Source organism: Oncorhynchus masou, chromosome 30 (genome assembly GCF_036934945.1).
Source record: "Oncorhynchus masou masou isolate Uvic2021 chromosome 30, UVic_Omas_1.1, whole genome shotgun sequence".
In the NCBI taxonomy this organism is placed as follows: Eukaryota; Metazoa; Chordata; class Actinopteri; order Salmoniformes; family Salmonidae; genus Oncorhynchus; species Oncorhynchus masou.
In genome coordinates this window covers 23208201-23352379 of record NC_088241.1, presented here as the reverse complement: position 1 = coordinate 23352379, position 144179 = coordinate 23208201, and the positions used below count along the sequence as shown (strand labels likewise).

Sequence of the window (144179 nt, the reverse complement as noted above, 5' to 3'; positions counted from 1 at the left end):
CATTAAAGTGTATTGTGTTTAGATTGATAAGGAATGTTTTTATTTAATCAATTTTAGAATAAGGCTGTAATGTAACAAAATGTCGAAAAAGTCAAGGGATCTGAATACTTTCCGAACGCATTCTATATACAAAAGTATTTGGACACCCCTTCAAATTAGTGGATTCCACTATATCAGCCACACCAGTCGCTGACAGGTGTATAAAATCGAGCAGTCACCCATGCAATCTCCATAAACAAACAATGGCAGTAGAATGGCCTTACTGAAGAGCTCAGTGACTTTCAAAGTGGCACTGTCATAGGATGCCACCTTTCCAACAAGTCAGTTCGTCAAATTTCTGCCCTGCAAAAGCTGCTCCGGTCAAGTGTAAGTGCTGTTATTGTGAAGTGGAAATGTCTAGGAGCAACAACAGTTCAGCTGTGAAGTGGTAGGCCACACATGCACAAAAAAAAGTACCGCCGAGTGCTGAAGATTGTAGCGCGTAAAAATCATCTGTCCTCGGTTGCAACACTCACTACCAAGTTCTAAACTGCCTCTGGAAGCAATGTCAGCACAAGAACTGTTTGTCGGGAGCTTCATGAATTTGGATTCCATGGCCAAGCAGCGGCACACAAGCATAAGATCAACATGCGCAATGTCAAGCGTCGGCTGGAGTTGTGTGAAGCTCTCCGCCAGCTGGACTCCGGAGCACTGGAAACGAGTTCTCTGGAGTGATGAATCACGCTTCACCAAATGGCAGTCCAACGGACAAATCTGGGTTTGGCGGATGCTAGGAGAACGCTACCTGCCCCAATGTATAGTGCCAAATGTAAAGTTTGGTGAAGGAGGAATAATGGTTTGGGGCTGTTTTTCATGTTTTGGTCTAGGCCGCAAAGCTCCAGTGAAGGGAAATCTTAAAGCTACAGCATACAATGACATTCTAGATAATTCTGTGCTTCCAACTTTGTGGCAACAGTTTGGGGAAGGCCCTTTTCTGTTTCAACATGACAATGCCCCCATGCACAAAGCGAGATCAATACAGAAATGGTTTGTCGAGATCAGTGTGGAAGAATTTGACTGGCCTGCAAAGAGCCCTGACGCCTTTAGGATGAATTGGAACGCCGTCTGCGAGACAAGCCTAATCACCCAAAATCAGTGCCCGACCTCACTAATGCTCTTGTGGGTGAATGGAAGCAAGTCCCCACAGTAATGTTCCAACATCTAGTGGAAAGCCTTCACAGAAAAGTGGAGGCAGTTATAGCAGCAAAGGGGGGACCAACTCCATATTAATGACCATGATTTTGGAATGAGATGTTCGACGAGCAGGTGTCCACATACTTTTGGTAATGTAATGTATGTCAGTCAGCTGGCTATCTGCCGGCAGAGACTTCTATTGCAGTAACTTTGAATGGCTCTTGTTAGTACTACTTAGCCTGCTATAAGGATGAAGTAAGAAGCTAACGTTGAATGGAGCCTACCCAACAGGAGCAAAAAATACACTACTAAGTTCTCATAATAACGTTGCTTTACAGAGAGTAGGCTACTGAGACAGACAGTGATGTGGCGCTCAGTGGTGAGGTTGAGTCAGGCTGTAATGCACACAGGAAGAAGCAGAGAGAGTGGTTAGTACGGTTGTTCCCAAACTTGGGGTCGGGCCCCATGTAGAGTCCCCTGAGAAAATCTGTACTAATCTTCTCAAACAAGTTAGGAACTGAAAAAAAACAAGATGTTTCAATATGAACATCTCCACATGGTCTATCTTCCCTCATAGGCCTAGACATACATTAGAATGCAATCAAAATGCCAACAATACAGTTTTAAATATGTAATACTTTTTCCTTCGTCGCTGATGCTACGTGTCAGTGTAAATTCTTATATTTTTCCCATTTTAGGGGGGAAAAGGTTTAGGTTTTTTGTATCGTTTTTTTTTATGTTAGCGGGTAGATCAGCTTTAATGTTACAGATAGACTGTGACTTCTATCAATATAATTGTCTGAATCATTTCCCATCCCCCACATACAGTGCATTCGGAAAGTATTCAGGCACATTCACTTTTTCCACATTTTGTTACGTTCCAGCATTATTCTAAAATGTATTTCAATTATCTTTTTTTCCTCATTAATCTACACACAATACCCCATAATGACAAAGCGAAAACTGTTTTTGTTTTTGTTTTTTTGTGTGCAAATTTCTAACATTTGAAAACAGAAATACCCCCCTAACCCTACCACCCCTCCCCTAACCGGAGTAAACTAATGGACAACAATACTTAAGCTTCCACTTCCAGTTTATACATACTACATACATTTCACAGACAGTATATTTTACATCAGTTATCTTTTGTTTGTTTTTAGTCCCAGCCTTCAGCACCCCTCGACCCCTCCCATCTCTGAAGACCATCCACTTTTGATTTCTAGCTGCCATATATTTTTACACTGTGCTGTGATGTTTCATAACAGTTATGAACCTTTCTATTCTCATATTTTCCACAGATTATACATTAAAGATAATCACCTTTGCTAAGAATATTATTATGTTATTGATCGATTGTCTATGACTCATCAAATCACCAAGCAGTGCTATTTGCAGAGTTAGCTCTCGGTAAATGTTGGATTTGTGTTTTTTGTATATCGACTTAGGTGACTGAACCTACAGCAGCCAAGGTGATAATGGCTGGGTTTCATTTATTTGTTTTTTTTCTGTTCTCCAAATAGCATTTGAACATTTTAAATTGTATAGAAAATGCAGTCAATGAGCTTCAACTTTCAAAAAGGACCTCACTAAAACTCAAACTCTAGTTACAGCCGTGCGTGCTGTCTCTATAGAAATAGGACATTCATAGCCAGACAAATAGGTCACTTTATTTGCAGCATTGCACCAGTGCCCCACTTTTTGCTTGCATTTTGTTTTCATTTTATCCGGTTCTGAATGATAATTATTATTATTTTTTCATCACAAATATCCTGCTTTATGAAAGTATGTTTTGGAATATGGGGGCTGGAGAAATAGGAAGTAAATTACTTTTCACAGAGACCCTTATTGACTTTAGTGACAATATTTCTAAATCTGCTTGGGGGAGATGACGGCAGTGTATATGCACTTATTACACCACCTCAGGCTTTCCTCTCTCCTTTGTGTGGACCTGAAATATTTTTTGATTGGCAGGTCACAGTAGGCTACTTTTCTGTCCCTCGAAGGTAGTTGGACCACTCCTACATGTCTTAATTAATGCAAAGTACACAAACCTATTACTGAGTAACGACTCATGGGTAATATCTTAGATTTACAGTATGACCACAGAGACATTTTAACAAATGTTGAAACATACTGTGTCAACTGAGTTGTGATACTGCAACAAGGCAAGAAGACAGTCACAGACGGATGCGTTTTAAACAGTCACTTTAAAACATGCAATGAGGTACCAATTCATAAATGCTATTAAGAAAAGAACACATGGGCCACAGACTGATCTGGGTCCCAAAATCAGACAGCATCATCTAACATCTAAATGCTTCAGAACCTAACAATCATGCTCTCATGCTCAGCATTTCCCTCGTAACAGGTTTCAAACAGATTGTGCAAATAATTATTTGCTTGATGATGCTCAGAAACCAGCAAGGTAATGTTTCTGCCCTGTATGGGGTGGACTGTGTCGTGGTATAAAAGAGTACAAGAATAAGGGCAGAGTGCTTACCTTGTGTGGATGCTTTTCTGTCAGTTCTGTGGTGGTGTAGGAAGAAGACAGACCAAACTGATGACCTCAGCTACAGCGCCACTGAGTTCCATCTAACTCCACTCCCCAGAACCAGTCGGAGAGAGAGAGAGAGAGAGAGCCAGAGAGAGAGAGAGCCAGAGAGAGAGAGAGCCAGAGAGCGAGAGAGAGAGACAGACAGAGACTGATGTCTGACCATTTGCAGTCCCTGAAGTACTAACATGTTCACGCTTTCTGCGTTTTGGGCTCATTGTAATGGCTGGAATGGAATCAATGGAACAGTATCAAACATATGGAAAACACACGTTTGATTCCATTCTATTTATTCCATACCAGCCCGTCCTCCTATAGCTCCTCCCACCAGCCTCTACTGGCGCACAGAGATATTGGCATAAGTGTCTGCACAAATGTTGAAACATACTGTGCCAATTAAGTTGTGACACTGCAACAAGGCAATAAAACTTTCACAGACCCATACATTATAAACAGTCACTTTAAAACATGCAACGAGGTACCAATTCATAAATGCTATTTAAAAAATAACACATGGGTCACAGACTAAAAATCAGACAGCATCATTCTAACCCCCATATACAGTGCATTCGGAAAGTTTTCAGACCCCTTGACTTTTTCCACATTTTGTTATGTTACAGCCTTATTCTAAAATTGATTAAATAGTTTTTTCCCTCGCTAATCTATACACAATACCCCACAATGACAAAGCAAAAATAGGTTTTTAGACATTTTTGCAAATGTATTAAAAGTGAAATATCACATTTGCATAAGTACTCAGTACTTTGTTGAAGCACATTCGGCAGTGATTAGAGCCTCGAATCGTCTTGGGTATAACACTAAACGCTTGGCACATCTGTATTTGGGGAGTTTCTCCCATTCTTCTCTGCAGATCCTCTCAAGCTCATTGGGTGGGGAGCGTCACTGCACAGCTATTTTCAGGTCTCTCCAGAGATGTTTGATCGGTTTCAAGTCCGGGTTCTGGCTGGGCCACTCAAGGACATTCAGAGACTTGTCCCGAAGCCACTCCTGTGTTGTCTTGTCTGTGTGCTTAGGGAAGGTGAACCTTCACCCCAGTATCTTATCTTTTACCAGATCTAATGTATTACATTCTCCTACATTAATTTCACATTTCCACAAACTTCAAAGTGTTTCCTTTCCAAAGGTATCAAGAATTTGCATATCCTTGCTTCAAATCTATAGGCAGTTCGATTTGGGTATGTCATTTTAGGCGAAAATTTAAGGAAAAAAAAGGGGTCCGATCCCGGTAACTCTATATGGTTGGGAAAGGACTCATCATAGTCGAAAATAATAATGGCAAGTGTGGATTATTTTCTGTCAGTTCTGCTGTGTTGTAGGAGGAAGATGGACCAAACTGATGACAGCTACATCAGCCACAGCAGCGCCAGTGAGTTCCACCTATCTCCACTCCCCAGAACCAGTCAGTGCGTGAGTGAGAGTGAGACACTGGTCTACCATGAGAATATACTGAAACTGCTTGGGGAAGGATGAAGTTAAAAAAAGAAAGGGAAGCCATACATTTATGTCACCTGAGTGAGACTATACATTTAGGAGCTGGGCATTACATTTTGCTATCCAGATTTACATTTACAAATTCTACAGGTTCTGAAGTCGTACAGGTGATGATTAAAGGTCATAAGAGATTATTTATTTCAGTGAGGGCCATCACTCTGTAATGTTCTAAATAATGTCCTAACACATATAATACTCATGAATGGAGAGGTTGGCTAATCCCCATCTCTACAACCTCACCTTTCCATTTCTCCAATATATTTATATTATTCATTTCCCCAATATGCAGTAAAAGAGACCGTTAACATGTCCATGCTTTCTGCCTTTTGTCAATTCCATTTGCACATTAATAGTTCAAATTGTGCATTGGGAGGAGACAGAGCACTCACTGTGAGAGTGGGCTGTGTTTCAGGGTGTGTGAAGAAACGAGGTTAAAGAACAAAAAAGACCGAGACTGTGACCTCTGGCTACCCATAAACCAGCCAATAGTGATGCAGAAATGGCCTGTTAAGTGCAATGAAATACTGTGTTTACTCCACAGGAGTTGATAATGATAACCTTTTCACTGATTCTAAAGTACTGCAGCCTTTATTCAGTATGGTACCATTGTTTTTTATACAACTGAGAGCTCAAAACCCCAATTGAATATGATCTGTTCTTTATTCTCTTCCCTTGTGGCATGATTGTGTCAAGATTCCCCTCATTGTGAAATAGTTGTATTTCCTGCATATTGCTCAATACAGAAATTATTTTCACAGTGACACCGAGTTTTTGCTATGACAACCTCATCTAAAGTATGGCCATGCACGATGAGACAACCAGGATGTAATGTTGTTTTTAAGCAAGAGAGGGCGACAATAAGAACCAGTGAGTGAAGAAAAACTATATCTGCAAAAACTACTATACCTATTGGAGTAACTCAAGAATGGTAAAAGTTTGTAGAGGAACTGAGCAGAAGTTTGTTGCGTAGAAATAATAAATTAGAGAAATCCCACAGGGACGAAAATTACAATACTTTATTAGACAATCTAAATTAAGAAACTGTCATTTAGGACATATTAGATAAAAAAATATGTTAATATATTCTAATCAGGTTATAAGAACTAATTTACCCATAGGCAATCTGAAGTAAATTCATGTTTAACTATTTTTTAGCTTTACAACACACATAGAAGAATCTTATACAATATATTGAACACATTTGGACTGAAAAAGATGGCCTGGTCCGGCATTGACCCATTCACTAGAGTCGACCATGTCTGATGTAAAGGCAGTATACTATCCTCCTCTCCACTGCCCTGTATACTATCATGTCTGATATAAAGGCAGTATACTATCCTCCTCTCCACTGCCCTGTATACTATCATGTCTGATGTAAAGGCAGTATACTATCCTCCTCTCCACTGCCCTGTATACTATCATGTCTGATGTAAAGGCAGTATACTATCCTCCTCTCCACTGCCCTGTATACTATCATGTCTGATGTAAAGCAGTATACTATCCTCCTCTCCACTGCCCTGTATACTATCATGTCTGATGTAAAGGCAGTATACTATCCTCCTTTCCACTGCCCTGTATACTATCATGTCTGATGTAAAGGCAGTATACTATCCTCCTCTCCACTGCCCTGTATACTATTTACATTTACATCATGTCTGATGTAAAGGCAGTATACTATCCTCCTTTCCACTGCCCTGTATACTATCATGTCTGATGTAAAGGCAGTATACTATCCTCCTTTCCACTGCCCTGTATACTATCATGTCTGATGTAAAGGCAGTATACTATCCTCCTCTCCACTGCCCTGTATACTATTTACATTTACATCATGTCTGATGTAAAGGCAGTATACTATCCTCCTTTCCACTGCCCTGTATACTATCATGTCTGATGTAAAGGCAGTATACTATCCTCCTCTCCACTGCCCTGTATACTATCATGTCTGATGTAAAGGCAGTATACTATCCTCCTCTCCACTGCCCTGTATACTATCATGTCTGATGTAAAGGCAGTATACTATCCTCCTCTCCAGGTGACCTGACCAATTTGGCTGGGCAGAGGGAGGAAATCTGATTACAAGCAGGCAGCTAGGCTCCTCCACTTTGTCATTTCTGGCATTGTCTCAACAGGTGCACAAGCTCAGCATTTGGCACCTACTATACCTTTTATGGTTATTTATTGAATGATTTTAAATGTTATACAATAAGCGAAATAAACAGTCACACAACCCAGAACCAAATACAAAAATATATCTTCTCCTTATACATTCAATGAGAAAGAGCTTCAGGGCAGGTTTCCTATTTTTATGGCCATAATGTTGAGTGCTGTCTCCTCGAGATCACATTTCCTTCCCATCTCCCACCGCTTCACTTAAACAGAGACAAAAAGGCACTGATATGACCCCTCACTTAGTGTAGTCTGACTGTGTCCTATTCCCTCCTTTCAGATGAATGGAACAAAGTCAAAGTCATTGTATTACAGTTGGTAATTTGCTTACAACAGATTACCTAATGTAAAACGCAATTGCAACAGCCTGTTGGCTTTCCTTTCAGCTCTTTGCATGCATCACTAAACAATACATTTGTAGTCATCATGAATTCTACACAAACACACCCAACCTCTTGCCCAAAATAGGGTGAGTGTGAGAGGGTTAGCCTGTGTTCCCATGTCAGGAGAATGTGACAACGTGGGTTATGTGACATCCTGTGTGTACCTCCTCTATACTCCTGTGTGACCTAGAAGGGCCACCCAATGACCTAAATACCATTACATAGCTTCTGGCCTGAGGAAGCCCAACCCTTGCAAGGAGTTGTCACGGGGTTGTGTAGTACACACTGGGTACTCACTCAAGGTGTACGGCTTGATAGACGGGCAAAATGTTGCAACAACCCTCTTTTACAGTGAGAGACACAGATGAGTGTTAGACGTTGGCGAGCACAGTTGGAATGCATCCCTTGTAACCGTTATACAATTGTTTTGTCCCGTAGACTTGGACCTGCTATAAATATTTAACATGTAAACCCGGCCTTCAAAATCTAGAACAGTAGGTTCTATAATAAGTCACAGACTCACAGTGTATACTGTCATCGGTGTACTATTACCACAGATTATAAACATGCTCTGATGTAAAACATGGAAGCTGAAATCAGACATTGGCGAGACATATTTATTGTCCTCCTAGAGGTCTGGTCTGAGGTGCTGCTCTCGTCTCTGAAAACAGAAGATATCCTCCTATAATTGTATAAAATGAGGGCAGATCTCCTTACGTGTCCTGAAATAAACCGTCACTGTCAGACGGCTTGGAGAGAGCTCCATGGCAATGGTAAATGCAATTACTTCAAACGAACCAGACACGGTGTACGAATGGACAGTCCATTATCAGAGAGGATGCAGCACATTTACACCTAGTGGTATGATAGCAGGAAACGGTTTATAAATTCGGTCTAGGTGGTTTCTAGTGTAGTATGTTAGGACTTGCACTATTGTTGTTTTAAGTTCCCACCCAAGTTAACATTAGGTAACATTTGCAATGGTAAAATTAGGTCAGGTTTAGGGGCATGACATTTGAGTGTCTTATCAAACAACAGAGACATGAAACACAGACACTGAGTGAGAAAATACTGTTAATAACAGACCTACATCTTGACAGTGGCTGACTATAGTGCGCCAAAACTAAAAAATCCTAAACTCAGCAAAAAAAGAAACGTCCTCTCAATGTCAACTGTGTTTATTTTCAGCAAACTTGTGTAAATATTTGTATGAACATAAGATTCAACAACTGAGACATAAAATGAACAAGTTCCACAGACATGTGACTAACAGAAATTGAATGGTCAAAATCAAAGGTAAAAGTCAGTATCTGGTGTGGCCATCAGCTGCATTAAGTACTGTGCAGTGCATCTCCTCCTCATGGACTGCACCAGATTTGCCAGTTCTTGCTGTGAGATGTTACCCCACTCTTCACCAAGGCACCTGCAAGTTCCCGGACATTTCTGGGGGAAATGGCCCTAGCCCTCACCCTCCGATCCAACAGGTCCCAGACATGCTCAAAGGGATTGAGATCTGGGCTCTTCGCTGGTCATGGCAGAACACTGACATTCCTGTCTTGCAGGAAATCATGCACAGAACGAGCAGTATGGCTGGTGGCATTGTCATGCTGGAGGGTCATGTCAGGATGAGCCTGCAGGAAGGGTACCACATGAGGGAAGAGGATGTCTTCCTTGTAACACACAGCGTTGAGATTGCCTGCAATGACAACAAGCTCAGTCCAATGATGCTGTGACACACTGCCCCAGACCATGAAGGACCCTCCTCCTCCAAATCAATCCCGCTCCAGAGTACAGGCCTCGGTGTGATGCTCATTCCTTCGACGATAAACGTGAATCCGACCATCCCCCCTGGTGAGACAAAACCGTGACTTGTCAGTGAAGAGCACTTTTTGCCAGTCCTGTCTGGTCCAGCAACAGTTGTGCCCATAGGTGACGTTGTTGCCGGTGATGTCTGGTGAGGACCTGCCTTACAACAGGCCTACAAGCCCTCAGTCCAGCATCCCTCAGCCTATTGCGGACAGTCTGAGCACTGATGGAGGGATTGTGAATTCCTGGTGTAACTCGGGCAGTTGTTGCTGCCATTCTGTACCTGTCCCGCAGGTGTGATGTTCAGATGTACCGATCCTGTGCAGGTGTTGTTACGCGTGGTCTGCCAATGCAATGATGATCAGCTGTCCGTCCTGTCTCCCTGTAGCTCTGTCTTAGGCGTCTCACAGTACGGATATTGCAATTTATTACCCTGGCCACATCTGCAGTCCTCATGCCTCCTTGCAGCATGCCTAAGGCACGTTCATGCAGATGAGCAGGAACCCTGGGCATTTTTCTTTTGGTGTTTTTCAGAGTCAGTAGAAAGGCGTCTTTAGTGTCCTAAGTTTTCATAACTGTGACCTTAATTACCTACCGTCTATAATCTGTTCGTGTCTTAACGACAGTTCCACAGGTGCATGTTCATTACATTTTTATGGTTCATTGAACACGCATGGGAAACAGTGTTTAAACCGTTTACAATGAAGATCTGTGAAGTTATTTGGATTTTTACGAATTATCTTTGAAAGACCGGGTTCTGAAAAAGGGATCTTTCTTTTTTTGCTACGTTTATCTACATATGGGCCACCAGTGATCCAGTTAGGTGTGGGATTTATTGAGAGCGCAAGGTTATGTAACGCAATCAAGTAAAAGGTCTTTCACTTTGTGATCTATGGTCAATAATCCTGAACCCTAAATACACCACAAAAACATATAAAGGGAATAAGCTATAGGGACCTTATTACCATCTTGAGCAAATACCTGAGAAATATCTACAGCACACGATTTATTCATATAACGACACTGGCTGGAGAGGCCTGCTATGCACATACAATAAACTAAATACTCTCTAATGAACCCAGTGAGTAGGATGAAAAATGTATTTTTCACTCCCCCAAAAAATCTATTTAAAAAAAATGTAATCTTTTATTTAACTGGGCAAGTCAGTTAAGAACAAGTTCTTATTTACAATGACGGTCTACCCTGGCCAACATTGGGCCAATTGTGCGCCGCCTTATGGGAATCCCAATCACAGTCGGATGTGATACAGCCTGGATACGAACCAGGGACTGTAGTGATGCCTCTTGCACTGAGATGCAGTGCCTTAGACCGCTGTGCCACTCAGGAGAATTTACAGCCCTGGGTTAGGAATAGAGGCCCATTTAGCCATGCACTGTAAATGTGTGAGTTGTTGATTGTAACACGTAACAGCTGTCCAAACTACAGCCTTCCCTTTCTCCCCCAACCACCCGTGGAGTGAATTACCCCGCAGGCAGAAGGAACCAAGCCAGCAATCAAGAAGCCCAGACTGGCGACTCTCTTTGACCTGAGAGAGAAACTAATGGCCAAAACAATGTGTACGTGGTGATGGCCAATCAGGCTCCGTCCCCAATCATAGTTTCATGGGTGGGTAAGGAATGGACACCCTTCGTGCTGTTCTCAAGATTGACCCCAATTTCAACAACTCGGCCTGCAGGTTTTGATCTATGTATTGTTACACAGCGTGAAACCTGAGGATTTGGGAGGGGAGAGGGGGATGGTGATACGTGGGCCCTTTGTTAGCAAGTAACCGCCGATAGTCATTTGCCCAGACTTGAGAAAGCCTGTTGCAGCTGCTCTCTTCCTTTCACATGAATCACCACCCACCGCTACAGGAAATCCGGTTAAATGTTGTTTATTTTTTTTAAATACGAGAAACCATGTTAAATCCGTAATAAAAAATAAATACAAGCCACTATAAATATCTTAAGATTTACTGTTATATTCAGAAATAGACTATGTACAAATCATGGCTGCTAATGAGTTGGTTTTGTGATGACATCTGAGATTACATAATACTTTTTCAAATCAAATCAAATTAGTCATATGCGCCAAATAGAACAGGTGCCGACCTTAGAGTGAAATGCTTACTTACGAGCCCCTAACCAACAATGCAGTTGGATAAGGATAAGAATAAGAAATAAAAGTAATTAAAGAGCAGCAGTAAAATAACAATAGCGAGACTATATACAGGGGGGTACCGGTACAGAGTCAATGTGTGGGGGCACAGGTTAGTTGAGGTAATATGTACATGAAGGTAGAGTTATTAAAGTGACTATGCATAGATTATAACAACAGAGAGTAGCAGCGGTGTAAAAGAGCGGGGCAATGCAAATAGTCTGGGTAGCCATTTGATTAGGTGTTCAGGAGTCTTACGGCTTGGGGGTAGAAGTTTTTTAGATGCCTCTTGGACCTATACTTAGAATACGTGGATTACTACAAATACCTAGATGTCTGGCTAGACTGTAAACTCTCCTTCCAGACTCACATTAAGCATCTCCAATCAAAAATTAAATCTAGAATCGGATTCCTTCACTCATGCTGCCAAACATACCCTTGTAAAACTGACCATCCTACCGATCCTTGACTTCAGCGGTGTCATCTATAAAATAGCCTCCAACACTCTACTCAGCAAACTGGATGTAGTCTATCACAGTGCCATCCGTTTTGCCACCAAAGCCCCATACACTACTCACCACTGCGACCTATATGCTCTCGTTGGCTGGCCCTCGCTTTATACTCGTCGCCGAACCCACTGGCTACAGGTTATCTACAAGTCTCTGCTAGATAAAGCCCCGCCCTATCTCAGCTCGCTGGTCACCATAGCAGCAACCACTCGTAGCACGCGCTCCAGCAGGTATATCTCACTGGTCACCCCCAAAGCCAATTCCTCCTGTGGTCGTCTTTCCTTCCAGTTCTCTGCTTCCCATGACTGGAACGAACTGACAAAAATCACTGAAGCTGGAGATTCCCATCTCCCTCACTATCTTTAAGAACCAGCTGTCAGAGTAGCTCACAGATCACTGCACCTGTTCATAGCCTATCTGTATACAGCCCATCTATTTACCTCATCCCCATACTGTATTTATTTATTTTGCTCCTTTTGCACCACAGTATCTCTACTTGCGCATCCATCTTTTGCACATCTACCATTCCAGTGTTTAATTGCCATATTGCAAATGAAAACTTGTTTTCAACTAGCTTACCTGGTTAAATAAAGGTGGAAAATAAATAAATACTTGAGTAGGTTTTGTCGTGCCCTCTTCACGACTGTCTTGGTGTGCTTGGACCATGTTAGTTTGTTGGTGATGTGGACACCAAGGAACCTGAAGCTCTCAACCTGCTCCACTGCAGCCCCGTTAATAAGAATGGGGGGGGGGGGGGGGGGTCTCCCGGGTGGCTGTGCCATCAGAGACTCTGGGTTCGCGCCCAGTCTCTGTCGTAACCGGCCGCGACCGGGAGGTCCGTGGGGCGACGCACAATTGGCCTAGCGTCGTCCGGGTTAGGGAGGGCTTGGTCGGTAGGGATGTCCTTGTTTCATCGCGCACCAGCGACTCCTGTGGCGGGACGGGCGCAGTGCGCGCTAACCAAGGTTGCCAGGTACACGGTGTTTCCTCCGGCACATTGGTGCGGCTGGCTTCCGGGTTGGATGTGCGCTGTGTTAAGAAGCAGTGTGGCTGGTTGGGTTGTGTATCGGAGGACGCATGACTTTCAACCTTCGTCTCTCCCGAGCCCGTACGGGAGTTGTAGCGATGAGACAAGATAGTAGCTACTACAACAATTGGATACCACGAAATTGGGGAGAAAAAGGGGTAAAAATTCAACAACAAAAAAAACAAAAAAAAAGAATGGGGGTATGTTCTGTCCTCTTTTTCCTGTAGTCCACAATCATCTCCTTTGTCTTGATCACGTTAAGGGAGAGGCTGTTGTCCTGGCACCACACGACCAGGTTTCTGACCTGGCACAACACGCCGTGCAGTCATGAGTGAACAGGGAGTACAGGAATTGGACTGAGCACGGACCCCTGAGGGGCCCCTGTGTTGAGGATCATCATGGGGGATGTGTTTTTACTTACCCTTAACACCTGGGGGCGGCCCATCAGGAAGTCCAGGATCCAGTTGCAGAGGGAGGTGTTTCGTCCCAGGGTCTTTAGCTTTGTGATGAGCTTTGAGGGCACTATGGTGTTGAACGCTGAGCTGTTGTCAATGAATAGCATTCTCACAGGTGTTCCTTTTGTCCAGGTGGGAAAGGGCAGTGTGGAGTGCAAAAGAGATTGCATCATCTGTGGATCAGTTGGGACGGTATGCAATTTGGAGTGGGTCTAGGGTTTCTGGGATAATGGTGTTGATGTGAGCCACGACCAGCCTTTCAAAGCACTTCATGGCTACAGATGTGAGTGCTACGGGTTGGTAGTCATTTAGGCAGGTGTGGGAACAGGCATATGAGGGAACAGGCCCTATGAGGTCTGCTTAAAAATATTGGTATTACAGACTCGGACAGGGAGAGGTTGAAAATATGAGTGAAGACACTTGCCAGTTGGCCAGCGCATGCTCGCAGTACACGTCCTGGTAATCAGTCTGGCCCTGCGTCCTTGTAAATAATGCCCTGTTTACTCACATCGGCTGCAGAGAGTGTGGTCAGTCTTCCGGAAACAGTTGGTGCTCTCATGCATGTTTCAGTGTTATTTGCCTCGAAGCAACCATAGAAGTAGTTTAGCTGTCTGATAGGCTTGTGTCACTGGGCAGCTCTCGGCTGTGCTTCCCTTTGTAGTCTGTAATGGTTTGCAAGCCCTACCACATCCGACGAGAGTCAGAGCCGGTGTCATACAATTCGATCTTAGTCCTGTGTTGAAGCTTTGCCTGTTTGATGGAGGGCATAGCGGATTTCTTATAAGCTTCCGTGTTAGAGTCCTGCTCCCTGAAAGCGCAGCTCTACCCTTGAGCTCAGTTAAACTAAACTACTGAACTATTGAGTCGCCAATCATATCATAATCTCAGCAGGAATTGATCTCTGACAGATTTTTATTTCACAAACTAGGTTTCCATCCAATTGACAACAGATTGTCATACAAATATTCTAAAAAAAAACATATAAACAAAATGCAGATTTTCCCACGAGTTCTATTTCCATCAGATGGACTTGTTGTTGTTGATAAAAGGCTGTGCGTGATGACCTGGTACACATAAAAAATTATTTTGCTGTTCAATTCCCACTTTACTGATGGTTTTGTCACAACACATTTCCCGTTGTATAGCGAATGTGCCCACTCTGGTCGTGGCACGTGCAATCTAGCCAACAGCTAGCATAAAACGGTTGGAAACCTGGTTAGTGTAATTACTCGAATCATGAAATATTTTGTCAATCGTTTATTCGGAACCCCAGTATTAGCTTTTGCCGACACAGCAGCTATTGAATGTCAAGTTTGAAGGACAAATGTCGATTAGTTTACTTTGATTTGAATTTAAAGGGTGGGTTTCTTTGTTTTTACCAGTTCTTCATGGAAATAACCTCAACAAAGGAAGCTTAGGGCGGGAGGTTTGTCTTTTGACGTCAACAGTCTGGCAACAGACATGAATGCCTGTGTATCGCCTCTCCGATTGGTCCTTCCGTCACATAGCTGTTGTGATTGGCGAGAGCTCAGCTAGCGCAGTTACATATACCTGCTCGAGCTTCCATTTTGTTGCAAATCAGACAGTCGAGAGGGAATATAAGTATACATATCCTTTACACCGTGTAAACTCCACACATTTCTAGATTCTCCATCCAGAGAGTTCAGACTTCAATAAAAAAAATCTCTGACAAACGGCTTTTACCAACCAAGCCTGAGGAAGTCGGTAAGAGCCGGTGTTGTGTTTAGCTAAATTGGTTAAGTTCATTTAGCTAGAATGTGTGACGCCATACATATGAGTGGTGTTCTTTGTTTTGTTGCCAGATTTGTGACCTAGATGGATCGCTATTTACAATGATGATAATAACCCTGAATACATAACTTTAGTATAGTAATGTTAACAAGCACACATTACTGTTAATCTATGCGTATTTAAAAAAAAATGTATGCAGCTAACGTTCACCAAGCTAGCTGACGAAGACGTTGGCATTCTTCGAAGCCAGTGAAAGAGGATTATTAGCTGTTTGTGGTGGCTTTACATAGCTAAACATGGACGTTAGTTAACTACCTGCTTTATTTTCCAGTATTCCAACGAATGTCCATTATTTTACTACAGTACCAGTTTAAATGAATTTTACCTGCCAGTTGCTACTTGTAGAATGTAGTTAGCTCACTGGCTAACATTATTAGTTGGCTTTGTGACGATGCATGTTTGGCACACGAAAGCTGGCCCCATTCTCAGTTTGTAACATCAACAGTTTACACAATTGGCTTGTTATCGAACGCTGCGCGAGCAGTATCGTGCTATTTTACCCGAATTATTAATATAAAAATATTTTATTGTTTAGCTCGCCGCCTTGGAGCATTTTCGTGCGCTGAAGTGAATTGATGTTCTACTCGGCTTCACGGGAAAACGACGCTCATTGGCACATGACAACTCCAGTTCTTGCTGGACCTAAAAGTGCAGCGAGAAGTAGATCGAAGACTACTTCGAGGACCTGGAGCCCAATTGGAAAGGAGAAATTAAGGAAACATCTCTGCACATTCAACTTTCTAACAACAAAGAGGTAGGCAATGGATGCGACACTGTTTTCCCAGTTGGGTGGGGGAAGGGCTGAGTTTTTGCACGTAGCCAATTGAGCTCTTTGAAGTAGATTCAGGTATGCACATTTGTTCCAGAAGTTCTGTTACCTCTATTTTGCCCGTCTTAAATATAAATCAAGTATATATATTTTAGACCTGATTGTTAAAATGGGGTTTGTCAACCGGGGACAATTGTCATTTTTTTTTTTTTTTTGGGCAGCAAGTAACAGTAGCCTAGCATTAAGAGTGTTGGGCCAGTAATTGAAAGGTCGCTGGTTCGAATCCCAGAGCTGACAATGTGGAACATCTGTATGCCCTTGAGCAAAGCACTTGTAAGTTCTGGATAAGCGTTTCTGCAAAATGACTAAATTGTAAATGTTACAAATGAATTGCTACACGTTTTTAACTTTGATTTTCTCCTTCAGGTGACACACTGTGTGAAAAGTACAGTATGGGAGGTGGAGAGAGGTACAACATTCCAGTGTCCCACCCAGAGCGCCCATTGCCCAAGAAGAACCATCAGTTGGGCCGGGCCAAGCAGAGAGTTGTCCGCGATCAGAATGGAATGACAACAGTAGCATCCTCAGGGGCTGCGGGAGGTCCTCACCAACATGGCCACCGCAAGGGAGCAGCCTACCCCTGGTTTCCAGACGCGCGGCTGGCCGCGTCGGCTGAGAAGAAAAATGCTTCTGTCTGTTTTGCCAACACCTATGATCAGAATTGGGAGGGCGCTGTGTCCCACCTGAACACACTTCTGGCTGCCCAGTGTGGTGGCCCGAGCTATGCAGGGGCCAAGTTCAGCGAGCCACCCTCCCCCAGCGTGCTACCCAAGCCCCCCAGCCACTGGGTCCCCATGGGTACCCGTGACAGCAGGGAGATGATGGCCTTCCAGCTGAAGAGCCTCCTCAAGGTGCATGCCTAGAGATGGACTCCCATGACCTGGTCTTTCAAAGCCAACGTGTGAACGAATGCCCCTCTGAAGACTCCTGCCTGCCTAGAATGCCCCAGCGTTGTAATACACTTTTAGCTATTTTAGATTTGAGGTCTTCGCAGGGTGGGAGGCATTTTGCTGGAAAATCTCTGCAAATGTTTGGCACCCTTTTTTGTTGAGAAACCACAGATATTACAGCGCTGCAGCCTTGTCGGTGGGGGAGAATGTTCTCATTGGAGTCTGTTTCTGTCACTAACGATGAACTGGATATCCGTCGTGCTCTGTTCTTTTTTGTTTTGTTGTTTTTTTGTTGGCCGTTATAGCAAGTCTGTGGGCTTCTCTTCCCAAACGGTAGGGTTGGATATTAGTATACACATGTTCATGCGGTCTCATTTACAGTCCATTTCTGTGGACAGGTAATTCTTACTTTGGCACGTTAAGTTCTGTTTAAGGATTTCACCTCTGATAACCTGGTGCTGCCTGAAGCACAATCTACAATAGTAGCATTTCTTTTTAGTTTGACTTATTATTTTCCATCTTGGTTTTGGGGGATGTAAAAGCCACTGTTCTGCAGGGAAACCAGAGCTATCTTTCAGGCGAGAATCAGCTGTAGTTGTGAGTACAGGTCACAAGAATAACCTCAAACTGAAGTGTAGAGGCCATGGCACACAGGCCTTGGACGTTCAACTCCTGTACTTTTTTATTGCGCTGTGCGCACTGCACTATGGCAGTTGTGCTGGTCCAAGGCCTGCAGCTCTATCCTACAATTATTTTGTCTATTTGTGATGTAGTTAATCAATGAGTCAGTTTTGTCTTAACCAAAGCAATGTCTTTTGCTGTGATTTTTTTATTAATTTTGTTTTCTCTCGCCATCTCTCCCTTGTATGTCTGACGTGGTTACCAGTGCCATATCAACCACGTTGGCTTGAGTGGCGCAGGGAATTGGTCCTCTGGGTCACTTTTTCAATGCAATCAGTACTGCTATTAGCCACTTTCAAACTATCTCCTTCCCTACTGAAACCCCACCCAGTAAACAATGCGGAAGAGGGCCAGATTCAACAGGGATGTGGGACTGTAAGTTTCGCAACCTTGATCTCCTGTGTCATGGCCCTGTTTGCTGTGTGGCAGTTTCTTACGAGGAAGTGCAAAGTTGAGAGAAGTGCGTAACGTGGCACAGAGGACGTTAGGCGCAAGGCCAGTGTGGATCTGTTTACATTTAAAGTATCCAGCAGCAATCTCCAGATACTCACTGCCTCCTGCACCCTATTCTTGCACTGCAATCAAAATTGTTTTCAGAAGTTACAGGCTGAGAGGCCCTTTTTATTGGTGGGTGGTTAATTGACTATCTCCCTCTAGGTTCTAATTTGAGGGGAGGCAGTCTTTTATTTTCTTTGCAGAATGGGAACTGTAATGGCCATCTTAGAGACGACAAAACAGAGCTCACGAGCTTGAAATAAGTTAAAGAGCCATGTAAATAATGAAATGTATAAAAAATACTTGTAGCATATGTACATTTAGCAGGGTGTTTTTAAACCTGCTTGATAAAGTATTTTTAGTAATAACACTGAATGTATAAGTCATGCTAAGGACATGTCTTGACTTCAAATACTGAATATTTTTGTAAAAAAAGAAATCTGCCTATAGCATTTGTCAATACCCCTGCACTGTGTAATTATTGCCAGTAATCTTGCACATGTTTTTTTATTTTGTATTATGCACAGTGTAGGGTAAAAATGCAGTGTGCAAAAAAACTTAACTTACATTTGACCTTTTGAGTTGACTTCGATATGTATGAATTGTTAAATTATTTTCGTTTCCAGGTGTGCTACAGCCTGAAGACAGCCAGTGGGGGCTGGTTTCCCAGACAGATTAACCCCAAACCTGGATTAAAACAACTATTTCAATGGATAGTCTCCATTGAATTTTTTTATTTTTATCCAGGACTACTTATGATTTGTCTGGAAAATGTGCCCTGAATTGAGTTTATCAACTTGATTGTGCCTACATTTTAACCCAACATTGCAAACTTTTGTTGAACCAACATGGACTTATATTTTTTGATTAGGTAATGTTATTCATTGACCAAAAATGTATATCTAAAAACCACCTTCAATTATCTGCTGTTCTTCTGCTAGAAGATAATTGAATTTGGCCCTATGTTATTGTGAAACTGTTTTTCAACTGCTTTTGTTTTGATATCTGTGTTTTTAATGCATTGCTGTTTATTTTTAAAACAAAGATGTCCTGTTGGTTTCTGCTAATGATTCATACATGTATAAGGCTCTTCATCCTAAATTTGAAACTGAAGGGTTTCTCAACTAATTGACTTTTAATTTGTCCCATTTGTTTACTGTCACCAATGAATATGAAATTATGCCACATGTCCAGACTTGATTTGAATTTGACACAAAAAAACCTCAAGCACTGCTTTAATTGGTCTAATCAAAGTAACCCCCCAAAAAATAAAATCCCTTCCCTTTCCCCCTACTTTGTGTCTGTCCTTTCCTGAATGTGCTCATTATTCCAAACCATTTCCCACATTTAGTACAGCTTACTGTATTTATTTGAAAGTTACGCATGGTTATATTGATGATTACACATTCTCATAGAATATTCATATCCTCATTAAGTGAAGGTAACTGTAGCACTCCTGTCATCGTGAAGTGCTTTCAGGCTAGTTAAGGATCACGTCACCCTATACCCACTACAATTTGCATACCGCCCCAATGGATTCATCTGGACAAGAGGAACACCTATGTAAGAATGTTTTTTTTTTTTTTATGTAATTTTTTACTACAGCTCAACCTTCAATGCCATGGTACCCTCCAAGCTCATCATTAAGCTCTGGTTCTGCACCCCACCCTGTGCAACTGGGTCCTGGACTTCCTGATGGGCTATCCCCAGGTGGTGACAGTATGCAACAACACCCTCACTACGCTGATCCTCAACACAGGCCCCAGTGGGGTGCCTGCTCAGCCCCTTCCTGTACTTCCTGTTTACCAATGACTGCGTGGCCTTGCAACTCTGACACTAGTGGTAGGCCTGATTATCACCAATGACTAGACAGCCTACATGGGGGAAGTGAGGGCCCTGGCAGAGTGGTGCCAGGAGCTGATCATGGACAGCAGAGGGAACACGTTCACATCGAGGGTGCAGTGGAGAAGGTGAAAAGCTTCCAAGTTCCTGTCACATCACTGACAAATCTGAAATGGTCCACACAGACTTGAGGTGAAGGTGCAACAGCATCCTGTCGGGCTGTATCACAGATCATGGACAGCAGAGGGAACACGCTCACATCGAGGGTGCAGTGGAGAAGGTGAAAAGCTTCCAAGTTCCTGTCACATCACTGACAAATCTGAAATGGTCCACACAGACTTGAGGTGAAGGTGCAACAGCATCCTGTCGGGCTGTATCACAGATCATGGACAGCAGAGGGAACACGCTCACATCGAGGGTGCAGTGGAGAAGGTGAAAAGCTTCCAAGTTCCTGTCACATCACTGACAAATCTGAAATGGTCCACACAGACTTGAGGTGAAGGTGCAACAGCATCCTGTCGGGCTGTATCACGGCCTGGTACAGCAACTGCACCGTCCGCAACTGCAGGGCTCTCCAGAGGGTGGTGCAGTCTGCTCAACGCCTCACTGGGGGCACACTGCCCTCCAGGACATCTGCAGCACCCGGTGTCACAGGAAGGCCAAGAAAATCATCAAAGACCTCAGCCACCCGAGCCATGGCCTGTTCACCCGCTATCATCCAGGAGGCGAGGTCAATACAGGTGCATCAAAACTATGACCAAGAGACTCTACCATAAAGGCCTGATTGGTGGAGTGCTGCAGAGATAGTTGTCCTTCTTCACAAAGGAACTTGTGTCAGTGTGACCATTGGGTTGTTGGTCACCTCTAAGACCAAGGCCCTTCTCCAACGATTGCTCAGTTTGGCCGGGCAGCCAGCTCCTGGGAAGAGTCTTGGTGGTTCCAAACTTCTTCCATTTAAGAATGATGCAGGCCACTGTGTTCTTGGGGACCTTCAATGCTGCAGAAATGTTTTGGTACCCTTCCCCAGATCTGTGCCTCGACACAATGTTGTCTCGGGGCTCTACGGACAATTCCTTCGACCTCATAGCTTGGTTTTTCTCTGACATGCTCTGTCAACTGTAGGACCATATATAGACAGGTGTGTGGCTTTCCAAATCATGTCCAATCAATTGAATTTACCACAGGCGGGCTCCAACTTGTAGAAACAGCTCAAGGATGACCAATGAAAACAGGATGCACCTGAGCTCAATTTCGAGTCTAATAGCAAAGGGTCTGAATACTTACGTAAATAAGGTATTTCTAAAAACCTGTTTTCACTTTGTCATTATGGTGTATTGTGTATAGATTGATGAGGATTGGTTATTTATTTAATCCAATTTAGAATAAGGCTGTAACATGAAAAGAAAAGTCAAAGGGTATGAATACTTTCCGAATGCACTGTACACACACACAGTACCAGTCAGAAGTTTGGACACCTACTCATTCAAGGGTTTTTCATTCTCCAGTTTTACTATTATCTACATTGTAGAATAATAGTGAAGACATCAAAACTATGAAATAACACATGAAATCATGTAGTAACCAAACAAGTGTAAAACAAATAAAAAATACATTTGAGATTCTTCAAAGTAGCCACCCTTTGCCTTGACGGCTTTGCAGTAACTAGGTGTCCATCCAATTGGCGAAATATTTTCATGCGAATATTCTAGAATCGGCATACAGCAAATATTCGCATAATTTCCCACCAGTAGTATGTTTCCACCAAATGGACTTGTTCCGTATAAAATCAGTGCTCAGACCTAGTGCACACAAAATATACTTTTCACTTCAATTTTCATGCACCGAATACACATCTAAAGTTCAAGGTGTTCCCATTGTATTTTCAACTCAACTGATAGTTTTGTCACAAAAACTGTTGCGTTAAATAGCAAATGTGCCTACACTTGGCTTGGTTTGCAGATACAGCGGGAGTTGCCTGGTCTACTTGAGTTTACGGATGAGAGCGAGAATAATGTTATCTGTCAAACTGCAGTCAAGTACCGATCATGTCCACAGAATGAGACCCTCGATATTTATTGGAAAGTAGCAACAACCTTCACCATCCTGTGAAGTATATAATTTATTTTAATCTGTAGCCTAATAAACTGCATGGTTTCCCCAAGTCATAATGAGAGGACCACACAACCATATCATCACGTGATTCCAAATGTACTTCAATCGGAGTTATTTAAAAAAAATAATAATACGCCGCCCGTCGTTTAGAAAATTACAATGAAACTATACTCGCATAAAAACTGGATGGAAACGTGGTTGACAAGTCATTTTCCATCAATATACAAATAGCCTTTGCACTTGCCTGTCTGTATAGCGGTGGTTGTCAGGGCCTTATTACTGACCAGGGGGAGCACGACCCATATTATTATTTTCGGTGGCAGGCGGGAAAGACCCCAAAAGCATAAGTCATTGCAAAATGTGTAGAAAAGCTGGTGATTTGCTTTAAAAATACATTTTCTCTGTCTCGTGGAAAAATGTGTAGAATAGCACTGGTAGTCATTCCGTAGCCAAAAAAAAATGCAAATGAGTTGTACTTTTGACGGGCCGACGGTGTTTCGGGGGAGTTGGAATATGCAAAAAAACACATTTCCAATTTACACATGGCAATTAATATAGACTTGTACATGTGTGAAATAGGATTAACCAACATCCATTCTAATTTGGTGTCCGTTCTCCACGGATCAGTCTGTCCTCGACCTAAATAATCAGTAACAATTTAACATAGATAGTGTTTTAGACGTCCCAGACAAACAATTAGTGGTGGTCCTGGACTATCAATCATTTGGAATGATATTTATATTGTTTATCGAAACCAGCAAGGCCTTTTAAAATCGGGTTATTCTTCACGATTTATGTAAAAAAAAAAAAAAGCATACGACTGTTCCTGCAGGCACAAAACCCTCAGACTTTCTCCTAGCAGCCTGCTGATGGGCCATCAACTGGATGTGATTTCCCATTGTATTCAAACTGGTTACGTAGGTGTACGCTAGAACATTCACACCTGGCACCAAAAGGCAATCCGCAAGCAGTTGTCTGGACTTCACAGAGCTGTGTAAGTGAAAAGGTTAATGTTCGCTCAGTTGCAAATTTGCCATGTATTTAAACAAACCGATAAATGGAAAACTGATAATGGTGCCCATCACTAGTAACAATATTCTCAGTAAATACACAATATATAGAGAAGTATGTGGACACCCCTTCAAATGAGTGGATTTGGCCATTTAAGCCACACCAGTGGTTAACAGGTGTATAAAAATCTAGTACACATCCATGCTATCTCCATACACAAACATTGGCAGTAAATTTGCCTTACTGGAAAGCTCAGTGACTTTCAATGTGGCACCATCATAGGATTCCACCTCGTCAAATTTCTGCCCTGCTCGACCTGCCCCGGGCCACTGTAAGTGCTGTTATTGTGAAGTGGAAACGTCTAGGTGTGCTGAAGCATGTAAAAATCTGTCCCCGGTTCCAATATCTCTGGAAGCAACCACAGCACAAAAACTGTTTGTTGGGAGCATCATTAAATGGGTTTCCATGGCCGAGCAGCCGCACACAAGCCTAAGATCACCATGCACAATGCAAAGTATCTGCAGGCCAGTCAAATTCTTCCACACCGATCTCGACAAACCGTTTCTGTATGGATCTCGCTTTGTGCCTGGGGTATTGTCATGCTGAAACAAGAAGGGGCCTTCCCCAAACTGTTGCCACAGAATCATCTAGAATGTCATTGTATGCTGTAGCGTTAATCTTTCCCTTCACTGGAGTTAAGGGGGCCTAGCCGGAACCATTTATTCCTCCTCCACCAAACCTTACAGTTGGCATTATACATTCGGGCAGTTAGCATCTCCTGGCATCCGACAAACCCAGATTTGTCCGTCAGACTGCCAGATGGTGAAGTGAATGTGTTTCCACTGCTCCAGAGTCCAATGGTGGCGAGCTTTACACCACTTCAGCAGATACTTTGCATTGTGCATGGTGATCTTAGGCTTGTGTGCGGCTGCTCGGCCATGGAAACCCATTTAATGATGCTCCCAACAAACAGTTTTTGTGCTGTGGTTGCTTCCAGAGATATTGGAATCGCCCAAAATCACTAATGCACATAGCTGAACGGAAGTCCCCGCAGCAATCCTCCAAAATCCAGTGGAAAGTCTTCTCTGAAGAGTGGAGGCTGTTATTAGCAGCAGGGGGGGTGATCAACTCCATATTAATGACCATGATTTTGGAATGAGATGTTCAACGAGCAGATGGCCACACACTTTTGTTCATGTAGTGTATAGCACACAAAAACATTACCAATAGGGTACATTTTTAAACTTTACTGGTAAGAAGTCAGATATAGAAAGAATTAAACCTATCCAACAATACTCACTGGCCCGTTTATTAGGTACACCACCCAGCTCACTAAAAAAATAGATCGCTCCTACAAACCGTGAGTAACATAACCGTGGCTTGCTGTATAAAGCATGCAAACAGGCATCGAGAAATTCAGTTATTGTTAAATTGAACGTTAGGATGGACAAAACGAGTAACCTAAGCGACGCAGAACAGCATCTCAGAACGCACAACTTGTTGATGCTCGTCACTAATGGGCTATTACAGCACACAACCACACCGGGTTACACTCCTATAAGTTAAAAACAAGTAGAAGCAGCTCCAGTGGGCAGACGATCACCAACACTGGACAACTGAGTGGAAAAACAACACCTGGAACATGACAGCGAGTTCATTTTACTTAGAGCATCTTTGGAATGAGATCAAACAGGCTGTTCACAGCATGAATGTATGCGTGTTGTCTCCAATCTGTGAGATACCATTGCACTAGCATGGTCCAACATCCCTGTGGAACATGCCTGACACCTTGCAGAATGGTCCTGACTGTTCTGGGGGGGGGGGGTGTAACGAGACACTGGACAGTTTGTTAGGGATAGGTGTACCTAACAAACTGTCCGGTGTCTCGTACCTTCAGAGAACGACATCTTTGTACAACTCAGATGATTAACAAAAGTTAAAACGTAACATTTTTATTCCACAAAAAGAAAACACTGCTGCTCGATTTGAACACAAAATAACAATTGATATCAAATAAAAAAATGCAGGAGATTTTAGCAACATCAAACCTACAAAAATAATAGCAGTTAACTTGATGGCCAGATATCACTGCAAACTCCAGATTTAACTTTAACTCTTCTGTAGCCAGAGGTTAATACCCATTAGCCCAAAACTGTACCTTTGCATTTCATAGTTGACCAATTCTTATGTGCTGAACTTAAATCCATTGGGTTCTCAATTAATAGAATTAAACTGATATGAATGTAAATTAAAAACAGACAATGTTTTTCAGAGGTGAATGAAACTGAACTAACATAAAAAAGTACTATCCATCTGTAGGGACAACTAGCTCTCCTGTTGTATGGCATCAGCCCAGATATATCATAATAACTCAACTAATGAACCGAGGTGGGGTGTGGAATAACCACTCCCTAGATACCATATTCATATGTTGTAGTGTTGAACAAAAATATCTTACAGCTACAGAATAACAGGGTTTGAGGGTGGTGGGGTCCTAGGATCTGGAGCGAGATCGGGACACAGATCTGGAGTAGGAGCGTCGACAGGCCTGTTTCTGGGAGCCAGAAGAGGGGTGGAAGTCCTTGACGGGGCTGGGGGATTTGGACTGAGACTTTGTGTCTTTGGGCCTGGATCTGGGAGGAGAGGGGGAGCGGGATGCAGAGCGGTTACGAGACGGGGGTGCATGGTGCATCCTGTGGTGTTCACGTGGAGGGCCTCTGTACCTGTAGAAAAAAGGATGGCATATGAACAGAACAATCAGTCAACACACTAATGAATACACGGACTTGACAACTGTGTAGTGTTTTGAAACCACATAGGAGTCGTGTGTGTGTGTGTGTGTATATATATATTATAATATCTACCTGTCATTTTCATGGCTTCTGCTTCTCCTGTGCCTGCCATTTGATCGAGAGCTGTAGAGAGAAAAGTGAAAGTAAGAACCAGTCTGTATACAAAGGCATTTCGGTCTGCAATTGGGAGGATTACTTGACAAGCGAAACAGTGGTTTAGTTTCAGTGTCACCGAGGAACTCACTCTCTAGGGCTCTCTGACCTCCGAGGACGACGGTCGCAGGAAGGGCTACGCGACCGGCGCCTTTCGTAGCTGCGACTGCGAGAGCGTCTGCGTCGGCCATCACCGCGTTCGTAGTCGTCGTAGCGGGAGAAGGAGCTGCTGCGGGACCCTCTGCGAGGAGAGCTCTCCTTAGTCTTCATCTGGTTGGGGGCTGGAGGGACAAGTCATTAAAATGAAATACTGGGCACAAGGATAGTTGAGCAAGAAGGGTTTAAAAAAATTATTTGGCATGCAGGTTGGCAATGATTTCACTAGTCAGAGACCCGAGTCATGATATTACCAATAAAAGTGAAGCTGTAAGCCTAGTTAGACTTTCCTACTTAGATTCTTGGGTAAACTGTTGACGGTGAAACTGATTGAATTGATTGGTAGGTAGTAAATAGTGCATTCATACAGGGCACCTAAATAAAACCCATTCTTACTTTTTCGGTCACCCTGTGCAAACTGGATCTCGATCTGTCGACCACACACCCACTTGTGGTCCAGGTTGTGGAGGGCATCCTCTGCATCTCGCACGTCCTCAAATGTGCTACAGACTGTTAGGGCTCTTTACTTTTACTTGTGGAAATGGGAAGACGTATGCACACAAACAACTACGAAAGTATTTTTAAAAAGAGGCTGGAAGCTTCAAATTGGTAAGTCAATTGTGTGCCAACATGGAATAATAGTAAGATGAAATAATAAAAACATGAAGCTGAAACGTCTGTTCAAATTTCGGGAGGAAACGAGAACAAAGGCCACACAAATGCAACATTGAAATCGTAATTCAGCAAACTTGCTTACAATTAAAATTATAATTGTCTTGCCCTTTTGTACAGAGAACACACAGAGCAAAATATTTGGAGGTGAAGAGCAAGGGTTCTATTTGGTAGGATACAAAACATTAAGCTTGTTACCTTTAAGCTTCAGCTTGACCTTTATGCTCTTTAACTGCTCGGCAGAAGAACTTGAGATTTCCGGCTTGTCTTCGCCCAATACATCCTTTAATTTTCCTCTCTTTGGTAGTCAAACAGCTGCCTTTCGTGCCCTCTTTTCTCCTCCTTGTATCTTCATGCTTTAACTTTGCTCTTTGTGTTCTTCTCCCACTATTTCCTGTCGCCTGAAATCATTATGGTCCCTTTGGCTTGAAACTACTCTACACCAGTCTTTACATTCTTTGTTGGGGTTTCTCCAGAACTGTACGTCTTTAACATTTCTAGGGTAACAGAAGCAATTTTAGTTAGGAGAGATGTTGATTTGTCTCATGTACACATTTTGTATTGCGTTTAACAACATTCAATGTTCCCCTCCCATAAACCAGTATAACCTACTCTTTATGACAAATATACAATAAATATATAATAACAGCAGGCGAACTCAAGACGTGCGACAGTCAATACCCCACGTGTGAATAATAACAATAATGCACCGAATGAAAGACATGTTCATTAATACATTACATGAGTATAAAGGATATTGAATGTAAGCAAATCCTCTTGGTCGCCGTGTAGAGAAGTCAAGTGGAATGTAGACATCTACAATAGGCCCATAACGACCAAATTCGCGGCGTAGTTCCTCTGGCCTAAAGTGTTGCGAAATGACAGGACATTTAACCTAATGGCCAGCGAAGTACAACCTTTTTGGGCTAATATTAAACCAGTGTGATTCAAAGTTCAAACCTGCAACTGTGGCTAACAACCTTCGGATTCAACTAAATTGGCTTAATACTTACCATAGAAATGGAGGTATAAAATGTGAGATTGGACAAGAGATATTTCATGCATTGCAAGCCAGGTAGATGGTAGCCTGAGTGCCAGTCTGTTTGTGCCATCATGCCAACTCCTGTCACTTATTGTCATGTTTGGCATACATGCTAGTTAAGCCCAGGTACTGGTTCAGCCAGTTCCATGATATGGAGTTGGCAAAAGGCAAGAAACAGTCAACCAGTGGTGTAAAGTACTTACGTAAAAATAATTTAAAGTACCACTTAAGTACTTTTTGGAGGCATCTGTACTTTAATTTCATATTTTTTTGACGACTTTCACTTCACTACATTCCTGAAGAAAATAATGTACTTTTTACTCCATACATTTTCCCTGACACCCAAAAGTACTCGTTTAATTTTGAATGCTAATCAGGACAGGAAAATGTCTAATTCGCGGACCTAAAGAGAAAATCCCTGGTCATCTGCATCGGATCTGGTGGACTCACTAAACATAAATGCTTTGTTTGTAAATTATGCCTGAGAGTTGGAGTGTGCCCCTTGCTAACAGTAAATACAATTTAATAAACAAGAACATCGCGTCCTCTGGTTTCCTTAATATAAATATATTTTACCTTTGATACTTATAGTATATTGAAAACCAAATGCTTTTTAAACTCAAGTAGGATTATACTGGGTGACTTTTACGTGAGCCATTTTCTATTAAGGTATCTTGACTTTTACTCTAGTGTGACAATTGGGTACTTTTTCCACCACTGCTGGCAACCTGGCAGGTAGAAAGATGGCCAGCATAATTAAGTTATTCACAGTTGGTTTAAACAACTCTCCTGTTTTTGTGCAAACCATTCTATTTGGTGCAAACTCATGTGCAGCCGAGCAGACATGCTAACGTTAGCTTTGATACAAAGCGTAGCGAGCTAACGTTTTCAGGTAACCAGCTTAGCTATCCAACTAACGTTAACGTTTCCCATCATACAAACATAAAAACAACTAGCAACCGACAACACTTACCTACACGTTTTCATTGTAAATGAGAGTTAAAAATGAGTAAACACAGTTTAGCCACCTAGCTAACGTTGCTCGCTAGCATACGTTAGCTAGCGTTAGCTAGCTACCGTACTACCTCGCACGTCCGAATGATTCAATCATAGATACCTGGATTCGTCGGAGATGTTTCTAATGAAGAGTGATGGGTTAGGGGGCCTCATGTACCTAGCCATTGTAAAATATTGTTGTTACGGTTGAAATTTCTGATATAATACCAGTAAATTATATGACTTGTCCTAGCTGTAGCAAAAAGCAGCGAGGTGGTCTCATCTATCCGCGAACAGAGGCCAGCGCGCAGGCTCAGATACCATTATTTTAGCCCTGCCCACCAGGGGTGGACTGGCCATCTGGCAATTTGGGCAAGGGCTATTTAGATGTTAAATGATGAGTAACCACGGCCGGCCAGCTAATTATGTACGATTAGGGGGCCATTGAGGAGTGCAGCATTTTCTGAGCTAAACTGACCAAGACGCACCTCCAACACACACATAAAACCTCACATAAACCTCGTAAATTCAATCTGGAGTGCCAGAGGCGCTCAGAGTGTGCTCTGGGCATTTGTAAATTCAAAGTACTGAGAGTCAGATTGTCCATTAATAAATTTAGAGCATTTCACTCTGAGGCACACCTTGATCCAAGCGTTCTGACCACTCACCCTGTTTTTGCTTTGTCATTATGGGGTATTGTGTGTAGATTGATAAGTGGAAAAAAACTATTTAATCAATTTTAGAATAAGGCTGTAACGCAAAAAAATGTGAAAAAGTCAAGCGGTCTGAATACTTTCCGAATACACTGCATATGAAAGTTCCTGAAGTTTCCAAAACCATATCGCTAGGGAGAGCGTCAATAGTTAATGTATCCAGTTGTCCTCCATACCATCAACTGAGAACCCAAGACTGGCACCGGCTGTAGATCCCCCTTGGGCACCCTTGGGTTCTCGAGAGCTAGGGTCACCGCTGAAATTATTTATATAAAAAATATCCAGGAGTTTTTTTTAATAAAAATTGAGTTTTGCATGTTTGGTGTAGGCCTAGTTTTAGAAAGTTGTGTGGAAGGGTCTCGAGCACTGAGGTAAATATGAACTGGAGACAGTCGACCATGTTGGAACGTTGTTTTCAACGTATTCTACTCACATTCGCATACTCCGTTTCGGGGTCGCTGCAATCTGCTTTACAGAGTCAGTAACACCTTCTCAGTGCACACTGGAGCAAGCGCGAGCATCAACAATGCCATCACGTCATCCAGAAGCATGGCAGACATTGGATGAATATTAAAATGTTCATATCTTCAGCTGTGAGTGATGGAACGAATCAGCTTTGAAGACAATTACTGAAAAAATCCAATAGATATTTTTTGGCACAAAAGTGATAGGTTTTCACTAGATAACACAGCCAAAACAAGTCAAAATTGGCTATATCGTAAAAATTTATGAAAACAAAAATATGCTTTTGAGGGACAAGATTAGGGTTAGGTTTAAAATTAGATTTTAAGAAGAGAAAATGTAGAAATAGGTGTTGTTTTTTGTCTTTGTGACTGTTAACTAGTGATGGCCCCTGGTATCCAGTGGCCTGGGGAGGTATGCAGCAGGGGCAGATGGACTAGAAATCGACCCTAGCATTTCTAACGCACTGTACAATTTATTTCCTTGAAGCCACCAGACCATTTTATTTAGCATTCTACAAACTATTCTGATCTTGCGAGAGCTTACGGTCTGTTCCGCTATACGGATATCCGTGTAGTGAAACAGAATGTAAGCTCGCAAGATCAGGATGACTCATATGGCACTACCTAATATTAGCCAAATAATGCAACTTCAACAGGCAATAAAAAAATATAAAAAATTGACCAGTCCTTGTTATGTGTGTACAAGGGCACATTGTTGCCATCTGTTGGTAAATGTTCATTACTGCAACACCAGTGTTTTACCAGTGTGTTTGAGATATACACCCTGATGTATTCCAATGTGCTGAACATAACTGGTTACTCGCAGGGCTGGTGATTGCCGTTCTGTCGCTCTAAGTGAGACCAAAAAATGGATGAAAAGTATTTTCCACATGTTTAAAATATTTTTTTCCCAGGACTTTGAAAAGGCATCTTTTCCGGATGTTGAAAAATAGGTACTGTATGTGATAAGCCTACCATTTGCTAAACACTAAAAGGCTGAAACGTAACAAAATGTGGATTGGTGGATACATCTTGTTATTTGAAGAATTTTAAAAATATTGATGTCAACTGCCTGTATGCAATGGAGAGTGAGATGCTATGTTAGCCTCAAATTTCGAGATGGTAGTTTTTCCTCAAAGTTGCCAGGATGTCACGTGCAACACACATCAGTAAACTCATAACAACCTAAGGATTACGAAACTTCTATTAGATCAAATAAGCCTCAATACAATTAATGTTCATCTTGACTAAATTTGACACTTTTTGATTGCTTCCCATGAGTATTTTTCTCCACTCGTAACACACACACACACACACACACACACACACACACACACACACACACACACACACACACACACACACACACACACACACACACACACACACACACACACACACACACACACACACACACATACCCACTTAGAAAATCTTGTTTTTGAAAGAAAAGCACATTTTTTGTCCATTAAGATAACATCAAATTGATCAGAAATACAGTGTAGACATTGTTAATGTTGTAAATGACTTGTAGCTGGAAACAGATTTTTTATTAAATATCTACATTAGGCGTAGAGGCCCATTATCAGCAACCAGCAATCACTCCTGTGTTCCAATGGCGCGCTGTGTTAGCTAATCCAAGTTTATCATTTTAAAAGGCTAATTGATCATTAGAAAACTCTTTTGCAATTATGTTAGCACAGCTGTAAACTGTAGTGCTGATTAAAAGAAGCCCTAGGACCATGCCTCAGGACTACCTGGCATGATGACTCCTTGCTGTCCCCAGTCCACCTGGCCGTGCTGCTGCTCCATTTTCAACTGTTCTGCCTGCGGCTATGGAATCCTGACCTGTTCACTGGACGTGCTACCTGTCCCAGACCTATTATTTGACCATGCTGGTCATTTATGAACATTTGAACATCTTGGCCAGGTTATGTTATAATCTTCACCCGGCACAGCCAGAAGAGGACTGGCCACCCCTCATAGCCTGTTTCCTCTCTAGGTTTCTTCCTAGGCTTTAGCCTTCCTAGGGAGTTTTTCCTAGCCAACGTGCTTCAACACCTGCATTGCTTGCTGTTTGGGGTTTTAGGCTGGGTTTCTGTACAGCACTTTGAGATATCAGCTGATGTACGAAGGGCTATTTAAATACATTTGATTTGATTACAGTGTCTAGTTTGAGAAACAGACACTTCACAAGTCCTCAACTGGCAGCTTCATTAAATAGTACCCGCAACACACAAGTCTCAAGGTTAACAGTGAAGAGGCGACTCCGGGAAAGCTGGGGCCAAGCTTCCTGCCATCCAGGACCTATATAATAGGCGGTGTCAGAGGAAAGCCCAAAAAATGCCAAGTCAGACTGTTTTTTTCTGCTACCGCATGGCAAGCAGTACCAGAGCACCAAGTCTAGAACCAAAATGCCCCTTAACAGATTCTACCCCCAAGCCATAAGCCTGCTGAACAATTAATCAAATGGCCCCTTGACTATTGACATTGACACCCCCCATTGGTTTTGTACACTGCTGCTACTTGCTGTTTATCATCTATGCATAGTCACTTCACTCCTACCTACATGTACAAATTACCTCGACTAACCTGTACCGCCGCACATAGATTCGGTACCGGTACCCCCTGTATATAGCCTCATTTTTTTTTTTACTTTAGTTTATTTGTTAAATATCTGAACTCTTTCTTGAACTGCACTGCTGGGGATCGGTGTCCCGTCCATGGGACGGTTGAGCTAACATAGGCTATTGCGATTCGCATGAGGTTATAAGTAACAAGAAAATTTCCCAGGACATAGACACATCTGATATTGTCAGAAAGCTTAAAAACTTGTTGAGGATAGGGGGCAGTATTTTCACTTTGGATGAATTGCGTGCCCATAGTGAACTGTATCAAACTCTGTCCTAGATTGCTAATATATGCATATTATTATTAATATTGGATAGAAAACACTCTGAAGTTTCTAAAACTGTTAGAATTATGTCTGTGAGTATAACAGAACTCATAGGGCACCATGGAGCATGGAGGTGGTGGTATGGGGGTGCGCTGCTGGTGACATTGTCAGTGATTTATTTAGAATTCAAGGCACACTTAACCAGCAAGGCTACCACAGCATTTGGAAGCAATACGCTATCCCATCTGGTGTGCGCTTAGTGGGACTATCATTTGTTTTTCCAACAGAACAATGACTCAAAACACATCTTCAGGTTGTGTAAGTGATATTTGACCAAGGATCAGCTGACCTCAACCCACTTGAGATGCCTTCGTATGAGTTGGACTGCAAAGTGAAGGAAAAGCAGCCAACAAGTGCTCAGCATACGTGGGAACTCCTTCAAGACTGTTGGAAAAGCAGTCCAGGTGAAGCTGGTTGAGAGAATGCTGATAGTGTGCAAAGCTGTCGTCAAGGCAAAGGATGGCTACTTTGAAGAAACTCAAAAAAAAATAAAGAAAAACCCTTGAATGAGTAGGTGTGTCAACTTTTGACTGGTACTGTAGGGTTGGTTGGTGTTGCATTTTTCTGTTTGTATCAATATGTAACATTATACACTACCGCACAATAGGTGGCGGCATGCACAAACAAAATGTGTGAATGCCATGATACTGAAGTATCTTGTGTAGGCCTAGCGAGCCTATCTGTGCATGTGATGGTGTGTGTGTGTCTTCAAACCAAACCATAAAAAAATATGGAAATCAATTGTTTAAAAATGTCACAGGTTTCATTCATTTCATTTGTACCATTTCACAACTTGCCTGGTTGTTTCAGTTAGGTGTGCCTATGCAAAGTCACTCAAAGGTGGTACTGAAACCCAACTGTCTGATGGGTTTTGAAAATGTGATATCTTTCACTACCTTGGTTGTTAGTGAAAGTTGGACTTTAAAAGCCCCATCTAAGTAGTCATTTCAAATGTGTAAGCATTCACATCTCCCCTTCATTGTCTGTCGTCTTGAATTGAATGAGTGCACACATTCATTTGAATCAGAATACAGATTTTATTTTAGTCATGTACATGTTCTGTCAAGTATTTGATTGTGGATACTCCACCCCTTCCTTTCTTTGGAAGGTTTTTCATTTTGTGATAAGTGTGCACCCTAAATGTTTGTACATTTATTTTAAACATTGTTTAAAATGGTTCAGTGGTCTGTTTAACTGGAATGACTTGTTTAAAAATGTGTGGTTTCTAAAGTGGGGAACAAAATAATAATTTTCATGCACTTTTATGATTTTGGGTAGGCAAAAGCTCTGCGCATTCTATAATATACTGTATAATATGGGATTTTGCATAGAATAAAAATCATGTCTGTCTCAGTGCAGTTGAACTCGGTGACCTTCATGACTTCAATGTTGTGCAAATGAAATGCTACAGACTGAGTTCTATAACTACTGAATGGTTACACCTTTTATTCTACATTTGATTTTTCAGTCCAATACCAGGCTGAGAATATTTGGCCAATAACTCGGTTTACTTGTATTCTCCTGTTAATGTTTGTTGGCCTTCAGCACACCTGAAGCTGCATTTAGACATCTAGCCCAATTCTGATTTTTTTCTTCTTCTCTAATTGGTCTTTTAACCAATCAGATCAGCTCTGAAAAAGATCTGATGTGATTGGGCTAAAGATCAATTAGTGCACCACACTCATTCCACAGAAGGCCAAGTGTTTGCAGGTTTTCGCTCCTCCTGTACCTGATTGATGAATTAAGGTCACTTATTAGATAGGAACTCCCTTACCTGGTTGTCTAAATCAAATCAAATCAAATTGTATTGGTCCCATACACATGGTTAGCAGATATTAATGTGAGTTTAGCTAAATGCTTGTGCTTCTAGTACCGACCATGCAGTAATATTTAAATTACAAGTAATCTAACAATATTACAACAACTACCTTATACACACAAGTGTAAAGGAATTAATAAGAATATGTACATATAAATATATGGATGAGCGATGGCCGAACGGCATAGCCAAGATGCAGTAGATGGTATAGAGTACATTATATACATATGAGATGAGTAATGTAGGTTATATAAACATTATATAAAGTGGCATTGTTTAAAATGACTAGTGACACATTTATTACATCCCATTTTTTTATTATTAAAAAGTGGCTAGAGATTTGAGGCCATCTCGTCGTTGTTGGTACTCAAGCCTACCACTGTTATGTCGGCTGCAAACTTGATGATTGAGTTGGAGGCGTGCATGGCCAGACAGTCATGGGTGAACAGGGAGTACAGGAGAGGGCTGAGAACGCACCCTTGTTGGGCCCCAGTGTTGAGGATAAGCGGGTTGGAGATGTTGTTTTACTCTCACCACCTGGGGGCGTCCCGTCAGAAAGTCCAGGACACAGTTGCACAGGGCATGGTCGAGACCCAGGGTCTTGAGCTTAATGACGAGTTTGGAGGGTACTATGGTGTTAAATGCTGAGCTGTTGTTGATGAACAGCATTCTTACATAGGTATTCCTCTTGTCCAGATGGGTTAGGGCAGTGTGCATCTGTGGACCTATTGGGGTGGTAAGCAAATTGGAGTGGGTCTAGGGTGTCAGTTAGGGTGGAGGTGATATGATCCTTGACTAGTCTCTCAAAGCACTTCATGATGACGGAAGTGAGTGCTACGGGTCTTAATTGAAAGGAAGAAAACAAAAACCAGCAGACACTAGGCCCTCCATGGAATGAGTTGGACACCCCTGTATTAGTGAGAAAAATATCAGAATTGGGCTGCCTGTCTAAACGCATCCTGAGGTCTCTTGTCTAGCTGGAGGGTCCATTCGGAACGCCATCAACCGGGCAACAAGGACCACAACCTTGACCAGACCACTTGGGTCAGCCGGGTAGGTCCACTTTAAAGACAGGGTTTGAGAATATGTGTCTCTGGCGCCGATGCGTTACGGGATGACCATCACCACATGCATCGCAGCCTGGGTGTGTCACTCCCCACACCGGAACACCAATGTAGGGCCACTTTCCTTACATTGATTCTGTTGCAAATAACTTTGTCTGTTGCAAAATGTTTTGCAGCAGAAACCATTTACTCCAAACAGAAGACGTTTTGCAAGGACAACAAGAGTATGTATTGGACAAATTTAGGGAGGTCCATCCCCATTTCATTCTGTTTGCTCTGTTTGCATCCTTTTGGTTCTTAAAACGGTAAGAGTTTCCATTGAAAGACATAATTAATACACCCCAGTTTTGATTATTTCAATCACCAACTCTATTTTGCAGTAATTTTATAAAATTAGTCAATGGTCACATGTAATTATGCCTGATACTAGGTACAGTTCATTCGTAAAGTATTCAGACACCTTCAACATTGAACCAATGTGGAATACACATTGAATTGACGTCTGTACCCAGTGGGGCCGTCAGGTGTACTTCCCGGAGCAAGCCCACTGGAGCAGCTTAATGGAAAGATCAGCCTGGCCTGAAGTCATCATAAATAAACTACATTTATTTAGTTTTTTCTATTGGAAGGATTTATTAATTTGAAATTGTCTACTTATGATAAGGTAACATGTTTATGTTTCTGTCCCCATTTGATATGGTAAATATATCCAATGCAAAAAACATCTACATTTAAATGGTATTAATATTAATTTGCATAGATTTCCGTTAATTCCCATATATTCCCGTTAATTCCCACGGAAAGTTTCCAGCTCTGAATATTCCCCAAAATGTGCAACCCTAGTCACGCCAGATACTGACTAGTTTTCTGATCCAACAGATGCATATCTGTGACCAACAGATGCATATCTGCATTCCCAGTCATGTGAAATCCGTAGATACAGGTTCTCTTTTAGTTGTACATCTTGAATGTAAATTATGCATTAGCGACTCAGTGGTTTGTTTTACAATGTGAAATGAGTTGATGTACCCAATTTTGCTGTTTTGAGTGTGAATTATCACACTGTAGGCCTATTCAGTATTTGAAAGGGCACTGTGAAATGATAGACTGTGTATTTTGAATCATATGTGAAATATATATTGAATACTTTTCTATTATTCAATCAGTGTTCACTGTTTATTAGATGATGCACAGCAGCATGTTCACAGCACACATAATAAACCACACGTTTTATGTCAAGCAAGTTTATTTAAATAGCCAAGGACCGCCCCCTGCCTGCTACCATTCCAGGTTCACAACTTTTTGCTCCTCCTGATGAGTGACGTCGAGCCCACTGTCAGCGTCTGAAATGGGGAAGGTAGTGAAAAGTGTTTAGTTACTGTGGTCAGGTCACAATTATACAAATAAAACCACCTAAGGTAGAAATAGACAGCTTGTTTGACCTGTGCCCCATATTTCACAACTGTATATGCTTATATTTGACACGCTGTACTGACAGATGTGTAGTGTGTTATTTTTCAGTGCTACCAACATTAGGTCAAATTACCTCAATCATCTCTCCTCCCTTGAGCTCCTGGACGCTGGAGAATTTATCTGTGTTGCACATCAGCTTTCCTCCCTCCAGTCTGACAGTGCACTGTAGGGGCCAGAGAAGAGAGAGGTGATCAGTAATGCGTGGCAATAACGAGCGAGGACAGACAAGCTTAGAAACTTGGAAGAGTGAACAAGACATACACTCACTGCAGATACAAGACTATTGGACTTCAGTTCAAACCTGTCGATTTAACATTATATCAGTCAATCAATCAATACTTTCATAAGTATAGATTCAACACAGACAGGTAAATGTGGATTGCCTACCTTGAGCGTCTTGCCATCCATGGTGGTGATGTCGGCCTCTTTGCCGATGGTGAAGGAGTTGGTGATGGACTTGCCAGGAGTTTTGGAGGTGATGACAAAGTCATTGCCATTCTGCTGGATCTCAGTGATGGGCTTGATATCTTTGGCCAGCTTGATAACATCTTCTGTGAGGGCTGATAGACGGGCAGGAGGATGACTCATTAGCTTACCTTTTCATTTTGGGTCATAGTTGGGAATCTATAGTTCAATCTCTTGTATTTCCTTGATTCCTTACATCCTCTCTCCCTCTCAAAACTCATTGGATGAGAAGGTCAGAGGGGACGAACCATTAATCTTCTCTCCTCCAATGAGTTTTGAGAAAGAGGACACAAGGAATCAAGCAAATACATTTCAGATTTACCCCTAAACAACTCTATACATGCAATGCAATGGATCTTTAGGAAACTCACAGATGGCCCTGAGAAACTCCTCGTAGTTCTCCTGCGCATACACCTGCCACGTTCCACTGAAGGCCATGTTGTATGTGTCTGTACCGGTCCGGTTTCTTCTCCTTCACCAAGATGGGCAATAAGAGCCTGAGACAGCTGTGCGAAGCTCAACACAAATGTAGAGATGGCACTGCGTCCCCCACAGCTACTTATATCAGCAGGTAGAAGGGGTTCCGCTCTGTGCCTCTGTGTCTAATCAGTAACACAGCCTCTGAAGTAATGTCCCCCATTGTTTGAACAACCCAGAGTTCGCTTACATCTCTGTCTGGCATGATCCCAACTTCCAGTTGTCTTGAGATGGGGAAGAGTACGTTATGTCTGAGCCATAATATGACATATGCATAGGTTTTACTCATCCCAATAGATTGGCTTCTGAAACTTCTGACACGCAGATCTCAAGTTTGTTTCTGAGCACTTATTGCAATACTGTCCTAAATACAGACCTGTGTTTAAATTGCTACAGTGCCTTGCGAAAGTATTCGGCCCCCTTGAACTTTGCGACCTTTTGCCACATTTCAGGCTTCAAACATAAAGATATAAAACTGTATTTTTTTGTGAAGAATCAACAACAAGTGGGACACAATCATGAAGTGGAACGACATTTATTGGATATTTCAAACTTTTTTAACAAATAAAAAACTGAAAAATTGGGCGTGCAAAATTATTCAGCCCCTTTACTTTCAGTGCAGCAAACTCTCTCCAGAAGTTCAGTGAGGATCTCTGAACGATCCAATGTTGACCTAAATGACTAATGATGATAAATACAATCCACCTGTGTGTAATCAAGTCTCCGTATAAATGCACCTGCACTGTGATAGTCTCCGAGGTCCGTTAAAAGCGCAGAGAGCATCATGAAGAACAAGGAACACACCAGGCAGGTCCGAGATACTGTTGTGAAGAAGTTTAAAGCCGGATTTGGATACAAAAAGATTTCCCAAGCTTTAAACATCCCAAGGAGCACTGTGCAATATTGAAATGGAAGGAGTATCAGACCACTGCAAATCTACCAAGACCTGGCCGTCCCTCTAAACTTTCAGCTCATACAAGGAGAAGACTGATCAGAGATGCAGCCAAGAGACCCATGATCACTCTGGATGAACTGCAGAGATCTACAGCTGAGGTGGGAGACTCTGTCCATATGACAACAATCAGTCGTATATTGCACAAATCTGGCCTTTATGGAAGAGTGGCAAGAAGAAAGCCATTTCTTAAAGACATCCGTAAAAAGTGTTGTTTAAAGTTTGCCACAAGCCACCTGGGAAACACACCAAACATGTGGAAGAAGGTGCTCTGGTCAGATGAAACCAAAATTGAACTTTTTGGTAACAATGCAAAACGTTATGTTTGGCGTAAAAGCAACACAGCTCATCACAATGAATACACCATCCCCACTGTCAAACATGGTGGTGGCAGCATCATGGTTTGGGCCTGCTTTTCTTCAGCAGGGACAGGGAAGATGGTTAAAATTGATGGGAAGATGGATGGAGCCAAATACAGGACCATTCTGGAAGAAAACCTGATGGAGTCTGCAAAAGACCTGAGACTGGGACGGAGATTTGTCTTCCACGAGACAATGATCCAAAACATAAAGCAAAATCTACAATGGAATGGTTAAAAAATAAACATATCCAGGTGTTAGAATGGCCAAGTCAAAGTCCAGACCTGAATCCAATCGAGAATCTGTGGAAAGAACTGAAAACTGCTGTTCACAAATGCTCTCCATCCAACCTCACTGAGCTCAAGCTGTTTTGCAAGGAGGAATGGGAAAAAATTTCAGTCTCTCGATGTGCAAAACTGATAGAGACATACCCCAAGCAACTTACAGCTGTAATCGCAGCAAAAGGTGGTGCTACAAAGTATTAACTTAAGGGGGCTGAATAATTTTGCACGCCCAATTTTTCAGTTTTTGATTTGTTAAAAAAGTTTGAAATATCCAATAAATGTCGTTCCACTTCATGATTGTGTCCCACTTGTTGTTGATTCTTCACAAAAAATAATGTTTTATCTTTATGTTTGAAGCCTGAAATGTGGCAAAAGGTCGCAAAGTTCAAGGGGGCCGAATACTTTCGCAAGGCACTGTATATGAAATAATTTTGAATACTTTAGCTGGGCTTTATCGAGCTTGCCTAGCACAATGGAACCGATAAAATCAGTGCAAAAGTGCAAACCAGGCCACATGGCTCTCCGGGCAGGATAAAGCAAACTCTGAAACTGTTTGAATAGTATTCGAACCCAGGTCTGATGCCCTGTGGAATCTTCCTAAAAAACAGTGTTCAAATCTACTCCACTGTTTAGCCAGGCAATGGGTGAATGACACCTTGGACAAGAGCTCTTCTATCAGTTCAGAAGACATATTGTAGCTACTCTTTGCTTGCATAATACTTTCCCGCACTTTTATGAGATGCTTCTAAATAATCATTGAATTACGAATCCCTCTAGCAGACATCTCAAACAGTGCACAAAATGACATCAGAAGCATGTTGAGGTGAATGAAACGGTGTCAAGCCACTAAGATCAAATTACTTTATTAGCAGCTTTATTAGAAGCGATTGCAGAGACACATGATATGACAAATGCTGTATGTGGAAAGCTAACAGGCGAATAGACCGACTTGAGCTGCAGGTTCCGACTCTGAGTGAGTGAGATTACAGCCTTAATACAGGGAGGTCAGAGCATAAATTAGGTTGATGTAGAACAACGCACTTGATGTGTCGTGCACCTATGTAAATCTGCTCCGTGTACATGACTAACATGACACCTCTAGTGAAATACAACATGGGAGATAATTGCAATTGGCATCAAGTCTGCTACTATCAAGACATGAAATGAACATTTAACGTGCTTGCCTTGGCCAATGAATCCTACCTCCGAGCTTTCTAGCCCCTGCTCACATGTCCTATTATTAAATTGCTCCAGAAAGAAAGGGGCGACATCATGCATTTGTAGCTGACACTCTTGGAATATTTATTGGTAGTCTAATGACACAAGAAAACAGGTTATTGCAGGCTTGACTGGACCTCATTGTCCTAATTGACCGCATTCCTTCTAGCACAAGTAACTTCTTCATCATTGCTTACATCTAAATGCCACAAATTAACCGCTTCTAGCATTTCACTTCTCATTAACTCCAATTTAACCCCAAGAAAACAAACTGGTTCAACCACACAAACACAACCCACTGGGCACACACTGGTTGAATCAACGTTGTTTTCATGTCATGTGGAACCAGCGTGGATATTACATTGAATAGACATCTGTACCCAGTTGTAATCGTCTCTAAGTGCAACAAAACCAACACTCCTTCCTTCCTTACATCTCCATTGCATCGTGCGCTGGGGCTGCTCGCCATGCTTGTACACGCTCACGGTCAACCGTCTGAGTGCCGTACTGGTTGTGCACAAAGATGTTGTAGTTGCCTGATTCCTCTCTAGTCACACTGTTGGGGGTCATAGTGCTGCACTTGTTCTTGTTGGCGATGTTGAACTGGCCCCCTGAGACGATGCCTTTGTCGTTCCTCAGTCAGAACATCTCTGAGGCAGGGTCACCGTCAGCGAAGCAGGTCAAGCACAGAGACTGGGGAGGAGAGGGATATAGAGATGACATGATTCACAACAGTCAATGTAAATATGAACAATGACAAAATACCACTTGTCACTGTTGACTTGGGCAGGTAAGGCTATTTAAAGAAAAAAACGTTTTGGAGAAGGTGCTGATCTATGATCAGTTCCCCCTGTCCATTTAATTGTATTCATTAGGATCTAAAAGGCTAAACTGATCCTAGATCAGCACTTCTACTTGTTGGTCTAACAGTACAATTACAAAAATCGGACGTAAAAGGATAATGAAGTGCTAGTGAACATGGTAACCGCGTAATAGGACAGTGTTATTTAGTAGTTAGCTTACTTTATTCTCCATGATAGCCACCACATCTGGTAGCACCTTGGTCACCCTGGCCCGATCTAAAGCAACGAGAAGGACATTTACTCCCTTGAATCATCCATAGGAAGCTCATTCAATCATTCCAGTGTACAGAAAATTAAACATTTAAGAAACAATGAAAGAGTATGCTACTCACTTTTCTCAGCAACCGCTCAGCAACCATTTGCAAATGGTTTCAGATCTATCACCATACTATATGTTAACTCATTAATATTGAATATAGAACAGTTTTCTGTATGTCCATGTGAGAATAGTGATAGAAAATAGTACCTGCAATTGTTTGTGTTAGTGTTTACCACTGCGTGCCATGCTGGGCGCTCACCATCAATATGGTAACGCACTTACTTCAACCTCTGGTATTCCAACAGAGCATCAGCAAAGGCTTTTAAAGAGAGTGATAATTAAATATAGATTACTGAAATGTAGTTTGGAAGAATGTAATATTCACCAACTGCCTGTCTTGGAAGATACGAATGTAGATCAAGATTGCAGACAAATGAAATTATATTTGAGTAAGAATAGTCTGATTCTGAGGGTTACATTCTAGTGGTGAAGACATTGACATGAATCTGAAGCAGTAAAATCCCTGTATGAAGCCTATTTCGCTTAACTGCTTTGAGAGACAATAGTGCTTTTTGAGTGAATCAGACTGGTCAGACTAACCTTGTCCAGATAGGTCTAGTGAGCGGGTGTGTTTTTCATGACCATCAAACATCTCCAGAGTGTACTTCCCCTTATCGTTCTCCGTGGGCGCAAAGACCTCGGCCCACAACTTCTGCATACTGCTGCCAGGATTACACCTCTCCAACTGGTCAATCCTACTCTCCCTGGTACACAATGAAATAGAATATGATAATATGATTCAATAGAATAGAATATATTTTTTTTGTAAAAATCCAACAAAAGATACTTCCATACAAGGCCATGACTATTTATGTCTGAGGGCTTTGCTTGTTCAGTTTTAAGTGTCTTTGTAAAAGCCTTTACGTTTGTTCTTTTTCAATCCGGTGAGATGAGATGGATTTGAGATTAAAAGGCTCAGACTGTCTCACTAAGGAAGCTGTGGGGCGATGTGAAGAAAAACAAAATTGCTAAAGCAACTGAGTTTAAATTGGACAACAATCCATGCTGCGACAGCAGTGCCCTTACAGAAAAATCACATGATTTCACATTTTCACGTGTAGTTTCATGTTATCACATATTGCGTAACATGTTATCACATTAACTTCATGTAAGATCACATGTGATCACATGAAAACGTGTTTTTGGCGCACCACCTGTGTTTACGTGTACAATTCATGTGGTTTTTCTGTGTTGGGTTGTCACCAGCTCTCGTAATAGAGAGGTACAGGATGTGCAGGCTCTACAGACAGGCACCAACACAGCTGATTCAATTAATTAAAGTCTTAATGATTAGTCTATTAGTTGAATCAGGTGTGTTAATGCTGGACTAGAACAAAAGCCTGCCTGCGCCGTAACTCTGTAGAACCAGGGTTGGTGGTTGGTGCTAACCATAAAAGCTGCCAGCAGGTGGCGATAAAAGTCTGGGTCCCTGTTCCCTGTACCATGCTCTGGTGTGAAGTGTCCCTTCGGTGCAGATTTAGGGTCAACTTCCCCTCCCCCAATCCTAGCCTTAACAATTAGTGGGAAAAATGCTAAACTGACCAGAAATCAGCGCCTAGGGGCAACTATTCCTTATAGCAAAGGCTGACTGTATAATGTATGCAAAGTAGAACCAGTGGGCCTGGAGCACAGCCCGTATGGCAGGGCAGAGTACAGAGGCCAAGCCAGGCCAGGCAAGGGAACTCACTTGAAGTGCCAGCTGGTCTTCATGTAGCTGATATAGTACTTGAGAGAGCAGTAGAGCTTGAAGCCCATAGCAGTGCATTGAATCCTCACTGGGCCTGTAGACAGTGCTGTGCCACAGAGAGAGGAAAAAGTCAAACTCAGAGAGATGATACTCTGTGACAGAATGTCCTTGTTGGGATATTGACAGTTGACAGGGCATGCTGCCTACACTGTAGTTTAGGTCCAATACATTTGCATTTGATTCTAACCTGTAGTCAGGATATGACTTCATCTTAAGTTGTCCCCATCCAAAAAGTCACTCATGTTTCAGTACTGGACTGCAGCTCATCATCGTCACCCTGCCCGGAAAGACCCCCGTCTACGGTAGGCGGCACCCATAGACATACATATTCACATGATGTTCATTGGAATCAATCAAATTTATTCATAAAGCCCTTCTTACATCAGCTGATGTCACAAAGTGCTGAACAGAAACCCAGCGTAATAGTATTAGGAAATCTATGCTGAACTTACCCCACAGGAGATGGAGGAGCTTGTCATACTCTGTAAATAAAGACAGAATAATTATGTCTCCAGACAGTGGGCTCTACTTAAGCAATAAGGTCTAAGGAGGTGTGGTACATGGCAAATATACCACAGCTAAGGGCTGTTCTTATGCATGATGCAACGCGTTGTGAGTGTTCCCCTACTGGCCCCTGGTTCACCTCTGACCTCTGGGCTGGGTCCCTAAGCGCTGTGATTGGTCCACAGTGTTCCTGCCAGGGCCAACAAGAGTCAACAAGAGTGTCTCCCATCCGGCTGACCAAAGTCCATATAGGACATTGTATGAACGCCTGGATACAGCCATTAAGCAGTGGTATATTGGGCATATAACACAAACACCCAAGGTGCCTTATTGCTATTATAAACTGGTTACCAACGTAATCAGAACAGTAAGAAGTCATTTTTTTGTCATACCCCTGATAAATGGTCTGATATTCTACGGCTTTCAGCCAATCAGCATTCAGGGCTCAAACCACCCCGTTTATGATCGTCATTAACCTCTATGCATCTTCATTCAAAGACTTAATCATGGACACTCTTTTGGCTGCATATGGGTGGCCCCTTTGTATGATGTATTGTTGTCTCTACCTTCTTGACCTTTGTGACCCACAGTTGACTTTGCATCTTCATTCAAAGACTTAATCATGGACCATGTTTTTGTGCTGCTTTGTATGATGTATTGTTGTCTGCTACCATGTTGACCTTTGCTACCATGTTGTTGTCATAATGTTTGCTACCATGTTTTTGTCATATACCATGCTGTGCTTGTTACCATGTTGTGTTGCTACCATGTTTTGTCAATTTGTAAGTTGCTACCATGCTTTGTAAGTTGTCATGGATAAGAGCTGTCTTGTTAAATGACTTAAATGTAAATGTAAATGTATGTGGTGTTGTGTCTCTCTTGTTGTGATGTATGTTTTGTCCTATATTTATATTGTATTCATTTTTTAAATATTTTTAAATCCCAGGCACCCTTCCCCGCAGGAGGCCTTTTGCCTTTTGGTAGGCCATCATTGTAAGTAAGAATTTCCCAGTGAAATGAAGGTGTCAGGACTTCTGCCGAAGTCCTTGCCTCTCCTTGTTCGGGCGGTGCTCGGCATTCGACGTCACCGGTCTTCTAGCCATCATTGATCCTTTTTTCATTTTCCATTGGTTTTGTCTTGTCTTCCCACACACCTGTTTTCAATCCAATTCATTACCTGTTGTGTATTTAACCCTCTGTTTCCCCTCATGTCTTTGTCAGAGATTGTTTAATTGTCAGTGTAGTGTGATTGTTGTATAGGTGCGCGTCGGGTCCTCGTACCCATGTTTGTTTGTTTATGTACATTTAGTGTTATGGAGCATACTCCGTGGACTTTATTAAAAGACTCCATTTTACACTCCATTTGACTCTCCTGCCACCTATTACACCTATGCATGACAGAAGGTGAAATAAAATAAATAAATAAATAAAAATAATACATGGATGATAATATTACATCATGTGCCATCTCAGTTTCTGCACCTTCTGAATCATCATGAGACATAAAACAATACTGCACAAACAAATACTGCACAAACAAATACTGCAAACAAATGCACTTTGAAATTGCCTCATAACAATGTAACTTGAGAGACCACATACTGTAACATTTCACCGATATTTCTGCTAGACCGGGGACCGTATTGATAAAGCACTTCAGAGTAGGAGTGCTGATCTAGGATCAGGTCCCCCCCAGTCCAAGTCATCATATTCATTAGGATCTACAAAGCAAAACGGAGTACTTTACGAACATGGGCCCATGTCTGTGGTTGTCCATGACAGTGCCATGATGTCTCACCTTTATGTAGTAACTCCAGTGTGCTGACATCCTGTCCTCCACCATCAGATGCCACAGCTTTGTAGTGGCCTGCCTCCTCCTTAGTCACCTGAGATTCACCAGAGAGAAATCAAGTAAATCATTATGACACACGCAGGCATGTCTGGTTCATGTCCCCTGAACAAGGCAGTTAACCCACTGTTCCTAGGCCGTCATTGAAAATAAGAATTTGTTCTTAATTAACTGACCTGCCTAGTTAAATAAAGGTACAAAAATAAAAAAATAAAAAATGTCCGCACACACATACACATAGGGTTTGAGAACACATTTGACTTTCTGTACACAGATAATCCTACCCACTGAGCACAGACTTCAATTCAACGTCTATTCCACATTGGTTCAACGCAATTGAATTGAAATGATGTGGAAACAATGTTGATTCAACCAGTGTGTGCACAGTGGGTAATTATGCAATGATCTATAAATACTCATACTGTAGAGACACTCTGACACAGATTCTCTCTCTCTCTGTGTGTGTGTGTTTGTTCTCCTGAGCTTAACCCTATTCCCTCATCTGCCACCATCCCATTAATGTACATCCAGTACTACTGAACATTACAATACTGTAAATATGAGGTGGTAGGTAGCTTAATAGTTAGAGCAGAGGATCTGTAGCCGGAAGGTCGCCAGGTCAAATCTCCACAATGGCGCTAAATAGTGGGTTTGAGCATAAGTGATATGTGACATTTTGGGCCCAGATTCAGCCTAGTCCTGGATTAAAATCATTCACAATAGAGACTCTCCGTTGAATGTGTGTTTAAATCCAGGATTACGTTTAATCTGGGTTCAGGAAACGAGCCCTATGAGGACTGGATGTGGTATGTGTACCTGTTGCACAGTCATGGTGCTAACTCCAGTCTGCTGGTCATACACAGCTGGAGTCTCCATGCCGTCCTTGAACCACTTCAGAGTTGTATCCTTGCTTAACGTTGGTCACCTGGACCCAGAATGACAGAGGATTCTAATGATACATTAACACTGTGCACGGAATACATTCATAACAACACACATGCATATTAGAATACAGAATCCATGTGATTATTCCATAACGAAGATAACAAGATATTGGAGAAATGAATCTATAAATTATAAATAATCTACAAATTACCTTGCATTTGGTTATAAACTTACAGTCCTCTGTCATGGTCCATGACAAAAACTCCAGAAAATAGGGTCCTTGAAAAAGCGATGATTAACTGCGCACACTGGACCAGAGATACAGCGGCCATCTTTGCTGGCACTCAATCAATGAAACTCTCTATATTCTGGTGTGTCAGCACTATATGTTCTAAAGACATAGCTGCCTGTTCAACACTGTTTGCACTCCATAAACTGTAGATAGGTATGTTTTTGCCACGAGCCACAAAGCTAAGGAAAGGGACTAACGGTTGACGATAGATAGGAAACTAGGGCATTGAGGCGTATTAAATCTGTTTCAGCACATTTGGAACCTATTTTACACAGAAATGAGATATTTATCTACTGTTGGCAGTAGATGAAAACACATCCTACATGGACTTTGATCAGCTCGATGGGAGAAACTCTCTGAGAGGATCCGGCACCTTTTCAGATATGACTTTGTTTGTTCCGGCACCTATTTACCCAGATCCGGTACCTCTCGCGGCATGATTTATTCATTGTTTCACTGTTCGCACTGTAGACATTTGAATAAAAACGATCAGCGTTAAATCAAGTTACCTCCTCATTATTTCTCCCACCCCCCAAAAACACCATCAAGTAAAAGCGATCCTTCTGTGTAATCATCCTATCCTGCCACACTGATTCCAGACCTGCTCTCTTATTTGTACATAGAGGTTATGGGGAGGGCGGGTGGGGTAAGTAACTGATTTTGACACTGGTCTTGGTAGTGGTGGTCAGCTGGTGAAGAAGTCCCTACGTAATCACATTACGTAGCCTAGGCTAGTCGTCTCCCTACTGAATTTGAATTGTGGGAAAGCCAAATAAAAAATGTTGTCCCCCCCCACTCATGTGTTCCAGGACCTCCCGATTTACAAATGAGGCACTGGATCCAGCCCAGAGGTTAGAGGTGAACTAGGGGCCAATATGGGAACACTTACCTGACCTGACTACTCTCTTGTAGTCCATTCTGTTGGCTATGGACTGAGCCAGTGTCTGACGAAACTCTGCCAAAGACACAACCACAAGGTTACTTCCCTACTAGCACACTGAGGATATGCTGTACATATTAACTATCAATAATAAGACAGTAACATTGAATATAATAACCAAATTGATTGGAACAAATCTATATATCAAGCCAAGCCAAACACTTACTGCTCTTTAGAGTTCACAGCAATAGTAAGCTGCCCTTTTCACACTACTGTGCCGATCTGAAGCAAACTGTGCTGGCTCACCACTTCCAGCAGCTACGGAGGATGCAAAAATAGGCCAGCTCATCACGGCTTGGTTTAGCTCAGCTCGGTTCGGTAGTATGAACATCCCGGCAGTGAGTTGGGGTGACCAGATGGACTCACTCTCGTCCACGAGCACCAGGGCGAACTGGTTCTTGGCGCGGCCGTCGCAGAGCTGAGCTGTGTAGGGGCCCTCGTCCTCCTTAGACAGCTGGTCAAACAGAATCTCTATCAGCCCACTGGCCTTGTCAAAGTTAATCTTACCGAGAGAGAGAGAGAGAGAGAGAGAGAGAGAGAGAGAGCTGAGCTGTGTAGGGAGAGAGAGAGAGAGAGAGAGAGGGAGAGAGAGAGAGAGAGAGAGAGAGAGAGAGAGAGAGAGAGAGAGAGAGAGAGAGAGAGAGAGAGAGAGGACACACACAAGCACATAAATGTACATACATGTGCACACACACGCAGGCACGCATAACTCACAGTGTGACTTGGCAAGGGCTCTAAAATGGGGGAAATGGGGATTGGTTTATTCACAAAATCCTTATCTGTAGTAATTTAGTAATAAACCCTTAGCAGTGTTGACGTACATGACGTACACGTGCATGGATGCAATCATGCTATTCCATACCGAGTAACCACATGCAAGACACTGAGTCCAAAAACATGCATGTTGGGTAATATTAGTTTAACCCCATGGAAAATCCACATCTGTTGCAACAACCTCTGCCTACAGTAATCTTCCAACCTGTGGTTATTTTTTAGGTTGATTTCATAACAAATCAACATTGCTAGCATATTGCTACGTACATTCTGGTGAAATTCTTTATGAAGGTGATTTGTGTTTAAATGAAATTGCAAATATGATGGCGAGGGTAACATTTTTGGATTGTGATTGTTTTGTGATTACTTTCTCTTTCTATACAGCCAATACCTCTGCAAACTTGAATGAGAAAATATAAAACATTTAGCTATTTTGTGGCACATCTACATTTCGTTATTTGATGGAGAATTTCACTGGAAATGGATATGGATTCGGAAACACAATCATCTGCATATATTCCAAAATAAATGTGTGTATGCAAAATGCAGTAGCTTATGCTTTATGCACACCTCTGGGAGACAAGCTATAACTTGCCTGGACCAGTCTGTTTCTGTTTCTGTTTCAGCCATTACTGCACCATTGACTAAAGCAGGAACATTCTGACACCCAAGCTAGTTTTAGTATTCATTTGAGACATACACACCCTCCTGATAGATTAGTACACACAAGATTCTGTGTTCTGAGATTAGAACATATAACCTGTGTTTTGAAGTGCTCCTTTACTGCAGCACTAGAGATCTCTCTGTCGCTGAGAATGAGGCAGAGCTCTGCAGCATTGCTCAGGCTCTCAGTCTGCATCCAGAGACTCACGTTCCCTTTCTCTGACACCTCCACCTGCCACTTGGAGCGCAAGGCTATCACTGTAGGGGGAGGGAACAATGAATAGGGAATAGGTTATGCATTCAGGTTGGCCTCCAAGCTTCAGCAAACTAAAATAATCTAGGAAGGGCGCAATGACAGGAATCAAAAAATAGGACTTACCCAAGAAAACATCTGAGGGAATAGGTTGTTGAAATTGTGATGTTGAACAATGTATTATAATGCCTGTTTCGATTTGAAACGGAGTACTATCAATTGTTTTAGCTCGATAGAGACTTGTATTATTACAGTGACTAAGTCTTACATGGGTGGCAGATGTGCCAGCCGAGCTCGGGTCAGTCTCTCCAGATCTATGGGAAAAGAAAGAGAGTGGGGAATTACAGGGAGCAGCAATCTTTTGTGCAGGTCATCTTTAGCTTTGAGTATAAAGTGCCTTCCCCAGTGAAGGTGAAACTGGAAGAGATGTCTGGGTTGTCACTCATCTCCACTGTGTACAGGCCCAGGTCCTCTTTAGTGGCGTTTGTGAAGGTGAGGATGGGCCTGGGGATGGACAGAAGGAAGGACAGTAGGCTTAAAGGACAGACCAGTGGACTCAGTAGGCCTGAATGGGACCGTAGTGCTCAGTGAAAAGGGAGGACATTTTGCATCGTAGTGTGAGGTGAGGAAGAATCTCCACTGAGTCCGACCCTTTGCTGACCTCTTAACATTAAAGTCTTTCATGGGTTAAATGTCCTCTCACAAATCTACGGGTCGTTTTTCTTCTCTCTCTGTAACACACACACACACACAAATTGCAGTACCTAATTGTTCTCCCACAGTACCCTGGCTCTCCCAGCTTTAATAGCCTCTTTGTAGTTTTTGCTCCAGACAAACGTGCTCTTCTAAGGTAATTTCAGTGGCCTCAAAGGCCAGGAAGATGAAGCCATCATTGTCCACACCAATCTCTATGTCTCTGGTGTCTGATGGAGAAAGAACATGAATCATAAGTCATTCTGATGATATTGTTCATCAGGGGCCTGTATGGCTAAAATCAAGCCTTATCCCAGACCTGTTTGTGCTCTTTTGCCAACTTCTATGGTCATGTTTACTCCAAACACAAACAGACCTTGAACCAGACTAACTAAATCCCTAAAATGACTCACCTGGTTGGGTCTGGGCTCTGGGCTCTGATAAGCTCAGAGGGCAGAGAAGGGATGCCCATTCCAGCCTTGTTGAAGACACACACTCTGAGACGATAGGTCTGACCAGCATAGAGACCTGACACCTGGGAACACAAACACACCAAAATCAATTTGAGAATTTAATCAAAAACAAAAACACATTACCTCTATTTTAATGCATCTATATCCTTATTACATAAAACAGGTATATCTCACCAACCTTCAAAATGGTGTCTGCAATTGGCTCTTCATTCACAGCAGTCCAGCTCTGTGATTGGTCTCCCTCGCTCAGCTCCACCAGGTACCCTGTGATTGGTCCTTGCTGTCCTTCGTAGAGAGGCACTGCCCACAGGAGGACTAGAGAGTTAACCCTCACCTCCCTGAATGCCAGGTCATAAGGGCAGCCTGGGAGATGAGTGGGGTTAGCATAACACAAAGAGAGAAATATGAGGGAAAAACACACATTTGTTTATCTGTGTCAACCCATACAGTGTTTCATTCTATACAGTACATGGATTGATAAGTGTCTACTGTGTTAGAAAAATACCAACCAAACCTGTGTTCAAGTACTATTTGAAATCAGTGTTTGGTTCATCCTGACTGGAGTGCCAGGTGGGCAGGGTCTGCACTTTTTGGGATTGTCTATTGGTTACATTGCAACATGCATGCTTATTCAGGCACAGATAACGTATTTGAAATGATTTAAAATCAGGCTAAAACAGGGAGAATATTGTTATTTGTCCTTTTCCCGTCTCATATACTCACCCATAAACAGCCAAGTTGTCTGTGACAGAGCAGGCCATCATAAAGAAACAAACAAATAATAATAATACAATTTTAAAAACAAGTAAAGTGATTTTGCTTAATCTAGCCCTTCGTTTTTAGTGCCAGTGCACGGTAGTTCATTTGCTTAACGATTTTCAGTCGCATTTAACTGATTTAAGATACGGGGAGATTCAGCTGGATTAATGGGCTGTGCGGGATAAATGGTGTGTGGCTCTCTCCATTTCCAATATGAATATCACAACAGGCAGCCATTTTATGAGAAAGACCATGGGGCCAACACAGCTGGCCACGGCTGTGCACTGAACTGCTCCATTACCGAATGACAGAGTGGGTAGAGGGAGAGAGAAAGAGAGAGTGTGTGTTTGAGAGAGGAAATGTATGAATGTGTGTGTTTTAGAGAGTAAACGTGCATATGGGTGCGAACTCTTTGCGTGTGTGGACAGTGACCATGTGTGTGCGTGCGTCCGTGTGTATGTGCGTGCATGAGTAAGTGTGTGTGTTTTCATGATGATTGCATCATCCTCACCTGGCTCAGGCATGGTCCACTCCTCACACAGGAAAGCCTCACTGGGCTCAGAGGGTTTACCAACACCAAACACGTTGGCAGCAGAAACACAGAACTGACAGTAATGCCCCCTATCCAGGTTACAGACCTGTAAATAAGACAATACAAAATGAATACAGTTACTGTCCAAATTAAAACCAGGGTTGTGTTCATTAGGGCATACTGTAGAAAAACATTTTAAAACATTTTTACAACAGTGTTTCTTATGGGTCAAGTTCTTCTGTTTGGTGCCTAAGGAACAATACCCTGGTCATTGAGAAAACAAGGGTCAGCTAGCCCCGAGTTTCAGTATGTCAATTCTTACATGGACAAACCGTGGACAAAACAAAAAGGAGACCTTGTAAGGAGAGTTCAACACAGTATCTGGATAACCTCGGGCACTCGGAGAGATTCATTTGAGATCTGAGGTTGTGTTCTCACGTCCTGATTTAGCCGGGTTTCTTCAACTCCACACATATGGACATGGCGGGGGAGAGTTGGGTTAACGACGACTGTGGAAGGAATGTACCTCTGGCTACATGCAGACGCTGTCAGTCCAGACAAAGAAACATTTCTGCATTTGATGGTTGAATTTGATTAACGTTCTATTAAAAATGATGGATTTCAGCAAATGAAGCAAGGCACGCAGCTACAGAGGACAAACATAGGTACACGGTAAGGTTTGACATATCTACATGTTTAGAAGTATCGGCTGACAGCGACTTGACGCAGTCAGAGATACAGTCCGCGCACTCTCGTCTCCACTCAACTCCAGTGATGTGATGGACATTGTGCAGTTGAAAAAAACTTGGCTAATCCTAACCAAGCCACATACTGTAAAGCCAAGCATAAATTCTGCCAGTGCAGTTTGGAAAAGACCCATAGAGGCTGGCTTTAGGAAGGGGATTCGGATCATTGATCTCAACCACATTTTTTCACAGCCACTTAGCCTTTAAAGTCCTTATCGCCTATGAAGTCTTTCTGCTTTAGGGGGACTGAGCCAAGGGACAATGGCTATCAATAGACAAACCTGAGGGGCTTATCTAAGTGTGATGGGAATCACACCATCGAAAGACTATGCCTCCTAAATGTATAGATCGGTCACTAGGCCATCCATACTTAAGTACAACAAAAGCCTCTTTATCAAATCAATATCTAAACAGTGCCGCTTGGAGCTCTGCAGTGAAATATAGCGGGGGCAGGGGAGATGGGGCATTTGTCCCAAAGTGTATGTCAATTTGACATATCGCCACTAGATGGCATCAGTTCACCTGATTCTGAATCAATGGAAGTAAAGGCACTGCCATGGAGATGGAGGTGGAATTCCAAACTAAGTGAGATAACAAAAAATCCTAAGGGTTCACATCTCAGACATTCTTCTAATGAGGCTGGATAGGTGGCATGCCTGCCTGACTGCTAAACTGGTGGTGGTGGATGGAAAGGATTCAGGGGGTAAAGTCATTTGCATTGGCTTACACAAGCAGGAAGACCAAAGTGCCCTGAGCATGAAGCCTCCGTTGGATCGATATTCTAATTAATCTCATTTACATGGAGGCAGCAAGTGAGAAGCTTGTAAAAATAAGAGAAAAAAGCAAATTCAAAGATGGGAGGAGTATTTTTGGAGGAGACTGGACAGTTGTAGGGGCTGGTTTAGCCAAACAGAGGGCACTGCGTGTGACCTCTGTGTTTTATAAATGCCTGCAAACAGATCAATGGCTTTATATGATAAATACCTTGGACATTAGGGCACATGGTAGCAATATGTTTCGCAATGGAAAAGGAAAACAAGCGTTTCTTATCGGACATTACATCCCTGTTTCAGTTTGCTTTCGTCCTCCTCCTGAACAAGACCCTAGGCAGTGAAAAAGTATGGTTTGCTCCAAACTATTTTTTTTTACTATAAACTATTTTGCAGTGAGGCAGACTTTCAATTGCTTTGTTCTGTTGAGTCTAAAAACAACAATATAACTCTTTTGCACGTCATAAAATTACAGGTCACAGTTGCAAAAAGAGACAGGTGACAATTTTAACTTTCCATTAGTCTCCATGGACACCACTACTTGTTGCCTAGTGACACAGCTAAGGTAGTAGAGGGAATGTGTTTTTTCCTCCAGTATACTTCCACCAGAGCCTTATGTTCAGCTCTCTGACCACCACTAATTCTGTTTTCTACATAGATACAAAGACAGTTAGTTCTAATGGAGTGTATTCCAGGGATAAATGTTTTTTACTGATTTATTACATACATAATTATTATTGATTATCAGAGGCGCAACTTTAGTTTTAGAAGTGAGGGGGACCTACCCGACCGTTCCCGAGGCGTCCACATGGTCCTAAAGCTTCGTTTAGTATCACATTCCAATGGGGGCGACAATGGGGCGCCAAAAATGCAATTTCAGAATGTGGGGGGTTCCTCCCTTCCCCAATGAAAGTTGCACCCCTGTTGGTTATTACATTTGAGTTATTCCACGGCATTGTTGAATAATTGGCTAGGAAGCCATTCTAGAGAGGGCATTACATGTTAATACACGGGACAGTTGGAAAATATTTAGGTCACCTCTGAAGTAGTTCCAACAATAGGCACCTTTTAACTTTCTAAACCACCGCACCATGCAGAAAGATACAGAAAGCCAAAACAAAATCAAATCACGGCAGGTAGCCTAGTGGTAAGAGCGTTGGACTAGTAACCGAAAGGTTGCAAGATTGAAACCCTGAGCTGACAAGGTAAAAAGCTGTTGTTCTGCCCCTGAACAAAGCAGTTAACCCTCTGTTCCTAGGCAGGCAGTTAACCCACTGTTCCTAGGCAGGCAGTTAACCCACTGTTCCTAGGCAGGCAGTTAACCCACTGTTCCTAGGCAGGCAGTTAACCCATTGTTCCTAGGCAGGCAGTTAACCCTCTGTTCCTAGGCTGTCATTGGAAATAAGAATTTGTTCTTAACTGACTTGACTAGTGAAATAAAGGTAAAATATATACATTTTTTAGTGGTCACAAACACGTGATTAGCAGATGTTATTGCGGGGTAGCGAAATGCTTGTGTTTCTAGCTCTGACTGTGCAGTAATATCTAATAAGTAATATCTAACACATTACACAACATATACCCAATACACACAACTCTAAGTAGGAATGAATTAAGACTACATACGTATGGAGCGATGTCAGAGCGGAATGGACTAAGATACAGTAGAATAGTATAGAATATAGTGTATACATATGAGTCGAGTAATGCAAGTTAACATTATTAAGTGAATGAGATACCGTAGAATAGCTTAGAAAACAGTATATACATATGAGATGAGTAATGCCAGATATGTAAACATTAAGTGACTAAGATATTGCAGGATAGTATAGAATACAGTATATACATATGAGATGAGTAATGCAAGATATGTAAACATTATTAAAGTGACATTATTAAAGTGGCCAGTGATTTCTAGTCTATGCCTATAGGCAGCAGCCACTCAATGTGCTAGTGATGTCTGTTTAACAGTCTGATGGCCTTGAGATGGAAAAATATCTTCTATCTCTCGGTCCCAGGTTTGATGCACCTGTACTGACCTTCTGGATGATAACGGGGTGAACAGGCAGTGGCTCAGGTGGTGATGTCCTTGATTATCTCTTTGGCCTTCTTGTTGACATCGGTTGCTGTAGGTGTCCTTGAGGGCGGGTGGTTTACCCCCGGTAATACGTTGGGCAGACCGCACCACCCTCTGGAGAGCCTTGCGGTTGCGGGGAGTGCAGTTGCCATACCAGGCGATGATACAGCCCGAAAGGATGCTTTCAATTGTGCATATGTAAAAGTTTGTGAGGGTTTTAGATGACAAGACGAATTTCTTCAGCCTCCTGAGGTTGAAGAAGCTTTGTTGCGCCGCCTTCACCACACTGTCTGTGTGGGTGGTCCATTTCAGTTTGTCCATGATGTATACGCTAAGGAACTTGAAGCTTTCCAACTTCTCCACTGCAGTCCCATCAATGTGGATAGGGGGGGTGCACCCTCTGCTGTTTCCTGAAGCCCACGATCATCTCCTTTGTTTTGTTGACATTGAGTGAAAGTGATATTTCCTACCTTCACCATCTGGGGGCTGCCCGTCAGGAAGTCATGGACTCAGTTGCATAGGGCAGACCAGGGCGGGGAGCAGACCAGGGCCTCGAGCTTAAGGATGAGCTTGGAGGGCACTATGGTGTTGAATAATAAGCTAAAGTCAATAAACAGCATTCTCACAAACGTATTCCTCTTGTCCAGATGGGATGTGGAGTGCATGCAGAGTGATGGCGATTGCATCGTCTGTGGATCTATTGGGGCGGTAAGCAAATTGAAGTGTGTCTAGGGTGGCAGGTAAGGTAGAGGTGATATGATCCTTGACTAGTCTCTCAAAGCGCTTCATGGATGACAGATGTGAGTGCTACGGGGCGATAGTCATTAAGTTCAGTTACCTTTGCCTTCTTGGGTACAGGAACAATGGTGGCCATCTTGAAGGATGTGGGGACAGCAGACTAGGATAGGGATAGATTGAAAATGCCCTTAAACACACCAGCCAGCTGGTCTTAGCACGCTCTGAGGAAGGGGCTAGGGATGCCGTCAGGGCCGGCAGCCTAGCGAGGGTTAACACATTTAAATGTTTAACTCATGTTGGCCACGGTGAAGGGGAGCCCACAGTCCTTGGTAGCGGGCCGCGTCAGCGGCACTGGGTTATCCTCAAAGCGTGCAAAGAATGGGTTTAGCCGGGTTTAGCCGTGGCTGGTTTTCCTTTTGTAGTCCGTGATTGTCTGTAGTCCCTGCCATATACATTGCATGTGTGAGCTGTTGAATTGCAACTCCACTTTATCTCTATATTAGTGTTTAGCTTCTTTGATTGCCTTGCGGAGTGAATCGTTAAATTGCTCTGGGGAGAGTGAACAAAGGATCTGCTCCAGTTATATTATTAATATTCAGCCATATTACCAGTCACTTTGCCATGGTTAAATGCAATGGTTCGAGCCTTCAGTTTCGCGCGAATGCTACCATCTATCCACGGTTTCTGGTTAAGGTAGATTTTAATAGTCACAGTGGGTGCTACATATCCTATACACTTCCCTATAAACTCAGTTCGTGGTCAGATTTGCCGAAAGAAGGGCAGGGGAGGGCCTTGTAAGCATTCCGGAAGTTTGAATAGCATTGGTCGAGAGTCTTAGCAGCGCGAATAGTATAGTCGATATGTTGATAGAACTTCTGCAGCCTAGTCATTAGATTTGCTTTGTTAAAATCCCCAGCTACAATAAATGCAGCCTCAGGACATATGGTTTCCAGTTTGCATAAAGTCCAGTGAAGTTCTTTGAGGGCCGTCAAGGTTTCGGCTTGAGGTGGGATGTAAACGGTCGTGGCGAGGACGGAGAAGATTTATCTTGGGAGATAATATGGTCGGCATTTAATTGTGAGGTATTCAAGGTCGGAAGAACAAAAGGACTTGAGTTCCTGAATTTTCCAAGAATTACACCATGAGTCATTAATCATGAAACACACCCCTCCGCCTTTCTGCTTCCCGGGGAGATATTTATTCCTGTCTGTGCGATGGACTGAGAATCCTGCTGGATTTACAGACTACGTCAAAGTATCCCGAGAGAGCCATGTGGAATAAAGTGTTATAGGCCCCGATGTCTCTCTGGAAAGAAATCCTTGGTCTATGCACATCAACTTTGTTATTCAAAGACTGAACATTAGCGAGTAATATATTGGGAAGCGGTGGGTGGTGGGGCGTCTCCTAAGTCAAACCAGCAGGCCACCTCGAATGTCTCTCCTCCGCCCTTTTGAGTCAGCCACTGGAATAAGTTAAATTGCTCTGGGGAGAGTGAACAAAGGATCTGCTCCAGTCGTATTCCTGGTCGTAATGCTGGTAGTTCTGGTGAGTTACCACCGCTCCAATAGTTATTCCCAGCTGTATGTAATGACACAAAACATTTCCCGAGCTAATCATGTAAAAGTACATAAAAAAACTAAATACTGCATTGTTGTCTAATTGCTAGTCGCAATGCTGCCATCTCCGTTGGTGCCATCTTATTGATTCAAACCGAAATAGGATACATTGTAAACGCAGGTCCAACGAGGGAAAACTTAGCTAGCTAGATAGCATTCATTTGTTTTTTGCAAATACTTTTTTTTTGCGGCATCTGATGACCTAATGTGGTGAATGATGAACATGAATTCATCCGGTTCTTCATGACGCAATTGAAGCTATGCTGTCAAATCCTTCCACATGTTTGTAGTTTGACCAGCTGTTTTCAGCAACTGGTATTGTTGAATTTGTTTGTCATAATGGCAGATTTGCTAGCCACAAATGATTTAGCCATAGTAGCTTCCAGCCTAGTGTTTGATATGCAATGCGAACTCCTCTACTGTAATGAACGGTGTGTCCTTAACAACCAGATGTTCTGAAAAGCAGATGCGGGGACTCTGCTCAGATGTTTATCTTCCGCCTGCTACGTTGGCTACCTAACCGACTGAACTAATGACTAGGTTTGGTGGGAGGATGAAAAAGTATGAATTTAATTATCAAAATGGAAATATCAATTAAAACATGTCATTTCTACCGGTGAAAATGTGCTTCAGTATTATTTTCTTTGGCAACTTTGGTACAAGCAGGATAAATGCCTCCACTCTGTACATTATCTTGGAACTAATGAACACACGGTCAATTATTTACAAGATAATATATAGAGCATCAGCGTTTATCCCTTACTTAACATTACTCTGGTAGAGGGTCTTTGTCATGTGAAGTGTGACCCAACATTCTAACGGCAGTGACACCTGGGTACCAGAACCTTCCTCACCTTGTGCTGCCTCTCCTTGGCAGGCTTGGTGTTGACATTTCTCCAGGAGTCCAGCTCTTTGTCCTTCTGATCCAGGTAGTAGCCTCGTACAAGGTCTCCTCCATTGTTAGCAGGGGCTCTCCAGGTGAGAATCATCTCAGAGCCAGTGCAGAGCAGCAGGGCGATGGCAGAGGAAGGGGATGGGGCGACTGGGAAGGGGAGATGTGTTTGAAAAGAAAGTTTTGGCATACTAGACTTTTCCTCAGCCTGCCCAGAGACAAACAAAAAAAGTATTACATTAAGATAGATAGTTTAGATGGATAGTGTTTTGAATAAATAGCTAATCAGCTTCTATTATTCTCTATTCCATTCCATTCTATTCTATTCTGGCCACTTCAGTGTATCAGGTCAGTTAATTTAAGGCCACACAGGGTTCCAGACACAAAGTATTGGATTTCAGCCTTATCACCAACTGATCCGAGACCAGCTTCGGAATCTGGCATCACTGCGAGTGGCAGCTAAAATGAACGGTCATTACAATGTAGCAGTCTGCAGAGTGCATATTTGTATTATTATTATTACTATTATCAGACATACTGTTATAGGGTAAGACAGCAGTGAGCGGGGTCAGTAGTTATTCATCAGGTGCCTACCTCATCACACGTCTATTTATTTCACTGTGTTTGTGGACAAACACAATAATCAGGAGTCTACCCATTAGATCTAATAACTGTCATCGCGTAATGGGTCCATGAGGCTGTTATGAACTAATGGTGAATTGAGGTCAGGAATAGATTGATGAAGAGAAAGGAGAAAACAGAGTAACAAGCCTTGGCTACTAACAAAGACTGACTGAAAAAGAAAATGGACCCCAACTTATTTACATGATCACTTAATATTTTGGATTACACCTCCTTATCCCGTCTGATTAGCCAGTGAAAGTGTGAATAAGAGATCACTACGAAAGCATTCACAACTTATCAACACGTTTCCCCGCGTCCCTGTCAGGTGTAACTGTTTGATATGACAGCAGGGTCGTATTCATCAGGCACCAAATGGAGGAAAACGGGCAGGGAAAGAAGGGAGCAACTATCTGAACTTGTTCAATAAGAAACACTAGTTTTATTTGTTGAATTATTTCTTCATTATTTCAGTTTGCCCTAATGAATATGTCCCAGGAGCATGTCCACCATTGTGGGTCAGTCCGCAGTTTTTTTGTCTGGTACTCACCGAGAACTGCTTTCACCAAGATAGGAGCAGACTCGTTGGAGTAGATACTGTTCGCAGCTCGCCCCACAGACTCAACTCTGAACACATACTCCTTCCTCGACTTCAGACCATGGACTGTAAACCCGAGAGGAAAAAACAAGTAATTTAGGCCTAGGTGTTTCCATGTCAAATTTTACTATGCATATAGTCCTAATGCCTAAGCATTGCTTTCTACATTGGGATGGTTCTATGGACTAAAAAACAATTTAACTGGAAATGTCAATGGAGCAGGACTAGGCTTAATCTGTGTCCTGGAAACTGGCCCATCATGTTCTGTTGTAGAATTAGTGGCAAGAGAATAAACAACAATATTTATCCAACACACAATAGAAACAGCATTCAAAAAAGAGGATCTCAGTTCATTTAAATGCGTTCAGTACTGTGCTTGGTGTGGGTGGTTGGCTTGTTGTTGATCGTCCTCCACTCTTGCTTCCCAGCCTCGCTGTAGTACAGGTAGTATCCCAGAATGCCCTCTTTCTCCAAGGGCTCCTGCCACTGAAGCAGGACAGCAGAATCTGTGTCTCGGATGGCAAAGACGGAGGTGGCTGGAGCAGGAGCAGCTAACAAGATAACACAGAAAACACAGAGCTCAGCTGATTGGCACACTCTTAAGAAAATAAAATTCTATCTGAAGCCATCCCTGTAGTGAACCCTGTATGGCTCAAGGTAGGACTGTTTTTAAACACTTCCAAAGAGAAGGTCCTGAAGGTAGAACCACCCTAGATGAAAAAGGTTCATTGAAGATCCATTGTCCCTGTGTAGAATAACTCGAGGACAGATTTTTAATATTTCTAACAGTATACACAAATCCATATAAATGGAACTAGTATAACATTAAAGAAAAAATATGTTTATCCCTCTCCCTCACCTTGGGGTTGTCCCAGTGAGATTGGCAGGCTCGGCTCTGAGGATTCGCTCACGCCATACTTGTTGGCGGAGCGCACACGGAAGCAGTAGGACTTCCCCTTCTGTAGGTTAAACATGGGGAACCTGGGAGAACCCACTGTTTTTCCCTGCAATGGACTGATGGACAGAAGGAAGTACGAACAGAGAGAGACAGGCAGGCAGAAAGAGACAGGCAGGCAGACAGGGGCAGACAGACAGACGGACAGGCAGGCAGAAAGAGACAGGCAGGCAGACAGGGGCAGACAGACAGACAGACAGGCAGGCAGAAAGAGACAGGCAGGCAGACAGGGGCAGACAGACAGACAGACAGACAGACAGACAGACAGACAGACAGGCAGACAGGCAAGCAGGCAGAGAGAGACAGGCAGGCAGACGGGCAGACAGACAGACAGACAGGCAGGCAGAAAGAGGCAGGCAGGCAGACAGGGGCGGGCAGACAGACAGACAGACAGACAGACAGACAGACAGAAAGAGGCAGGCAGGCAGACAGGGGCGGGCAGACAGACAGACAGACAGGCAGGCAGAAAGAGGCAGGCAGGGGCAGACAGACAGACAGACAGACAGACAGACAGACAGACAGACAGACAGACAGACAGACAGAAAGAGACAGGCAGGCAGACAGGGGCAGACAGACAGACAGAGGCAGGCAGACAGACAGACAGACAGGCAGGCAGAAAGAGGCAGGCAGGGGCAGACAGACAGACAGACAGACAGACAGACAGACAGACAGACAGACAGAAAGAGACAGGCAGGCAGACAGGGGCAGACAGACAGACAAAGGCAGGCAGAAAGAGGCAGGCAGGCAGACAGGGGCAGACAGACAGAAAGACAGGCAGACAGACAGAAAGACAGACAGGCAGGCAGGCAGACAGGGGCAGACAGACAGGCAGACAGGCAGACAGACAGACAGACAGACAGACAGACAGGCAGGCAGACAGGGGCAGACAGACAGGCAGGCAGAAAGAGGCAGGCAGGCAGACAGGGGCAGACAGACAGACAGACAGAAAGACAGACAGACAGGGGCAGACAGACAGACAGACAGGCAGGCAGAAAGAGGCAGGCAGGCAGACAGGGGCAGACAGACAGACAGACAGACAGGCAGGCAGAAAGAGGCAGGCAGGCAGACAGGGGCAGACAGACAGACAGACAGACAGACAGACAGACAGACAGAAAGAGACAGGCAGGCAGACAGGGGCAGACAGACAGACAGACAGACAGACAGGCAGACAGAAAGAGACAGGCAGGCAGACAGGGGCGGGCAGACAGACAGACAGGCAGACAGAAAGAGACAGGCAGGCAGACAGGGGCAGGCAGACAGGCAGGCAGACAGAAAGAGGCAGGCAGGCAGACAGGGGCAGACAGACAGGACAGACAGACAGACAGACAGACAGACAGACAGACAGGGGCAGACAGACAGACAGACAGACAGACAGAAAGAGGCAAGCAGGCAGACAGGGGCAGACAGACAGACAGACAGACAGGCAGGCAGAAAGAGGCAGGCAGGCAGACAGGGGCAGACAGACAGACAGAAAGAGACAGGCAGGCAGACAGGGGCAGACAGACAGACAGACAGACACAGACAGACAGACAGACAGACAGACAGACAGACAGAAAGAGACAGACAGACAGGCAGGCAGACAGGGGCAGGGCAGACAGACAGACAGGCAGACAGAAAGGGGCAGGCAGACAGCAGGCAGACAGGCAGACAGACAGACAGACAGACAGACAGACAGACAGACAGACAGAGGCAGAAGGGGCAGACAGACAGAAAGGGACAGACAGACACAGACAGACAGACAGACAGACAGACAGGGACAGACAGACAGACAGACAGACAGACAGACAGACAGACAGGGGCAGACAGACAGACAGGCAGAAAGGAACAGACAGACAGACAGACAGACAGGACAGACAGACAGGAAGGGACAGACAGGCACAGAAAGGGACAGACAGGCAGGCAGAAAGGGACAGGCAGGCAGACACAGACAGACAGACAGACAGAAAGGGACAGACAAAGAGACAGAGACAGACAGACAGAAAGGGACAGACAGACAGACAGAAAGGGACAGACAGACAGAAAGGGACAGACAGGCAGGCAGGCAGAAAGGGACAGGCAGGCAGACACAGACAGACAGACAGGCAGGCAGAAAGGGACAGGCAGGCAGACACAGACAGACAGACAGACAGACAGACAGACAGACAGATAGACAGAAAGGGACAGACAAAGAGACAGAAAGAGACAGACAGACAGAAAGGGACAGACAAAGAGACAGACAGGCAGACAGACAGACAGAAAGGGACAGAAAGGGACAGACAGAAAGGGACAGAAAGGGACAGACAGACAGGGACAGAGACAGGCAGAAAGGGACAGGCAGGCAGACACAGACAGACAGACAGGCAGAAAGGGACAGGCAGGCAGACACAGACAGAAAGAGACAGAAAGAGACAGACAGACAGACAGACAGACAGATAGACAGGACAGACAGGACAGACAGGACAGACAGGACAGACAGGACAGACAGGACAGACAGACAGTGAATCACTCAATCCTATTAATCAAATTGTTTTTCACTGTTGTGTATCTTTTCTTCTGCTCCATTAACTTGGCTCCCATATCTTTTAGTAATTTAAAAAAAATGTACATTTGAATAAAACCCAGTGTTTAAAAGGAGATCAGCAATTATAAAGCGCATGCCCAAGGGTGAGCCGAGGATATTTGAATATTCCTGGGTGGAACAGAAGCGGGAGATCTTGATAATTTCAGATGCTTTTGATGGATTGGACAGTTTTATTACAGAGTTACTTATAAAAGTCCAATAAAAATAAATTTCCTGTGGCAGTTTGCCACTACTCTTCTCATTATTGGAACTGCAAGCTGTTGGGCATCTAGAATGCAGAGTCCTGGTTGATATTGAAGAACTGGGGCACTTTTGGGAAGATGTAAAATTAATGATCCCTCCCAGCACTTTAATTCTTTAGGGAACGTTTTATTTTCCTGGGCGGCCATTTTGATAAACCAGAACTTTGACAAACTCATTGTAAGACATTCATCAAAATAGGAGCACTTGTGTCCTGTATAGTTTGGTGGCCATGTATGAACACACATGTACTATAAAACCTCAACGTTAAAACTAAACCAGAACAAAACTGTGGCTAATTCACAACCGCGAACCTATAAAACCAAGAGTTATACTTTGAATCACCCCAAAGCCTAGAGACAGAGCTTTGACCCAGCTAACAATTATAGGGAGAGAGAACGTTTTTGTAATGTTACGCATAATGTTACCCTAATGTTTGTGTCCAGTTTTCCGTTAGTTAGGGAATCATTCTATCTAAAACCTTGTGAGAATTTTTTTAATGTACGTTTTGGTGTTAAAGTTGGGAGAACATTCCCTTAATGTCAAACATAACTTATCAAGAATGTGGTTACAACTTTCTCAACATTAATGTCCTAGACGTGTTTTACGGGACATTGCAAGAACATTAATGCGTCCCGTTTTCGAGGGTTAGGAGAATATTCCATCAACGTTTCGATACCTTTAGGGCATGTGTTCTTGCAGTGGCCCTGTCCAGAAGAAACCCTAACCACCACCCCTCCCTAGGCACTTGTGTAGATCTGAAACAACTGGTTCAGTGAATACACTTTGAAGTAAATCTCACCTCTGTTAAAAGTACCCTCAAAAAAATATTTTATTGATCACAGTGATTCAGGGCTATCATTAAAACAGGTTAATGTACCCCACCAATATTAGACAACTATACAGAAAGCCTTTAAATTGCTGATATAAGTCAATCAAATCAATTATAAGAGAATAATCCGATTAACTGACACAGACATGGTGGCGCATCGGGACGATAGAAGTACGGTGACCTAAGAGGTTGTGAGTTCACAATCACAGGTTAGGACATGTTGAATAATAATTACTGTATAAATGAACATGCACAATGTAATGATGTGTGTAAGTTGAAAACACTTTGTTAAAAGCACCTGTGTGTGAGTATCCCTAACCTTGGCAACAGACAAAGAGCTATAAATTTACCATCAGCCGTTCACCAATCAGGGCCTTGATTGGCTTGGCATCAATAAGTGATGTGTAATTCATATTTTATTTGTGTGTGCTTGGTGGAACTTTGATGGAATATTCTCCTGACCCACAGAAAACTGGATACGTAAATATTTTGTTCTTGCAACGTTCCAATGAAATGTGTCTAGAACATACACCGAGTGTACAAAACATTAGGAACACCTTCCGAATAATGAGTTCCACCCCCACTGTGCCCTCAGAACAGACTCAATTTGTCAGGGCATGAACTCTACAAGGTGTCAAAAGCGTTCCACAGGGATGGTGGCCCATGTTGACTCCAATGCTTCCCACAGTTGTGTCATGTTGGCTGGATGTCCTTTGGGTGGTGGACCATTCTTGATACACATAGGAAATTGTTGAACGTGAAAACACAGCAGGGTGGCAGTTCTTGACATACTCAAACCGGTGTGCCTGGCACCTACAACCATACCCCTTTCAAAGGCACTAAAATATTTTGTCTTACCCATTCAGCCTCTGAAAGTCACACATACACAATCATTGTCTCAAGGCTTAAAAATCATTCTTGAACCTGTCTCATCCCCTTCATCTCCACTGATTGAAGTGGATTTAACAGGTGACATCAATAAGGGATCATAGGTTTCACATTGATTCACCTGGTCAGTCTATGTCATGGAAATGTTTTGTACTCTTAATATCTTAAATTCTGAGAACATGGTCACCATGTTCCGGGTATGTTCTATTTGACATTAAAAGAATGGTCTCTTGGAAACGTTCCTTGCACATCACGGGAACATTTGTTGGTAGTTCATGAAAAAGCAAATTAACTAGCGACGCCAAAACGCACGCCACGAGAGAGCAACTTCAAGGTCTCTCAATTTTTAATGAGTGCACTGATGCCCACCTAAACTGACACCGGCAGCCATATAAGTGTTTTTCCCCCTCCCCTTTAATCTTTAATTAGCATAGTGGGCAGAGCTCTTCATTAATTTGGCCCGGAGTCTAAAGTTAGTCTACAGAACAGTAAAACAGGTCAATGGGAAGCTGCGGGCTGACACTACACGCACTGAGATGGCCGGGTTGAGGGTTAATTGGACCTGCGTTTTAATGAGTGTTTAGGTGGTCTGTGTGTGTGTGTGTGTGTGTGTGTGCCTGTGTCTCTGTATTGTGCGTATGAGTAGGAGCACAGGCCTTAACTCACCTCCTCCACATAGAAGGTAAGTTGCTCCTTGCCTCTCGGCACTGGCTCAGTCCAGCTAAGCACGGCGTAGTTGTCACTCACCTCACAGGCATGGACACCAGTGGGAGGGGGAATGGGACTTTCATCTGACCTGAGGTCAGAGGGAAGAAGGGAGGATGGGTGTAGAAGATAGTAAAGACAACAGGGTCATGGTACGAAGGAGAAAACGTTTTGAGATAGTACACCTCCCTATCTGAACATGTCCAATAGGAACACATTTTCCTTTTCCATTGCAAATATTTTTGCTACGGTGTACCCTGCTAAACAAGACCCGGAGCATTGGATCACATGACCAAGCAAGGGTCAGATATAAAATCTGTTTTTTTTAAAATGAGAAAAGAGAGTGCCTCGAAAAGAGAGTATGGTGGGTCTATGAGGTTGAGGTAGTACTTTATTTCTCATCATAATAGTACACCATTCCCTGGTGTTTCCATGGCGTTTGCCTCCTCCTCCCTCTTTGAGCTACATCAGGGCATTGTTATGATCCCTATTCAGAGAGAAGCAATCTGACTACCCTGGGCTATAATGTGCATTTACTAGGACACCATAGAGAATAGTCCACCTAATGGAAGAAAATACATTGCTTTCACAAAACTATTAACACGATGGAAGATATGAAGGAACATGACGTTGTTATATTAAATATCATAGGCGACACAAAACACGGATGGGTTTTGTAGTAAAAAAAGACAGTGAAAGACAAGTGTTTTCAATGACAACAGTGTGCGCATTGCCTGATTTTGACCAGTTGTCAGTAGGCATTGCTTGTCTGCTAATTGGTTGATGATGTCATTGGAAACACTTATCTTTCTCTATCTTTTTTTACGACAAAACACAGAAACACGCCATTTTCACACATGTTGATGTTGGTGCTGGAGATTATGAATATGAAGTTGACAAATGTTACAATTTTAAACTGCCACAGGTTATTTCTGTCCCATGGCAAAAGTGTTACAGTTAACTGTTCCTCCCCCCAAAAATCGTTTTTTTTTTACCAAAACAAAAACTAAAAATCACTTTCCATTTCCACTTATACTGTGTTTTCAAAATACCCCTCCATATAACCTCCCACCCAAAAAATAAAATAAAATCCCCTCAAGAGAGGAATGATACATCATGTCAAACTGTGTAGAAATGCAGAACATGTGCTTTCAAATGACAAAAGAGTACCAAGGGGAAAGCAGAAATATGCAGTGGTACTGTATCGTAAGTATTCGGTCTAGAGTAAGTAGCTGGGAGATACCATTGAAAAGGCTGTAGTGCCATAGCTACAAACACGGTTATTAATAGTACTACAATGATGATATATGTGGTTTCTCACTTTCCAGCTGATCTTTATTGATGGTGATCTCTCTAACTCTGTCCACCTTGATAACTGATTGAGAAGAAAAAGCGACAGAAATAAAGGAAGGAAACGCATGATAGCACAATGACTAGATGACATGGAAGAAGCCGTCCATCCAATGCCAGCATGCCAGGGCTCAGCAGAGAGAAAGGTAGAGAGAGAGAGAGAAAGAGAGATGGGGGAAACAGTCAGAGGCAAGCCAACCTTCTGGCCGTACTTCATCTGCGCCTAATGACCCATAGCATCTGACCAGAGCACCTATCTGTCCTCTCCGCTACACTCTCTCTCTCATAGCAGCCCCCCCCCACCCCACACACACACACGCACACACAATATATACTCTATGTGTTCTATTTAGCCTATGTTATCTGTCTCTATCTATATAATGACCTCCACCCAGAGTGTGTTTAGTGTGTAAATCTGAGTGTGCAGATTACCCATAGTTCTAGTGTGTTCTAAAGGGTCGGTGGTGATGACAGGCTCGGTGGCCTTAGAGGGGCGTCCCACACCTGCCTGGTTGACGGCACACACCCTGAACTGGTAGATGGTGCTGTCACTCAGACCCCTCACAGGGTAGTGACATGCATGCCTTCTTAATGGTGTCATTGCAACTCACCCACTGCCCACTACCAATGTCACACCTGGGAATAGGGAGAGAGAGAGTGGAAGAGAGCGAGGGAGAGTGAGGGCGAGAGAGAAAGAGACCATGTGAGAAGGGAAAGGAGAAGATCAGAGACTTTAAAAAAAAGAAATCACAACTTTATGACTTCCAAAATTGTTTTTAGCGCAACATTCCCCAATTTGGTTATTTCTCCATGAAATATAATTTTGTCATTATAAAATACATTTGTAAACATTTTTGATTGCATAAAAGAAAAAACACATTTTACGCAACAAAGGACAATCATTTTTCAACCCAAATATTTATAAGTCTCCCAACTCATTTATAAGAAAAAGTGAAGAAGAAAAGCAGCCGTCAAATGCTGATAAATTAATACTGAACATGAAGCAATGCCACATGGGAAAGCAAAAAAAGTAAGGAAATAGCATGAGAGAACATTAAGCTGTGTATGTGTTCCTAGGCAACTGGAAGGTTAGGTCTCTGATAGGTCTTTCTCTGATACATATTATATATATATATGATTATACATATATTGTATAAGACAGAGAGAGACCTAACATTAGTCTGTAATGTGCCCTCTGCATGCATGATAGAGAAGATGTGTAAGTACGATGAAAGTATGCATACACACACACACACACACACACACACACACACACACACACACACACACGCACATCGATCAGCTTCAGTGATTAGTGAGCACCTGTTACCTACGGGAGGACTTTGATGCTGTTAACGCTGTGTTCCATGTTGAATTATTATCACACATATCATCCATCTTCTTTGGGCTTTGCCAAATGGATATTACATCAAAGTTGGCTGGGGTTTTATCTGCCCGATTCAATTTCCTCACACACAGCAGAGTAAGATGTGGCCCAACAGTTTAGTCTCGTTTGCTGTGCGTTGTTGATTTTGAGTAAACAACGATAGCTCATATCTAAGATAACTCTTTTTGTTTAGATTGAACGTACACCTGAGTAGATCTAGTCATTATCCGTGATATATTGAGAGCGCACGTTGCACTTTGAGAATTTACCCTGAGAGTAGTTTATTGCCATTTACCTCCTCAGAGTAATTCTAATCCCCTTTTCACACTATAGTGCTAACGCAAAACTTACTGTTTTGGCCTGGGGCGGCAGGTAGCCTAGTGGTTAGAGCATTGGGCCGGCAACAGAAAGGTTGCTAGATCCAATTATTGAGCTGACAAGGTAAAAATATGTCGTTCTGCCCCTGAACTGTCACGCCCTGGTCATAGTATATTGTGTTTGTCTTCATTTATTTTGTCAGGCCAGGGTGTGACATGGGTTTTTTGTATGTGGTGTGTTTGTATTGGGATTGTAGCTTAGTGGGGTGTGCTAGTTAAGTCTATGGCTGTCTGAAGTGGTTCTCAATCAGAGGCAGGTGTTTATCGTTGTCTCTGATTGGGAACCATATTTAGGCAGCAATATTCATTGAGTGTTTCGTGGGTGATTGTCCTTATTCTGTGTTAGTTTACACAAGTATAGGCTGTTTTGGTTTCTGTTACGTTCATTACGTTTATTGTTTTGTAGTGTTTGTGTTTAGTGTGTTTGTCATTAAACATGAATCGTAATCTACACACCTCATTTTGGTCCGATCCTTGCTACACCTCTTCGTCAGAGGAGGAGTTAGAAGAAAACCGTAACAGAATCACCCACCACAAAAGGACCAAGAGGCGTGTCAACAGGCAGGAGCCGCAGGAGAAGCAACAGCGGCAGCAGGAGCAACAAAATGAGGAATGGACATGGGAGGATGTTTTCGATGGCAAGGGTTGCTACACATGGGAGGAAATACTGGCTGGAAGAGATCGCCTCCCATGGGAACAGGTGGAGGCACTTAGGAGAGCAGAGGCAGCCGGAGAGAGGAGCCGGCGTTATGAGGGAACACGGTTGGCAAGGAAGCCCAGGAGTCAGTCCCAAAAATTTCTTGGGGGGTGGCTCACAGGGAGTATGGCGACGCTAGGTAGAAGACCTACGCCAACTTCCTGTGGTTACCGGGGGGCTAGAGAGACCGGGCAGGCACCGTGTTATGCTGTGGTGCGCACGGTGTCCCCAGTGCGGGTGCATAGCCCGGTGCAGTATATTCCAGCTCCGCGTATCGGCCGGGCTAGAGTGAGCGTCGAGCAAAATGCCATGAAGCCGGCTCTATGCATCTGGTCCCCAGTGCGTCTCCTTGGGCCGGCTTACATGGCACCAGCCTTGCGCACGGTGTCCCCGGTTCGCCTGCATAGCCCAGTGCGGGCTATTCCACCTCGCCGCACTGGCAGAGCGACCGGGAGTATTCAACCAGGTAAGGTTGGGCAGGCTCGGTGCTCAAGAGCTCCAGTGCGCCTGCACGGTCCGGTCTACCCAGTACCACCTCCACGCACCAGCCCTCCGGTGGCAGCTCCCCGCACCAGGCTTCCTGTGCGTGTCCTCGGCCCAGTACCACCAGTGCCAGCACCACGCATCAGGCCTACAGTGCGCCTCGCCTCTCCAGCGCTGCCAGAGCCTTTCTCCTCTCCTGCGCTGCCGGAGTCTCCCGCCTGTTCAGCACTGCCAGAGCCTTCCTCCTCTCCTGCGCTGTCGGAGTCTCCCGCCTGTTTAGCGCTGCCAGAGCCTTCTGCCTCTCCAGCACTGCCGGAGTCTCCCGCCTGTTTAGCGCAGCCAGAGCTGCCAGCCTACATGGAGCAGCCAAAGCTGCCAGTCTGCATGGAGCAGCCAGAGCTGCCAGTCTGCATTGAGCAGCCAGAGCTGCCAGTCTGCATGGTGCAGTCAGAGCTGCCGGTCTGCAGGGAGCAGCCAGTCTGCAAGGAGCTGCCAGTCTGCAAGGAGCTGCCAGAGCTGCCAGTCTGCAAGAAGCCACCAGAGCTGCCAGTCTGCAAGAAGCCACCAGAGCTGCCAGTCTGCAAGAAGCCACCAGAGCTGCCAGTCTGCATGGAGCCGCCAGAGCCGCCAGTCTGCATGGAGCAGCCAGAGCCGCCAGTCAGCATGGAGCAGCCAGACCTGCCAGTCAGCATGGAGCAGCCAGAGCCGCCAGTCAGCATGGAGCAGCCAGAGCCGCCAGTCAGCATGGAGCAGCCAGAGTCTGCCAGGATCAGCATGGAGCAGCCAGATCCGCCAGTCAGCATGGACTCATCCGCCAGTCTGCCAGACTCTTCCAGATCCGCCAGTCAGCCAGACTCTTCCAGATCCGCCAGTCAGCCAGACTCTTCCAAATCCGCCAGTCAGCCAGACTCTTCCAGATCCGCCAGTCAGCCAGACTCTTCCAGATCTGCCAGTCAGCCAGACTCTTCCTGATCCGCCAGTCAGCCAGGATCCGCCAGTCAGCCAGACTCTTCCAGATCTGCCAGTCAGCCAGGATCCGCCAGTCAGCCAGACTCTTCCAGATCTGCCAGTCAGCCAGACTCTTCCAGATCCGCCAGTCAGCCAGACTCTTCCAGATCCGCCAGTCAGCCAGACTCTTCCAGATCCGCCAGTCAGCCAGACTCTTCCAGATCCGCCAGTCAGCCAGGATCTGCCAGAACCGCCAGCCAGCCAGGATCTGCCAGATCCAACCACCTGCCTGAGCTTCCCCTCAGTCCCAAGCTACCCCTCAGTCCCGAGCTTCCCCTCAGTCCCGAGCTTCCCCTCAGTCCCGAGCTGCCCCTCAGTCCCGAGCTGCCCCTCAGTCCCGAGCTGCTGCCCCTCCCCTCAGTCCCGAGCTGCCCCTCAGTCCAGTGGGGTTCTGGGTGAGGACTACTAGGCCATGGTCGGCGGCGAGGGTGGACTATCCAAGGACGCGAGGAGGAGGGACTAAGACTTTGATAGAGTGGGGTCCACGTCCCGCACCGGAGCCGCCACCATGGACAGACGCCCACCCGGACCCTCCCCTATGGTTTTTGGTGTGCGTCCGGGAGTCCGCACCTTAGGGGGGGGGGGTTCTGTCATGCCCTGGTTGTAGTATATTGTGTTTGTCTTCATTTATTTGGTCAGGCCAGGGTGTGACATGGTTTTTTTTGTATGTGGTATGTTTGTATTGGGATTGCAGCTTAGTGGGGTGTGCTAGTTAAGTCTATGGCTGTCTGAAGTGGTTCTCAATCAGAGGCAGGTGTTTATAGTTGTCTCTGATTGGGAACCATATTAAGGCAGCCATATTCATTGAGTGTTTCGTGGGTGATTGTCCTTATGTCCTTTTTCTGTGTTAGTTTACACAAGTATAGGCTGTTTCGGTTTCTGTTACGTTCATTACGTTTATTGTTTTGTAGTGTATGTGTTGTGTGTTTGTCATTAAACATGAATCGTAATCTACACGCCGCATTTTGGTCCGATCCTTGCCACACATCTTCGTCAGAAGAGGAGTTAGAAGAAAACCATAACATGAACAAGGCAGTTAATTAACCTCTTGATGCTATGGGGGCGCTATTTCATTTTTGGATAAAAAGACGTGCCCGTTTTAAGCGCAATATTTTGTCACAAAAAGATGCTCGACTATGCATATAATTGATAGCTTTGGAAAGAAAACACCGACGTTTCCAGAACTGCAAAGATATTCTCTGTGGGTGCCCTAGAACGGGAGCTACAGGCAAAACCAAGATGAAACGGCATCCAGGAAACCAGTAGGATTTTTTAGGCTCCGTTTTCCATTGTCTCCTTATATGGCTGTGAATGCGAGAGGAATGAGCCTGCCCTTTCTGTCGTTTCCCCAAGGTGTCTGCAGCATTGTGACGTATTTGTAGGGATATCATTGGAAGATTGACCATAAGAGACTACATATTCCAGGTGTCCGCCCGGTGTCCTCCGTCGAAATTGGTGCGTCTTTTTCAGCTGCTGGTATTTTTCCATGCGATTCTGAGGGGAAAGCAGGCTTCCACGAACTGCATATCAATGAAGAGATATGTGAAAAAACACCTTGAGGATTGATTCTAAACAACGTTTGCCATGTTTCGGTCGATATTATGGAGTTAATTCGGAGCCGCCAGTCAGCATGGAGCAGCCAGACCTGCCAGTCAGCATGGAGCAGCCAGAGCCGCCAGTCAGCATGGAGCAGCCAGAGCCGCCAGTCAGCATGGAGCAGCCAGATCTGTCAGTCTGCCAGGATCCGCCAGTCAGCCAGACTCTTCCAGATCCGCCAGTCAGCCAGACTCTTCCAGATCCGCCAGTCAGCCAGACTCTTCCAGATCCGCCAGTCAGCCAGACTCTTCCAGATCCGCCAGTCAGCCAGACTCTTCCAAATCCGCCAGTCAGCCAGACTCTTCCAGATCCGCCAGTCAGCCAGACTCTTCCAGATCTGCCAGTCAGCCAGACTCTTCCTGATCCGCCAGTCAGCCAGGATCCGCCAGTCAGCCAGACTCTTCCAGATCTGCCAGTCAGCCAGGATCCGCCAGTCAGCCAGACTCTTCCAGATCCGCCAGTCAGCCAGACTCTTCCAGATCCGCCAGTCAGCCAGACTCTTCCAGATCCGCCAGTCAGCCAGGATCTGCCAGAACCGCCAGCCAGCCAGGATCTGCCAGATCCAACCACCTGCCTGAGCTTCCCCTCAGTCCCGAGCTACCCCTCAGTCCCGAGCTTCCCCTCAGTCCCGAGCTTCCCCTCAGTCCCGAGCTGCCCCTCAGTCCCGAGCTGCCCCTCAGTCCCGAGCTGCCCCTCAGTCCCGAGCTGCCCCTCAGTCCCGAGCTGCCCCTCAGTCCAGTGGGGTTCTGGGTGAGGACTACTAGGCCATGGTCGGCGGCGAGGGTGGACTATCCAAGGACGCGAGGAGGAGGGACTAAGACTTTGATAGAGTGGGGTCCACGTCCCGCACCGGAGCCGCCACCATGGACAGACGCCCACCCGGACCCTCCCCTATGGTTTTTGGTGTGCGTCCGGGAGTCCGCACCTTAGGGGGGGGTTCTGTCATGCCCTGGTCGTAGTATATTGTGTTTGTCTTCATTTATTTGGTCAGGCCAGGGTGTGACATGTTTTTTTTTGTATGTGGTGTGTTTGTATTGGGATTGTAGCTTAGTGGGGTGTGCTAGTTAAGTCTATGGCTGTCTGAAGTGGTTCTCAATCAGAGGCAGGTGTTTATAGTTGTCTCTGATTGGGAACCATATTAAGGCAGCCATATTCATTGAGTGTTTCGTGGGTGATTGTCCTTATGTCCTTGTTCTGTGTTAGTTTACACAAGTATAGGCTGTTTCGGTTTCTGTTACGTTCATTACGTTTATTGTTTTGTAGTGTATGTGTTTAGTGTGTTTGTCATTAAACATGAATCGTAATCTACACGCCGCATTTTGGTCCGATCCTTGCCACACATCTTCGTCAGAGGAGGAGTTAGAAGAAAACCATAACATGAACAAGGCAGTTAATTAACCTCTTGATGCTATGGGGGCGCTATTTCATTTTTGGATAAAAAGACGTGCCCGTTTTAAGCGCAATATTTTGTCACAAAAAGATGCTCGACTATGCATATAATTGATAGCTTTGGAAAGAAAACACCGACGTTTCCAGAACTGCAAAGATATTCTCTGTGGGTGCCCTAGAACGGGAGCTACAGGCAAAACCAAGATGAAACGGCATCCAGGAAACCAGCAGGATTTTTTAGGCTCTGTTTTCCATTGTCTCCTTATATGGCTGTGAATGCGAGAGGAATGAGCCTGCCCTTTCTGTCGTTTCCCCAAGGTGTCTGCAGCATTGTGACGTATTTGCAGGCATATCATTGGAAGATTGACCATAAGAGACTACATATTCCAGGTGTCCGCCCGGTGTCCTCCGTCGAAATTGGTGCGTCTTTTTCAGCTGCTGGTATTTTTCCATGCGATTCTGAGGGGAAAGCAGGCTTCCACGAACTGCATATCAATGAAGAGATATGTGAAAAAACACCTTGAGGATTGATTCTAAACAACGTTTGCCATGTTTCGGTCGATATTATGGAGTTAATTCGGAAAAAGTTTGACGTTTTGGTGACTGAATTTTCGGTTAGTTTCGGTAGCCAAATGTGATGTACAAAACGGAGCGATTTCTCCTACACAAAGATTCTTTCAGGAAAAACTGAACATTTACTATGTAACTGAGAGTCTCCTCATTGAAAACATCCGAAGCTCTTCAAAGGTAAATTATTTTATTTATTTGGTTATCTGGTTTTTGTGAAAATGTTGCGTGCTAAATGCTACTCAAAATGCTAAGCTAGCTTAGCATACTCTTACACAAATTAGTGATTTGCTACGGTTCAAAAGCATATTTTGAAAATCTGAGATGACAGTGTTGTTAAAAGGCTAAGCTTGAGAGCAGGTGCATTATTTTCATTTTATTTGCGATTTTCAGAAATCGTTAACATTGCGTTATGCTAATGAGCCTGAGGCTTTATTCACGATCCCGGATCCGGGGTGGGGAGTATCAAGAGGTTAACCCACTGTTCCTAGGCTGTCATTGTAAATAAGAATTTGTTCTTAAACTGACTTGCCTAGTTAATAAAAGCTTCAAAATATATATGTATATATTTTCAGGTATGTAGGCCAGCTTGGCTTAGTAGTGTGAAAAGGTTATACCTCAACCTATGTCCTTGGTATGGTATCCATACAAAGGCCTTTCAACATTTACATAATGGCTAACTGTGAACTTCAACACCTTCTCACAAAGCAATTGTTTTGAATACTGTATGCAGTGGATGTTGATTCTGCTCTTCACAAGTCCTCAGTGTCAGCCCTAGCTATGGAAACACAATTTCCCTAGTATAACATAACGGTGTATATATTAGTGAAACACCGGTGTTAGTCGAAAAGCACCTCTCCACAAAGTAACCCTCCACTTGGTAGGCTCCATCAGCACTGGGAGGCTCACAGGTGAGGAAAACATAGTCCTTTTGTACATCAGAAACCTTCAGGGCCAGAGGAGAGCCTGGGCCACCAGACAGCTGCAGACGCATCTGAGTAGGGGAGGGTATGGGGAAGGCATGAAAGAAGAGGGGAGGGAGGGAGGGGTGAGAGACAATAACACAATAAGACCCAACCAAATCATAAGAAAATGAAAAGATAATTACTTGACACATTGGAAAGAATTTACAAAAAAACTGAGCAAACCAGAATGCTATCTGACCCTAAACAGAATACTTGACCACTGTGACTGACAACATTAAGGAAATCTTTGACTATGTACAGACTTAGTGAGCATAGCCTTTGTTACGCACGTCTCTATGAAGAGGGAACGCAACACCCTGCTACAACTAAACTCTCCGTGAAGTGAAAAGAGGTATGGACTGTAGGCGTGAGTAAGGATGACAACAGGCAGAATGTGGTACTGTTTACAAGGACTTTATTCCTTTACACGGTAATATGGGGAAAAGGGGCTGGACGGAACCAAAGCAAAGAAAGTAAATCTCAAAGCCCCCTCTCTCCCCTATCTTACCTGCCTAACCAATACTTACCTAATTTAGCACCACCTGGTGCCCTAACCAAAATACAGGGGGTGGTCCGCCCAGGTCTTAACTATTGTGCCTAGACAGTGAATATACTACGGGTATATGTATGCCTGCGGGCCTCTTGCCTAAGCACTCCCTAGGTGCCTTCCCCTTCCCCCCTGGGAACAAATGAAACAGGAGAACAAATAATTTCTCAAACAAACTAAGAAACAAAGGACATCAAATAAGCTCAATCTGAGCAACAAACTCACTGAACATACCAACTGCTACCAACAACTAACATAGTAAATTATCCACAGCCATCAGCCTCCTCTCTCAGCAATGATTCTTTATCACATTCAATCTCTCTGCAATGACCTCCCAGCAATTAACCTCCTGAACAGAACACTGGCTTTTATATAGCTTCAGAATGAATGTGTAACTGGAGACAGCTGTGTCTTGACGAGGGGGCGGGGTCAGCTCTCCAATTAGCCATGGAGTCGACCAATCAGCTGCTTGAGGGATTTCAGGAAGCCATTTCCTGAAATAAACACACGCAAATACACAACGGACAACACAAGCTGGGGAACGTAACAGCCTTGCTAATGAGAAAGGCAGACCGAGCTCTCAAGAGAAGACAGGCTATGTGCACACTGCCCACAAAATGAGGTGGAAACTGATCTGCACTTCCTAACCTCCTGCCAAATGTATGACCATATTAGAGACACACATTTCCCTCAGATTACATAAACCCACAATATTTTTTTTTAAATCCAATTTTGATAAATTCCCATATCTATTGGATGAACTACCACAGTGTGCCATCACAGCAGCCAGATGTGTGACCTGTTGCCACAAGAAAAGGGCAACCAGTGAAGAACAAACACCATTGTAAATACAACCTATATTTATGTTAATTTCTGCTTCTTATTTTCCCTTTTGTACTTTAACCATTTGTACATCTTTACAACACCGTATATATACATAATATGACATTTGTAACGTCTTTATTCTTTTCGGAACTTCTGTGAGTGTAATGTTTACTGTTCATTATTTTTATTGTTTATTTCACTTTTGTATTTTATCTACTTCACTTGCTTTGGCAATGTTAACATATGTTTCCCATGCCAATAAAGCCCCTTGAATTAAAGGAGTAGAAATTAGAGGGGGCGAGATGAGGGAGAGAGGGAGAGAGGGAGGCTTGAAAGCCAGCAAGGTAATGTAATCCACAGCAGTTCAATTGAACCCTCCCACAAAGTCAGTCTGGAGCAGCCATGTGAAAGCATGGCCAGGGAAGGATGATGCATTGTCTGGAGGTAAGGTTAACAGGTCATCAAATCTGCATTCGTTATAAAGACAGAGCAAAGGAGAGCAGTAAAACAGAGACAGAGAAAAAGAGAGAGAGGAGAGATAGGTAGAGACAGAGAGATAGGAGTGAGAGATAGGAGAAAGAGAGAAGGGAATGAGGGAATTATGTTAAGAGGATTAAATAGATAAGATGTGACATGTGTTAGACCCGTTTTCTATTCTCGGAGGTTTTTGAGAGACTGTTGCTTTTGCACCAACAAAAAGAGTAGAGAAATGTCAAGTAAAATGTCTTCCCAACTCTCTTACAGTTTGTGCTGCAAGTGTGAGAAATTGAAGTTGGAATCCGTTGCGGTGAAACTGCCAAGTCTGTTTGCAACATTACAACAATAAAATGCGTTACTTCAAGCCACAAACCCTTATTTTCACCCTCGGACATCATTGCATGCGCCATAGAACAGCAATAACAATAACAAATAAATGTGCCTTGGGCGACCAGTGGCGCTGTTTCACTTTTCGCAGATCTCAGCTTTAAGGCCGATGAGTCATGACCAATTGCCTAGGTATCAGCATGATTGGTCATAAATGTCCTTGCGGTCAAATGTCAGACATCTCACTATTTTGACATATTCTATTGAGACCATTTTGAACGAGTAGACACCCTCAGTCCATAATTTTACTTTGCTGTACTCGGTGGTGAAGAGGTCCCTCCCTCCCTCCCTCCCTCCCTCCCTCCCTCCCTCCCTCCCTCCCTCCCTCCCTCCCTCCCTCCCTCCCTCCCTCCCTCCCTCCCTCCCTCCCTCCCTCCCTCCCTCCCTCCCTCCCTCTGATAAGCTATAAGGCTAAACTAAACACAGCCCTCGTCTCTTCTCTCTTACCTCCCATTTGTAATGCAAATTCTGAAAAAAAATCCACTTCCACTCCCTAATGACTAACTCCAGCATGAGTTAAGGACCAAGATTTTTTAACAAGACAGAAAATACAATGCATTGTTAGTGATATTGAGGTCTCACTCTGGCTGGGAGTTTGCAGTGGTTGGGATGAGGGAGAGAGGAGGGGCGACTGGTGTCATTAAATATTCAGTGGACGTGAATGTGGTGGGTTTAAATTAAGTGTGGAAGTGTTAGGTTTGTTACTGTTAAACCCAACCACAGACACCTGTGGGACCCAGATGTATCTCAAGGCCTTCAGGCAACTTTGGGGAGAAGCTACTTTTATTGTAGTGTTGGCTAGTTGCTTGAAGATCATAACAGGTCAGCTGGCAGCTGCCTTGCTCTTGCATTGTGGTTTCTTATTATTGCCTTAATGTTGGTATAGTGCCCCTACTGGCACCGAAATCTCACCACTGCCACCAAAGGTATGGTGGCCACATTTTCACCAGAAAAACCATGAACACTCCAAACTCAGACATGCTATTGTGAATGTTATAGGGAACATGCAACCTCACACCAGACCCACAGATACACACAAAACATCCCAGAACCTACCTTTGACAAAAATGGCTTTATGTTCTTTGACCCCCTTCCAGGTACGCAGACGCACCATGTACATGCCCTCCTGCTCCTTGTGCACGCCCTTCGGGGTGAGGGAAGCGGAGCGAAGGGCGGTCTGAAGCTCCACCCTGCTGGACTGGCGCAGTTGGACTCCTGTGGGAGGGAGGTGGCATTCTTGTGTGGGGGTCCTACTTCATTTATGCCAGTTTTCTTGGGGCCCAGCACCTTCTAGCAAGTGACGTACTTTACACCAGAATAATACAAAGAAGCTGAGGCAACAAAAAACAGCCCACTGGGCAGACATTGTTTGACTCAATGTTGTTTCCACATAATTTCTGTTGAACGAACATGGAATAGATGTTGATTTGACGTCTGTGCCCAGTGGGGCTTTTGGAGATTCACCTGAATTTTCACTGATTGTACAAAACATTAGGAACAGACTGAGGTAAATCCAGGTGAAAGCTATGATCCCTAATTCATGTCACTATCTAAATCCACTTCAATCAGTGTAGATGAAGGGCAGGAGACAGGTTAAATAAAAAAATTTAAGCCTTAAAACAAATGAAACATGGATTGTGTGTGTTTGCCATTCAGATAGTGAATGTTCAAGACAAAAGATTTAAGTGCCTTTGAACAGGGTATGGTAGTAGGTGCCAGGCGCACTGATTTGAGTGTGTCAAGAACTGCAACGCTGCTGGGGATTTCACACTCAACAGTTTCCCATGTTTAGCAAGAATGGTCCAACACCCAAAGGACATCCAGCCAACTTGACACAACTGTGGGAAGCATTGGAGTCAACACAGGCCAGCATCCCTGTGGAACGCTTTCAACACCTTGTAGAGTCCATGCTCCGATGAATTGAGGCTGTTCTGAGGGCAAAAGGGGGTGGAACTCAATATAAGGAAGGTGTTCCTAATGTTTTGTACAAATGTTTTGTATAAAGTATGGCTTGTATGCAGTTCAGACGATACAGCCAACAATTCCAATACAAGTTGATATTTGGGAAGGATTTTTACTAGCCTGGTCTAAGATCTGTTTGTACTATCTTGCCAACTCCTATAGTCATTGTCGATAGGAGTTGACAAGACCCCACAAACAGATCTGGGACCAAGCTAATATCCACTTCCACTCACCATCTCTGAACCAGGCCACGTCCTGTTGGAAGGGCAGCAGGGCTGAGGAGAAGGCACACTGCAGGGTCAGATTCTCCGCCTCTTTCACCCAGGTCGGAGGGAAGCTGAACTCAATAGAGCCTCCCGCTCCAGCATTGCAACTACAGAGGAAGAGGAGGAGGGGTGGGGGAAGGAGGAAGAGTAAGACTATAAGGAAGAAGGAAAAGGAGTTTGTCGGTGGGAAAGTTGGGCGAAGAAGAGGAGGGGAAGGCAAAAGAAGAAGAGAAATAACCGACAGGCAAGAACAAACATATAGATGGGAAATAATCCACCGAGATGAGAACTAATTTTCCCACCATCTCCAACCTCATGATGACGTAATGTCAGATGAAGTTGAGGTTTGCCATCTGGAGGACACTGGTGTTATCCCATTATTCTTGGCAAGCAATGAGTAAGAAGCCGTGGTCTCCCTCAGATTCTCTCACTTGTGGCAGCAGAGTGAAAAATGCCCAATGCAAAGAGGACCTTAATTAACTGGATGATGGCCCAGATACGCCAACTGGCATGTACTAGTAATGGAAGGGGGGATATTTTTCATCTTCAGGAATGCATGCACGCACGCACACAAGCACAAAGGACACACACACACACACACACACACACACACACACACACACACACACACACACACACACACACACACACACACACACACACAAACTTACTCCTTCTCTGGCACGCATGCATCCTTTTCCTGAAAAGGCCGCCCTCGCAAGGAGATAAACATAGAATTAATGAGAGACAGGAATTGAGAAAGTATTCAGACCCCTTGACTTTTCCACATTTTGTGATGTTACAGCCATATTCTAAAATTGATTACATTTATTGTTTTTCTCATCAATCTCACACAATACGCCATAATGAAAACAGGGTTTTAGAAAAAAAAAAAAAAAAAAACTTACTTGCATAAGTATTCAGAACCTTGGCTATGAGACTCTGGAAAGGCACACACCTGTTCATATAAAGTCCCACAGTTGACAGTGCATGTCAGAGCAAAAACCAAGCCATGAGGCCGAAAGAATTGTCCGTAGAGCTCCAAGACATGATTGTGTCGAGGCACAGATCTGGGGAAGGCTACCAAAAAGTTTCTGCAGCATTGAAGGTCCTCAAGAACACAGCGGCCTCCATCATTCTTAAATTGAAGAAGTTTGAAACCACCAAGACTCTTCCTAGTGCTGGCTGCCCAGCCAAACTGAGCAATTGGAGGAGAAGGGCCTTGGTCAGGGAGGTGACCAAGAATACGATGGTCACTCTGACAGAGCTCTGGAGTTCCTCTGTGGAAATGGGAGAACCTTCCAGAAGGACAACCATCTCTGCAGCACTCCACTAATCAGGCCTTTATGGTAGAGTGTCCATATGGAAGCCACTCCTCAGTAAAATGTACATGACAGCCTGCTTGGAGTTTGCCAAAAGCCACCCAAAGACTCTCAGACCATGAGAAACCAGATTCTCTGGTCTGATGAAACCAAGACTGAACTCTTTGGCCTGAATGCCAAGTGTCATATCTGGAGGAAACCTGGAACCATCCCTACGGTGAAGCATGGTGGTGGCAGCATCACGCTGTGGGGATGTTTTTTAGTGGCAGGGACTGGGAGACTAGTCAGGATTGAGACAAAGATGAACAGAGAAAAGTACAGAGAGATCCTTGATGAAAACCTGCTCCAGACCATTCAGGACCTCAGACTGGGGCGAAGGTTGACTTTCCAACATGACAAAGACCCACAACCAAGACAATGCAAGAGTGGCTTCGGGACAAGTCTCTGAATGTCCTTGAGTGGTCCAGCCAGAGCACGGACTTGAACCCGATCGAACATCTCTGGAGAGACCACAAAGTAGCTGTGGAGCGACGTTCCCCATCCAACCTGACAGAGGTTCAGAGGATCTGAAGAGAAGAATGTATGCCAAGCTTATAGCATCATACCCATGAAGACTCAAGGCTGTAATCGCTGCCAAAGGTGCTTCAGCAAAGTACTGATTAAAGGGTCTGATGTATGTAAATGTAATATATATATATTATTTTCTGCTTTGTCATTATGGGGTATTGTGTGTAGATTTATTAGAAGAAAAAAACAATATAATCCATTTTAGAATAAGGCTGTAACAAAACAAAATGTGGAAAAAGTCAAGGGGTTTGAAATCTTTCTGAATGCACTGTATGAAGAGTTCATTTCCAAAACTCTATATCCACAAATGTTTCACATTTTAGTTTTTTCATCATAAATGATTGCTTATGGGTGCCTTCATATGTGGGTAAAATGTTATTACTCTTCTCAGATTTTAGATGTGTATGAAAATGTGTTAGATGTGTAAAAATGCTATATATCAATTATTTAGCTGGAATGGAATGTTTGTATCCTGTTGATTTGACTGTGATATGTGGTTGTCTCTCCTAGCTATCTTAATAAGACGAATACTCTAAGCCACTCTGGATAAGAGCATATGCTAAATGACTAAAATGTCAAATGTAAATGTTCTACAAACAGATCTCATATTACTGTAGTGAATAATGTTCTTAAAAACTGGTTTTGAATATTGTATGTATCATATGTACAGTTATTTACAAGCGATTTAGTTATTTGTTACATTTGACTGTGTAAAGCATATCAGCACTACTTATTTCTCTGAGAGTGAGGCGGATATATAGCATTTAGCGAAGGAAAAAAAACATGATTATGTGTCTCTTTGAAACATAACAATCAAGTGATAGAAGTTAAACAAATACATGTCTATCACTGAACAACCCCATGCCATGACTAAATAGTGAAAAAACACACCAATCTTTTTCATAATGTATTTAAACAATAAAAGCTAACTGACAAACATGAAACTCTTCCTTTTCGGAGGTCCCCTTTTCCGTCTACAAAACAGGGTCTGGCCTAATTGTGAGATAAAACTGAAAACTACCAGGCCTTGTCAGATCCCATTCCCACCAACAGATCTGAAAGGTCGCAGACATGTTTCCATAATGATCTTTTTCTAAATTACAGACCAGGGCAATCATTCGCATGCACATCAATTTAATAACTCCCCATCTCTCCCTAACTTTCTCTCTATTTCAATCATTCCCTGCACGCCCCCATCATGATTATGATAAATGTGCTGGGGTTGCCCTTTTTTCTAGGGAGTAATCCACATTGGATAATAGTGTCTGTCTCCCTGCTCCACATGGCATAATGAAGTCTCAGCACCACACTAATGTCATTCTGCAATTCAAATCCCATTTTCTCCTCAGCAAGTGTGTATGAATGGCATTACATGCTGATAAAGCTTCATTCAGAGTGATTGCAAGTTCATTTCAAACATGCAGAGGACACCACCGTCTGTGTCCATTGATTGTGACTTGCACACCACTTTAAACAGTGTGTGACACAGTGAGTTTGTTATTGTCAATACCAGTTTGCTCCAGTTGTGTGTGATGCTGACACAATCTAGGAAGAGCAAGTAATTTACTAAGGCAACACAGCAGTGCTAAACAATATAGATAAATAATCTGTTGGTTATTAGTCAGTGTCTAATCACTACTCCGCATGGTCTCCCTGTGGGTGCAACCACCCTCTCTACTAGCTCAGTATCTAGGTGGAAGAGGGACATAGCCTATATAACATTACATTTGATTTGATTTATAGGGCTCCCTAAGCTGCCAGCAAATGTGAACAAATCGCACACTCTCTTTGTGTGCTGAAATATACATGACTCCGACTGGCGCTGAAATGGCAGCGATTCGTTCACCTGCCCCTCCCAATCAACTCCTTTATATACAGGCGCACACACACACACACACACACACACACACACACACACACACACACACACACACACACACACACACACACACACACACACACACACACACACACACACACACACACACACACACACACACACTCCCTCAACACACACTCCGATGAACCATAAGCATCCCTTCGCCATCCAATCCTCCTTGTATCCAGTCAGCTAAACCATGTCAGAGTACACGCAGCAGAGCCTCAGAGTCGTGTCTTCAAAGGCTCCGTCTTAGCGGAGGAGAAGAGAGTGAACTCCAAAAGGCTGCAGAGAAATTAAGAAGGACATTTTTCATTAGACGCTGCATGAAACTTACTTGGGGTCCAGGATTGCTCGATTGTGGCCTCGGCTCCTTGATATGCTGAATTGTGGAGTGGGGGGGACAAGGAGGAGGGAGAGAGAGAGAGGTGTGGGGAGAGTGCAGAGAGATAGAGGGAAAGAGAGAGAAAGAGAGACAAATCAATCCTGGCAAGGCCACTTTTATACACGTCACAACTAACATTCCCTTCAACCCATTTAAACAATGGAAGGAGAACGTGAGCAGGTGAACTATGGATGATAGGTGAATAGGAGCGCTTGGCCCCTTGAAGTGTCTCATTACTCCTTTGCCATTTAATTGATCTACGAGGGGAAGGAGTGTCCCGGTATTTTCGGGGCACCCTCACACTGTTTCTAGGCCATTAATGAATTACTCTTGTAATATTATTAACATCCCTTCTGTCAACAGAGTTGTTGTGGTGGTGTAACGAAAGGTCCAAAGTTCTGTTAATGTGGGCGGTAGACTGCAGACACCGTAGGTTTTTGGTTAGTTAATAAGCGGACTAACCCATTTAATATTAAGATGCTTTATAGGGGCAGTGAAATGTGTTGTTTTATAGTGACAGCCATAGTAGTACAGCATCCCTGGAGCAAATTAGGTTTAAGTGCCTTGCTCAAGGGCACATCGGCAGATTTCTGACCTTATCTGGTAGGGTATTCAAACCAGCTGTCACTTGTGCTCCCTCTCTGGCCTCTTGGTCACCAGGCTGCTCGTTATGGCGCACACCTGTCACCATCGTTAGGCGCTTCAGCGCATTATGCAACTCACCTGGACTCCATCACCTCCTTGATTATCTGCCCTATATGTCACTCCCTTTGGTTCCTTCCCCAGGCGTCATTGTTTCTGTTTCTGTGTCATGTCTGTGCTTTGTTCGTGTTTTGTATTATGTTACATTTATTAATTAAATGTATTCACTCCCTGAACTTGCTTCCCGACTCTCAGCTCACGAGTCTCAGTTACACCAGCGACCTTCCAGTTACTGGCCCAATGCTCTTAGCGCTAGGCTACACGCGTTTCATCACTCATAATGGCATGTAATGTAATGCACTAATCAGTTTAGATTGAAGGTGTAGGCTATTGATATGGCCTAGAACCCCAGTCATCTAGGTGCAATACGTCACTACAGATGGAAACTGGATCAAGATGATTTCGAAATAATTGGTATGGATGAACGGTGATTTAAATCCCATAGACGTATGAATGAGCATCCCTTTAGGTTGTCTCACATGAGTTAAACAAGTATGGACTAGTATGGAACAGGAAAGGGGAAATGTGACATGGTTACCCATTTAACATTTTGAATGTGAGCCAGAGGAGCAATCTGCATGCAGGAATACCATGTCCATGAAAGCTGTCAGAATCAGCAGCTATTTGCAGTTGACTCTTGGCAACCACCTCGAACTCCCCAGCATCCTCAACAGAGCACCTGGGGATGGGGAAGGGTGATGACTCATATGTTTGTGCCACCATCTTGGCTCCAGGCTGAGCCCAAAGCTCAATCACAAGACATGTCAACATTCTCATGTACAGTGCCTTCAGAAAGTATTGTTACAACCTGAATTTAAAATGGATTAAATGTAGATGTTTTGTCACTGGCCTACACACAATACCCCATAATGTCAAAGTGGAATTATGTTTTTAGAAATTTGTACAAATTGATTAAAAATGAAAAGCTTAAACATCTTGATTAAACGTATTCAACCCCTTTGTTATGGCAAACCTAAATAAGTCCAGGTGTAAAAATGTGCTTAACAAGTCACACAATAAGTTGCATGGACTTGCATGTGTCTAATAATAGTGTTTATCATTTTTGAATGACATCTTTGTACCCCACACATACAATTATCTATAAGGTCCCTCAGTTGAGCAGTGAATTTCAAACACAGATTCAACCACAAAGACCAGGGAGGTTTTCCAATGCCTTGCAAACAAGGGCTCCTATGGGTAAAAATAAAAAAGCAGACATTGAATAACCCTTTGAGCATATTGAAGGTATTAATAATACTTTGGGTAGTGTATTAATTCACTCAGTCACTACAGAGATACAGGTGTCCTTCCAAACTCAGTTGCCGGAGAGGAAGGAAACCCCTCAGGAATTTCACCATGAGGCCAATGGTGACTTTAAAACAGTTACAGAGTTTAACCTCTTACACCTATGGTGGCGCTATTTCATTTTTGGAAGAAAAACGTTCCCGTTTTAAACAAGATATTTTGTCACAAAAAGATGCTCGACTATGCATATAATTGCTACTGTTCGAAAGAAAACACTCTGACGTGTCCAGAAATACAAATATCTTCTCTGTGCGTGCCCTTTAACGTGAGCTTCAGGCAAAACCAAGATGACTTGGCATCCAGGAAATGACAAGGATTTTTATAAAAAGTGAGGCTCTGTCTTTCATGATCTCCTTTGCACATATGGCTGTGAATAGCCCGCAAGAGGAATGAGTCTGACCCAATAAGACAGGAATGGACTTTATCCAGTGTCGTTTCCCCAAGGTGTCTGCAGCATTGTGACGTATTTGTAGGCAGATCGTTGGAAGATTGACCATAAGAGACCACATTTACCACGTGTCCGCCCGGTGTCCTGCGCCGAAATTGGTGCGCAAAAGTCACCTGCCAGTATTTTTCCATGGGGCACAGAGAGAGAAGCAAGCTTCCACGAACTGCATGTCAATGAAGAGATATGTGAAAAAACACCTTGAGGATTGATTCCAAACAACGTTTGCCATGTTTCGGTCGATAATATGTAGTTAATCCGGAAAAAGTTTCACGTTGTAGGTGACTGCATTTTCGGTTCGTTTCGGTAGCCAGGCGCAATGTAGAAAACGGAACGATTTCTCCTACACACAGACGCTTTCAGGAAACACTGCACATTTGCTTTGTGGCTGGGAGTCTCCTCATTGAAAACATCAGAAGCTCTTCAAAGGTAAATGATTTTATTTATTTGGTTATCTGGCTTTTGTGAAAATGTTGCGTGCTACATGCTACACAAAATGCTATGCTAGCTTTGCATACTCTTACACAAATTAGTCAATTTCTATGGTTCAAAAGCATATTTTGAAAATCTGAGATGACAGTGTTGTTAAGAAAAGGCTAAGCTTGAGAGCAAACGCATTATTTTAATTTTATTTGCGATTTTCAGAAATCGTTAACGTTGCGTTATGCTAATGAGCCTGAGGCTTAGTCACAAACCCGGATCCGGTTTGGGGAGTTTCAAGAAGTTAATGGCTGTGAGAAAACTGAGGATGCATCAACAACATTGTAGTTACTCCACAATACTAACCTAATTTATAGAGTGAAAATAAGGAAGCCTGTATAGAATAAAACATATTCCAAAACATGCATCCCGTTTGCAACAAGGCACTAGAATACAAGGTATTGTGTGTAGATGGGTGAGAGAAAAATATATTTAATCCATTTTGAATTCAGCCTGTAACACAACAAAATGTGGACTCAGTCAAGGGGTGTGAATACTTTCTGAAGACAGTTCACTCTCATATTCACTCAGAAGGAAGGGGGAAATGGAAGAGGAGAGTGGAAGTAACTACAACGTCTTGAACAGCAGGGTGCTAAAGGCATACATATGAAAATCCTTTCGTTTACCTTCTGATTTCCAGCGAGTTGAGGCCAAACTTCTTCTTCAGACTGTAGTTCCAGGCCTGGCCATAGGTGTCCCATCCTTATTCCTGGGATGGAGAGAGTTAATAACAGTCCAAATGACTAACAAAACTTAACATAAACTAACAAAAATCCCAATTAAATGTAAACATGCCCACTGTTATGCAATGTTCCTGCCCAATGCTAATTATGCTAATCTCTGCTACGCAACAGTTAACATGACTCCTTTAGCATATAGATGGCTTTTGATCTCACATTTCTTCTTGAGCTCCGTCTCAGTCGAGTCAAGACTCTCGAAGCTCATTGGGATGCATGCGTCCCGTGTGGGATTGTTCAACTCATAAGCCGCAGGTCATCTGGTCCACAGCTCTGACTATGCTCAGGCATGAATACTGAACACATATTCTTTTCATCAGCTAGTCTTTTAGTGCATCTGCTTATCAAGGATGATGGTTATAGGCTTATACCGAAGCAAATAAGGTAATTTCACCCACAAATATCAGAGCAATATTCCAATTCAGGAATCAAAGGTTAACATGACAAAAACCTGTGTAGCTACATAATAAGAATACTGTAACCTATCCGTCTTCAGAGATTTTCAATTAGCCTTGTCTGAGTGCTTACCAGGTGACCCTAGGTGGTGGGCATCCCTGGATGGTGCAAGAGAGTTTGACCCCCATGCCCTCCCAAACCATGTGGGCTCTTAGCGGGATAAGGAAGTCTGGGGCCTTATGACTCAGGTCCTCCAGATACTTAAAATGGATGGAAGCCTTCTGCACAGCCTGGAATACAGCTGGTACGTCTCAGCATCTGACCGTAAGGCACTACAGAGGGTAGTGCGTACGCAATCCAGGACCTATATACCAGGCGGTGTCAGAGGAAAGCCCATAAAACTGTCAGAGACTCCAGTCACCCTGGTTATAGACTGTTCTCTCTGCTACCGCACGGCAAGCGTTACCGGTGCGCCAAGTCTCAGACCAAAAGGCTCCTCAACAGCTTCTACCCCCAACCCATAAGACTTCTGAACAATTAATCAAATGGCCACCGGACTATTTACATTGACCCCCTCCATTTGTTTTGTACACTGCTGCTACTCGCTGTTTATTATCTATGCATAGTCACTTCACCCCTTCCTACATGTACAACTTACCTCTAACCTGTACCCCCGCACACTGACTTGGTACCGGTACCCCTGTATATAGCCTCATTATGGATATGTTATTGTGTTACTTTTTATTATTATATTTTTTAAACTTTAGTTTATTTGGAAAATATTTTCTTTACTCTTCTTGAACTGCACTGTTGGTTAAGGGCTTGTAAGTAATAATTTCACCGTAAGGTCTATATTGTTGTATTTGGCGCATGTGACAAATAAATTTGAATACTGGTCAACTGACATAAGGCAAAGAAACGTCAAAATCTCAGTAAGCCACGGGGAATGTAGGGATGTCAGCGTGAGCGACATATAACTACAATGGTTAAATGAGGCCATGTTGATTTTCCACTGGGCAACGTTTTTTATACATTCGGCCCTACTGAATTCACAATACTGGTGGCCTATAATTCAGTGTCCAGAGTGTCCGTGGATATCTGTATGTGATGAGATCACAGCAGACTCTTACCTGTCTACGCAAGGCCATGTGGTCACAGCGTTGGCGGACATAATGCTGTTCCCTGAGCACCTCCACCTCCACCTTCTCAGCCTCATTTCCAAACAGGGTCCACTTCTCTCCAGTTCTCAGACCCTGTTCATCCGCTGCCATGGTTTCCTTCAGGACATCCTTATCTAGAACAGAGCACCAAGAGATTCTCTGATTCTCCTATTGGCAAACGCGCATACATTACATGCACCAACTCCTTGTGACACGGAGGCTGTCCTAATCATGGAAATATAAATAAGCAATAACGCACGAGGGGGTGTGGTATATGGCCAATATACCACCGCTAAGGGCTGTTCTTAAGGACGACGCAACGCGGAGTGCCTGGATACAACCCTTAGCCGTGGCCTTATACCACAAACCCCTGAGGTGCCTTACAGCTATTTTAAACTGGTTACCAACGTAATTAGAACAGTATAAAGAAATGTTTTGTCATACCAATGGTATACGGTCTGATATAGCACGACTTTCAGCCAATCAGCATTCAGTGCTCGAACCACCCAGTTTATCATGATATTTATATGGTCCTGATAAGCACATCTTACATGATCTTATAATAGATCACTGATATTGCAGAATTTGTGCATGTACTGCAGGCGTGCCAGTACTGTAGTTCTATTGTGCTAAACTCATATAGACTCAATACACCTTGTTTCTTGTTGTCTGCTGACAAACGCACTGAACATGCCCACCCCAAAATCCAAAGCAGAAACAAAATCATGAGCAACAAATGTTGTTGTCAAGGCAACACTGCAGCCTCTCTGAGATAACAGTTTAACTGTGAGGATGTCGTTGGAGGAAGAAGGGGAAAGGACAAATTGGACAAAGCACAAAGAATACAGCAATATAAATCATACAGCTTGTGCCTGCCGAAAGTCGATACAATATATCACCTTCAAGTAGGTTTTGGTTTTGCTAAGGTTTTGTGTATGGGGATGGTTGGTATGGTTATACATCTGCCTCTGTTGCCAGTGGTTGCGGTTTTGAATCCAGCGTTAAAAAGTCGTTTTTTGTTGTTTTGTTTTTAAGCTTTACATGTCGGCCCCAGCCTCAAACTCAGTTCCTGTATGTAGCAAACTGACCTGCTCTGCCCATTCATCACCATTTACCCATTGTTGTCTTAGCTCTCCTGATCAATACCTGTGATTGCTTTATGCCTCTCCCGAATGTCAATATGCCTTGTCTACTGCTGTCTTGGCTAGTCCTGATTGTTTTACTTCACTGTAGAGCCTTCAGATCTGCTCCAAATGCCTTAGATAGCTCTTTTGTCCCACCCCACACACATATGGAGACTCACCTCGCTTAACTGGTGGCTCCAGAGACAAAACCTCTCTCATTGTCACTCAACACCTAGGTTTACCTACACTGTACTCACATCCTACCATACCATTGTCTGTAAATTATGACCTGAATCTATTCTACCACGCCCAGAAATCTGCTCCTTTTATTCTCTGTCCCCAACACACTAGACAACCAAATATTATAGCTTTTAGCTGTACCCTTATCCTACTCCTCCTCTGTTCCTCTGGTGATGTAGATGTTAACCCAGGCCCTGTAGCCCCCAGTTCCACTCCTATTCCCCAGGCGCTATCATTTGTTGACTTCTGTAACCGTAAAAGCCTTGGTTTCATGCATGTTAACATCAGAAGCCTCCTCCCTAAGCTTGTTTTATTCACTGCTTTAGCACACTCCGCTAACCCTGATGTCCTAGCCATGTCTGAATCCTGGCTTAGGATGGCTACCAAAGATTCTGAAATGTCCATCCCCAACTACAAATCTTTCGTCAAGATAAAACTGCAAATGGGGGTTGAGTTGCAATCTACTGAAGAGATAGCCTGCAGAGTTCTGTCATGCAATCCAGGTCTGTGTGCAAACAGTTCAAGCTTCTACTTTTAATAATCCACCTTTCCAGAAACAAGTCTCTCACTGATGCCGCTTATTATAGACCCACCTCAGCCCCCAGCTGTGCCCTGGGCACCATATGTGAATTAATTGCCCCCCATTTATCTTAAGAGTTTGTACTGTTAGGTGACCTAAACTGGGATATGCTTAACACCCTGACCTACCTGCCCTCTAAATGCACCTCTGCTGTCTTCAACCAGGATCTCAGCTCTCATTGCCTCATTGCCAGCATCAGTAATGGGTTCGCGGTCAAACGACCACCCCTCACTGTCTAACCCTCCCTAAAACACGTCAGCAAGCAGGCCTTTCTAATCGACCTGGCCCGGCTATCCTGGAAGGATATTGACCTCATTCCGTAGTGGATGCCTGGTTATTCTGTCATGCCCTGATCTGTTTCACCTGCCCTTGTGATTGTCTCCACCCCCTCCAGGTGTCGCTTATTTTCCCAATTGTATTTATCCTTGTGTTTCCTGTCTCTCTGTGCCAGTTCGTCTTGTATGTTTCCAAGTTTTTCCCGTTCTCCTGTTTTTTGCATTCTCCTTTTTCTAGTCCTCCCAGTTTTGACCCTTTCTTGTTTCTGGACTTTGTACCCGCCTGCCTGACCATTCTGCCTGCCTTGACCACGAGCCTGTCTGCCACTCTGTACCTCCTGGACTCTGATCTGGTGTTGACCTTTTGCCTGTACACGACCATTCTCTTGCCTACACCTTTGGATGAATCAACATTGTAAGACTCCAACCATCTGCCTCCTGTGTACGCATTTGGGTCTCTCCTTGTGCCTTGATATATTCCTCACCATCTTAAATAAGCATGCCCCATTCAAAAAAATTGAGAACTAAGAACAGATATAGCACTTGGTTCACTCCTGACTTGACTGCCCTTGACCAGCACAAAAAACATCCCGTGGCGTACTGCATTAGCATCGAATAGCCCCCGCAATATGCAACTTTTCATGGAAGTTAGGAACCAATATACACAGGCAGTTAGGAAAGCAAAGGCTAGGTTTTTCTAACAGACATTTGCATCTTGTAGCACAAAATGTTCTGGGACACTGTAAAGTCCATGGAGAATAGGAGCACCTCCTCCCAGATACCCACTGCACTAAGGCTAGGAAACACTGTCACCACCGATAAATCTACGATATTCGTGAATTTCAATAAGTATTTGTCTATGGCTGGCCATGCTTTCCACCTGGCTACACCTACACTGGTCAACAGCTCTGCTTTCGACTCTGTCAATCACTGCATTCTTATCGGCAGACTCAACAGCCTGGGTTTTTCAAATGACTGCCTCACCTAGTTCACCAACTACTTCTCAGAGTTCAGTGTGTCAAATTGGAGGGCCTGTTGTCCGGACCTCTGGCAGTCTCTATGGTCATCTATGGTCATCACCCCCACCCTTCCCAACCAGCTATGGATCTGGAAACACTTTCTATGTCTTCCACTAGATGTCCTCATTCAGTAGAGCATGCAAATCCCGCAAACTTTTACCCTTTCAGACGAAAAACAGTGTGTGTCGCGAGAAAATACATGTGCGTTAGGGCGCGAATTGGACACAGACCTTCCTCTGTTCCAGCTTGCCTGAGAAGAAGTACGATTGTCCGGTTGTAATGCCAATCGTTTTGTACGTTTATAACATCCTAAAGCTTGATTCTGCACTTAGTTTGACCAGTTTAGTCGACATATAATATGTAATTTTGAAGTTTTGATGCGCAACTGTTCTGGACCAGAAGTCATTTTTGGTGCATTTGAGCTGAAAGTGGTAGCATATGCTACTATATGGACACCCAAACTGAAACAAAACAATGTATTGGGTAAGTATGACTCCTTCCACTACATTCTGATCGAAGACCATCAAAGGTAAGGGAATATTTATGTTGTAATTTTGTATTTCTGTTGACTCCAACATAGCGGAGAAATATTGCTTACGTCTGAGCGCCATCTCAGATTATTGCATAGAGAACTAATTCCGTAACGTTAAAAATAAATGTGACACAGCGGTTGCATTGAGAAGCAGTGTATCTTTCTAACTATATGTAGAACATGTATATTTAGTCAAAGTTTATGATGTGTATTTCTGTTATCTGGCGGAGCTTTCTATAATTTCTCCAGACATTTTTGAGCATTTTCTGAACATGGCGTCAATGTAAACGGAGATTTATGGATATAAATGGCATATTATTGAAAAAAACATAAATGTACTGTGTAACATGTCATATTACTGTCATCTGATGAAGATTTTCAAAAGGTTAGTGAATTATTTTTCTTTTAATCCTGCGTTTGTGATTGCATCTTTTGTTTGACAAAATGGCTGCATATCGTCTGTGTCTTTGTGGTGGTTTGACATAAATATGTGCTATGTTTTCGCCGTAAAACATTTTTGAAATCTGACACGCTGAGTAGATGAACAAGGTGTTTATCTTTCATTTGAGCTATTGGACTTGTTAATGTGTGGAGGTTAAATATTTCTAAGAATATTTTTGCATTCTGTGCGTCACCGTTTGAGTTGAGCAGGGGGGTGTGGTTCCCGCAGGGGAACCTGTACCGTTACTACAAATACCTAGGTGTCTGGTTAGACTGTAAACTCTCCTTCCAGAATCACATTAAGCATCTCCAATCCAAAATTAAGTCTAGAATCGGCTTCCTACATAAGCATTCTTCACTCATGCTGCCAAACATACCATCGTAAAACTGACCATCCTACCGATCCTCGAATTCGGCGATGTCATTTACAAAATAGCCTCCAACACTCTACTCAGCAAATTGGATGCAGTTTACCGATCAATTTACCAATTCTGCCACTTGGAGGCCATTTGGGAACATTTGGGCAAATCATGAAGGACATTCTTGAAGTTATCAGTGTGAAACTCTGCATATACACAGTTGCCCTCTTGTGGACACCATCTAAATGACCTCCTTTCTTTTGTATTTCAAAGATGATTGTAAAAAAGAAACGCAAAAAAAAGTTTTTTTCTGTGTTTTCTTTTACCAGATCTAATGTGTTATATTCTCCTATATTAATTTCACATTTCCACTAACTTCACAGTGTTTCCTTTCAAAGGGTATCAAGAATATGCATACCCAGTTAGATTTGGGTAAGTCATTTTAGGCGAAAATTGAAAAATAGGGGCGGATCCTTTTAAAGATTCCGAGTTAATGCCTAAACTTAACCCTAACCCTACAAATGAGGAGTTTGTGCTTCAAAAATTTGACATTTGACATTTGAGAAACATGGATCAAATCAAATCAAATTTGATTGGTCACATACACATGGTTAGAATATGTTAATGCAAGTGTAGCGAAATGCTCGTGCATCTAGTTCCGATCATGCAGTAATCTAACAATTCCACAACAACAACCTTATACACACAAGTGTAAAGGGATGAATAAGAATATGTACATATAAATATATGAATGTGCGACGGCCGTGCGGTATAGGCAAGATGCAGTTGATGGTATAGAGTATAATATATACATATAAGATGAGTAATGTAGGGTATGTAAACATTATATAAAGTGACATTGTTTAAAGTGACTAGTAATACATTTATTACATCCTATTATTAAAGTGGCTAGAGATTTGAGTCTGTATGTTGGCAGCAGCTACTCAATGTTAGTGATGGCTGTTTAACAGTCTGATGGCCTTGAGATAGAAACTATTTTTCAGTCTCTCAGTCCCAATTTTGATGCACCTGTATAAATAAATTCATTAAAAATCCTACAATGTGATTTTCTCGATTTTTTTTTCTCATTTTGTCTGTCATAGTTGAAGTGTACCTATGATGAAAATTACAGGCCTCTCTCATCTTTTTAAGTGGGAGAATTTGCACAATTGGTGGCTGAATAAATACTTTTTTGTCCCACTGTATGTATTACATTCCCTAAATCCCGTAACCACATTTCAAAGGTAAGTACAGTCTTCAATTTCCAAAATTGCAATATGAGCCTTTTGGCTTATAGAGTACAAAGAGAGACAGCTTCTCCTCCTGGTTATTCCCATCAACTGTACCAAACAGAGCAATCAATGGGTCTGGGGCTAGAACTCTATCAAAGGCTTTAGATAAGTAATAAAAAATGAGAGCCCAGTAAGCATGTAATTTAGGACTGTCTGAAATAATTGGGTCAACGTCCCCTCATCCTGCTTGCACCTCTCACACAGTGGTGAGGTGTCCGGGAATATTTTATGCAGTTTTACTTTTGAGTAATGTAACCTGTGTATCACCTTAAACTGAACAAGGTTGTGTCTGGCATTCACTGAACTGTGGTTTATATTCCTGAGAGCTTCTACCCAGTCCTCATCTGAGATTTCTGAACCAAGTTCTTGTTCCCAAGTCCTTTTAATAGTGTCTGTGGATACCTCTATGTGGGCCTGTAGCACATCATACAGTCTAGAGACCGACCCTTTTGAATGGGGTTTGACAAGGATCAGGCTATCTAATGTAGGATTATTTGGCTTCATGCCATACTGTGGGATATGTGTCCTTAAGAAATTCCTGATTTGGAGGTATCTGAAAAAATGTATTGTTGGCATGTTGAACTTTCCCTGTAATTGTTGAAATTAAGCTAACTGACCATCCATGTATAAATTAACAATTGTTGTGAGCCCCTTTCCCTCCACAGTGAAAACACCATTTCATCCAATGCAGGGTGGAAAGCATGATTCAGGCAAATCGGGCTGTCAATGTAAACAGTGGGTGTGTTACGAAAATACCTAATCTGTTTCCAGATCTTAAGAGTATGACAAATGACTGGATTGGTGTCATAAGTGGCTTTTTTCACATATGATGGACTATTAAGAAGTGCAGGGAGTGAGAAACGTTGACAGGAGGCCTGCTCAATCAAAAGCCATGCAGGCATATCATTCTGTCTCATCTCAGGTAAACTTTCCCTCCAGAAAGACACAATGTTCAGATTAGCAGCCCAATAATAATGTTTAAAATGAGGAAGGCCAAAGCCCCCCTCTATCTTGTACTTGCATAAATGCTTCTTTGAAATTCTGGCTGACTTGTCATCCCATAAAAAATGGAATTACTATTGAATCCAGTTTCTTATAGCTTTGTGGTATGAAATTGGGTAGACATTGGAAGAGGTAAAGAAACCTGGGTAGGACAACCATTTTAATCGCGTTTATACGACCAACCAAGGAGATAGGCAGAGTTGTCCAAAAATCTATATTTTGTTTAAGCTGATCATTTTTCATGTCCCATTTCACTTTCAATGGCTGATCAAGGTCTCTTGTCACTACAATGCCAAGGCTTGTGAACCTGTCCATCACTGTTCTAAATGGGATAGACTGCAGAAATTGCATATCCACAGGCTGTGACATTGGCATCAATTCGCTTTTTTGCCAGTTTATCTTGTAGCCAGAGAAGGAGCCAAATGTATTTATCAAGTTAAGGGGGGAATAGAAGTTTTAGGCTTAGATAAAAACAAAATAACATTGTCTGCATAGGGAAGGTTTTAATAGACACCGTGGGTACAACGTCTCCGATGCTCTTGCTAATAAACTCGCTCGGCGAGTCAGCGTATACATCAATGTTGTTGTCTGAGGAGAGATTGACATGCATATTATTAATGTTAGCAATATAATCTGCTATTATGCTCAGTAATTTTCCGTCCAAGTTGTCAGACCCCGGTGGCTTATCGTTGTTGATAGACAACAATCTTTTTTTCACCTCTTCCACACTCACTTTACGGAATTCAAAATGACAATGCTTGTCTTTCATAATTTGGTCATATGTACTTAGATGTGTTGTGTCAGCGTTTGTTGCTGGCATGTCATGCCTAAGTTTGCTAATCTTGCCAATTCATTTTTTTTTAAGTAGTTGGCAATATCAGTCGGGTTTGTGATGAATGAGCCATCTGATTCAATGAACGATGGAGCTCAGTTAGCCTTTTCCCCAAAATTTCATTTCAGGTGCTCATATATCTTTGTTTCATAGTGTAGTTTCTTCTTCTTTTTATTCAGTTTAGTCACATGATTTCTCAATTTGCAATACAATTTCCAATCTGTTGTGAAGCACAGACTTATTTGCCATTCCTTTTGTCTCATCCCTCTCGACCTCAATTTTTAATTCCTCATCCATCCACGAGGATTTAATCGTTTTTGCAGTCATTCGCTTAATGGGTGCATGCTTAGTAGTAACTGGAATAAGCAATTTCATGAATGTGTCAAGTGCAGCGTCTGTTTGCTCCTCATTACACACCACGGACCAACAATGAAAACCACAACACACATGAAACAAAATCAATAGCAGCAATGCAATAATGATAAATGCGGCATTGTAGAAGTATTACAAAAGCATGTTGCGACTCAACATTAGCTAACATTAGCCTGAGAAAATCTCCTGGGGTAGAATGTAAAAATCGGACATACTGTTTCTGCTTATGATCAGGTTTTATAGATAGCATATGTCAGATCCTGGTGATTTGGTGATAGATTGGCCTCTAATAAACAAGATCAATTAGAAAATGATGTTCAATATGCTGTATGTACACTGAGTGTGCAAAACGTTATGAACATCTGCTCTTTCCATGACATACACTGACCAGGTGAATCCAGGTGAAAGCTATGATCCCTTATTGATGTCAATTGTCAAATCCACTTCAGTCAGTGTGGATGAAGGGGAGGAGACAGGTTAAAGAAGGATTTTTAAGCTTTGAGACAATTGATACATGGATTGTATATGTGTGCCATTTAGAGGACAAAATATTGAAGTGCCTTTGAACAGGGTATGGTAGTAGGTGCCAGGTGCACCGGTTTGAGTAAGTCAAGAACTGCAATGCTGCTGTGTTTTTCTTGCTCAGCAGTTTCCCGTGTGTATCAAGAACGGTCCACCGGTGGAACGCTTTCGACACCTTGTAGAGTCCATGTCCAGATGGACTGAGACTGTTCTTAGGGCAAAAGGGGGGTTCAATTTAATATGAGGATGGTATTCTTCATGTTTTGTACACTCAGTGTGTCGCCCTTTGGTCTATAGCTTAGTTCAAGAGAATCACTACTGAGCTGTGCTACAGTATAGTTAAGACTGCTGTGTCATTGCCCTGGTTCTTATGCAATGTTGATGTGTTGATATTCAGCTATTCACTTTGATTGGTGGCCAATCCCACCCCACACATGCCCGATCACAGTCTCCATCTGCCTTTCATCACACACATTCCTAGGCTCTCTCTAATCTCCAGAAGGGTGTCCATTCTGGTGTCCCGTTGCCTGACTGACTGACAGTGATAGTCCTCTGAGATTGGTAGTGTGAACACGCACACGCACATTGTGACGCACACATTTTCAGTTACACTCATTTACTCATTCTCACATACGTGATTGTAAAAGTGGTCATTTATGTATGCATGCACATATACTGAGTGTACAAAACATTAGGGACACCTTCCTAATATTGATTTGCACCACCCCCCATTTTGCCCTCAGAACAGCCTCAATTTCTCGGGGCATGGACACTACAAGGTGTCGAAAGTGTTCCACAGGGATGCTGGCCCATGTTGACACCAATACTTCCCACAGTTTTCTGGATGTCCTTTGGGTGGTGGACTATTCTTGATATACACAGGAAACTGTTGAGCGTGAAAAACCCAGCGTTGCAATTCTTGACAAAAACCGGTGTGCACACACATGCCACACACACACGCATGTGCCACACACACACGCAGTGCTGCAGGGCTGATTTTGTGTGGCTGTCAGTCAGGGCTGGGCAATAAATACGTCCATCTGAAACTGCAGTGTTATGGCTTACTCTGCTCCAAGTGGACATTTCAAGATCATTTCACGGTGTTGGAAGTGTATTGACCTCCCCACAAAAGAGCTAAATCCTATGAGTCATCCAGTAAATGTACATACTGTACTGAATTTACACTCTCCTCCCAGATAGGAGGGTGGGAGTTGCAGGAAAGAGCGAAGGAGAGAGGGAAACAGAGAGAGGTGAAACAGCAATAAACATGTCAATCATCTTCTCAGACCTCTAATTGGGGGCTAGAGAGAGCGAGAGAGAGAGAGCGAGAGAGAGAGAGAGCGAGAGAGAGAGAGCGAGAGAGAGAGAGAGAGAGAACATCGTGCTCACATTGTTATCGAATCAAAACGAATTTCATGCCAATCTCATATCCCGGGGTGTTCATTCAGGTGTCCCAGAAATAGACTCAACGAATCCATGAAGGGGTTTAGAATCCATCCCCATATCCTTCCAAATTCACCCAAGGAGGATTTCATCAGTCTCTACTCTCTCCTCCAGCTCCTCTCCTGGGGGGAACGGGTTTAGGTTTCCATGCAGCAAATATACTTCGGAAGGGATAAAGACTTTGTTAATGTCTGAGCAAAAGGGATTACTAGGCAGAGAAATAAAAAGGTGAGCCTGGGCCTTGGAATTAGAGTACGTTAGCTGAGGTCTGGTTGGCACTCCACTTGATGGGAGGACGAGAGGGCATGAAAGAGCCACTCAGATGCCAACGAGATGCGGGCACTTCTGCACAGCTGAGGGTTATTACTGCTGTCAGATGCATGGGCTTTCTCTCAAGTGATCCACAACTTTCCTTTCTTTTTTTACTCTTCCTCTCAGTCTGCATCTCTATCTTCCTGCTGCCAAACACTTGTCCTCTTTTCTGAAGGAGGAACGGTCCTCTTCACTCAATCTTTCTATTCATCACTGCCTGTGACTGCCAGATAGCTTCTTAAACTTTCTTTGCTTTCTAGTTAGAGAGGAACCAGAGTTCATAGCACTGTGTGAGAGTTAATTTCAGTGCGTTTACTTTTCGTGGCTTGTACTGCTTTGACATACTTTGAAAAGATCAAACAAGCATATTTTTTTGTTTATCACAGATCAGTTATTTTATACTTTAAACTTTGTACTGTGATGGCATGGCCTGATCGGTTTTTAGAGTTGAGGTCCTCAAGGACCTAAAAGGTCTTGCTGTTTAGTTTCAACCATTTTGTCCAGTTACATTATACTTGGAGATGCCAAATCTAACTCCTTTAAGATTGGCTTAGCAAAACCCCGGCTTCAAGCTGAAGTAAAATACACCATTTGCTCCGGCAAAATGAACTGTTGCCTGAGTCTGATATTGAATCACATTATCAGCCACATGAACAATAGGGACAGGGCAAGGTGTTCCTGGATAAGGGATTCTGCTAAGCAAATCGTGTTATGAGACGCCACGATCCCCCTTCCCATCCTGTTTACCGTGACCTAAACCTTCCAGTCTGGAGCCCTATTTATTTTGAGATGTATGACATCCTCTACCATGACAGCTGGTTATTAAATCCCCAAGCTTGTGATATAACCCTTAAATTAAAGATGCACCCTACATCATCACATTCATCTCCTCCGCTCCTATCTCTTCCCTCCCTCCTCTATAATGTCTTTGCCTGTTAATAAGCCCTCAACTAAATTGTCATTTGGTATTTGGTATTTTATTAGGATCCCCATTAGCTATTGCAAAAGCAGCAGCTACTCTTCCTGGGGTGCACACAACACATGAAACATAATACAGAATGGCATAATACAGAAGATCAATAGACAAGAACAGCTCAAAGACAGAACTACATACATGTTTTAAAAAGGCACACGTAGCCTACATATCAATGCATTCACACAAACTATCTAGGTCAAATAGGGGAGAGGCGTTGTGCAGCGAGGTGTTGCTTTATCTGTTTTTTGAAACCAGGTTTGCTGTTTATTTGAGCAATATGAGATGGATGGAAGTTCCATGCAATTAGGGCTCTATATAATACTGTACGTTTTCTTGAATTTGTTCTGGATTTGGGGACTGTGAAAATACCTCTGATGGCATGTCTGGTGGGGTAAGTGTGTGTGTCAGAACTGTGTGTAAGTTAACTATGCAAACGATTTGGGATTTTCAGTACATTCGTGTTTCTTATAAAAAGAAGAAGTGATGCAGTCAGTCTTTCCTCAACTCTTAGCTAAGAGAGCCTGGCATGCATAGTATTTATATCAGCCCACTGATTACAATTAAGAGCAAAACGTGTCACTCTGTTCTGGGCCAGCTGCGGTTTAACTAGGTCTTTCCTTGCATTACTGGACCACACGACTGGACAATAATCAAGATTAGACAAAACTAGAGCCTGCAGAACTTGCTTTTTGGGGTGTGGTGTCAAAAAAGCAGAGCATCTCTTTATTAAGGACAGGACTCTCCCCATCTTTACAACCATTGAATCTATATGTTTTGACCATGACAGTTTACGATCTAAAGTAACGCCAAGTAATTTGGTTCCATCAACTTGTTCAACAGCCACACAATTCATTACCAGATTCAGCTGCGGTCTAGAACTTAAGGAATGATTTGTACCAAATACAATGCTCTTATTTTTTAGATGTTTAGGACCAGTTTATTACTGGCCACCCAGTCCAAAACAGACTGCAACACTTTGTTAAGGCTTTCAGTGACTTCCTTAGCTGTGGTTGCCAATGTGTATATGGTTGAATCATCAGCATACATGGACACACATGCTTTGTTCAATGCCAGGGGCAGGTCATTGGTAACAATAGAAAAGAGTAGAGGGCCTAGAGTGTTTCCCTGCAGTACACCACACTTTACATGTTTGACATTAGATAAGCTTCCATTAAAGAAACCCCTTTGAGTTCTATTAGATAAATAGCTCTGAAGGTTGCCTATAACACAAGTTTTTTAACAACAGGTTATCGTCAATAATATCTAAGGCTGCACTGAAATCTAACAGTACAGCTCCCACAATCTTCTTATTATCAATTTCTTTCAACCAATCATCAGTCATTTGTGTCAGTGCAGTACATGTTGAGTGCCCTTCTCTATAAGCATGCTGAAAGTCTGTTGTTAGTTTGTTTACAGAGAAATAGCATTGTATTTGGTCAAACACATTTTTCCCAACAGTTTGCTAAGAGCTGGCAGCAAGCTTATAGGTCTGCTGTTAGAACCAGTAAAGGCCGCTTTACCACTCTTGGATAGAGAAATTACATTGGCTTCCCTTCAGGCCTGAGGACAATTTTTTTTCCTCTAGGTTCAGATTAAAAATATGTCAGGACAATTTTTTTCCTCTAGGTTCAGATTAAAAATATGTCAGATAGGAGTGGCTATAGAGTCAGCTACCATCCTCAGTAGCTTTCCATCTAAGTTCTCAATGCCAGGAGGTTTGTCGTTATTGATCGATAACAATACTTTTTCCACCTCTCCCACAATAACTTTACAAAATTCAAACGTGCAATGCTTTTCTTTCAATTTTGAATGCATGAATACAATTGCTCACTGTCTGTTGGTGGCATTTCCTACCTAAGTTTGCCCACTTTGCCAATGAAATAATTATTTAAAAAATTGGCAACATGAAATGGTTTCGTGATGAATAAGCCAACTGATTCGATGAAAGATGGAATTGAATTTGTCTTTCTGCCCATCATTTCATTTAAAGTACCCCATTGAAAGCTTTTTTCCGTCATTCTTTGTATCATTGACCATGGCTTCATAATACAGTATATTCTTCATTTTGTTGAGTTTAGTCACATAATCTCTAAATTTGCAGTAAGTAAGCTAGTCAGGTGTGCAGCCAGACTTATTAGCCACTCCTTTTGCCCCATCTCTTTCAACCATACAGTTTTTAGATTCCTCATCAATCCATGGAGCCTTAACAGTTCTAACAGTCAGTTTCTTAACAGGTGCATGTTTATCAATAATTGGAAGAAGCAATTTCATAAATTCATCAATTGCAGCGTCTGGATGCTCCTCATTAATCACATCAGACCAACAAATATTTTAGAACATCATCCACATAAAAGTCACATCTAAATCTTTTGTATGATCTCTTCTATACTATTTTAGGCCCAGCTGTTGGAACTTTGGCTGTCCTGGATATAGCCACTATATTGTGATCACTGCATCCAATGGGTACGGGTACATCTTTAGAACAAGGTTCTACGGTATTAGTAAAAATGTGATTGATACATGTGGATGATCTTGTTCCTGTAGTGTTTGTAAACATCCTGGTAGGTTGATTAATAACCGGAACCAGATTACAGGTACTGGTTACAGTAAGAAGTTTCCTCTTGAGCAGAAAGTATACCTCTCTGTTTACATCACATACACTATCAAGCATTTCACACATATTATTTAGATACTACATTGTTAGCACTTGGTGGTCTATAGCAACACCCCAAAAGAAAAGGCTTTAGAAGTGCCAAGTGAACCTGCAACCACAAAACTTCAATAAAACCTGACATAATATCTTCGCTAAACATTACAGGGATATGACTCTGAAAATATACAGCAACACCTCCCCCATAAGCATTTCTGATGTTATATCCTTGTATTGCTACTGCTGTATCATCAAATTAATTATCTAAGTGAGTTTCAGAAATGGCTAATATATGAATGTTAGCAAGTTATTGATTTCATGAACCTTATTTCTAAGGCTACATATATAAATATGGACTATTTTCATCCCTTTCCTGGGTAGCTTATCAGAGATAGACATACTATTGAAAAGAGTAAACAAAGCAAGAGCAAGAAATATGCATTCAGCAGTCCATCAATTGATGTGTTTGTGCTGCTGGGTGGAAGCTATAAACCCATAGTCTTGGCTCTCTCATCCCTTCTATGCTTCTGGGAGAGAGGGTGAACAATGAGCCTGTCATAGCAGATGTAAGCAATGTCCCCACAAGCTCTGGCGTCTTTCATTGCTGGGCTCATTTCTTTCCTCTTCTGGCGCACAGCTTCATTGATAGTCCTCGTTGAGGAAGATATACATTCATCTCAAGTTCTTGGCTCTTTCCAGATCAGCTACCTTGTCCTTGAACCTCAGGAACTTGACCACTATTGGCCTGGGCCTATCACCTGAGCCGGTGGTGGGTTTTCTAGTCCTGTCATCTGGGATTATTGTGTAGTTTATTGGCTTTACATATAAACTTCTTGAGCCAGTATATGAGGTCATAGAGCAAGAGTTTTAAATGACAGAGAAGAAGAAGAGTGAAATGAACATGAATGGAATCTTCAATTATCGTCAATCTCTGATGCTACAAAAGGACGGCCCTTGAACTAAAGCCCAGCGCCAGTGGAACTTGACCTTATCTTTTCATGGATGGTGGAGTGGGAGGATGCAAAGATTGCTTTGGCGTTTCATGGCTTTCCGTTGATCTTTATAGCTGACGTTGCTAACTTAGAGGCTGTATCATACAGATAGTTGTCCACAGAGAGTCAGAGACTATGCTGACTGCAGAGTCATGCTTTGAGTCTATTCTCTATTTGATTGGATATATTTTTTAAATTGAACTTTTATTTAACAAGGCAAGTCAGTTAAGAACAAATTCTTATTTACAATGACAGCCTACCAAACCACAAAAGGCCTCTTGCGGGGACAGGGGCTGGGATTAAATATAGAAGTGATTGAAACAGGAAAAGTAGAATGAAAGAGTGTGCAGTAAGTCAGATTCAAACCCATGTGAGCAACGGTACATGTATTCTGAAGGCAGTGACCTAGACCGCTAGACTACCCCACCCCTCACTCTGGATGTGCTCTACACAAGATAAGCCTACACAAGATAAGCCTGGAAACACTACCAGGCAGGGATGAATTAGTCAGGAGAAGATGCAGCAGAGATGTCTTTGCTTTGTGCTCGCTGAGGTGTTGCAGATTGAGACGGTTCAGTTTGAACTTTCCCTCAACTCTGACTTTGAGACAAATTTGACACATTGTTTCTAAATAACATGAATTGATCTTACTTCAGGGTGCTCTTGTTTCAACTGGCAGCTGCTGGTGCATAAATGCATTTCAGAATCATAATTTAGTTGTCATGAATTGTACCTATATTGTATTGACTAGCGTCCTATACAGGGGGGTGTGCTTGTTTAAGGAGCTACCTCCCGCTACAGAAACAGGACAAGGATCCTGCCGTATGGGCCATTCTGGTTCGTACAAGGCTTACTGTATTACTGTATATATCATACACCCTAACACCTGCGTAACTCTTCTCCACACATCATGTCCTGTGGCGTGGGAATTTGCCGATGTTCAGGATCTCCTTGACCGACAACACATCACCGGGAATGATGGGATAGAACTCGGAGTAGGAAGCCTCCTCATCACTGGTGCATCACAGGGAAATAGAACAAACAACATATTAGATTAATTGGGTATTTTAATCAAAGTAGAAATCAGATTAGTCAATCAATGATCAATTAATCACGAGGAGAAAAACAATTGGTTGTTTGGTCTGACAAGAGTTGTGGGACAGGGTTCATGTATCTGAAGCTAGATGGTGTTATTTCTACCAGGGTGTCAGACGTCTAAACCTTAGCCCCAAGTGAAGTGTAGTTACAACTGTGCTGCTAGTCTGAATCTGACCGCCAGTGGAGGTCAGACATCCAGAGGGAGTTCCACTCATAGGTTTCCTTTTAAAGAACAAACTAAATTACAAGAACATTGTTTTATTCAACAATATTTCTTACTGGGGACATGGCTTTGGCATTTAACATTTAAATTTCAAATGAAATTTGGAAACATTGCCTTTATTATTTCCTATTCCCGTGACACTCAGAAATGGTCTAAGTACTCTGGAATCTGATTACTCACCAATAGAACAAGCTGTTGAGAATAACAGCTGAACAGAAACAAGGGCAATATTAACCTGTTGGTACAAGGGGGCAGTATTTTCAGTTTTGAAAAAAAACGTTCCCGTTTTAAATGGGATATTATGTCAGGACAAGATGTGAGAATATGCATATAATTGACAGCTTTGGGTAGAAAACACTCTAACGTTTCCAAAACTGTAAAGATATTGTCTGTGAGTATAACAGAACTGATGTGAAGGACCTCGGCGTTACTCTGGACCCTGATCTCTCTTTTGAAGAACATATCAAGACCATTTCAAGGACAGCTTTTTTCCATCTACGTAACATTGCAAAAATCAGAAACTTTCTGTCCAAAAATGATGCAGAAAAATTAATCCATGCTTTTGTCACTTCTAGATTAGACTGCAATGCTCTACTTTCCGGCTACCCGGATTAAGCACTAAATAAACTTCAGTTAGTGCTAAATACGGCTGCTAGAATCCTGACTAGAACCAAAAATCAACATTAATGATCATATTACTCCAGTGCTAGCCTCCCTACACTGGCTTCCTGTCAAAGCAAGGGCTGATTTCAAGGTTTTACTGCTAACCTACAAAGCATTACATGGGCTTGCTCCTACCTATCTCTCTGATTTGGTCCTGCCGTACATACCTATACGTACGCTACGGTCACAAGACGCAGGCCTCCTAATTGTCCCTAGAATTTCTAAGCAAACAGCTGGAGGCAGGGCTTTCTCCTATAGAGCTCCATTTTTATGGAACGGTCTGCCTACCCATGTCAGAGACGCAAACTCGGTCTCAACCTTTAAGTCTTTACTTCCCAGGAGTGGGAAGGTGAACGGAAAGGCTCTGGAGCAAAGAACCACCCTTGCTGTCTCTGCCTGGCCGGTTCCCCTCTTTCCACTGGGATTCTCTGCCTCTAACCCTATTACAGGGGCTGAGTCACTGGCTTACTGGGGCTCTCTCATGCCGTCCCTGGAAGGGGTGCGTCACCTGAGTGGGTTGATTCACTGATGTGGTCATCCTGTCTGGGTTGGCGCCCCCCCTTGGGTTGCGCCATGGCGGAGATCTTTGCGGGCTATACTTAGCTTTGTCTCAGGATGGTAAGTTGGTGGTTGAAGATATCCCTCTAGTGGTGTGGGGGCTGTGCTTTGGCAAAGTGGGTGGGGTTATATCCTTCCTGTTTGGCCCTGTCTGGCTCCTTGCTGTCCCCAGTCTACCTGGCCGTGCTGCTGCTCCAGTTTCAACTGTTCTGCCTTATTATTATTCGACCATGCTGGTCATTTATGAACATTTGAACATCTTGGCCATGTTCTGTTATAATCTCCACCCGGCACAGCTGGAAGAGGACTGGCCACCCCACATATGCTCTCTCTAATTCTCTTTCTTTCTCTCTCTCCAAGGACCTGAGCCCTAGGACCATGCCCCAGGACTACCTGACATGATGACTCCTTGCTGACATAAGTCCACCTGGCCGTGCTGCTGCTCCAGTTTCAACTGTTCTGCCTTATTATTATTCGACCATGCTGGTCATTTATGAACATTTGAACATCTTGGCCATGTTCTGTTATAATCTCTACCCAGCACAGCCAGAAGAGGACTGGCCACCCCACATAGCCTGGTTCCTCTCTAGGTTTCTTCCTAGGTTTTGGACTTTCTAGGGAGTTTTTCCTAACCACCGTGCTTCTACACCTGCATTGCTTGCTGTTTGGGGTTTTAGGCTGGGTTTCTGTACAGCACTTTGAGATATCAGCTGATGTACGAAGGGCTATATAAATCAATTTGATTTGATTTGATGTTGCAGGCGAAAGCCTGAGAAAAATCCAATCCGGAAGTGCCCCAGGTTTTGAAAGAGCTGTGTTCCAATGAGTCTCTATTGAACTGTGAGTGTGTTATGAACCAGCTTACACTTACAGCTTACACTACGTATTTCCCAAGGTGTCTACAGCATTGTGACGTACTTTTGCGCATTTATGTTGAAGAAATGCCGTAGGCGGCCACATTGTGTAAATGGTCACATGGTGGCTCCGAGAGAGATTCTTGCGTAAAATACAGAGGTAGCCATTACTCCAATCGGTCCTAATGAAAACTAATTGTCCAAACGTATATATTATCGAATAGATATTAGAAAAACACCTTGAGGATGGATTATAAACAACGTTTGCCATGTTTCTGTCGATATTATGGAGCTAATTTGGAATATTCTTCGCAGTTTTCATGACTGCAATTTCCGGGCGATTTCTCAGCCAAACGTGAAGAACAAACAGAGCTATTTCGCCTACAAAAATAATATTTTGGGAAAAAATTAACTTTGGCTAATCTACCTGGGAGTCTCGTGAGTGAAAACATCCGAAATTCATCAAAGGTAAACGATTTAATTTTGATTGCTTTTCTGATTTGTGACAAGGTTGCCTGCTGCTAGCAGGGCATAATGCTATGCTAGGCTATCGATAAACTTACACAAATGCTTGTCTAGCTTTGGCTGTAAAGCATATTTGGAAAATCTGAGATGACAGGGTGATTAACAAAAGGCTAAGCTGTGTCTCAATATATTTCATTTCTGAGTTTCATGAATAGGACTATTTTCTAGGGATATTTATGTCCGTTGCGTTATGCTAATTATTGTCAGGCGATGATTACGCTCCCGCATGCGGGATGGGGAATAGCCGAGACAGAGCTGAAGTTCAGCCTGATAATAGAGACTGATAACCTCTGTGAATAACAATGTCAATGTCGCTGGCCAAACTAAGACCACCTGACTAGCTCGACAGCCTAGAGCGGCCTTTATTTGGATCAGCAACTAGATACAGGATAAAGGAAAGGAGGGAATTAACAGGTGGCGCTGTATTCACTAGTCAGCAGTCACTATTGAATGGTTTCTAAAATAATTTGTGATATCACCTCCAGATACATTGTGTAAGTCTGTTCAAAATAAGATTTGCTTCTAAGTAACACGTACAAGGCTTTTCTCCATATCAATTTTAAGGGAACACAGCAGTGCTAAACCTGGGAACCTCCATACCAATGTAAGAAAAGGGCAGGATAAGAACAACAAATCAGTTGTGAGATTAATTACATTCTAACGAGACTATACTATATTTGTTTTTTGCAATTACACCCCAGTTTTTTTAACGCTGCTGCAACTCGCTGTTTATGATCTATGCATAGTCACTTTACCCATACCTACACTACATATTACCTCAATTACCTCGACTAACCTGTAACCCCACACATTGACTCAGTACCGGTACCCTTATTGTGTTACTTTCTTTTTACTTTAGTTTATTTAGTTAATATTTTCTTAACTCTTATTTTTCTTAAAACTGCATTGTTAGTTAAGGGCTTGTAAGCATTTCACAGTTAGCATCAGTATGGCGGCTGTGGTGATTGTGCATAAATCATCTCTGTGGATTTTAAGGTATGACAATGAGCGCCGTGTTGAATCTTTGCGAGTTAATCCCTGCGAGTTAATCCTGATTTCATCGATCATGAATAAAAATTCACACAAAACACCCACCCAGCCAGTAACGGCATGTAATGGCAGATCTCCTCTTCGTCTGAAGAGGAGTAAGGATCGGACCAAGATGCAGCGTGGTAAGTGTCCATAATGTTTTTAATAAAGACAAATGAACACTCGAACAAAAACAATAAACGATAACGTGCAATCTACAAAAACCGAAACAGAACCGTGTGGGGACAAACACACACACAGAAACAAACACCCACAAACCAACAGTGAAACTCAGGCTACCTAAGTATGATTCTCAATCAGAGACAACTAACGACACCTGCCTCTGATTGAAAACCATACTAGGCTGAAACAGAAACCAAACATAGAAAAACAAACATAGACTGCCCACCCCAACTCACACCCTGACCATACTAAATAAAGACAAAACAAAGGAAATAAAGGTCAGAACGTGACACTGCAGCTGACGTGATATCTGGTTGAGATAGGTGCTCCCATGTGGGGTCCTAACCGAGCTGATATCTAGTCAGGCAATGCTGTGGCTGACCTGTTTTCTCTCAACTGTGAGTAATGTTATATTCACCTGCTGCCTTCTTATCTACTAGGTCTGATCTGCTTTGTTCCTCTTTTTTAGTTGTGCATAAAGCCATGTTGTTTTGTTGTGGGGAGGTTGTAGAGCCAGGAGGAATGAACAGCCAAATGAATGACCACAGGGTCGTATTCATTTGGCAATTAACAAAAGGAAACAAAATGAAACACGAAGGGACTACCAGAACTTGTCCAATAGGAAATGCTTGTTTTTTAAGGTTTTTTTTTTTCAAAACACTTTGATACAGTGTGGACTAATGAATACAACCCAGCTCTTAACAATTGCAACAGGGTCTACAAATCATAAGGATTATTTGTGGACCTCTGGCTTTGAATCCAGTGCATGTTGTGTAGACGTGCTCAATTAAGATGCAGCAGCATTGTATTCAATTGCCGTCGAACGATCACATACCATCAATTTCCATGTTACATTTTTTTATTTAAAAAACAAATGCTGTCAGGGGATGCACCAGTAGCCATGGCTCCATGCCTGTTTGTGACAGAAACACACAGTAGTTGTTCTAATTCAAAAGTGTTGTTTCTGTCTCTTGTGCCTCTCAGCTATCTAGAGCTAGGGCAATGTCATTCACAGACACGCAAGCACACACACAAAATGAGTTTTGCTGTTAGTCTACACCTGTTGTCTACGAAGCATGTGACAAATACATTTGGATTTGATTTGACACTGCAGTGGCACAACAGTGGGCAGAGGAGTAGCAGTTTCACATAGGCACACAAAGGCCCTTAATACCCAGCAGATGCCAATAAGGGTTTAGTAGGGATCACAGCCAGCCACTCTTATTGTCTTTATTCAAATCTGCCTTCATATTTAGCAGGGCCTGATTTCTACTGTTCCTGTTTCATCTAGAGTTACTAAATTAGACTAACCTGCAGGTCTGCAATCTTGATGGACGAACAAAAGGAATGAGACCAAATTTGTCCTCGGGGTACTAGTGTAAACAAGCTATTATTCCATGGACTTACCGTAGGCTGGTTGGATAGCTCATTTTCACCCTGTTACAGGGAGGTGTGAGACCAGGTGCAGAGGGTGTATTTGTCTCGGTACAGCCAACAAGACGTTGTTAAATGTCTCCGAGGCATGAAGAAAAAACAGTGAGAGCCATTGGGTAGATCTCTGAGACAGGACTGCTAATGAAGCCAAAATCTGACTTAATTTGACTTAATTTGACCAAACAAGAAATGTATCAACCCCTAAAAAAAACGTATATTAATTATAATTCACATAATAATTCACGTTTCCTGTTGCTACAGGATTGTTTTCCTGCTGTAGCAAATTGGCTGAAATTAAGATCCTCCATCTTTTTTACTGGTATATTTTACATAATAGGATGTCCTTGTGGCTTGTTCTATGTTGGAAAGACTTATTTGAATACAGCTTTTTACATACACTATTATGTATATACAAAAGTATGTGGACACTCCTTCAAATTAGTGGATTAGGCTATTACAGCCACACCCGTTGCGGACAGGTTTATAAAATCGAGCACACAGCCATGCAATCTCCAAAGACAAACATTGGCAGCAGAATGGCCTTACTGAAGAGCTCAGTGACTTTCAACGTGGCACCGTCATAGGATGCCACCTTTCCAACAAATCAGTTCGTCAACTTTTTCTGCTCTGCTGTAGCTGACCCAGTCAACTGTAAGTGCTGTTATTGTGAAGTGGAAAAGTCTAGGAGCAACAACGTCTCAGCCGAGAAGTGGTAGGCCACAACAAGCTCACAGAATGGGACCACCGAGAACTGAAGCGCGTGGCGTGTACAATCATCTGTCCTCGGTTGCAACACTCACTACCGAGTTCCAAACTGCCTATGGAAGCATCGTCAGCACAACAATTGTTTGTTGGGAGCGTCATGAAATGGGTTTCCATGGCCGAGCAGCTGCACACAAGCCTAAGATCACCATGCACAATGCCAAGCGTCGGCTGGAGTGGTGTAAAGCTTGCCGTCATTGGACTCTGGCAGTCTGATGGACTAATTTTGGTTTGGCGGATGCCTTGAAAACGCTACCATAGTGCAACTGTAAAGTTTGGTGAATGAGGAATAATGGTCTGGGGCTGTTTTTCATGGTTGGGGCTAGGCCCCTTAGTTCCAGTGAAGGAAAATCTTAACGCTACAGCATACAATGACATTCTAGACAATTCTGTGCTTCCAACTTTACGGCAACAGTTTGGAGAAGGCCCTTTCCTGTCTCATTATGACAATTCCCCCGTGCAGAAAGCAAGGTCCATACAGAAATTGTTTGTCGAGATCGGTGTGAAAAAATTTGACTGGCCTGCACAGAGCCCTAACCTCAACTCCATCAAACACCTTTGGGATGAATTGGAACGCCGACTGCGAGCCAGGCCTAATCGCCCAACATCAGTGCCCAACCTCACTAATGCTCTTGTGGCTGAATGGAAGCAAGCCCCCACATCAATATTCCAACATCTAGTGGAATGCCTTCCCAGAAGAGTGGAGGCTGTTATAGCAGCAAAGGGGGGACCAACTCCATATTAATGCCCATTATTTTGGAATGAGATGTTGGACGAGATGTCCACATATGCTTGGTCATGTAGTGTATCTCATAGGATGCCCATGTATATTGTTCTATATTGGAAAGAGATGCATGAATATTGATCTCTCTGAAAGCATATCATCTAAGTTTTGTTAGCCTGTTTTCTCGCCCCTCGTGTTGTTTTTCAGCAACATTTGTTTTGAGTAATGATATCAATATCGAAACCACACACTCCAGCACACGTTTTTTTTCTGAAGGAGCAGGCCTCTATTTACTGTATGTGCTTAGTGGACCGGAGCCAGTGTGATATTGTCCAGCCTTAGGCTCCATGCTACATTATTCAAGGACACCCTATCACTCTCTCTCTCTCTCTGCACGCTGCGGAAACAGTCCAGGAACCAAACAAAAGAAAAAGCAGAAGTTGCTCTCTCTGAGCTCTGTGAAATGGGGAACCTGTCCAAGCAAATAAACAAAATAAAACGGGAAGTCACAACAATTTTCATTGTCATCACAAGTAGGCTTTCTTTCTGAAAGGAGTGCCTCAAGCAATATGGCCACATATATTAGCTGGCTGTATTGACTTGGGGGGAAATACATTCTGACTTTCAGAAATGGGTTGTAGTGTGGGGCAATTCAAAGACCCAAATATAGACCAAGCAGCCCATATAAGACCTGATACAAGCATTTACTCTCAAAAACTCTCCTGAATGCAGCTGTAGTTGCTCTTGATAAAGTGTAATGGACCCTTGTGGATAAAAGTTGAGCAAAAGTTAGCACCTCTCCTATTACTTTAAGATGCCTTCCAACTTTATTGTCTCGACTTGCCTCCCAAACACCAAGTGTTCTCCTTGTTGTTTATAGGTGTGTAAGAGGGCACTTTATTTATTGATAGTCCAAGAAGAGAATTTTGACTTGAATGGGAACGTCTGTTGTTTTAAATTATACTGTCAATCCTCCATAAGAAACCTATACCTAACCTAAACCTACCTACCTAAACCACAGTAATACAGATAATAGAATAGAAGTGACCATTTTAGTTGATATTTAATGGTGGGTGGACCAACGGCCATCTTTGTGGTAATAATAAGAAGTTAAATGTTCAATTCAATTTACATTTCAATGGTGTACCAGTTAAACTGCAGTGGTCTGAATGGATAGGTCCATTATATGAATGATATGTCTATGGTTGAAATCACCCTCCCTACATTCAAGAGCATGTGGTGTCTGTTGTTGGTCTTATATGTTAGTTTAGAGTTCTGTTGTTTTGTCCATGTCGCGTCCTTTATTATTTTCTGTATCTCGGATCGTTCCATAACTCTAGCTATCTTTGAAAGTTTATAGCCCTTTTACGAAACCTTTTTTTGATTTGAATGGTTGCTCTCAATGCAAAGAGCTTTGTGATTGTATTATTATTATTATTATAATTATTATGTTGTGTCTCAACCGGTGGCGTGCACAACACAAAAACCCCAGATGATGTAAAGTAGGGTCTACTCTACAACATACAGTATGTGAATATGAAATATGAGTTTAAAGTTGCACTGTGCAAAAAAAGCGCTGACATTTCCTGGTTGCTACAATTCTGAGAGTTTGACAAATTTCTGTTTATATGACAAAACAAGCAAAACAAGCATAGTGTAGTGTAGGGTAGAGTATAGTGTAGAGAATCATTGTACCATTTAAACTGCTGTGAAATATATTTTCCAACAGCAAAAATATTGTATTTTCAACTGTTTGAAGCTGGTTTCCAAAACCAAAAATAAAAGACTCAAAAACAAAACTTAATTATGGGAAGTATATAAATAGAAATAGTGCACATAGAACATATCTGCTGTTTCTTATACTGGCTTTTAATGAGAATAACATATCTATAAATCACATATCTATGTGAATTTGGTCAGGTCACCCAAAAACGTACATATTGGAGCTTTAAGCATTTTTAGATAATTGACGTAAAAGGTTAAAAAAATGTTTTATTCAAATTATACAATAGAATGACAACCCTGTTTGTAAGCTTTTAAATTATATCAAACTCAACCGTTTATCTTTTCCAGTGATGAAGACATAGATGTTTGCATGGTGTGGTGTGGTATGCAAAACTTTGAGCACCTCTCGCTTTGTCAGTAATGTTTTGGCATTCAGGTCCAAAAAGTGGACAACTTGTTCCATGTATGAACGTTTTGTTTAAATCAGAAGGGATGCTGTCAAAAAGTGAAAAAAAATGGATTTACCCCGTGTGTGTGTGTGTGTGTGTGTGTGTGTGTGTGTGTGTGTGTGTGTGTGTGTGTGTGTGTGTGTGTGTGAGAGAGAGTTATAATGGCGTTCAGTGTTTGGGTAGTCTGTGTAACAGGTTTGGTTATGTTTACACTTGACACTGCAGAAATATGTATTCAATGTTTATGTATTCCTATTGGTTGGTGTTACACCATAAGTTGTTATACCAATAGTTACGCTTGCAGATAGGTAGGTCAGGTCACGTTCTGAAATGGTGCATTCTATTTACGTATTTACAATGTGTATGAGTTCACTGTGTACATGTCCTGATGTGTATATACTGTGTATGTGTAAGGTATCTGTTAGATATTGGGGGCTTTTATATGTTATTGCTATAAGAACGAGTTAGCTAGCATGCTCTAATTTTAATGGGCACATTAGCTCCCTGCTAATTCACAGTTATTTCCATGTTAACAGACCAATCACAAATCTACAGCCTGCAAATCTAATGTGCTTCCTTCTGTTAATCGTCAGGCACTTACATTTATTGTATTTTGTACATTTTTTGTCATTGTTATAATGTTTGAATACAAAATACCCAGTCTGATATTGACACGCAAGCATCAAATCAAGAATCTACAGCCATCAACATACTGTTGTCCTGCATATCTAATGTGCTTCCTTGTGGCTATCATCAGAATAAACACCAAAGAACTCGGACCACCAGCTGGTTATTCCTTTCTTTAATTCAAAACACAACACAATAGAGTTACAAAGTACGATCACATCAAATCAAATTTTATTTGTCACATGCACCAAATACAACAGGTGTAGTAGACCTTACAACGAAATGCTTACTTACAAGCCCTTAACCCCTACAGGGTCGGTGGGTCACCTATATTCATTTCCCATTTCCACAAACTTCAGTGTTTCCTTTCAAATGGTGTCAAGAATATGCATATCCTTGCTTCAGGTTCTGAGCTACAGATTTGGGTATGTCGTTTTGGAAGAAAATTGGGCCAAAAAAAAGGGGCGGATCCTTAAGAGGTTTTAACGACCATGTAGTTTTAAGAAAAATAAGTGTTAATAAAGTATTTACAAAAATAAAAATAAAAAATCAAATCAAATAAAAAAGAAAAGAGAAAAATAATAAAAAAATAATAATAAAAAATAAAATAACAGTAGCTGGCTATATACAGGGGGTACGTACAGAGTAAATGTACGGGGCCATAGGTTAGTCAAGATAATTGAGATAAAATGTACATGTAGGTAGAGGTAAAGTGACTATGCATGGATAATAAACACTGAGTAGCAGCAGCGTAAAAATGGGGGTGGGTGGCAATGCAAATAGTCTGGGTAGCCATTTGTTTAGCTTTTCAGAAGTCTTATGGCTTGAGGGTAGAAGCTGTTAAGAAGTCAGTTTGGATCTAGATTTGGCCTTCCGGTACCGCTTGCCGTGCAGTAGCAGAGAGCACAGTCTATGACTAGGGTGGCTGGAGTCTGACAATTTTTAGGGCCTTCCTCTGACACCGCCTGGTATAAAGGTCCTGGATGGCAGGAAACTTGGCCCCAGTGATGTACTGGGCCATACGTATACCCTCTGTAGTGCCTTGCGGTCGGAGGCCAAGCAGTTGCCGAACCAGGGGGTGATGCATCAGGTCAGGATGCTCTCGATGGTGCAGCTGTAGGACGTTTTGAGGATCTGAGGACCCATGCCAAATCTTTTCAGTCTCCTGAGGGGGAATAGGTTTTGTCGTGGCCTCTTCACGACTGTCTTGGTGTGTTTGGACCATGATAGTTTGTTGGTGATGTGGACACCAAGGAACTCGAAGCTCTCAACCTACTCCACTACAGTCCCGTCCATCAGAATGGGGGCGTGCTCGGCCCTACTTTACCTGTAGTCCATGATCATCTCCTGTGTCTTGATCACATTGAGGGCGAGTTTGAGCGATGTGGTATTACCTACCCTTACCACCTGGAGGTGGCTCGTCAGGAAGTTCAGATCCAGTTGCAGAGGGAGGTGTTTAGTCCCAGGGTCCTTAGCTTTGTGATGAGCCTTGAGGGCACTATGGTGTTGAACGCTGAGCTATAGTCAATTAATAGCATTCTCATATAGGTGTTCCTTTTGTCTAGGAGGGAAAGGGCAGTGTGGAGTGCAATAGAGATTACGTCATCTGTGGATTTGTTGGGGCGGTATGCAAATTGGAGTGGGTCTAGGGTTTCTGGGATAATGGTGTTGATGTGAGTCATGACCAGCCTTTCAAAGCACTTCATGCCTACAGACATGAGCGCTATGGGTCGGTAGTCATTAAGAAGGTTACCTTGGTGTTATTGGGCACAGGGACTATGGTTGTCTGCTTGAAACATGTTGGTATTACAGACTCGGTCAGGGACAGGTTGAAAATGTCAGTGAAGACACTTGCAAGTTGGTCAGTACATACTCGGAGTACACGTCCTGGTAATCTGTCTGGCCCTGCGGAGTTGTGAATGTTGACCTGTTTGAAGGTCTTACTCACATCGGCTATGGAGAGCGTGATCACACAGTCGTCCGGAACAGCTGGAGCTCTCATCTAGGCTTCAGTGTTGCTTGTCTCAAAGTGGGAATAGAAGTAGTTTAGCTCGTCTGGTAGGCTCGTGTTAATGGGCAGCTCGTGGCTGTGCTTCCCTTTGTAGTCCATAATAGTTTGCAAGCCCTGCCACATCCGACGAGCGTCGGCGCCAATGTTGTACGAGTCAAGCTTAGTCCTGTATTAATGCTTTGCATGTTTGATGGTTCGTCGGAGGGCATAGCAGGATTTCTCATAAGCGTCCGGGTTGGAGTCCCGCTTTAAAGAGGCAGCTCTGCCCTTTAGCTCAGTGCAGATGCTGCCTGTAATCCATGGCTTCTGCTTGGGGAATGTACATATGGTCACTGTGGGGAAGACGTCATCGATGCACATATTGACGAAGTCAGTGACTGATGTGGCGTACTCCTCAATGCAATCGGAATAATCCCGGAACATATTCCAGTCTGTGCTAGCATAACAGTCCTGTAGCTTAGCATCTGCGTCGTCTGACCACTTCCGTATTGAGCGAGTTACTGGTACTTCCTGCTTTAGTCTTTGCTTGTAAGCATGAATCAGGAGGATAGAGTTATGGTCAGCTTTGCCAAATGGAGGGCGAGGGAGAGCTTTGTACACGTCTGGAATAAAACTGGTCTAGAGTTTTTTTCCCCCTGGTTGCACATGTAACATGCTGGTAGAAATGAGGTAAAACTGATTTACGCTTCCCTCCATTAAAGTCCCACTAGAAGCGCGACGCCTCTGGATGAGCATTTTCTTGTTTGATTATGGCTTATGCAGCTCTTGAGTCTTAGTGCCAGCATCGGTTGTTGGTGGTAAATAGTGTGGTCTACAGCTTATCATGAGATACTCTACCTCAGGCGAGCAACATCTTGAGACTTCCTCATTATTAGATTTTGTGCACCAACTGCTGTTTACAAATAGACACAGACTGCCACCCCTTGTATTACCGGAGGCCGCTGTTCCATCTTGACGATGCATGGAAAACCCAGCCAGCTATATGTTATCCATGTCGTCGTTCAGCCATGACTCTGTGAAACATAAGATATTACAGTGTTTTTAATGTCCCGTTGGCAGGGACTCATCCAGTTTATTATCCAATGATTGCACATTAATAGGACTGATGGTAGAGGCAGATTACCCACTCGCCGTTGGATCCTTACAAGGCTCCCCGATATCTCTGTCTCTTCTTCATGCGAATGACCAGTATTTGGGCCTTGTCCGGTGTCTGAAGAAAATCCTTTCCGTTTGACTCACTAAATAAAAAATATTCTTCCAGTACGAGGTGAGTAAAGGCTGTCCTGATATCCAGAAGCTTTTTTAGATCATAAGAGACGGTGGCAGAAACAGCATGTACAAAATAAGCTTTGAATAACGTGAAAAAAAACACACACAATAGCACAATTGGTTCAGAGCCCGTAAAACGGCAGCCATCTCCTCCGGTGCCATACACATAATGGTATGGTGTATGGTACATGTACGGTATCTGTATGGTATGGTGTGTTTGTGTATGTGTGTGTGTTTATATGTGAGTCATCTGTCTGTACATGTGTGTGCAGTATTTGTGTGCGGAGTGTGTGGGCAGTCGTTGAGTCAATGTTGGCTGGTGTGTGTTTATATGAGCATGGGTGAGCTCTGTGGTGAATCAGGGCTGTTCTGGGGATTGAAGGCTAACTTTGGCAGGGAGAGACAGACAAGGTTGACTGCTCACCCGGAGGTATCTCAATACAAGCAGCAACGTGTCTCTCTTTCTGGAGAGGGTCTCAATGACGTGTGTATGTGAGTGTGCAAGTCTGCATACAGTGTACGAGTGTAATCTAAAATCTATAGGCAACTTTATCCACATTGACTTGTGTGCACCACGTGTTTATGCACGTAAGTGTAGCTCTAATACTGCCTTTAAGCAAACTCTCACACACTCCGGACACACACTGCGTCACTGCGCTGCTGTCTCAATAAGCTCAGAATAACTGCCACCCGCTCAGGGCCTTGTTTAAAAGCTCTAATGTCATCCCACAACCCACAACAAACCAGGGCTCCATTATATACAGGGCACTTTTCATCTGTCAAGCTGTGCACATATCCGGTAATAGACAGTAATACTTGGATGGTCAACATTGACTGCACTTTACACCCATGCAAGCAGTTTTCATTGAAGTGGATGAATAAATTACAGGATATATTGTGCTAAGGAAACTGGGTCTTTAGAATTGTATTTGCATCCACTGGATGAACCTGATCAAAACATAATACTTGGACGGTCAACATCTACTTTTCTCCAATGCCCGACAGGTTTCCATAAAGTAAGTGTATGATACACTACATTGCCAGAAGTATGTGGACACATGCTTGTCATACATCTCATTCCAAGATCAGGGAGTTGGTCCCCCTTTGCTGCTATAACAGCCTCCACTTGTCTGGGGAGGCTTGTATGCTGTAGCGCTAAGATTTGTCTTCACCGTCCCGGACCATCATTCCTCCTCCAGCATTAAGCGCTTCAGCACTCAGCGGTCCCATTCTGTGAGCTTGTGTGGTCTACCACATCGCCACTCAGCCGTTGTTGCTCCTAGACGTTTCCACTTCACAATAACAGCACTTATAGTTGATCGGGTCAGCTCTAGCAGGGCAGAAATTTGATGAACTGACTAGTTGGAAAGGTGGCATCCTGTGACGGTGCCACATTGAAAGTCACTGAGCACTTCAGTAAGGCCATTCTACTGTCAATGTTTGTCTATGGAGATTGCATGGCTGTGTGCTCGATTTTATACACCTGTCAGCAACAGGTGTGGCTGAAATAATCAATCCACTAATTTGAATTTCCACATACTTTTGTATATATACTGTATATACAGAACACCATATTCAACTAGATCTCTTCTGGAAATTCTTTATTTATTATATCAATGTTTTTTATAATAAGCATTGGATAAACATGATCTATGTTATGATGAGGAAGCAGGGGGTGTGTACCAGGGTGCCTTTACCTGGAGGCCAGCGCCATGCTGTGGGACATCTGGTGGGACTGCTCTTCCTGGACCCGTGTCATCAGCGTCTTGGTTGACATGGTGAACCCCTGACCGACACCTGTGGAGGAAGGAGGTAGGAGAGATGAGGGAAGGATGCAGGGAGGAGGATAGATCATCTAACATTGCACAGTATGACCACTGTGGGTTGACATGATGGAGACTAACAAAGTAATGCAACAGAGATCTCTTTTCACTTTTATTGCGAGGAATATGTACATTTATGACCATCGTAATTATGCTCACGGCGGATCTCAAATAGCCAGGTGTCAATAGAAATGCATCCAAAATATGTAATATCATATTAGCACAACAACAACACAATCCAATGTGTTGACTGTTTGAAGTAAAGACAGGTGCAGTTGCCATGGAGAAAGGTGTGCTTCAGGCCTCTGTTAAATGAACTGGCCCTTTGTGGGCCATTGAGCGAGTTATAATTCATTAGTTCAGGTCTGCCACCATGCCGCTGCCTGCCACCCTAGCAGTCATTAATCACTCTCTGCTCTGAGGAGGCCGACAAGGCAGCTCACCCAACCAACAGAACCAGGCCAGAGCCCGATAACTTCCTTCACCTACTCCCACAAGCAACTGTCAACCGTGTTCGCATTATAAACACCCTAATTTGTTTTTCCTTCTGGTCTGTTCGATTTACATTGGACGACCTGGGCCAACGTTAGCGAGTGGCTAGTGTCTAATGCTTTAATGCTTTGAATTACATTGCGGTGAGCCTGCTGATGTTAGCAAACAACTAATGGCAAACACTTCAACTGGATAGCAGCCCCACTGGTTTCCCTTCACGGCTCATTGTTGTGCAAAACGAAAGGGTTGTTTGTACGCAGGTGGTAAAAAGGTACAGTGCCTTGCGAAAGTATTCGGCCCCCTTGAACTTTGCGACCTTTTGCCACATTTCAGGCTTCAAACATAAAGATATTAAACTGTATTTTTTTGTGAAGAATCAACAACAAGTGGGACACAATCATGAAGTTGAACGACATTTATTGGATATTTCAAACTTTTTTAACAAATCAAAAACTGAAAAATTGGGCATGCAAAATTATTCAGCCCCCTTAAGTTAATACTTTGTAGCGCCACCTTTTGCTGCGATTACAGCTGTAAGTCGCTTGGGGTATGTCTCTATCAGTTTTGCACATTGAGAGACTGAAATGCTTTCCCATTCCTCCTTGCAAAACAGCTCGAGCTCAGTGAGGTTGGATGGAGAGCATTTGTGAACAGCAGTTTTCAGTTCTTTCCACAGATTCTCGATTGGATTCAGGTCTGGACTTTGACTTGGCCATTCTAACACCTGGATATGTTTATTTTTGAACCATTCCATTGTAGATTTTGCTTTATGTTTTGGATCATGGTCTTGTTGGAAGACAAATCTCAGTCCCAGTCTCAGAAGTGCTTTGAGAGACTAGTCAAGGACCATATCACCTCCACCCTACCTGACACCCAAGACCCACTCCAATTTGCTTACCGCCCAAATAGGTCCACAGACGACGCAATCTCAACCACACTGCACACTGCCCTAACCCATCTGGACAAGAGGAATACCTATGTGAGAATGCTGTTCATCGACTACAGCTCGGCATTTAACACCATAGTACCCTCCAAGCTCGTCATCAAGCTCGAGACCCTGGGTCTCGACCCCGCCCTGTGCAACTGGGTACTGGACTTCCTGACGGGCCGCCCCCAGGTGGTGAGGGTAGGCAACAACATCTCCACCCCGCTGATCCTCAACACTGGGGCCCCACAAGGGTGCGTTCTGAGCCCTCTCCTGTTCTCCCTGTTCACCCACGACTGCGTGGCAACGCACGCCTCCAACTCAATCATCAAGTTTGCGGACGACACAACAGTGGTAGGCTTGATTCCAAATTCCTTATAATAAACAAACCAGATGACACCAATGTCTTGTTTTGTTTCAAATTTATGGATAGCCAGGGGCACACTCCAACATCATTTACAAACGAAGCATGTGTGTTTGGTGAGTCCATCAGATTAGAGACAGCAGGGATGACCAGGGATGTTGTCTTGATAAGTGCATGAATTCGACCATTTCCTGTCTTGCTAAGCGGTGAAAATGTAACGAGTACTTTTGGGTGTCAGGGAAATTGTATGGAGTAAAAAGTACATTATTTTATTTAGGACTATAGTGAAGTAAAGGTTAAAGTTGTCCAAAATATTAATAGTAAAGTAAAGTACAGATACCCCCAAAAAATAATTAAGTAGTACTTCAAAGTATTTTTACTTAAGAACTTTACACCACTGCCATTGGCTTAATTAAAAGTCCATCATTATCCCTTACTTATTAAGCCAACAGACACTAATTGTCATTGGGATACTTTCCCGGTATTGGTTTTCACTATATGTGACGTTTATGATCCTTATAATGTATCCTTAACATGTCCTTGTGGATGAGACTATGTTGGAAAGAAAACAGGAAGTGATGACATCATGACATCACAGTGTACGGTGAATTAAAAAGCCACTTACGTTTGTCTTTGAAGAAAAGGTTATACTCCACAGGCGCTCAAGATGAGCGTGAAGGACACACTTCTTTCATTCTTTCTTTCTTTCTTTCTTTCTTTCTTTCTTTCTTTCTTTCTCTCTTTCTCTCTCTCTCTCTCTCTCTGTCCCCTGTCACCTTTCACTATCTCTCTCTCAATTGCTGTCTCACGTTCTCTTAATCTCCCTGTCTCACCTCTCTTTAAAGTTCCTCTCTCTATTCTTTCTCTCCCGTGCTCCTCACTCCGCCTCTCCCTGTATGAGCAGTGAAGGTGAACCTGGCCCTAGACACAAAGTGTCCTTCATGAAGAGAATGTGCCCAAACACAATGCACTCAAGGTGGTAAATATAGACTACTACCTCCGATGCCCCCACCACCAACCCCCACCCACACAGGTCAATGCCATCCAGCCAGATAGACTTACAGTCAGCACTGCAGACCTGCGGCCAAGGATGCCACAGTAGCAACAATAGAGCAATACAATAGGATTGAGGTTTGAGCGAGATGTATGCAGAAAGCAACAGCTGGAATGGCCACAGGGGAAACAATGCTTAGGGTATTCCAACTGTCTGATCAGTCACTGTCATGTTGGGATGAGTGTGAATATATGGTTGACTTTTTATAATGAATGTGTCTATATAACAAGATAGTCCTAAACTTATTGGTAGTTGAACATTTTCAGAAAATGTGGGGTGGGGGCTAGTCCATTCTCTGTGTTCCTTTTCATCTGCCCCCATAATGGTCTTGTCTCATAATTGAGACCATGGGTGATAAGGGTAAAGAAAGCCTAGATAAAACAGTCTGGGTCTCTTCTATTGAAAGACTGGCATTGAACACCCTCTCAAAGAACAAGGGTTATTAATGATCGTATTCGCACCTGAGTTCCAGTCACGCCATTCCTCCTTTCAAACCTCTCCCTTTATCTCGCAGACTACTTTTCCATCCTTGATTTCTTTCTCTATCAACTCCCGTCTCCTGCCTTGATCTCCCTTCCCTCTCCACTCACCGTCTCACTTTTGTCTCTCCCCTGATCCAAGTTCCTCTCTTTCTTCCCCTCCTCCCTCACTCCCCCCCTCTTCTCTGTCTCTTTTTACACTGATCTTTGATTAGTCGCTGGAGCTTGCCCACTGTTCTGTCTCATTAAACATGGAGCTCAGACTGGCTGAGACAGAGAGACAGAGAGACAGTGAGAGCGAGATGGCAGCTGGGCGATATGGACAAAAATCCATTTCACAACTGAATGCTATCAGCAAAATGCCTGAGATAAGTGATCGCTATGGTAGGTGTCGATCATTTTTGGTTTATCCTCCCAGATCTAGTGTGTGTGTGTGTGTGTGTGTGTGTGTGTGTGTGTGTGTGTGTGTGTGTGTGTGTGTGTGTGTGTGTGTGTGTGTGCGCGCGCATGCACGTTTGCGTGTATGCGTGTGTGAGTGTTCATTTGTGCGTGCACAAGCATGTATGCGCGTGTGTGTTAAGATAGTTCAATGCCGTGTGATAGGGTTTAAAAAGACACTAAGAGGCTTCATCCAAGGCCATCTCTTTGTGTGCCGGGTTGGGGGGTTATTTAAAGCATTTACTGTCCACACCTGCCTCTGGTGTATCAGTAAACAATGCAAGCTGGACTTGCCAGCCCCCTCTTCTCATCATATAACACCAGTGACAGTCTGACTAAGAGTAACTGGACTGCCCCTGCCAGAACAAAGCAGCTGATGAGACCTGCTTTATAAGTTCCTGTTATAATGGTGAATCCGTGATCAGTCAGTCAGTGTACTAATCAGTAATCAGTCAGCCAGTAATGCTATAAATACACCATTATAGTGACATACAAGTGAATTTAGGTGACACATAACTAATATGTCAGCTTAAGTAACATACTGTATAGCTACAATGGTTAAATGCCACTATTTCGACATTCTAATGAGACCATGTTGAGAAATTAGTTAGCGGTTCTACAACTCCCCTCTTTTACAACTCTCTTCAATATGGCACCCATCCGCTGTCAAGATGACACTCAACATCCTCTTCTTCCTCAAGCAATGGAAAACTGCTCCAGCTGTATCCAAATAAACGTTGCTTTAATCTTTTCAGACACTTGCAAAAGCAACAGAAATAGACCTTAATGGACGTTAAAAGTACTCTGAGAAGATCCATCATTTCCGGCCAGGCCATGGCAGCTGTCTAAATGCATTTTCTAATCAAAGACCCATTAAGACCTCATTAAAATGCAAGGGGGTGATGGGTGGGGTGAACAGGCGTGATTGCATCCAACTAAAGGCAGACTTCAATCCATTAAGTCATTTGGAGGAAGTGGGTTTGCAGGGAGGAAGTGTGGGCCTCGGATGGGGGAAGCAGGAAGAGGCTGCTCAGTGTAAGACAATTAGATCAATTACTGTTCACTCTGGGTAGAAAGAAATCCTGAGTGCTGCAGAACCTTCCGTACTTCATGCATGGTGCATAGTACTGTTGTAAATTTGACACATTCTTGTTAGGGCTGATAAGAACTAGAAACAGGGGCTTTGTAAGGTCAGCACACTGTACCTGCCTGTCTATAGACTAGTGGAGTGCAGTGGAGCCTCCTACTCAGTGCATTTCATAAAAATGATAAAACATTGAAAAAGTTGTATTTTTTTAGATACAACTATTCTAAATATATTCACGTCACCAAATAATTGATAAAAACAAACTGTTTTGCAATGAAAGTCTACAGTTGCCTCAACAGCACTGTAGGCTGTAGCCAGCAGCACCATGGTGTAGCTGGGGGACAGCTAGCTTCCTCTAGGTACATTGACTTGAATACAAAACCTAGGAGGCTCTTGGTTCTCACCAACTTCCATAGAATTACACAGTAATTCTGACAACTTCCGGAGGACGTCCTCCAACCTATCAGAGCTCTGGCAGCATGAACTGACATGGTGTCCACCCAATCAAAGGATCAGAGAATTAATCTAGTACTGAAAGCATAAGCTACAGCTAGGTAACACTGCAGTGCATAAAATGTGGTGAGTAGTTGACTCAAAGAGAGAGAAAGACAATAGTTGAACAGTTTTCAACAAATGAATTTCTTCAAAAATGAAGGTGAAGCAAGAGCGAGAGAAAGGGAGAGATTTTGTCATTCTTTCACTTTCAGTTTCACTTGCTTAGCTAGCAAATGCAGCTAGCTAGTTTAGCCTACTGAAACACCCAGCTCAAACAGAGGGATGCAATGTTAGCTAGCTGGCTATGACTATCCAACACAACAATGGAACTCTTCCAAGTCAAGGTAAGCTTTTGGTTTTATTAATTTATTGCCACCAAGATCTGCCGGTGTAACTGCTTACTGACTTTACACTGTAACGTTACTGCATGATTGTAGCAGGTTTACTAACACATTAGTTCTATTAGCTATGTTGACTACGATGTTACTTTAGCTAATATGGGGACAACGATGTAGGCTGTCTGTAGCGGTTATGACATGGTTTGGCTTGGAAAGGATTTTTCATCTGGTCACATAAAGCTGATGCGTTGTGCATTGAAGTCCATAAACAAAGGGAAAATGTGAGAGGAGGAGAGTGTATGGAGGCTAGAATGAATACAAAATGTGGTTGCTGTGATCTGGGGTGTATTCATTCTGCCGATTCTGTTGAAAAATGTTTCTTTAACGGAAACAAACGAAACAGGGATAAAAATACATGAACTTGTCCAATAGAAACTCATTTTTTCAACTGTTAGACTAATGATTACACCTTAGATAAGCTAGATGATGGCAAGAGTGTGAAAGGTGGTATTGAATGTGTCACTGCTATCTCAAAATCTTCTCTCTGTGTGCACCTACGTTGTAAACTTTCATTAATAGGCTAGGTTATAGCAACCTCAATGATGGGTAAAGGGGAAATTTTAGTATCATGTAGTAGCCTAAACCTAAACCTAAACCTGTAATAGAAATAAAGCCATTCTCATTAAAAAAATAATCGTCCTGCCTCATCATAAATGGCACTGACCGCCACTGTTATAGACCCATTTCCTGGCTACGTCATGAAAAGTTGCAAGCACAGTTCCGAATCGGAAAGCAGTTTGTTTACATGGAAGTAAATACATTCACATCCAAATTCAGATTCAGCTCATGGAAGTCAGAAAATATGTAATCAGATGGTTATTGTCTACGCTACAACATCGCAGATGTCTTTTGACGGTTGATTGCCTAGCAAGCTAGCAAGCCAACGAGGCAAGGTGAAATACCACAAATAGAGCTAGATAAAACCAGAAGAAGAATATACTTGTTGAGCATAGCTATAGCCATCAGTCTTGTGTGTTTTCCTGGTCATGACTCACTCACTGCTAAGTTTGTCAAGATCCCGACATCAATGTCTGCTACAGGGCTTTTTGCTTGTAAACCAAATATTGCTCTATATCTACAACCTAATGAAGTTACTAAATGTAGGCTATCAGACATGAAGCTTCTCATCCTGTGTGTTTGTTTTTGTTGTTATTGAAAGACATCAAATTGACATTTAAAAATAACACTGGCGTACGCATTGCTAATTAGCATTAGCATTATATTTTCATGGGCAAAGTTGGCATCTTGCCATCATGACAGGCAACTGTGTGAGAAACAGAGTTAACTGATCCAGCTTGCTCTTCAATTAAACTTTCAGATCAGAACAAAACTTCATTAGCAACGAGCCATGCATCTATTTCAATGGAGCAAGCTAAATTGGTCCATTTTATCCGAGCGGAACCTAATATGCGGAAGTAGGAAAAAAGATAGCGACTGCCAAGAGAGAATATTGGGGTGATAGTGGGTTGTAAAAGATACCAAAATTGACCCGTTCCTCTTGTCTAGTCCCATCAAAGTCTTCAAACGTTAGCTGATGAGATTTTCATTACTTCAAAGGAAATTGATTTTGCCCCCATCAAGCTGTATATTTTTCAGAGGCTGCCTTTTGCCTCAGATCAGAGAATATGGTAAGTGAGCCCATCAAAATGCCCACTCTCAAAAATAGAAATTTGGAACGAAGGGTTTAGAGTTCAACTCCCAAAGGAACTATTAAGCAATCTCCATATAATATATAAGCTGATAAGTTAAGAAACACCAAAGAGCAAAAAATAACTGTATTTCTCTTAGATAACCTCTTTATTTTCAATCAATCGTCTCCTGGTTGAGTTTTTTGAAAAATATGATGCTGGCTTTTCCACCTGGCTGTTTTGTTTTTGAGGAGAGGTTGATGTAAACATTATCCTTTGCTAGGGTCAGTACGAGCTATTAATCCCTGAAAATTCTTTCTCAGTGAGTAAAACTCCCACCCCATCAATATATTCATTGATCGAGGGCAGGGAGTGACACTTTTCACTTCAGTTTGAAATGCAATTTGCACTTATTTCAAAGAACTCTATTGGGATTCGCTCAGAAGGTTCATGGAGAATCGGGAACTACTGTATGTTAGAAGAGACCAGAGGGTCATCACTGCAATTCTCTCTCTTTTCATCTTGGGTATGGAGAGAAGGAGACAGGAGAGGATGTGTAGAGGGAATGTCTGACAGATAGAGTTGAGTTTCTGTCAAAGTGTTGTTGCAAGTGAACACAGTTTCAATGGTCTGGACATCTGTCCAAAGGAAACAGTCAAAGTAAGAATACAAGTCTGCAATACCAGCCAAGGGGCTGGACAGTTTCCCCTGCAACAGAACCAGTTTCAACAGAAGTATCTGATCATCAATGAATTCGAGAAAAATACATCTGTTGTTTAACACAGCAGCCGTGTATCATCAGGCAGGCCTATGTGCACTTGTATTCACACCACATGATCCTCAAACCAAATACTGGCCAAACTTGTGTTTCTAAAAGTTCATTCAAAGGCAATGTATGGCCTAATAAGTCATTTTTTGTTTAATTGTTATTTAACTCTAAGGATCTTTCTATTTTTTCTTCTTCATTTTATAGAGCCTAAATGCTACATTTATAGGCATGTTGGTTGAAGTGCTGTTGTTGATGTGTTGTTGAAATGCTGAACACTGCTGCCAGCCTCTAGCGTGTCACAAATGCTTCATAATGTATTTCTTAAATGGCAGGCTATAGCCTTGAAATAATATTAATATTAACAATAATGTAGCCTAAATAATGCATGTTCATTCCTTCTTAGACTACCAGGCTTGCTCCTGACTGATTTAGAGTTAGTATGTTGTTGAGTAGCCTATTGAAATAATGAATTGATAGTGACAGAATCACACATTACTACCCAAGCAAAGTAAATTTTTTGTTTAGTCAGCTAGAGTAGGTTGTAGTGCAGCCTCTGAATGTCATAGAGATTAATCAAAGATACCCCATATGCATCGGAGTCACGTCTTTCCCTGCATTTTACAAGATGTTTCTAGCATAAAGCATTGCGGACTAAAGCGTCGTTATAGATCACTTTATATAATCAGGTCCAAAATGTATTATTTATCTTAAAACCTCTTAGGGATCCATTCACCCCCATTCCTGCTGGATTGACGCGATTGATTTGACAACATCCAGTGAAATTGCAGCGCGCCAAATTCAAAAACAGAAATACTCATAATAAGAATTCATTAAACATTCATGTGTTATGCATCAAAATACAGCTTAACTTCTTGTTAATCCAGCCACAGTGTCAGATTTCAAAAAGGCTTTACGGCGAAAGCAGACCATGCGATTATCGGAGGACAGCACCCCGCATACAAACACATGAAAATCAGATTTCAACCAGGCAGGTGCCACACAAAAATCAGAAATAACGATATAATTCATGCCTTACCTTTGAAGATCTTCTTCTGTTGGCACTCCAAAATGTCCCATAAACATCACAAATGGTCCTTTTGTTTGATAAATTCCTTCATTATATCCCCAAAATGTCAATTTATTTGGCACGTTTGATTAAGAAATACACCGGTTCCAACTCGCCAAACATGCCTACAAAGTATCTAATAAGTTACCTGTTAACTTGGTCCAAACATTTCAAACATTGTTCCTGATCAGAATTGATGTATCCTAAAAAGTAAATAATAGATTAAATTTAAGACGGGAAATACTGTGCTCAATAACGGACGAAAACAAAGGAAGCGCGCTCCAAAAGACTTGAGTCCCTTTGTGTGACACATGGAAAGGAAAGGAAAGGAATACTTCTTCATTTCTTAAAGGAAAAACATCAACCAAATTCTAAAGATCTAGTGGAAGCCATAGGAACTGCAAGCATATTTCTATTAAAATGGGATTACCATAGAAACCTAATGGAAAACACTTTGAGCTCAAAAAACTATTTCCCTGGATGGATTGTGCTCAGGGTTTCGCCTGCCAAATCAGTTCTGTTATACTCACAGGCATTATTCAAACAGTTTAAGAAACTTCAGAGTGTTTTTTATCCACTAATAATATGCATATCCTAGCTAGCTTCTTGGCCTGAGTAGCAGGCAGTTTACTTTGGGCATGCTTTTCATCCAGACGTGAAAATACTGCCCCCTAGCCCAAAGAGGTTTTAAATTAACAAGCGGTAGCCCTATGTCATTTTCTTTAACAAAAAAAAGGGGGGGGGGTATACTTAGCTAACATACGGAATTGTTTTAGGATGGCTACACCATGGATCATTTAGATATTTGATTTGGAATTTTAGGACCCCTGTAGGCATAATAATATACATATATTGATTTTGGTCTTGACTACTAAAGCCCATAGAAACACATTGAATAACATTCATCAATGGCAAAACATTCAGTCAAAAATGTATCATAATGAAAAGGTGTCCTATATCTAGGAGATATAATAAAGCTCTGGAAATATTTTTTGTGTTTTGACACACATTTAACCCCTTTTTTTGTTGGCAGAAAACTACCTCCATACTTCAATACAATTTTTCAACCGGTACCGGGTTACCTTCAGATGTGTCCCTTGACACTTGTGGGGGTCGGAGAGCAAAACGGGGAACACCGTCATGCTCCTGAGTCTCATATTTCCATAGAGTGGTCATATCAGTTGTAGGCCAAACCGTTCGGACGCTACAGAGGTTTTTGTGAGAAGACCAATTTCAGGAAGTCTCCTGGTCTGTAGCTCTGCCACTTTCCACCACAGATGCGGAATGCCGACATAGGCGGATGTGGTGGATTGAGACGCAGCCCTTGCCATAAAAATGATATCTCTAGCTTAAACTGACGGATTTTGATAGGGATCTTTTTATTTGTTAATTAGATTGACGTTCTAGTGCGTCATTAGAATCTTAATTAATACACCAAGTATTCCACTGACACCGATGAAATTGGCTGACAAAATCTATGGATAGTAGACTATAATTTTGTCTGTCAAAACAGTCTCCAACACTAAGCCCTATTGTTGTTATTAGCCTAAAGTCAAATTATAATGAAGACTGTTTAAATAAATTAGGCCTTCTCGAATTAACCTACTTTCAGCACATATGCGCTTTTTCCATCTCTGTGGTTGCCACTTCATGGTAATATAAGCTGTGTAAATAACTTGAATATGGCTAATTGTGAGGGCGATAACTCTGATAAAAAGCTTAATTATGGGCAATGAAACATGTTGTTTTTATTATTGTTTTTTATTTAAATCAATTATAGCGGAAGCAAGCTTACCTCCGGTCCTCCTTCTCATCTTCACGCTCTCCCTCTCAAACCGAGGTTAGGGTTAAGTTCAGGCATTACCTCCGAATCCCTAAAGTTAGGCATTAACTCCGAATGGTTAAAGTTAGGGTTAAGGTTTAAAGATTTAAAACAAAAATATCTAAAACAACTTTCTACCTCTAGGATTTGAACATGCAACTTTTGGAATCAGAGGCAGATGCTCATGCCTACTTGAAGGTGACAGCTCTCACTGTTGCCCATAGTGGCCGGTTTCCACCTCATCTCCTGACATCCTGTGTGTGTGTGTGTGTGTGTGTGTGTGTACATGTTTTACTATACTTGTGAGTACTGGAAGTCCTCAAAAGAATAGTAAACCAACTAAAATTCTAAGAAGTTAGGACATTTTGCCTTGTAAAAGGGCTATTTTAGACTTTGGGGTTAGGGTTACAATTGTGTTTAAGGATAGGGGGTCAGGGTTACCACATGACTAAAGTACCCCTCAAGTCCTGTCACCAACTTTATGCTAATGAGCAATTAAATCCATTCAATTATTACAAGTGATGTTTAACCTCTCCAGTTTCTCACTGCAGAAAATCTGGTGTCAAATTGGATTTCTGACACCAGGTCCGAAGTAGATTTGAGTGAATTATGTCCGGGCCCAGGAGATTTACGTTAAGACGCTTTTTTTTTAAAGATCAGAATGAATGTGGCTGAGTTATGAAATTCCTGGAAACGTTTCCCCCAAGAGCAGCCAGCGAATTAATCTTTTAGCAGTATGACACGTTTGAATGGAACATGCTGCACAGCTACTCCATGATATCATACAAATTCAGGGCCCATACTCATAATGCATCTCAGAGTAAGCGTGCTGATCTAGGATCAGCCTTTTAGATCAAAATGAACACAATATTATGGACAGAGGGACCTGATCCTAGATCAGAGCTACTACTCTGAGATGCTTTATGAATATGGGCCCTGAACTTCTTCCAATCTTACCTTTTGCCTAGTTTGACAGTTGGTTGTACAGAAACCATAACATTGCAACTGGCAGCCACACTGTACTTTGTCAGTATCAATATCCCACCAGCTGACACTTTATTGTTTGAGTCATCTAATACACAGTATATGGGTGGAGGAGGACACACTGTATTCCTTTCTGAGACCTTTGTTTGCAGAAACCACCTCATTGGTTGACATGGCTGTGAGGGAGGTTATAATGACAAGGAATAACACTGCTGGTGAGCCTTTCAGTGAGACAGCAGTGAAACGTCTTGATATTCACACTGGCACTAATCTACACTAATCAATAATAAAAAAAATTAAGTAAAGAATATTCTTAGAAGTCAAGCAATTCTTAGAAAAAACACTTGATATGTCAGCCCATCAAGACTTGCCCTCAACTTCCCCTGCTTACTAATGGTACTGAAGCTCATGTTCGCTGAAGTGCCTTTTGACAGCAATGATGGGATCAACCAATTCAGTAACACAATAGTTACCTTTTAATGAAAACATCATATTCACAATCATATTAGTTATAAAAGTGACCCATATAAAAACACATCAGTATTATACTGTACATATATGTTGAATATGTGATACACATCACAGCATCAACTAGGAATACCTGCCAGTTTTAACAGTGTTTTAGCCTATTAATATATCAAAGTGTAGTAATAGCGTAGGTAGTTCACTTATATACCACATGCCATTTGGTGTTAGTAGCTCACCAGAGTATCATAACCACCACACCCTGGTAAAAAATTACCAACCCCTTTGTCTCCTGTCCTGTAATTTCATCACCTCAAAAGGGCAGCAAACAATGACTAGACGTTATTGAGGTCACATACTTCGAAGACCAAACACTCAACAAAGTCTTTTGACACATTTCTCACCTAACTCACGCTGCCCCTTTTTGTATTTCTGACAATAATATTTTAGAAATGTAAACAGCGCATCACCTTCAATGCTAATACGAATTTCAATTGTTGCTACAAAACTCGTGAAAATGTCAGTCATATTTTCTTCAGCATTGTGGTGCATATAACGTGGAACACGAACACAGTTAATATGAAGAGCAAGAACAATAAATAAAGAGACAAAGTATGATGAAATGAAAAGCTTGGTGCCGATGACATTGTGACACAAGAGTACTGGCTGTTTAACCCCATATGCCACCAAGCTTGAATCACAGATGTCCATTTCATTTCTTCAAATGAAACAGAAACTTCACAGTCATGATTTAAATTAACATGTTCGTGTACATTAAGATGTGTGTATGTGTGCACACATATATTGATAGAACTAGCCTATTGCTGGAACTGTTGCACAGTATGCAAATGAAATAGAGTGTCACAATATAATGTACACAAATCTATTTTACGGCATTTGATCTTGTATCCTTGATCCTACATTTTTACAACACTAGATCCTACGTCCTACATTAGTCATAATGTTTAAAAAAGGGCCAAAATTATAGCTTTCAGATTCAGTAGGACTCCATTGAGGGGACCATGTGTACTGGATACTGGAGTAGAACCCTGTTCTTGTTTCTGAATCACAAGCTCCATAGCAGGCAGGAGCGGGACCGTGAAAGCCCCACTCTGCACCGCCGCCAAAACCCTCTCTCTGCTCCTTCCAACTTCTCCCTGCACTTTGTGAAGACTCGCTGAGACGGAACTTGTCTCTGACGCACATTGGGGACCCGAACAGAGTGAACAGGCACAGAGGCCCTTAAGATTATTTTAGGGGAACTAAAGAATTTGTACCACCCAACCTCCCAGAAAGAATTCACAGATTCGTTCATCTCCTCCTTCCTCTCCTTCTTCCGCTTCTTCCTCCTGATCAATCCAAGCCTGTTGTGGAGCATATGAGGAAATCCCAAAGTTATCCTCTGCTGTTACCCCTAGAGGGGCAAGGGGTACCCAGTGTTGTTTGTAACCAGACAAGAATGTCATTGATGAGGTCTCGCAGTCTGCAAGGTTGATGGGAGGTATGGAGTGAGATGGTGAGTCATTGGAGTTATTGAAACACATTGGAGAGATTGGGGTGTATATTGTTCTCTCCTCCTCTCTCCCTGTACCAGGGTCCAACCATTCTGTCTCCCCCGTGGTGACCAGATCAGACAATAGTGATGCCCCTTGCCCAGTGCTGTCTAGGTCCCACAAAAGGGGCTGCCCCTCAGCGTCGGTAGGCAGTGCCATGCTGGCCATGGCACTCTGTGTCTCTGGCTGGAGCAGCAAAGTGGACAACTGCAGTAGGCCATCAATACGCCGCAATGTGGGCAGTACCAGGGGGTGCCCTGTTGATTTCCTGTCTCCAACACACCGGTTCGGCTCAGGTGGTGCTCCACGCGAAAACAAAACTGGGCCACCTTGAACCCAACTGGGTTTGTGGTCACTGGATTCAGATGACCATGGAGAGTTGATGTTGTCTTGGATGGCGATGGCATTCCACACCTTTATTAGCCACCTGCACTACGACCATGCTATAGTTGTTGGAGGACTGGGTGCTGTTGTTGGAATGCTCTGGGGGTGGACCCTGCTGGCCCATGTAGGTGTCACAGTGCCTGGGCTGGACAATGGAGGAGGGTTTGTCCTGGGGGGAATAGGACCCAGATCCGCTGCTGGTGAACGTTGGCCCCATCTGGAGTTTACCAGTCTCCAGGTCACCGTAGGAGAACCCTACAGGGTAATGATACGACTTGGCAATGGAGTAGGTGATGGCTCCTGGAGGGTGGGACGTTGCTTGTTGTCAGTTTCTGTGAAGAAGAGAAAGAGGATTTTGTTTACGGAACTATTACTGAAACACCTCTATGACCCCCTCTCCACCCACCAAACCTTGGAATCATTGAGGGGTTACAATGTATGTCAAACCAAAAGGTATTTGATTCTTTAACTTGTTCAATTATAATTCTGAACAACTTTCATGGCAAGAATTAAATGAGCTCCACTGAAACAACACTGCTGTAAACCTTTGTAATTGCTTTTAGCTTTTAGTTACAGTGATACAACTGATTAAAAGGGTATGATTTCACAGCATATGAGAGGAAATGGAATAAAACAGATACAACTTTGGGAAGATTGGTAAATGCGGCCATTTAAAGAGAAAATGAATGATGGTAAAGTTAAATCATTTCATCATAAATCAGTGCATGTGTAAATTGCAAAGAGATAACATTTTATTGTAACTACTGTTACACTTTGTGCCTTGTTCTAAGTCAGGTGTTGCCGTAGAAAAGAGCTGAATGTATTGCGTGTTGGTGGCTGAGATTAAACTCTGTTTCGGTTGCTCCCTATTGAGGCCTCTCATACACGTGTTACTGTAAGTTTTGCCTGGAGGCCTCTGTATTACCAGTATCAGGAACTGGCACTCCTTCATGTATGGGGAAATCTCCAATCTACATTTCTTACCAAGGTGTCTGGCATGTTACTCTTCTTTCTCACATGGTGACGACACACCACCACCGGTAGCAGGAAGGAACCAAGTAGCAGACACCCTAAGAGGAGGAACCAGGGAAACAGCAGCCAATGTTCACCTGGATAGGGGAAGATTGCTTCTATTACACCTCACTAGTGGCAATATAGCTGCTTCACTCTCAGAGCCTATTGGAAACAGGCCAATAGGTTGTAAATTGCCAGCACTATAGAGCAAGCAGTTAGAGCTTGGTTAGAGCGGTTGGGCCAGTAACCAAAAGGTTGCTAGATTGAATCCTCGAGCTGACAAGGTACAAATCTGTCATTCTGCCCCTGAACAGGCAGTTAACCCACTGTTTCTAGGCCGTCATTGGAAATACAAATTTGTTCTGAACTGACTTGCCTAGTTAAATAAAGGTTAAATAAATAAAAAGTGTGGGCGTGTCTGTGAGGTCAGTCAGTACAGTAGTTTCAAGGATGCGTAAGTAAGCGGCTCCATTCAGTCTTGTCTCCAGGAAGTGAGCCTTTATATAGTCTTTGAAAAGGCAGCTGGAATACCCTTAACAATGTAAATGTAAATCCGGGACACTCAAATTAGTATGACATGTTACTTTTGGTATGGTTACAAAAGACAAGCAAAATTGAAAGTAAGGTGGTTGGTCGTGGTGGATGAGTGGCTCTAAAACCAAAGATTGCGAGTTCACATCTTGTCAAGGAAAACTTGAGCATTTTCACTAATTGTAACAATCCGGGTGTCGTGGGTGTGGAGTCAAAGGCAGGAGACAGAGAGTACAATGCTGTGCTCTTTAATGCACTAAACGCACCTCAGGGTGCTAACAATGATCACGGCCCCAAAACACAGGGAATGTCAAAATGACGATTCAAAAAAGGCACGACTAGGAACTAACACGTTCCTCTGATACAGAGCAGAAGGTTACAAAGAATAATCCCACACAACAACCAGGCGGGCCGGCTGTCTAATAAAGACAAACTAATCATACACACAGGTGCTACCAATAAACATACAAGGAGGGAGAGAAAAGACAATCAGTGGCAGCTAATAGGCCGGTGACGACGACCGCCGAGCGCCACCCAACCGGGAAGGGAAACCACCCTTAGTCGGACTCGTGACACTAATTAACAACTTTTCAACTATTTACTACGTTTTAGCTACTTTGCAACTACTTAGCATGTTAGCTAACCCTTCCCCTAACCCTAACCTTAACAATTTAACCTAACTCCTAAATTTAACCCTAATCCCTAGCCTAGCTAACGGTAGCCAGCTAGCTAACATTAGCCACCTAGCTAGTTCATAACATATTGTTAGTTTTTCTAATTCAGAACATAAAATACAAATTGCAATTCATAACATATCATACGTCATGGGTGATGGACAGCCACAAATTAATACATAGAATACGAAACGTAACATATCATACTAAATGGAGCGCCTCGGATTTTCATACAAAATAACACAAAATGCTCTGAGACCAGCTTGTGCATACATACAGAGCCTTGAGGGACACCAGATGACCTCACCTGGTAATGCCACACAGAATGTACGGCTCTCACTGGCATTTCGGTACATTTCTCTAGTCGGGGTGTAGACCGCATAGCCACAGCACTTTACGTTGTTGTTTTTAGATGGTTGAGGACAAACTCTCCAGTTGTGTCTTTATGGACCTGTGAAAAAAAGAGTCAGCAGTTAGAACATGTTTGTGTATTCAGTGTGTGTGTGTGTGTGTGTGTGTGTGTGTGTGTGTGTGTGTGTGTGTGTGTGTGTGTGTGTGTGTGTGTGTGTGTGTATCACAACTAAGGATTCTGCCTTCTGAGCCAACACATAATCAAAAAACATCCCAATCTAGAGAAAGTAGGATCAAAGAGAGGAAATTGCTTACTGTCTCTCAGAGGTTTAAACAGTGCTGTATGGCCTAGTGAGTGACGGTCGGCGAAAACCTCAGCATGGTAGGAATATTGATAGATGTATGGTGTCTCTGCAGTGAGGTCACAAGAAAGAGTGGTGATGTTCTGGCACTCAATCTTCGGCTTGTATGGCTCTCCGAGTCTATAATGAACACAAAAAAACATGATCAAACATAAAACACACTACGGAGGGAAACCTTAGCCAAAATTTTATGTTGCACTTTGAAAGAATATTGAGTAACACTTTACTCGAAGCCTGCAGTTACAATGCTTTTAACATGTTATAAGCATTCATGAGCCTTTATCATGACATATCACAAATGTCTTGCCTTTCAGGGTGTGCGTGAGGCAGCTTAGCTTGCTAGACCACAAATAGCACAACAGAGTTACCAAATAGGTGTCTTATTTAACCCCTTACTTCCTCATTTAAAAATAGCTAAAGGATAGTGTGTCAAACAGGGAACCGATATTGAGTGGGCATGATCAGGGCCAATCTTTTCCTGAACTGATTTGATGGTGGCGCTATGAGGCCTTGAATAAGGACACGCGAGCAATTCCAGGTGACAGTCTCGGAGAGACAAATCAATGTGATTGGTGTGGCACTTGACATTTGCCCGTCAGACGATGTCATGAGCAATTAGATGAGCCGACGTTTCCACTTGGTCAAAGGATCTCAAAGAGGCAGTGAGTGATTGCGATGAAAACATTTGCCTCACATAGCCACAGGTGAACTGAGTGTCGTTTGCAAAGTTGAACGTACATTTTAACAGGCAATTTTTTTTCACAGATTTATCCCTGTGGTGTGCAGGGAAACAGAGTGAGGCCTGTGGTAATGCACGGGCCAGAGCCTGTCTGCTAAGGCTTGCCCCAGTCAGTGGAGCTCAACCTGCAGCATGGAGAAGTACAGTAGCACCATAGTTTCAAGGCTGATGGCAGTAGGTGGAGCGGCAAACCGAAAGAGCAATGCACCATATCCGAAACAATGGGGAAAACAATGGGGAAACGATGGGGGCAGCAATAGGGACAATGTTGCTAAAAAGGAGCATTGGGTTGAAAGGTGAAAAGGTGACCACTGTATTCCTGTCTCTCACCTTTTGTAATGGACACTGTAAAGGACCCCTTCATCTGGGCTGTCGAGCTTGTTCCAGTGGAGCACAGTGTTGAAATTCCTAGAGATGAAGCCTGGCTTCCCTTCACCAATGGCGGAACAACCTATAGATAAAGAGAACAGTGGGGAAAGTTAACTTGAGACTGTCCATTCACGAATAGCATTCGTAGCATAACGTCTCGCTAGTCAGTACACAAAAAGCATTGCTCTATTATTCAACATTGTCACGACCCATGTGACATGCTCACAACAACAGCCTCTGTCAAAGGATCTGCCTCACTCGAGATACGCTTGCTCCACTCACAGCAGCTGTGGGCCAAACTCAAACAAGGATTATGTGAGCTGGGCTTTGTTTCTTTGGTAGCAGGAACTAAAATGTGTAATTGTTCCTACGACTACAGAGGAGGGAACATAAGCAGCTGGACATGTGGAAGCAAGCCAATTGTTTGATTTGAGTGAGAATAGGATGAAACAAAAGCAACAGTTTGTGTCAGTAGGGTCCATCCACAAAGGGATGTTCAATAAAAAAAAAAAAAATACAGTTTACATTATAGAACAACCTTAATTCCTCAAGAGGTTTTTGCCAGTCTTATCAGACTGTATAATAAGATAGAAACTGTAGTGGAAGAATAAGAAAAGGTGATACTCGTGACTTGCGGGTGCTGAGGCGTAGCTTGATGACTCAATCATGGTTGATGACATTGTTTGGATGGCTGACCATCTGTGGGCTATCACAGGGTTTAAACACACCTTATATGTGGATTTCTCTGGGGAGGGACGTTCCAACAGAACCCTGCGAGCACGGAGACCTTAGGAGGTGTGAAGACAGATGAAAACGTGAAATCGACAAAATGAATGTTATTGTGAGTTAAATTGTCATGTTTGGATTGTTTCAAGAGTTCATAAAGAGCAATGCATTTTGATATGTTTTACTGTGCTGTAAGTGCTATGGATTTATTGTTACAGGGAAACTGAGTTGTTCTGTTAATCGGACGGCTGATAGTTCAAAGAGGGAGGCGACACAGTGGCGCTCTGCTCTATTCTACATTGAGTTGATTAGATTAGAATCTGGGTGTATTTTCCTTGTCTTTTGTTTTTACTAGCAAAGTGCAAAGAAATGTTCATTCAGGTTGAATGTGTGTTCATGCTTGAATTTGGTTAAAGGACAGTAAATTTGTTAATATTTTGAGAACTCTTTGAGATCATTCTGAATTGAAGACAAGTGTAACCACGTTAAGCCTTAGCCTATTGGTGATAGTAATTTACTCTGATTCGTCTGTGGTGTATCATGTATATAATGTACACTGCAATTGTTTGAGTGTTAAGTATTTCATGACTAATACATCCTACTAGTTGAATTGAGTAAATGCATTCCTCCTTTTACGGAGTAATTCTTTGACTATACTCTTATAATTTATCAGGTCTACTGGTAGTTGGGATATACACAATACCCACAGCATATGCCTTGGTACCACCCTGACATCCCTGATCTGCTTGCTTCAATAAATGAATGCTAGTACATTGGTCGCCATAATGGAATAACGGTGCAAGTTAGACATGTTCATTATAGTCATACTGAGAGGTGATGGAAGGCTCGCTACCTTCACTATATCCTCTAGAGACGTACAGGGCCTGTTACTCACAATGTTGGAGTGAAATTGATGAATGTGGTTTATTATTATGTTCAACATCATTTCGACATAATGGTTGGATCATTTCCATCCAACTACATGACGGGTGGGATTTTCACTACACTACAATATAAGTACACTAGGAACCATTTATGCATGGTTAACCTTTCCCTTTTAAAATGTCAGCCACGTATGTACACCACTTACGTCACAGAGCATCTGGTCATGTCTCATGTAGATTACAGGTTGCGCTGTCACGCCTTGGTCTTAGTATTTTGTGTTTTAGATAATTAGTTGGTCAGGCCAGGGTGTGACATGGGTTTATGTTATTGTGTTGTTGTATTGGGGTTTTTGTAGGCATTGGGATTGTGGTTGATTAGGGGTGTGTTTAGTTTAGGTTTGGCTGCCTGAGGCGGTTCTCAATCAGAGTCAGGTGATTCTTGTTGTCTCTGATGGGGAACCGTATTTAGGTAGCCTGGGTTTCACTGTGTATTTCGTGGGTGATTGTTCCTGTCTCTGTGTAGTTTCACCAGATAGGCTGTAATTAGGTTTCACGTTCCGTTTTGTTGTTTTTGTATTTGTCTCAGTATTTTTTATGTAATCGTCATTTTGTTTCATTAAAAAACATGAGTAACCAACACGCTGCATTTCGGTCCGACTTTCTTGCGACAAACGAAGAATGTCATTACAGCTCAATTGACACTGACCAGAAAAGGATACACAGTCTCGACTCCCTTCAACATTAGCATTTTGATATCCTCTATAATAAATGTAGTAGATATAATAGACCACTCATGGAGCACTCAAATGCCCGTGGATCCATTTTCCATTGATCGCTACAATTTAGAAGGAGTGAAGTCCACAAAGGGTTCACTACTCTTTATCCACCAAGACCTTGATTAGAACTGAGAGGAAACCTCCAGAGCCTCACTACATCTAATTAATTGATGACTACATTTGAAACAAAGACTTTAGTTATGCGTCCCAAATGGCACCCTATTCCCTCTGTAGTGCAGTGCTTTTGTCCAGAGCCCAGTAGACTATTTAGGAAATAGGGTTGGCATTTGGGGTGTAAGTCTAGGTTTATACCTACAAAAGAGTGCACTCATCCAAATCAAACAGGAGATCAGTTGTACCCCATTAAACTCACCATAGCAGTACAGGAGTAGCACTATGACCTTCCTAGGCCACATATCCATTGGGCTTGAGGAGTAAGAAGAGTGAGATTAAAATCCCGTTCCCACTGTCTGTACTGTCCTGATTTCCTCCGGGAGAACCCACCATGTGATGTGTAGTAAATATGACTCCAGTCAAAGGAAGAAAATAGGAATGGTCCAGGTCCAAAATCAATGAAGACACAAGGAGAGACCAAGTCCCAATCCTCCGGGTATCGGTGAGCGGCTCTGGGCTTCATAGGATATCCTATCCACGACCTGAACCGTCTCTGACCAGCTTAGGGAGAGGAGCACCCATCCCCAGGTGTGCTGCAGGTGAACTTTGGAACCATCTTATCAACCTTGTTCCTGTTTTTCTCTCCCTATGCTCAAACTCCCTCCCACAAAGTCTCTATTACTGTGTTGACTGTCCCCCCCCCTCTCTCTCTCTCTCTCTCTGTCTCTCTCTATTTTTCTTTCTCTTTTTCTCTCTCTCTCTCTCTCTCTATTTCTCTTTCTCACTCTCGCTCTCTCTCTCTCCTGTTCTTGTCTTTCAGGTTTTATCTGAAAAAGGATCCAAAATAATTACAAAGGAGGTAGAATGTAGAATGTTGTTTTTTTGCCATTTAAGCCTACCACACACACACACACACTATACACACACACTATATGATACATTTATTAAACATAAGAATGATTATAAGTTTTTGTCATAACCTGGCTCATGGGAAGTGACAAAGAGCTCATATAGGACCAGGGCACAAATAATAATTTAATAATTATCAATAATTTTGCTTTTTATTTAACCGTCTTACATATAGACCTTATTTGGTCATAAAAAAATGTGAATAACTCACCACGGGTTAGTGAGAAGGGTGTGCTTAAAAGTGTTGGATTCTGATTTCTTGACTTATGAAATCATGAAATAGACTTATTCCTTTCACTGACTGAGAGACGCTAATTTATAATGTTTACATTATGTCAGGATGTGTTATTGTTAGCCATCGGGGTTCCTATGGGAGGAGGAAAGACAGTCTGGTACGAGTCAACATGACAGCCGTGAGATGGGGAGGAGTGAGCACTTTGGGGCAGAGGTCAGGTCAGATGAAGTGAGGAAGAACAGGTATCACTAAGGTTCTGTA

At 42.8% G+C, this 144179-nt stretch overlaps 3 protein-coding genes and 2 pseudogenes across 3 annotated transcripts; 1 reads left to right on the top strand and 4 right to left on the bottom strand.

The window, feature by feature from the left end:
• Positions 1-15296: 15296 nt before the first annotated feature.
• On the top strand, positions 15297-19737 carry LOC135522380 (proline-rich nuclear receptor coactivator 2-like). The gene is made up of 3 exons (XM_064948569.1): positions 15297-15464; positions 16087-16305; positions 16747-19737. Exon 3 carries the CDS (start codon positions 16773-16775, stop codon positions 17241-17243), a length of 471 nt encoding a protein of 156 aa, XP_064804641.1. The 5' UTR covers positions 15297-15464; positions 16087-16305; positions 16747-16772; the 3' UTR covers positions 17244-19737.
• A 5610-nt stretch (positions 19738-25347) lies between these two features.
• On the bottom strand, positions 25348-29538 carry LOC135522379 (serine/arginine-rich splicing factor 10-like). The gene is made up of 6 exons (XM_064948568.1): positions 29344-29538; positions 27943-28047; positions 26909-27012; positions 26448-26637; positions 26276-26326; positions 25348-26134 (listed from the first exon to the last, which is right to left on the bottom strand). Exons 1-6 carry the CDS (start codon positions 29406-29408, stop codon positions 25906-25908), a joined length of 744 nt encoding a protein of 247 aa, XP_064804640.1. The 5' UTR covers positions 29409-29538; the 3' UTR covers positions 25348-25905.
• A 7928-nt stretch (positions 29539-37466) lies between these two features.
• LOC135523124 (fatty acid-binding protein 10-A, liver basic-like) lies at positions 37467-38744 on the bottom strand. The gene is made up of 4 exons (XM_064949851.1): positions 38548-38744; positions 38099-38271; positions 37785-37874; positions 37467-37581 (listed from the first exon to the last, which is right to left on the bottom strand). The coding sequence occupies exons 1-4, from the start codon at positions 38612-38614 to the stop codon at positions 37531-37533; spliced, it is 381 nt and encodes a 126-aa protein (XP_064805923.1). The 5' UTR covers positions 38615-38744; the 3' UTR covers positions 37467-37530.
• A 2363-nt stretch (positions 38745-41107) lies between these two features.
• On the bottom strand, positions 41108-132202 carry LOC135521617 (myomesin-3-like; annotated as a pseudogene).
• A 2088-nt stretch (positions 132203-134290) lies between these two features.
• On the bottom strand, positions 134291-143407 carry LOC135521616 (uncharacterized; annotated as a pseudogene).
• Between the last annotated feature and the right edge of the window lie 772 nt (positions 143408-144179).

What these genes read in the sequence shown, in the direction of transcription:
- LOC135522379 (XM_064948568.1), bottom strand. Translation starts at nt 29,408, where the DNA reads ATGGCTAGGTACATGAGGCCCCCTAACCCATCACTCTTCATTAGAAAC. An exon ending in AGGTCAGAGAGCCCTAGAGA is followed by an intron (nt 26,327 to 26,447) that starts GTGAGTTCCTCG and finishes TTCTCTCTACAG; the next exon opens with CTCTCGATCAAATGGCAGGC. An exon ending in AGAAGCCATGAAAATGACAG is followed by an intron (nt 26,135 to 26,275) that starts GTAGATATTATA and finishes TTTTTTCTACAG; the next exon opens with GTACAGAGGCCCTCCACGTG.
- LOC135522380 (XM_064948569.1), top strand. Translation starts at nt 16,773, where the DNA reads ATGGGAGGTGGAGAGAGGTACAACATTCCAGTGTCCCACCCAGAGCGC.
- LOC135523124 (XM_064949851.1), bottom strand. Translation starts at nt 38,614, where the DNA reads ATGGCCTTCAGTGGAACGTGGCAGGTGTATGCGCAGGAGAACTACGAG. An exon ending in TGGATGGCAAGACGCTCAAG is followed by an intron (nt 37,875 to 38,098) that starts GTAGGCAATCCA and finishes TGGCCCCTACAG; the next exon opens with TGCACTGTCAGACTGGAGGG. An exon ending in AGGGAGGAGAGATGATTGAG is followed by an intron (nt 37,582 to 37,784) that starts GTAATTTGACCT and finishes TCCCCATTTCAG; the next exon opens with ACGCTGACAGTGGGCTCGAC.